This window comes from Anolis carolinensis, unplaced genomic scaffold, assembly GCF_035594765.1.
Source record: "Anolis carolinensis isolate JA03-04 unplaced genomic scaffold, rAnoCar3.1.pri scaffold_11, whole genome shotgun sequence".
NCBI classification, from domain to species: Eukaryota; Metazoa; Chordata; class Lepidosauria; order Squamata; family Dactyloidae; genus Anolis; species Anolis carolinensis.
In genome coordinates, this window is record NW_026943822.1 from 12,152,234 (window position 1) to 12,274,129 (window position 121,896).

The window sequence follows — 121,896 nt, forward strand, 5'->3', positions numbered from 1 at the left end:
TTCCCATGAGGCATGTGCGCAGTGGGTGGCCAGGCCAGGCCTCGCAGCCACAGTGCACAGGAAGGTTGTCGGACCAAATGCAGCATCCGGTCACCCCTTGTCAGACTTCTCACAAAGGATGCCTCACGAATCCCAAAGAGGACTTGGACGTGGCTTCCTTTCCAGCACTCCGGCTAATGAAAAGGCCTTTTAATAATGCTCCAATCCACTTCATTGTGGCAGCTGAAGAAGTATAATTGGAGCTTGCATTTATTGTCGGTTATGTCATGCACCATTCAGCCCACAGACCCATGTGCCAGGAACACTGTGCGAGAGTTACGGCTCTCTCCAACCATTTCAACCTTCGAACCAGACAATTAGTGACCAAGGAACATCTCCCTTCATGAACAGAGGGGTCCGGCTGAAGGCCCTTTGCTGGATGCAGAGAAAATTGATAGTGAAATAACATCATTTCTGATAAGGTTAGCATGTGATCCAAGGAGACAAGGTTGCATTAAATATATCCGGGCTCAGCAGGTTTGTCTGTCATAAATATGCAATCAGTGATGCCCTGCAGCTTGGTCTGTTGATATATAAAATAGGTTTTTTCTGAGTTGGTCAATGAGGATATTTCTAAATCGTGCTGATCATTTTCATTCTGTGGAGATGATGAGGAAATTCTCTTCCCTTTACTATCCAATAATCATGCAATTTGGATATTGTCACAAAGACTAAAGTGGTGGGGGGAAATGGTCTTTGTAGTAGCCTTGTGCATTTCGGCAGGATTTTGATCAGTTTCTGCTGACCGGATACCGGTAGAGCCCCATATCCGTTTTTGCGCACTTCCCGAAAAAGGGGAACGCAGCCAGATGGCCATTTTCGGACCGCAGCCGAAAATTAAGGCTAGATCTGGGAGGGCTTCCCAGGCTCCCCTTCCCATCATTTTTAGCGTTAGGGTTAGGGTAGATAGGTAACTGTAGGTAGTAGTTTTTTGAGAATGAAAGTTTTCTTTGTGTTTGCTGGGATGGTGATGATGATTATTATTATATTTCAGACGTATTTTCTGAAGGAGAGGAGGGGAGACAATGGATTCTGGCAAAGTTTTTCCACAGATTGATGGCGGGCTGTGGCGCTGGCTGGTGAGCAGCCTGCTGCAATAAATCACTCTGACCATGAGGTCATGAGTTCGAAGCCAGCCCGTGGCGGGGTGAGCACCCATCAATTAAAAAATAAAAAAAATAGCCCCTGCTTGTTGCTGACCTAGCAACCCGAAAGATAGTTGCATCTATCAAGTAGGAAATAAGGTACCACTTATAAAGTGGGGAGTCAAATTTAACTAATTTACGACATTGGAATGAGGAAGTGCCGTCACAGTGGATAATGAAGCAGCTGCTCCCCCCTGTGGCCAGAATCGAACATCCCCTCAGGAGAAGGTTAAATTGCCTCTGCGTCTGTCTCTGTCTCGATTCTATGTGTATATGGGCATTGAATGTTTGCCCCATATGTATATAATGTGATCCTCCCTGAGTCCCCTTCGGGGTGAGAAGGAAGGGCGGAATATAAACACTGTAAATAAATAAATAAAGTGTTGTAGTTGTCCTTTGTACTACTGGCAAGTCAGCCAATATTATTATTATATTTTTACTAGAAAACTCAGAAGGCAGAGATGAGCAGCACAGACAGATATACAAAGGCAGAACTAGTTTGCAAAGGAAGGTGATAGGTAACTAGCTACCGTATATACTCAAGTATAAGCTTTTTAGCCTTTTTTAGGGCTGAAAAAGCCCCCCTCAGCTTATACTCGAGTGAGGGTCCTAGCTGACTTATATTTGGGTCAGCTTATACTCGAGTATATATGTTATGGTTGAGCCTTCGGGCTCTGGTAATGGAAGTAATTAGTTCTGTAACCTCAATAAACTGAGTTTTGTTTTACTTGCTGGCGTTCTGTCTATGACAATATAGGTAATCAGAGTTAGACAGTCTTATCTTATTAAAGTCTTATTATTGTCTTAAATTACAGTTTTATGTAAATATTCAAAAACATTGAATCTACTGATGCCTCAGTTAATGTAATTTTATTGGTTTCTATTTTTATTTTTATTTTTGAAATGTACCAGTAACTGTTAGATTTCTCACCTTCATCTTATACTCAAGTCAATAAGTTTTCCCAGTTTTTTGTGATAAAATTAGGTGCCTCGGCTTATATCTGGGTCAGCTTATACTCGAGTATATATGGCAGTTGCTTTCTGAGAATGAGGGTTTTCTTTTTGTTTTAATTATTATTATTATTATTATTATCATCTGTTAGAAGTATTTTCTGAAGAAGAGGGGAGGGAAAAAGAAGCCAAAGGGTAACTCAAGCCTCTCAGAGCCACTTAAATATCTCTAAAGAGAAGCACACCACAATCAGGAACAGTCTCATTCAAATAAAGTCCAAGGTTTAACAATGACACAGTTTCTTCTCTTTGTTCCTGTTCTATTGTCTCTTTGGCAAGGCTTGGATTAGATCCATGGTTCTCAACCCTCCGAATGCCGCAACCCCTTAATACAGTTCCTTACGTTGTGGTGACCTCCAACTATAAAATTATTTTCGTTGCTACTTCTTAACTGTAATTTAGCTACTGTTATGAATTGTAATGTAAATATCTGATATGCAGGATGTAATTTCATTGTTACAAACTGAACATAATTAAAGCATAGTTTCCAAACTCCAAACCGAATAAATCCATGTAGACATGAATAGCCCCATTCTTTGGTATTGTATCAGGCCGTAAGACCACCTCTTCTGGTTGAGGCAACCAAAGGCAGTGATGGCCAACCTATGACACGCGTGTCAGCACTGACATGCCTAGTCATTTTTGCTGACATGCTGCTGCTTGCAGATTGATTGGATGACTATGTCTTTTGTGGCCAAATTTGGTGTGATTTGGTCCAGTGGTTTTGTTGTTTACTCCATGGGAATTATGCACATTACATATATCTATATATATAAAAGAGTGATGGCATCACGGCAATTCACAAAACAACAAAAGTACAGGCCCCCCAACCTCAAAATTTGACAACACAACCCATCATCCACGCCTCAAGGTTGATACAACAAAAAGAAAAGAAAAATAAAGTCCTAATTAGAGGGAGAGCAATAATTTTTTTTTATCCAATTGCTGCCAGTTTAGAGGGCTAATCTCTGCCCACTTGGTTGCCTAGCAACCAAGGGACAGCCAGGTTTCAGTTAGGGGACAGGCAGATTTAGGCCTCACTTAGACTTCTTCCACAGATTATCTAATTTGCACTGGATTATATGGCAGTGTAGACTCAAGGCCCTTCCACACAGCTATATAACCCATTTATAATCTTATATTATCTGCTTTGCACTGGATTATCTTGACTCCACACTACCATATAATCCACTTCAGTGTGCATTTTATACAGCTGTGAAGAAGGAGCCTCATATAATCCAGTTCTAAGCAGATAATTTAAGATTATCAATATACAGTAGAGTCTCACTTATCCAACGTAAACAGGCCGGCAGGATAAGTGAATATGTTGGATAATAAGAAGGGATTCAGGAAAAGCCAATTAAACATCAAATTAGGTAATCGTTATACAAATTAAGCACCAAAACATCATATTATACAACAAATTTGACAGAAAAAGTAGTTCCATGCGCAGTAATGCTATGTAGTATTTACAGTAGAGTCTCACTTATCCAACACTCGCTTATCCAACGCATTTTTGTAGTCAATGCTTTCAACATATCGTGATATTTTGGTGCTAAATTCATAAATACAGTAATTACTATATAGCATTACTGTGTACTGAACTACTTTTTCTGACAAATTTGTTGTCTAACATGATGTTGTGGTGCTTAATTTGTAAAATCATAACTTAATTTGATGTTTAATAGGGTTATCCTTAATTCCTCATTATCCAACATATTCGCTTATCCAACATTCTGCCGGCCCGTTTATGTTGGATAAGTGAGACTCTACTGTACTGTATTTACAAATTTACCACTAAAATATCACAATGAATTTAAAACACTGACTACAAAAACATTGATTATGAAAAGGCAGACTGCGTTGGATAATCCAGAACATTGTATAAGCGAATGTTGGATAAGTGAGAGTCTTCTTTAATATGAAATAATTACTGGGATAGAATAATGCAGAACAATATAATCTCTAAAACCAGGACAGTAAATAAACAGGGGAATTCCACACAGGAAACAATCAGGGCCAGCTAACACCTCCCAACAAAGTATTCCCATCATCAAAGTCTGGCACATCCTCTGTTTTCTCAGGGACACAGACAGTAGAAGCACATAAAATATCGCAAACACCACTCTGAAAACAAGGGAATTCCAGACAGGAAACAATCAGGGCCAGCTAACACCTCCCAACAAAAAATTCACTCAGGGAGGAAACAGCCAGGCTTTAAAGCTGCAAGGCCATTACATCCTAATCATTTTTCCTAATTGCAGCATTCATACTTGCCTCCAACAAACAAACAAAAACAATCAGAAATACTGTATATTCACAACCTTTAGGAAATAATATCCCCTGATGGCGCAGCGTGTTAAAGCGCTGAGCTGCTGAACTTCTGGACCGAAAGGCCACAGGTTTGAATTGGGGGAGCGGAGAGAGCCCCCACTGTTAGCCCCAGCTTCTGCCAACCCAGAAGTTCAAAAACATGCAAATGTGAGTGCATCAATAGGTACTGCTCCGGCGGGAAGGTAACGCCGCTCCATGTAGTCATCCCACATGACCTTGGAGGAGTCTACGGACAACGCCGGCTCTTCGGCTTAGAAATGGAGATGAGCACCAACCTCCAGAGTAAGACACGACTGGACTTAATGTCTGGGGAAAACCTTTACCCTTGACCTTAACTACCACCAATTCCTCAATATTTTATTTCCCATAACACCATACTTCGCCACAGCAACGCGTGGCCGGGCACAGCTAGTATATATATATATATATACACACACACACACACACTCCTAGTCATTTTTGCTGACATGCTGCTGCTTGCAGATTGATTGGATGACTATGTCTTTTGTGGCCAAATTTGGTGTGATTTGGTCCAGTGGTTTTGTTGTTTACTCCATGGGAATTATGCACATTACATATATATATACACACACACACACACACACATATACATACATACACACACACATACATACTAGCTTGGGGACCCAGCGATACCCGGGTCATTCTGAATGGTATTATTGGTCTTTTAATGTTATGTATTGTGTTTGGAGTGGGTGAACTACAATTCCCAGAATTGTGGCTGAATCCTCCCCAAACCCTGCCAGTATGATAAGTTGGCCATTTTGGGCATGTGTACCAGGTGTGCTGCAGTACTCTTTGGATGGGGGTGAAGTACTGCAACTTCCAGATTCCCGGGGCAATTGCCCCAAAATATCTATCAGTATCCACAGGAGGCAATATTCAGTCTGTGTGCCAAGTTTGGTCTAGATTTGTTATTGGCTGGGTTCAGTGGTCTTTGGATGGAGGTGAACTACAACTCCCAAAATCAAGGCCCCTTCCCACAAATACCTGCAGTATGTTCAGTAGGCCATGAGGCTTCTCTGTGTGAAGTGTGCTCCTAGTGCATTGTCGGTGGGGGTCAGTGTTTATCTGGCTGCAGGTGAACTATAACTCCCTTTTTCCCAAACTTGTGCAATATGTTGTATTGGTTATGCGGGCTCTGTGTGCCAAGTGTGATGCTCATTCATTGCAGGTGAACTATAAATCCTAGTACCTACTACTCCTCAACTTCCAGTCCAGTTCCCCTCCAAACCCACCAGTAGTCAAATCTGAGCATATCGGGTCTGCATGGCAAGTTTGGCTGAAAGCCATCATAGCGTTCTGGGTGTAGGTGAGCTACAACTCCTGTATATTCCCCAGTAGGAGTGACAGTGCTCTGACTTGATGCAGGGTGAACTACAACTTACACCATTGTGGAGTCAATCCGTAAACTCCTCCAGTAAGTTTAGTTGCAGCTCAGTTCTGCTGTGTTTGTTATGCAGAGAGATTGGAAAGGAAATGGCAGTGGGCGGGGCCATGCAAATTCCTCAGCAATGGAGAACCCTGGGATGCCTGGCTGTGGTGGAAGAAAAAGCAAAATCTAGGATGAAATGGTCCCAAACGAAAGCATTCCTTGGGTGGTGGGCTGTAGTGTTTGGGAAGGACATTGGCAGAGGCTGGACTGCATGTTCATGGTGCTCGCTGTAACTGCAATGTCAATGGAAAAAAGTGACTTGCTAGATTGTTAACTGGAGGAACTATAGCCTGTTTGTGGAGGCCAGAGGCTGTCTGTGTGAGCAAACATCCATGCCACATACGGGTTTTTGCTTTTATTATTGATTTAGATTTAGATTAGATTAGATTAGATTAGATTAGATTAGATTAGGTTTAGATTTAGATAGATTTAGATTTAGATTAGATAGAATTAGATTAGATTAGATTAGGTTTAGATTTAGATAAATTTAGATTAGATAGAATTAGATTAGATTAGATATTCTATTATTATTGTAGTATATTATCATATTACTATTATATTATTATTATATTATTCATTATGCATGACTACATGGAAACTAGAATAGAGAGAAATCAGTGTGGAAACTGCAAGAGATACCATAGATTGTTGTACATGGAAATAATGGTAGTAAATAGTTTTTGATTTATTGAATACAGTTATATATTACAATTATATATTTTTGTTATTTAAACTATATTGCGAAATAATGGTGTTTTTCTCGAAGTTACACACCACCCAAGTCATGCTAGGTTTTTTGGTGAATTTTGACACACCAAGCGCAAAAGGTTGCCCATCATTGGGCTAGAGCAGGGGTCCCCAAACTAAGGCCCGGGGGCCGGATGCGGCCCTCCAAGGTCATTTACCTGGCCCCCGCCCTCAGTTTTATAATATAATATTTTTATATCAGTTTTAATAATATAATATATTGTATATACATATGATATTGATAATAATCTTATGTTATACAATATAATACTAATAGTAATACCATATAATAATATTAATTATATGTTATATATTACATATTATATAATAGTATAGTGGTATAGTTCAATATAGCAATATATAATGCTAATATTGTGTTATGCTAATAATATAATATATTGTATGTACATACAGCTGCTCTGAGTCCCCTTCGGGGTGAGAAGGGTGGGATATAAATGTAGTAAATAAATGTAGTAAATAAATAATTAATTTTAGACTTAGGCTCGGCCAAAGTCTGACATGATTTGAAGGCACACAACAACAACAACAACAATCCTAATTAACTTGACTATCTCATTGGCCAGTAGCAGGCCCACACTTTCCATTGAAATCCTAATAGGTTTATGTTAGTTAAAATTGTTTTCATTTTTAAATATTGTATTGTTCTTTCGTTGTTGTTGTTGTTGTTGCACTACAAGTAAGACATGTGCAGTGTGTATAGGAATTTGTTTGTATTTTTTTTTCAAATGATAATTCGGCCCCTCAACAGTCTGAAGGATTGTGTACCGGCCCTCTGCTTAAAAAGTTTGGGGACCCCTGGGCTAGAGGTTCCTTGCAGAGTGAACTCTTCTCTCCAGGCGCTTGCTTCATTTCCCGTTTGTAATCTTTTCTCGGGGTTTCGTTTGGGTTGCGATTCTCTCTCTGCCTTCCCGGCTGAGATGGGAGCTCCCAGGCTGAAAAGTCTGCGCTGTCTAGTAACGCTCCACCTCCTTCAGCCATAACAGGCTTTGCTAAAGGCGAGTGTTATGTCTGTGCTAATATGGCTTTGATATTTGAAAGATCTGCGCAGGATATCTCGCCATGTGTTTACATGCCGTGTGAGATTTGGTCTAGAAGGCAAAACCGGCTCATACAGGGCAGAATGAAGAAACGGAAAAAAAAAATTCAGGGGAGAGAAAGGAATCTACAAGAAGTGTTTTGACGTTACGATTGGCTTGCAGAAACTTGCCCTATTTTTAATGTGGATGCAGATGCTGTTAGATGTCTGCAGACTGGTTTCTGCTTTTGTTTTTTTTTCAAGAAAGTGAAACAATAACTTATGTCTGGATTGTTGTGAGTTTTCTGGGCTCCAGAAGCATTCTCTCCTGACATTTCACCCACATCTATGGCAGGCATCCTCAGAGGTTGTGAGGTATAATGCAAACTAAACAAAGGAGGTTTATATAGTAGAGTCTCACTTATCCAACATAAACGGGCCGGCAGAATGTTGGATAAGCGAATATGTTGGATAATAAGGAGGCATTAAGGAAAAGACTATTAAACATCAAATTAGGTTATGATTTTACAAATGAAGCACCAAAGCATCATGTTAGACAATAAATTTGGCAGAAAAAATAGTTCAATACGCAGTAATGCTATGTAGTAATTACTGTATTTATGAATTTAGCACCAAAATATCACGATATATTGAAAACATTGACTACAGAAATGTGTTGGATAATCCAGAACGTTGGATAAGCGAGTGTTGGATAAGTGAGACTCTACTGTATATCTGTGGAAGGCCCAGGCTGGGAGAAAGAGCTCTTGTCTGTTGGAGGCAAGTGTGAATGTTGCAATGAATCACCTTGATTAGCATTAATGGCCTTGCCAGCTTCAAGGCCTGGATGATTTCTGCCTAAGAAAAACCTTTGTTGGGAGCTGTTAGTTAGCCTTGATTGATTCATGCCTGAAATTCATCTCTTTTCAGAGTGTTGTTCTTTATTTACTGTTCTGATTTTAGAGTTTTTAAAATACAGTACAGTCTCACTTATCCCAGCTAAACGGGCCGGCAGAAGCTTGGATAAGAGAATATCTTGGATAATAAGGAGGGATTAAGGAAAACCTATTAAACATCAAATTAGGTTATGATTTTACAAATTAAGTACTAAAACAAATTTGACAGAAAAAGTAGTTCAATATGCAGTAATGTTATGTTGTAATTACTGTATTTACGAATTTAGCACCAAAATATCACGATATATTGAAAACATTGACTACAAAAATGGCTTGGATTATCCAGAGCCATGGATAAGCAAGGCTTGGATAAGTGAGACTCTACTGTACTGGTAGCCAGATTTTGTTCATTTTCATGGATTCCTCCTAAAGAACATTACTTTAATGAACCACATCTTCAAGGATCCCATGTTTCTGCAGGATTTTGGGAGTTATTACCAAGTTATTTCCCCATTACCAACGGCTTCTTGAGGCTAGATAAACTTTAGCGACGCATGTGTAATGCCGCGGGTCCCCTTTGCATACGATTATACAACATCCGGTGAAACTTTTGGGACCAAAGTGTGATGTCTTTTAAGTGGCTCACATGACTTGACATATGACGGCCTGCTAAGTTTACAACAGTGGCTTGGCAGTTAAGGTCAGATGTTCTTAATCAGATTTGACTCTTAGTCACTTGCGAGCGACATCTGAGAGGCCCTAATATTCTGCTGCTTGTAATAACAGTGAGAGATATGTCTGTAGAGGTTCGCGTCTTGGGTATCTGAGGCCAGCCGTGTTTTTGCTCAGTGCTGCATAAGAGGGAACGAGAAGCGCCGCTCTGGTCATTCGGTGTCACCTTGGCAGGCAAAGCCTTCTCGTGCCGAGAAGCGTCCGAAGGGAGAATCTTGCAAGGTTGCTGTTTGAACTGCTCCTCTGTTTATCCAGAAATCACTGAGGCATGCATTGCCAAGAACTGATGCAAGTAGTCGACACAAGCAGAAACATTACATCAAACAACCCCAAACTCTGCATCCCAATGATGATTTTTTAAAAAATTCTACTCCGGAGATTATCACACAATGCTGTTAAAACATTGCAATTCCACTTCTGCCGTCCTGCACCCCTGATGGAGCAGCGTGTTAAACCACTGAGCTGCTGAACTTGCTGACAGAAAGGTCAGCGGTTCGAATTCGAGAAGCGGGGTGAGCTTCTGATGTTAGCCCCAGATTCTGCCAACCTAGCAGTTCGAAAACATGCAAATGTGAGTAGATCAATAGCTATTGCTCCGGCGGGAAGGTAATAGCACTCCATGCAGTCGTGCCGGCTATATGACCTTAAAAGTTTTTTTGTTTTGTTTTTTTTTCGTGTCAGGAGCAACCGAAGTTGCTTCTGGAGTGAGAGAATTGGCCGTCTGCAAGGACGTTGCCCAGGGGACGCCCGGATGTTTTGATGTTTTACCATCCTTGTGGGAGGCTTCTCTCATGTCCCCGCATGGAGCTGGAGCTGATAGAGGGAGCTCATCCGCACTCTTCCCCAGGTGGGATTCAAACCTGGCAACTTTCAGGTCAGCAACCCAACCTTCCAGTCACTTAGTCCACTACGCCATCTGGGGGCTCCTAGATGTCTACGAATAACACATGACCTTAGAGGTGTCTATGGCTTAGAAATGGAGATGAGCACCAACTCCCAGAATCAGACACGACTAGACTTAATATCAGGGGAAAACCTTTACCTTTACCTATGGCGTTCTGGAATTTGCAATTTAGAGATGGGCTTTTAAAATTCTCCTGGGCTGCATTAAATTACAAATTGCAGCATTCCATAGAAGGCAGAAATCAGATATACAGTTTGAAGAGAGATCAAAGATATAAAGTGGAATTGCAGCACTTTCACAGTGCAGTGTGATAATGTTCTAGATCGGTTCCAGCAAGCTAAACTTAGAGGGACTCTAAGAACTTTATTGCAGAGAGTTGGATATCATTACAAAAGCAGGACTGTCATATTTGGTGATTCTCCCTATTTTACAAAATTGTGCAATAGCTGTAACTGGTCTGCCTCTTTCCTGCGATAAAACCATCCGTAGCTATTGATGGGCAGATGGGAGAATGGGTTAAACTGGTTGGCCTTGGAGCTCTTTTCCAACTCCATGATGCCATGAAAACCTGATTGTGCCACGGTCCTGGGACTTTACTGATACAACGAGGCCATCCCCCCTTGCTGAACAATGATTTAAAATATATTTTAACACAACTTTTTAAAAAGTAGTGGGAGTGGCACAATGGGAAGAGAGAGTTATACCACCCACAAAGAAGTATGCTTTTCATATCACTTCTTAACTTTCTCCTCTCCAAGTTAAACATACCGGCTCTCTAAGCTTGCCTCATAAGGCACAACTTCCAAACCTTTGGCCATTTTGGACACCATTCTCTGGGAACATTCTAGCTTGTCAATATCTTTCTTGAATTATGATGACTACTTTTTCTGTCAAATTTGTTGTATAGCATGATGTTTTGATGCTTAATTTGTAAAATCATAACTTAATTTGATGTTTAATAGGCATTTCCTTAATCTCTTCTTATTATCCAACATATTCGCTTATCCAACGTTCTGCCGGCCCGTTTACGTTGGATAAGCGAGACTCTACTGTATTATCTTATCCCCTCTCAGCCACAGAACTCCACTGGCTGACCTTGGGCAAGCTGCTTTCTCGGGTTCAACAGAAGGCAATGGCAACCTCTTCAGAGCAAATCTTGCCAAGAAAACCCTATGATAGTTCACCTTGAGGTCACCTTAGGTCGGAAACGACTTGAAGGCACACAACAGCAGCAGCAACAACAACAACAGCAAACCACAGGAGAAGGATAGGGTTACACAGAGTGCTACATTCCCAGCCTGGAGAAATCTTATTCAGCCGCAGGCATCGGCATGTCTTGGGTGGAAGCCTGGGGCATTTTCACAAACAGCTGAGTTTAAGCGTTGGGTTGAGGTGACACACTATGGCCTGCCGAGCTATTTATGGTTCAGATCTTCAGCTTATATCATATTGTTACTCCTAAAGAAGGAGGACCTATTGAAGCAATGAGATGTACCTACACATTGACTCGCCAGCCCACAATTAACTGTCCAACTGTCTTGGTTTGATAGGTAGGTAAAGGTAAAGATTTTCCCCTGACACAAAGTCTAGTCATGTCTGACTCTGGGGGTTGGTGCTCATCTCCATTTCTAAGCCAAAGAGCCGGTGTTGTCCGTAGACACCTCCAAGGTCATGTGGCCACGGGCATGACTGCATGGAGCACCATTACCTTCTTGCTGGAGCTGTACCTATTGATCTACTCACATTTGCACGTTTTCGAATTGCTAGGTTAGCAGAAGCTGGGGATAACAGCCGGAGCTTACTCCACTCTCCGGATTTGAACCGCCGACCTTTCAGTCAGCAAGTTCAGTAGCTCAGCGGTTTAATCCGCTGCACCACCGAGGGCTCCTAGTTTGGTAGGGACAATCTCAATTAATCCTCTGTCATCCCATTTTTTCCAGCTCTTTTTAAAAAGTCCTGGTTTCAATAATGCAAAAGCTGAAACTGCAAATGTGGAGGATGACTCTATTGACCAATACTTGGACCTCTCACCTCTGACAGGCTGTCTATTCCATTCTGTTCCCCTTTTAACAAATGTCATAGTTTTCTGACATATGCATATTATTTGCATGTGTATACACACTAAAATGAGCATTTTGTCTCAGCTTGACTGGTTATTCTGCCAATACCATGTCACAACATTTGGAGACAAGCAAAACTCGTTGGATAACAAAGGCGGCACATTATTGCGAGCAACAGGTATGTGCATTAGAATTTATTCTGGAAGCTGTAGCCCCAAAATAGCTGGGAATTCCACACAGAGGTTCCAGAGATCAAATTTCTCAAGCATCTCCAGAGATTCTTCAGCCAAGAATCACTGTGGAAAACATTCCCAAAAGGGATGAAGTCTGGAAAATTTCAACTCAATCCTTCCACTCCGATGTCCTACAGATAGCTGTGGGAATCGTGCCATTTATATTAACTGCCATTGACTATTGAGTCCCAGTAACTTAATCTAGAATCGCCTACGCATGGGCACAAATTTAATTTCACAATGCCGTTCTTATTGATTTCACTCAGACATGTGGTTTTATGGTCACTGCTAGGGAAATGCATCCGTGCTCTTTATTTCATCACTCACGGGCGCATCGTATCTGCTCTTGGCCTCGTAATTGAAAAGCGGTCCTTCATTATGACTACAAGGCCATGTTGTTTATCAAGTCAAAATTTAATTTCCCGTTCTCCTGGTCAAGTTCTGCGTGGCTTGTTGGAAAAGGCCAAGCATCCTTTGTATTTTGTTCTGCGTAGCAATCTTCCCAGACTCCTTGAATTTCATGCTTCAAAACAAACCCAACCCAATGAGCCACTGGAACTGTCCCTGGTGCTGAACCTTGTCTGCTTACAATAGGTTGAGCACATTGAACAGCTCCTTTACAATTCAGCTAAAAGCACAGGCGTTGTAGCATTGATCTGCTGCTGCTCTAGAGATTAGAAGCAAAACAATGGATCCCAGCTGCTGGAAAAGAGAGGACGAACTTCTTGGTGATTCAAGCTGTTCAGCAGTGAAATATACTGCCTCGGAGTGTGCTAGAGTCTCCTTCTATGGACGTCCCAGAGGCTGGTTGGCCATCTATTGGGAGGGCTTTGATTGTGCTTCTCCTGCATGGCTGAATGGGGTTGGACTGGATGACCTTTGGGGGTACCTTCCAACTCTATGATTCCATAAGACAGGGGTCCCCAAACTTTTTAAACAGGGCCAGTTCACGATCCTTCGGACCATTGGAGGGCCGGACTATAGTTGGCCACCAAGCAATAATAATTAATAACAACAACAACAACAACAACAACAACAATAAAAAAGAGGGTTGGAAGAGACCCTTTGGGCCATTGAGTCCAATCCCCTTCTGCCTTTGTGCACCGAAAAACACAAGCAAAGCACCCCTGACAGATGGCCACCCAGCCTCAATGTTAATACATTAGAGTCTTGCTTATCCAACATAAACAGGCCGGCAGAACGTTGGATAAGCAAATATGTTGGATAATAAAGAGAGATTTTTAAAAAGCCTATTTAACATTAAATTAGGTTATGATTTTACAAATTAAGCCCCAAAACATCATGTTATACAACAAATTTGACAGAAAAAGTACAGTAAAGTCTCACTTATCCAAGCTAAACGGGCCGGCAGAACCTTGGATAAGTGAATATCTTGGATAATAAGGAGGAATTAAGGAAAAGCCTATTAAACATCAAATTAGGTTATGATTTTACAAATTAAGCACCAAAACATCATGTTAGACAACAAATTTGACAGAAAAAGTAGTTCAATGCGCAGTAATGTTATGTTGTAATTACTGTATTTACGAATTTAGCACTAAAATATCACGATGTATTGAAAACATTGACTACAAAAATGGCTTGGATAATCCAGAAGCTAGGATAAGCGAGGCTTGGATAAGTGAGACTCTACTGTAGTTCAATACACAGGAATGCTATGTAGTAATTACTGTATTTATGAATTTAGCACCAATAATAATAACAATAATAATAATAATAACAACAGTGCTTTATTTATACCCTGCCACCATCTCCCCGTGGGGACTCGGGGCGGCTCACATTGTTACAAAAGTAACAGCGCAAATACATTAACAATATACACAGTTTAAAACACAAGAAGATGATAAAACAGAAGTTAAAACAAAGGTTTATACAACAGTAATAATATCAAACAACCACAAATGCAATTCAGTCAACTTCAAAGGTGGGGAGGATTATAGCAGCAATATAAGATAAAATCATTCCGATGAAAGGAACCTAATAACATTCAGAATAGAACTATAATGAGGCTGGTCATCCAATAGCTGTCTCTCCAAAATATGATGTATTGAAAACATTGACTACAAAAATGCGTTGGATAATCCAAAACATTGGATAAGCGAGTGTTGGATAAGTGAGACTCTATTGTAATAACAATAATAATAATAATAATAATAATAATAATAATAATAATAATAATTAATAAAGAGGGTTGGAAGGGACCCCTTGGGCCATTTAGTCCAACCCCCTTCTGTCTCTGTGCACCAAAAGCACAAGCAAAGCACCCCTGACAGATGGCCACCCAGCCTCAATGTTTAATAATAATAATAATAACAATAACAATAACAACAACAACAAGGGTTGCAAGAGAAGAAGAGACCCCTTGGGTCATTTAGCCCAACCCCCTTCTGCCCTTGGGCCATGGGGGCCGGATAAATGGCTTTGATGGGCCGCATCCGGCTCCCGGGCCTTAGTTTGGGGACCCCTGCCATAAGACAATGAATGAAAAAGAAGAAGTGAACCTGATACCCAAGCCTTTTCACCAAAGCAACGTCCACTTTCCCTCCTTCTTGGAAGCACAAGGCCGAATGGTTGGACTAGATGGCCAATACTAGGACTCTATGAAAAGGCCAGGAAAAGCAGAATTTCAGTGGGAGAATTGGCAGAATGGGAAACTATGAACCCTAAATGCATCCTTTTTTCCAATCTCCCGGCCCACCACCACATTCGGCAGCATACAAAATTACTTGTCATTGTGGCAAAACAAATAAGGCTTCATTATAATTAACATTTGGAGGGTGGTAAACAAGCTTTTTTATGCTTGAGCGCTGCCGGAGAAAACAGGTCTCACAGAGAAAGAGGTGCTCCTAGTAGGTGGCCCAGATTTTGTTTTGTTTGGGCTTTTTAAAAAATCTACTTTTGTTGTTGTTGTCGCCGCCACCGCCACGGCCGCTTCACATCAGGGAGCAGCTTTTACAAAATTGCTCTGAACTTGGAGAGACAGTCTGCTATTCAAGCTGGCCTGGGGTTAATGAAAGTACGGGGTGTGCTTGTTAAAAGGAAGGACTCGGACACCAGCAGTCATGGGTGGCCACATTTTTATGGGATGATATGTATTCTTTCGACCCAGCATCATTTTTGCTCCTAACCCTTTCCTTCTCAGTTGTCCCTCCACAAAGATCTGACTAAGGGAGTTCAGCATTATATGGATCTCCACTGACTGTATAATACAGTTCAAACATTATATATATCTACACTGACCATATCATACAGTTCAAACATATGGATCTGCATTGACCATAAAATACAGTTCAAACATTATATGGATCTACACTGACTATATAATGCAGTTCAAACATTATATGGATCTGCATTGACCATAAAATACAGCTCAAACTTATATGGATCTGCATTGACCATATCATACAGTTCAAACATTATATGGACCTGCACTGACTATATAATGCAATGCAAACTTTATATGGATTTACACTGACCATATCATACCGTTCAAACATTATATAGATCTGCACTGACCATATCATACCGTTCAAACATTATATAGATCTGCACTGACCATATCATACTGTCCAAACATTATATGGATCTGCATTGACCATAAAATACAGCTCAAACTTATATGGATCTGCATTGACCATATCATACAGTTCAAACATTATATGGACCTGCACTACTATATAATGCAATTCAAACTTTATTTGGATTAACACTGACCATATCATACAGTTCAAACATTATATAGATCTGCACTGACCATATCATACAGTTCAAACATTATATCGATCTGCACTGACCATATCATACTGTCCAAACATTATATGGATCTGCATTGACCATAAAATACAGCTCAAACTTATATGGATCTGCATTGACCATATCGTACAGTTCAAACATTATATGGACCTGCACTACTATATAATGCAATTCAAACTTTATTTGGATTAACACTGACCATATCATACAGTTCAAACATTATATAGATCTGCACTGACCATATCATACAGTTCAAACATTATATAGATCTGCACTGACCATATCATACAGTTCAAACATTATATAGATCTGCACTGACCATATCATACTGTCCAAACATTATATGGATCTGCATTGACCATAAAATACAGCTCAAACCTATATGGATCTGCATTGACCATATCATACAGTTCAAACATTATATGGACCTGCACTGACAATATAATGCAATTCAAACTTTATATGGATTTACACTCACCATATCATACAGTTCAAACATTATATACCGGTAGATCTGCACTGACCATATCATACAGTTCAAATATTCTATGGATCTGCATTGACCATAAAATACAGTTCAAACATTATATGGATCTACACTGACTATATAATGCAGTTCAAACATTATATGGATCTGCATTGACCATAAAGTACAGCTCAAACTTATATGGATCTGCATTGACCATATCATACAGTTCAAATATTCTATGGATCTGCATTGACCATAAAATACAGTTCAAACATTATATGGACCTGCACTGACTATATAATGCAATTCAAACTTTATATGGATTTACACTGACCATATCATACAGTTCAAACATTTTATGGATCTACACTGACTATATAATGCAGTTCAAACATTATATGGATCTGCACTGACCATAAAATAGTTCAAACATTATATGGATCTACACTGACCATATAATGCAGTTCGAATATTATATGGAATTTCCTTTTCACTAATCAAAGTGCTTGAAGCAGGTTTTCTAAATTGAAAAATAATACCGTTCTTATAATAAACTACCATATCATGTTGTCCTTACCCTCTCTATCATATGGCTGGGTGTTCTGGGATGGTTAGAGCCCGAAAGCGACATTAAGATCCATTGGGTTTACAAAATACTTTCTCCTGATGAGAAAACTGCTGAAATTAGTTCGTATACTATAGTTGCCTGCATTTCTTGTTTAGTTTTCTTGTTTCTTCATCTTGAGACCATGGCCTAAAAGATATACAATTCAAAATGTAATCTTCAGATTGTATTCCTATATGCAAGGATCTCAATTTAGGCTTGAAGGATAATTTCACACAATATTTTCAATAACTGTTTAACCATCAGATAACAAGGGTGTCACTATTTCAGCCACCCATGAGGGCAATTTTGGAGTATTTCGGATCAGAGATGCTCAACCTGCACAAAAGAAGATGAAATGTTCTTTTATTTCCTGAAAAAGGGAAACATACAAAAGAAGCCAAGAATTGCAATAACTTGTCAGCAAGATAGATAAGCCGATATAAAATGTGTTCTTCTGGTGCCAGAAGGAGATCAGGTTTGGCAAGAGCAAAACTTCTCATGAGAAGGAATTTCAGATACACCGAAGGCAGGCGGATATATGTCAGAGTTGTGGCTCTTATGCAGATTTTAATAATGAGGCATAGACTAAAAGCCGGCGTTGGAGGTATGCAGCATAAATCTACATGTTGATTTACAAGGTGGTTGTGTCACTTTGCCTTTGCACCGTATGTCCCATGTTGGCCTTATCCTCTCTGTCATATGGCTGGGTGTTCTGGGATGGCTTGAGCCCGAAAGTGGCATCAAGATCCATTGGGTTTACAAAAGACTTTCTTCTGATGGGAAGGCTGCTGAAATTAGTTTGCATTAGTTGCCTGCATTTCTTGTTGTTTACTCATCTTGGGACCATAGCTGAAAAGACCTAAAATTCAAAATGTAATCTTCAGATTGTATTCTTTCTCAAAGCAATGTCAAGCTTCTCTAGTTTGCAACAACATACATCTATAAGGTTGGCATGAAATGTAGAGGGTAAACCCCTGAATATCATGTCATTCTTGCAGTACGAATGTCTGGAGGAAAGTAAGAGTGTTTGAAACACAAAACAGAATATCTTATTCCATGGTTTATCATAGACATTGTAGGATTAGATCAATGTCATGGCACCCTTAGAGTTGTAGTTTGACAAGGTCTTTAGCTTTCTCTGCCAATAAGAGTTGGCAATTTAACTCCATGGCGCCATGCTATGGGATGCTAGGATTCGTAGCTTGGGGTTTGTCATTCTTTTTGGCAGAGAAGGCTAAAGACCTTGTAAAACTAAAACTCCCAGGAATCCATAGCTTTGAGCCATGACAGGTAAAGTGGCATCAAACCACATTAAGTCCACAGTGTAGGTAAGGTAAGTTTTCCTCTGACATTGAGTCCAGTTGTGTCCAACTTTGGGGGTTGGTGCTCATCTCCATTTCTAAGCTGAAGAGCCGGCGTTGTCCATAGACACCTCCAAGGTCATGTGGCCGGCATGACTGCATGGAGCGCTGTTACCTTCCCGCCAGAGTGGTACCTATTGATATACTCACATTTGCATATTTTTTAACTGCTAGGTTGGCAGAAGCTGGGGCTAACAGAGGGAGCTCACCCCACTCCACGGATTCAAACCAGCGACCTTTCAGTCCACAAGTTCAGCAGCTCAGCACTTTAACATGCTGCATGATCGGGGGCCTATAGTGTAGACACACCCTTAAGCAAGGAAAAGGATCATTCTAACACGGTTTGACCATAACATGCTGGTAAATAACACATTTATGATGTGAATAAATAGTGATATCCTGGGAACCTAAGGAACACAAAGCAATTCCTCTTCACCATGTTTGCCTCTCTAATCCCCTTGGCTCCAGTAACAGTGATAAGTATAAGGATAGCAGACTGTTTGGACTACATCCTTGGCATATTAGGGCGAGGAAAACGGAGGCAAACGAAAGGTATAATTCCCCTAAACAGTGTTGTCACGCTGTCTGTGTGAATTGACTCCAGAAACATTCCCATACTTCTTTTCCCATCCCACTCTTCAAGCTCAGTCAGTTTGAATCCTGACTAAGCCAAGCTGAAGGCATTGCAACACTCGGTTCCAGCCGTCATAACTTGGGATAATCCTCTCTCTGTGGCCGCACCGTGGAATTAACGCAGTTTGACGCCACTTGAACTGCCATGGCTGAATGCTATGGAATCCTGGGAGTCATGGTTTAGTGAGAAGCAGCTCTTCCGTGTGTCCAAACACACAGCAAACAACATGGAGTTGTCATCTCACATCTTTTTAACCCCTTCGCCTAAAGGCATGTTTCTTCACCTCTCTTCCTAACCTGATTTCTCCTCTTTGTCACGAAGAGACGAATATAGCAATGCAAAGATTGGGTTGCAAACACTCAGATCTAAAATTAATTTTTTGGAAAGTGCCCTCCAAGTCCTGTTCTCCTGCTTTGTTTTCAAACTGGCTCATTGACCGAGCCTCTAAAGACTAGAATAGAATAACTGTATTGTCATTGTACATTGTACAGTGAAATTAAATCAGTGGTTCTCAACCTGTGGGTCCCCAGATGTTTTGGTCTACAACTCCCAGAAATCCCAGCCAGTTTACCAGTCGTTCTTGGAGTTGAAGGCCAAAACATCTGGGGACCCACAGGTTGAGAACCACTGAATTAAATGCTTTCCCCGGCACACACTACACTACAAAACAACATACCCATCCCTCCACACTCCCACCACCACCGCACAGCCCCCAATGCCACATCAATGCAAAACCACAGAGTTCGATACAATTACAACTCTAGGATAAAAGCTATCCTTCAGTCTGTTTGTCCTTGCCTTTGTCATCCTGTACGGTCTGCCAGGTGGCAATATCTTTTTTTTAAAATAATATACCGGGTAATAGTAATTATTATTATTATTATTATTATTATCATCATTATTATTATTATTATTGCCTGATCCTTGCAGCCCAGGAGCAAGCCATCAGAACAAATGCAATTAAGGTCAAGATCGAAAAAACAGCTGATGACCCAAAATGCAGACTGTGCAAGGAAACGGATGAAACCATTGATCATATCCTCAGCTGCTGTAAGAAAATCGCACAGACAGACTACAAACAGAGGCACAACCATGTGGTCCAAATGATTCATTGGAACTTATGCCTCAAGTACCACCTCCCAGCAGCAAAGAACTGGTGGGATCACAAACCTGCAAAAATATTGGAAAATGAGCACACAAAGATACGGTGGGACTTCCGAATCCAGACTGACAAAGTTTTGGAACACAACACACCAGACATCACAGTTGTGGAAAAGAAAAAGGTTTGGATCATTGATGTTGCCATCCCAGGTGACAGTCGCATTGACGAAAAACAACAGGAAAAACTCAGCCGCTATCAGGACCTCAAGATGGAACTTCAAAGACTCTGGCAGAAACCAGTGCAGGTGGTCCCGGTGGTGATGGGCACACTGGGTGCCGTGCCAAAAGATCTCAGCTGGCATTTGGAAACAATAGACATTGACAAAATTACGATCTGCCAACTGCAAAAGGCCACCCTACTGAGATCTGCACGCATCATCTGAAAATACATCACACAGTCCTAGACACTTGGGAAGTGTTTGACTTGTGATTTTGTGATACGAAATCCAGCATATCTATCTTGTTTGCTATGTTATACAATGTTGTTGTGTCAATAATAATAATAATAATAATAATAGTAATATAATTTATTTTTATACCCCGCCTCCATCTTCCCGAAGGGTCTCGGGGCGGCCTATATGGGGCCAAGCCAAGATAAAAACAGCAAACCAAATAAAAGCATCGAAAAATACAGGCACAGATATTAAAATTCAACACTCTAAACATAACAAAAGTATAAAATGATAATCATAACAAAACATGGATTTGGCACCCAAGTAGGTAAAGGCAAAGGTTTTTCCCTGATGTTAAGTCTAGCCATGTCTGACTCTGGGGGTTGGTGCTCATCTCCATTTCTAAGCCGAAGAGCCAGCATTGTCCGTAGACTCCTCCAAGGTTATGTGGCCGGCATGACTACATGGAGCGCCATTACCTTCCCGCCGGAGCGGTACCTATTGATCTACTCACATTGGCATGTTTTCGAACTGCTAGTTTAGAGGGGGTAAAAATGAACTGGGCAAAGTGCAACGAGTGAGTATTCTAACACAAGATAGTTGATTCAGTGTAAGATGGATCCCCAAGAATGCTCAGAGCTTTCTTAAGGCAGCGGGAATTATAAAGTTCTTCCAAAGAGGGGAGAAAGAGGGCAACTAATGCTTCTCTGATTGAAATAGTCTGCAGTGCCTTTCCTGTTCCTTGATTCGTGTTTGGGCAATGCTGCTGCGCGTGGTGGTCCCTATGTAGACTTGTCCACAGCTGCATGGTATGTAGTAGACTCCTACAGAGGTGAGAGGATCCATCCTGTCCTTCACTGAATGTAGCATTTGTTGGATTTTCTTCGTTGGTCTGTAGATAGTTTGTAGGTTGTGTTTCTTCATCAGCTTCCCTATGTGGTCAATGGTTCCCTTGATGTATGGTAAGAACACCTTTCCTCTGGGTGGGTTTTTGTCTTTTCTCTTGTGTCTTGTTCTTGGCCTTGCAGCTCTTCTGATGTCTGTGGTGGAGTCTCCATTGGCCTGTAGAGCCCAGTTTAGGTGGTTTAGTTCACTTCAAAAGAGGTGGGCATCACAGATTCTTTTTGCACAGTCCGCCAGGGCTTTGATTGTGCTTCTTTTTTGACATGGGTGATGGTTCGAGTTTTGATATAGATATTTATCTGTGTGTGTAGGTTTTCTGTCAACTGTGTGGCCCACTTGTTGATTGGGTTTGGGGATGACTAGGGCATCTAGAAAAGACTGTTTTCCTTCATTTTCCTTTTCCATGGTGAATTGGATGTTTGGGTGGATGCTGTTGAGGTGGTTCAGGAACTTGTTAAGTTCTTCTCCATGGCTCCAAATGGTGAAGGTGTCATCCACATATCTGAACCATATACAGTAGAGTCTTACTTATCCAAGCCTCGCTTATCCAAGCCTCTGGATAATCCAAGCCATTTTTGTAGTCAATGTTTTCAATATACAGTAGAGTCTCATTTATCCAACATAAATGGGCCAGCAGAACGTTGGGTAAGCGAATATGTTGGATAATAAGGAGAGATTAAGGAGAAGCCTATTAAGCATCAAATTAAGTTATGATTTTACAAATTAAGTACCAAAACATCATGTTATACAACAAATCTGGCAGAAAAAGTAGTTCAATATGCAGTAATGCTATGTAGTAATTACTGTATTTATGAATTTCGCACCAAAATATCACGATATATTGAAAACATTGACTACAAAAATGCATTGGATAATCCAGAATGTTGGATAAGTGAGTGTTGGATAAGTGAGACTCTCCGGTATCGTGATATTTTTGTGCTAAATTCGTAAATACAGGAATTACAGTAGAGTCTCACTTATCCAACATAAATGGGCCGGCAGAATGTTGGATAAGCGAATATGTTGGATAATAAGGAGGCATTAAGGAAAAGCCTCTTAAACATCAAATTAGGTTATGATTTTACAAATGAAGCTCCAAAACATCATGTTAGACAACAAATTTGGCAGAAAAAGTAGTTAAATATGCAGTAATGCTATGTATTAATTACTGTATTTAGGAATTTAGCACCAAAATATCATGATATATTGAAAACATTGACTCCAAAAATGCGTTGGATAATCCAGAACGTTGGATAAGTGAGTGTTGGATAAGTGAGAGTGTACTGTACAACATAACATTACTGTGTATTGAACTACTTTTTCTGTCAAATTTGTTGTATAACATGATGTTTTGGTGTTTCATTTGTAAAATCATAACCTAATTTGATGTTTAATAGGCTTTTCCTTAATCCCTCCTTATTATCCAAGATATTCGCTTATCCAAGCTTTTGCTGGCCCGTTTAGCTTGGATAAGTGAGACTCTACTGTAGTAGGCTTTCTGTTGCTGTTTCCAGGGCTTGTTTTTCGAAATGTTCCATGTCGAAATTTGCTATGACAAAGTATGCTATGGCAAAATGTCAAAGTAGTGTGCACACAATTAATTCAGAGGAAGATTGGTAGCACAGCAATGGGCCAAGCTTGGCCTTTTCCCAGTTGTCTCTGGCAAAAGCAAACTGCCTCTCTCAATGTTCCTGTGAAATGCCAGATACGATTCCGTTAAAATAACAGTCTGAGATCCATGAAATGTTTCTCAAATTGGACACAGCAAAGGGTTTCTGTTGGAAACCAGCCAGCTTCATAAACGGTGGCTTTTAATGGCCTCGCTTCCTCTCTGCACGGTGAGCTTGTGCCACAATTCGCCTGCGGGTCTTTGCATCACGTCGGAAATGGTGGCTGAGATTTCAAAGGGACAATTAAGGCCCCTTAATTGTAAAGCTCTGCGGCTTGACCATTTCATTTTCTTTCCTTCTCCTGCAAGATTTTTGTAACATCTTTGTTTCACGAAGAAGCCAAGGAAACTTCAAAATAGTTACATGATGTATTTTGCGCCTTCTAATTGGCCCATTAAATGTATCACTCTTCAGTTGAATTGGAATCTGGTTGTATTTCGTTGCACAGCCCGTATTAATAACATATGGCATTTTGTGGCAATCGGGGAAACTTTAGTAAAAGGAGTTACATCTTTTGTTTTTACCTCCAACACATGGTAAGGTAAAAGGTAAAGGTTTCCCCTGACGTTAAGTCCAGTCATGTCTGACTCTGGAGGTTGGTGCTCATCTCCATTTCTAAGCCGAAGAGCCGCCGTTGTCCGTAGACACCTCCAAGGTCATGTGGCCGGCATGACGGCATGGAGCGCCGTTACCTTCCTGCCGGAGCGGTACCTATTGATCTACTCACATTGGCATGTTTTCGAACTGCTAGGTTGGCAGGAGCTGGAGCTAACAGCGGGTGCTCACGCCGCTCCCGGGGCTTGAACTGGGACCTTTCAGTCTGCAGCTCAGTGCTTTAACACACTTTGCCACCAGCGCTCCACCCAACACATGGTAAAACTCCTTTATTTGGATGGCAGTTGGCATGTTTTGTGGCATCTAAAGGTTCCCCAACCCCAGATGTAACAGTTCAGGGACCTATTCAGAAATCTTATTTTCTTTACAAGAACATTTACTGCCTGACATCAAGAGCAAGATGCATAAAAACAAAGCTCAATGCCCTTAACTGGTGCTGCCACCTCTTGATTGAATAGGGAATAGATTGAGCATGAGATTGTTTCCTAACTAATATTGCACTGGGAAGCAATTTTAATATACAGTAGAGTCTCACTTATCCAACATAAACGGGCCGGCAGAACGTTGGATAAGGGAATATGTTGGATAATAAGGAGGGATTAAGGAAAAGCCTATTAAACTTCAAATTAGGTTATGATTTTACAAATTAAGCACCAAAACATCATGTTACACAACAAATTTGTCAGAAAAAGTAGTTCAATATGCAGTAATGCTATGTAGTAATTACTGTATTTATGAATTTAGTACCAAAATACCATGATGTATTGAAAATATTGTCTACAAAAATGTGTTGGATAATCCAGAACGTTGGATAAGCGAGTGTTGGATAAGTGAGACTCTACTGTACCTGCTTTGCCGGGGCCGGGCTGTGGCGCAGGCTGTTGAGCAACCAGCTGCAGCCAGTTGGAACAAATCACTTTGACCAAGAGGTCATGAGTTCGAGGCCAGCTCGGAGCCCAGCGTTTGTCTTGTCTTTGTTCTATGTTAAGGCATTGAATGTTTGCCTTATATGTGTAATGTGATCCGCCCTGAGTCCCCTTCGGGGTGAGAAGGGCGGAATATAAATACTATAAATAAATAAATAAATTGATAAGCAATATGTTATCTGGAATTTGCCCCATTTCTAATGGAGGCATCTAAGCTATCAAATGAATGCAGTTGAACCTCACTTTCGTCCACTGTTATGGAATCGTGGGAGTTGTATTTTGTACAAGGTCTGCCTTTGTGCTTTGTTACTCTGCTGCTGAATACGCATGCCCAGTGTGGAACACATCTCACCACATTAAAATAGTGGATGTGGCTCTTAATGAGACATGCCGCATTATCACAGAATGCCTACGCCTACACCACTGGAGAAATTACACTGTTTAGCAGGTATTGCACCACCTGACATCCGTCGAGAAGTAGCAAGCAATAATGAAAGGACCAAGGCAGTGACATTTTAGGCCCATCCTCTGTTCGGATATCAGCAGCATGCCAACACCTTAAATCAAGAAACAGCTTCCTAAGATCCACAGAGATACTTGCAGGAACACCTCAGCAAGCGAGAGCCCCAAAGTGGCAGGTTAAAACCCAGAACATCAATCAGTGGCTGAGAAACTCCCTCCTGGGTACACAGAAGGCTGGGCAATCTAGTATAATGTCAAGTTTTTAACTTTGTGTTTTTTTTTAATACATTATAACTGTACCCTCAATTCCCTTCTGACACGATAAATAAATAAAACCAAACTACAACTCCCATTCTCCCATTTCTTCCTTTCCCATTACTCTACCAAGGGCAATGTCTAAATATATGTATGATTGTAGGTTCCATAAAGGCTCCTATATGGCTGGATAGATCTAGACCAAACTTGGCACACACACCCTTCATTATCAAACTTAAAATACGGATGCATTTTCAAAGAAGGGCTAAGGACCAAAACAAACAAACAAATAAATATGTTTTTATGCAGGGCTTAGCCCCGGTGGCAAAGTGTGTTAAAGCGCTGAGCTGCTGAACTTGCAGACCAAAAGGTCCCAGGTTCAAATCCCGGGAGCGGCTTGAGCGCCCGCTGTTAGCTCCAGCTCCTGCCAACCTAGCAGTTCGAAAACATGCCAATGTGAGTAGATCAATAGGTACTGCTCTGGCGGGAAGGTAATGACGCTCCATGCAGTCATGCCGGCCACATGACCTTGGAGGTGTCTATGGACAATGCCGGCTCTTCGGCTTAGAAATGAAGATGAGCACCAACCCCCAGAGTCAGACATGACTGGACTTAACGTCAGGGGAAACCTTTACCTTTTACTAGGTGCAACCACAAGAGGGTAGTAATATTTTATATGTAACTAGCTGTGCCCAGCCATGCGTTGCTGTGGCGTTGTCTGGTGGTGTTGTTGAGAAATTGTTGAGGTAGTGGTGGTATTGAATGTCTGTTGTATGGTTGTCTTTATGTTTAGTATGCACACTGAAGTGGATTATATGGCAGTGTGGAGTCAAGATAATCCAGTTCAAAGCAGATAATATAAGATTCTAAATGGGTTATATAGCTATTTGGAAGGGCCTTGAGTCTACACTGCCATATAATCCAGTTAAAATCTGATAATCTGTGGAAGAGGCCAAATTTCGAGGTTGGGGGGCCTGTAGTTTTGTTGTTTTGTCCGCTGCCCTGATGCCATCACTCTTTTATATATATAGATATTACTAATAATATTACAATATATTGATATAGTACAATATAGTAATTTATTGCCAGTATTGTACTATGCTAATAATATAATATTGTATGTAAATTTAATTTGTAAGCCGCTCTAAGTCCCCTTTGGGGTGAGAAGGGCGGGATATAAATATAGTAAATAAATAATAAATACATTAATAGTGAACTCTCTGCCTCGGAGTCTGGTGGAAGCTCCTTCCTTGGAGGCTGTTAAACAGAGGCTGGATGGCCATCTGTCAGGGATAGTTTGATTGTGCTTTTCCTGCATGGCAGGGGGTTGGACTAGATGGCCCATGTGATCCCTTCCAACTCTATTGTTCTATCATTCTGGATCCCTAAACATTCAGGATCTATGGGGTTTTCCAAGGAGAGGACCAGGAGGCTCTGTATTCTCGTATCAAACCTTTAGGCAACACTTTGTGGAAGCCACATGAAAGGCCAACTTTTCTGTCATGAACCCAGTGCAGGAATGTGGGTTTTTTGCACACCGCGGCAAGAAGAATTCCTCATGGCACCCGCGAGATTTTTTAAAGCTGTTCTGTGCAAACAAGCGAGATATTTTCGGGCGACGTCAGGAGGCTGTTTATAGCTGGAAGCGTTCGATATGCACCTGGGACTCAGAGACAGCCCTCTTCACATCCAACTTTGCAAGAGGCTTTGAGTGGAAATGGCTCAACATTTCCCCACCACCAAAAACACTGTCTGCTATCCACTTGAGCTCAATGTTAGTTGCAAGAAGTATCAAATCTTTTTCCAATTCTGCTGGTAAATGAAAAACCCATTGATTTGGAAGCAAAGCCATTCAATTTGTTTCCAATCCTGGTTAGGGATTCCCATGTTCAAGTCTGTTTGTAAGAAGCAAATAGACATTTCACTGAAACCTTGTTGATGGTTCATTTCCAGGAACAATTTATGGAAGCTGGAAGAATTTGAGGGGATTCTGGATGCAGCTATCTATATATATAAAAGGGTAATGGAATCACGGCACCGGACAAAACAACTAAACTAAATGCCCCACAACCTCGAAAATTGACAGCACAACCTCTCATGCATTCCTCTACGTTCATACAACAAAAAGAGAAAAAAAAATTAAGTCCTAGCCACAGCAACGTGTGGCCGGGCACAGCTAGTATAACATATAATATAACATGCTGCAGGGTGTCCCTCCCGCAAGACAAAGTTTTTGCAGTTTCGTAAACTTTTCCCATGTTTTTATGATAGAACCAATTAGGAAATGACATTTATAACCCAGGAACAAAAATCATGTTACATAGTATTATTTACAGTAGATATACTATTACAAGGTAGTAATTTGCTAATTATATGTGTGTGTGTGTGTGTGTATGTACATATGTATATCTATATATATAAAAGGGTAATGAAATTTCAGCCTAGGACAAAACAACAAAACTACACATCCCAGAAACACTAAACTTAGCAGCACAACCCCTCATCCATGCCTCTACGTTCATACAACAAAAAGAAAAGAAAAATAAAGTCCTAATTAGAGGGAGAGGAATAATTGTTTTAATCCAATTGCTGCCAGTTAAAAGGCTAAGCTCCGCCCACTTGGTCTCCAAGCAACCCACTCAGCCCAGGGGACAGGCAGAGTTAGGCCTCACTTAGGCCTCTTCCCCACTGCCTATAAAATACAGATTATCAGATTTGAACTGGATTATATGGCAATGTAGACTCAAGGACCTTCCACACAGCTATATAACCCATTTATAATCTTATATTATCTGCTTTGAACTGGATTATCTTGACTCCACACTGCCAGATAATCCACTTCAGTGTGCAGTCGGACACAACTGGACTTAATGTCAGGAGAAAACCTTTACCCTTTATCTTAACTACCACCAATTCCTCAATACTTTATTTCCCATACCACCATACTTTGCCACAGCAACGCGTGGCTGGGCACAGCTAGTATGTATGTGTATGTATGTATGTGTATATATATATATATATATATATACACACACACACACACACACACACACACACACATGCATATATACAATATAATTTACAATAATATATAATATTATAATATATTGTATATGCATATAATATTAATAATATTATTTTGTAATACAATATAATACTAATAATACAATATAATAATATTAAATATATATATAATATATTACATGTAATATTATTAATAATATTACAATATATAGATATAGTGCTGCTGCTACAATATGGTAATTTATTGCCAGTATTGTGCTATGCTAATAATATAATATTGTATGTAAATTTAATTTGTAAGCCGCTCTGAGTCCCCTTTGGGGTGAGAAGGGCGGGATATAAATGTATTAAATAAACAAACAAACAAATAAATAAATAAGGTCCCTGTTCTTGCAGCCCACCTACTTTAATCTTTCCAATGCTGCTAAAAATCCTGCAGCTAGACAGAGGACAAGGAAGTAAAGGCCTTAAAATGACTTCATGAAAAGGAGCTTCATTGCCAGATGTTATGTTAACTGAACTAGGCCTGTAATTGAAATAAAACAGCATAAATACTGATACTGGTTTTTCCGATGCCAATGATGCTAAAAACATGCAGCTAGACATGAGGAAGAGAAGGCATTAAAATCCTTCATGAAAAGGAGCTTCTCTGTCAGATATTATGTTAAATGAAGCATTTCTGAACTTTGATTAAAGCAAGACAAATTGATACTAGACTACAGATTCTGATTTTTCCGGTGCTGATGCCGCTAAAAACATGCAGCTAGACAGAGGGTGAGGACGAAAAGGCATTAAACTTCTTCAAAGACAGGAGCTTGACTGCCTGGAGTTATGCGAACTAAAGCATGCCTGTAATTTATTTAAAGTAGCATAAAGTGATACAGTAGAGTCTCACTTATCCAAGGTTCTGGATTATCCAAGGTATTTTTGTAGTCAATGTTTTCAATATACAGTAGAGTCTCACTTATCCAACACTCGCTTATCCAACGTTCTGGATTATCCAACGCATTTTTGTAGTCAATGTTTTCAATACATCATGATATTTTGGTGCTAAATTCGTAAATACAGTAATTACTACATACCCTGTTTCCCCTAAAATAAGACATCCCCAGAAAATAAGACCTAGTAGGGGTTTTGCTGAATTGCTAAATATAAGGCCTCCCCCGAAAGTAAGACCTAGCAAAGTTTTTGTTTAGAAGCGTGCCCGCCGAACAGAACACCAGAGCATGCAGGATCGGTAAATGTACGTACCATAGTGTTGTACATGGAAATATTGGTAGTAATAAGAAATTCTTGATAGGATTCACAGTTTGTCTGGTTATGCTGGTTTGTGATGACAACTACTGTACAGTATATAATAAATGTTCATTTTTTGGTTCAACAATAAACGTGAATTCTTCATGGAAAAATAAGACATCCCCTGAAAGTAAGACCTAGCGCATCTTTGGGAGCAAAAATTAATATAAGACACTGTCTTATTTTCGGGGAAACACGGTAGCATTACTGCGTATTGAACTACTTTTCCTGTCAAATTTGTTGTATAACATGATGTTTTGGTGCTTAATTTGTAAAATCATAACCTAATTTGATGTTTAATAGGCTTTTCCTTAATCTCTCCATATTATCCAACATATTCGCTTATCCAACGTTCTGCCGGCCCGTTTATGTTGGATAAGTGAGACTCTACTGTATCATGATATTTTGGTGCTAAATTCGTAAATACAGTAATTACAACATAACATTACTGCATATTGAACTACTTTTTCTGTCAAATTTGTTGTATAACATGATGTTTTGGTGTTTAATTTGTAAAATCATAACCTAATTTGATGTTTAATAGGCTTTTCTTTAATCCCTCCTTATTATCCAAGATAGTTGCTTATCCAAGGTTCTGCCGGCCCATTTAGCTTGGATAAGTGAGACTCTACTGTACTAGAATAAAACAAAAATCCTTAAGATATGTTTGTTTATTTCCTATCCCAAGATGGGATCCAAGTGGCATGAAGGCAACACTATTGTAAGATTCCTTCTAAAACAAAGGAAAATCCCTCCAAAGTGTGTTTGGCTCAATTCCAAACCGCTTTCCAGTCTGCTTCTGGGGTCACTTAACATTCCAGAAAGTTATGTAATATATATATGTAATTTTGAAAAGGGGATTATGGCACCAAGATGTATAAAACATGCCCTCTGGAGGTTCGCAGCAGAATTTCCAGATCCTAAATACATAGTGGAAAACCTGGGATAAGCATCAGCAAAGCCTTGCACGGAAAAGGTAGACAGCTTAAGAGCTGGAATTAGTTTCCAATGGGGGAAATGACTGGGCAACACATTCATTATGGCATAACCTTTCGTGGTAAAACTAGTCAATAATTTCGATCACTTTTCTATCCCGCTTCCTATGCTTTGTGGGGGCAATGCTTTCCTTTTTAAAATTCTGTGATGTCAAAAAAACCTTGCACGTATTGGGTTGCTGTATGGCCATGTTCCAGAAGCATTCTCTTCTGATGTTTCACCCACATCTATGGCAAGCGTCCTCAGCGGTTGTGAGGTCTGTTGGAAACTAGGCAAGTGGGGTTTATATATCTGTGGAATAATGTTCAGGGTGGAAGAAAGAACTCTTGTCTGTTGGAGGCAAGTGTGAATGCTGCAATTAGCTTGATTAGCATTGAATGCCTGGTGGAATCCTTTGTAGGGAGGTGTTAGCTGGCCCTGATTCTTTCATGTCTGGAATTCCCCTATTTTCTGAGTGTTGCTCTTTATTTACAGTCCTAATTTTAAAGGTTTTTTTTAATACTGGTAGTCAGATTGTGTCCATTTTCATATTTTCCTCCTTTCTCTTGAAATTGTCTACATGCTTGTGGATTTCAGTGGCTTCTTTGTGTAATCTGACATGGTGGTTGTTAGAGTGGTCCAGCATTTCTGTGGTCTCAAATAATATGCTGTGGCCAGGTTGGGCCATCAAGTGTTCTGCTATGGCTGACTTCTCTGGTTGAAGTGGTCTGCAGTAGTGCCTTTCCACTTCCTTGATGCGTGTTTGAGTGCTGTGTTTGGTGGTCCCTCTGTAGACTTGTCCACAGCTGCATGGTATACGGTAGACTTCTGCAGGCATGAAACAATCAGGGCCAGCTAACACCTCCCAAAAAAGGATTCCCCCAGGCAGGAATCAGCCAGGGCTTGAAGATGCAAGATTGTTGGTTGATGATGCTGTTTTATGTTATGTTATTGTCTTTTGTAATGTTATTGATTTTATTGAGTAATGTTTTAATGTATAGTTGGTTTTAATTGTTGTTAGAATGGGAACGTTCTCCATGTAAGCCGCCCCAAGTCCCTCCCGGGAGATAGAGGCGGGATATAAAAATGAAGTTATTGTGTTGTCGAAGGCTTTCATGGCCGGGATCACAGGGTTGTTGTATGTCTTTTGGGCTGTGTGGCCATGTTCCAGAAGTATTCTCTCCTGACGTTTCGCCCACATCTACGGCAGGCATCCTCAGAGGTTCCATACCTCACAACCTCTGAGGATGCCTGCCATAGATGTGGGCGAAACGTCAGGAGAGAATACTTCTGGAACATGGCCACACAGCCCGAAAGACATACAACAAACCAATGAAGTTATTATTGTTGTTGTTGTTGTTATTATTATATGGTAAAGGTTTCCCCTAGGAGCCCTGGTGGCGAAGTGTGTTAAAGCACTGAGCTGGAGACCGAAAGGTCCCAGGTTCAATCCCTGGGAGCGGAGTGAGCGCCCGCTGTTAGCTCCAGCTCCTGCCAACCTAGCAGTTCGAAAACATGCCAATGTGAGTAGATCAATAGGTACCGCTCCGGTGGGAAGGTAACGGCGCTCCATGCTGTCATGCCGGCCACATGACCTTGGAAGCCGAAGAGCCGATGTTGTCCGTAGACACCTCCAAGGTCATTTGGCCGGCATGACTGCATGGAGCGCCGTTACCTTCCTATATAGTATTATTTATTTATTTATTTATTTCCATCATTTCTATCCCACCCTTCTCACCCGAAGGGACTCAGGGCGGCATACAAAACTGGCAGAATTCGATGCCAATATACAACAATACAAAAGAATAAAAAAATAAGCAATTAAAACAGATTTAAAATAATACAAAATACTTGAGCCATGCATCCACAAAACCTTGTACATAAACCTTAGTCCAGACCGAGTCGAAGCCAACGAAACTTATTCTTTGAATATAATAATAATAATAATAATAATAATAATAATAATAATAATAATAATTTTATTTTTATACCCCGCCCCATCTCCCCGAAGGGACTTGGGGCGGCTTACATGGGGCCAAGCCCGAACATCAACAATATAAAAACAAAGCAATAAAACAAATCATAGAATCATAGAATCATAGAATAGTAGAGTTGGAAGAGACCACATGGGCCATCTAGTCCAACCCCCTGCTAAGAAGCAGGAAATCTCATTCAAAGCACCCCCGACAGATGGCCATCCAGCCTCTGCTTAAAAGCCTCCAAGGAAGGAGCCTCCACCACAGCCCCGGGGGAGAGAGTTCCACTGCCGAACAGCTCTCACAGTGAGGAAGTTCTTCCTGATGTTCAGGTGGAATCTCCTTTCCTGTAGTTTGAAGCCATTGTTCCGTGTCCTAGTCTGCAGGGCAGCAGAAAACAAGCTTGCTCCCTCTTCCCTATGACTTCCCTTCATCTTCAACCTCAGCAACACGGAATGGACGAAGGATTGGGGGAAATCCAACCCCAAATAGGGAAACAAGTTGTCCAGGAACACTTGGCCTCTCTAAACGAATTCAAGTCCCCAGGGCCAGATCAGCTACACCCAAGAGTACTGAAGGAACTAGCGGAAGTTATTTCAGAACCACTGGCAATTATCTTCGAGAGTTCTTGGAGAACGGGAGAAGTCCCAGCAGATTGGAGGAGGGCAAATGTGGTCCCTATCTTCAAGAAGGGAAAAAAGAACGACCCAAACAATTACCGTCCGGTCAGCCTCACATCAATACCAGGCAAAATTCTGGAAAAGATCATTAAGGAAGTGGTCTGCGAACACTTAGAAACAAATGCGGTCATTGCTAATAGTCAACACGGATTTACCAATAACAAGTCATGCCAGACTAATCTGATCTCTTTTTTCGATAGAGTTACGAGTTGGGTCGATACAGGGAATGCTGTGGATGTAGCGTACCTGGATTTCAGTAAGGCCTTCGACAAAGTCCCCCACGACCTCCTGGCAAACAAACTAGTAAAATGTGGGCTAGACAAAACTACACTTAGGTGGATCTGTAATTGGCTAAGCAAACGAACCCAAAGGGTGCTCACCAATGCATTGTCTTCATCATGGAAAGAAGTGACAAGTGGGGTGCCGCAGGGCTCCGTCCTGGGCCCGGTTCTGTTCAACATCTTTATTAACGACTTAGACGAAGGGTTAGAAGGCACGATCATTAAGTTTGCAGACGACGCCAAACTGGGAGGGATAGCCAACACTCCAGAAGACAGGAGCAGAATTCAAAACGATCTTGACAGACTAGAGAGATGGGCCGAAACTCACAAAATGAAGTTCAACAGGGACAAATGCAGGATACTTCACTTCGGCAGAAAAAATGGAATGCAAAGATACAGAATGGGGGACGCCTGGCTTGACAGCAGTACATGTGAAAAAGACCTTGGAGTCCTCGTGGACAACAAGTTAAACATGAGCCAACAATGTGATGCGGCTGCTAAAAAAGCCAATGGGATTCTGGCCTGCATCAATAGGGGAATAGCGTCTAGATCCAGGGAAGTCCTGCTCCCCCTCTATTCTGCCTTGGTCCGACCACACCTGGAATATTGTGTCCAATTCTGGGCACCGCAGTTGAAGGGAGATGTTGACAAGCTGGAAAGCGTCCAGAGGAGGGCGACTAAAATGATCAAAGGTCTGGAGAACAAGCCCTATGAGGAGAGGCTTAAAGAGCTGGGCATGTTTAGCCTGCAAAAGAGAAGGCTGAGAGGAGACATGATAGCCATGTACAAATATGTGAGGGAAAGTCATAGGGAGGAGGGAGCAAACTTGTTTTCTGTTGCCCTGCAGACGAGGACGCGGAACAATGTCTTTAAACTACAGGAAAGGAGATTCCACCTGAACATCAGGAAGAACTTCCTCACTGTGAGAAGGGCTGTTCACCAGTGGAACTCTCTCCCCCGGGCCATGGTGGAGGCTCCTTCTTTGGAGGCTTTTAAGCAGAGGTTGGATGGCCATCTGTCAGGGTTGCTTTGAATGCGATTTCCTGCTTCTTGGCAGGGGGTTGGACTGGATGGCCCATGAGGTCTCTTCCAACTCTACTATTCTATGATTCTATGACAGAATGCTTCTGGAACATGGCCAGACAGCCCGGAAAACTCACCGCAACCCAAATAAAATTAAACTGGAATAAAACATTAAATCTTTGAAACCACCCCTAAAGACATGATACAGTCCAGGGACTTCCTTAGCTTTGTATGCCCTGAGTTCAGTCAAAGGCTTTGTTAGAAAGATAGGTTTTGATCAGGAAAATTCCAACAGAGAGGGCAGTGCTCTAATTTCCCCCTTTGGCCGGCAGGGGGCGCTGTTTTGCAACCAGGCGTGCGCGGCGCGCCCTCCCCGCCCCTTTTGGGCGAAGGCTCCGACCGAAGCGGCAAGAGACGGCGAGGCCAGAGGAGCGCCGCGGCCGCAGCAGAGCCCTGTCTCTTCCTCTCTTCCCCTCTTCCCCCGTTTTCCGCGATGCAGCGCCGGGACTGGGACGAGCAGCAAGAGCTGCGGGAGCTCAACACCCGCCTGAGCCTCTTCGTGGCGCGGGTGCGGGACCTGGAGCAGGAGAACCGCCTCCTGGCGCAAGAGTTGGCTTCTCTGCGCGGGTCGGGAGCGCGCCGCGACTTCAAGGAGAAGGAAAGCGAACTGTCGGCGCTGCGCCGGGCGGTGAGCGAGCTGAAGCGGGGCAAAGACGCAGCCGAGACGGAACGGGACGCTTTGCGACGGGAGCTCACGCAGCTGCAACGCTTCAGCACGGATCAGCGCCACCGCCGCCTTCCAGAGTTGGACGCCCTGCGCCGGGAATGGGACGCCTTGCAGTCGGACTGCGCCGCTCTGGAGGCCTTCCTGGAGCAGCTTCAACGAGAGAAGGTTTGGCTGCAGGAGGAAGCGGAGAAAGTGCGGCAACAGAGGGCGCGCAGAGCGGCACCTGCGCCGCTTCTTCTCCCGCCAGCGAGCGAGGAGGGCTCTTCTGCGCTGGTGCTGAGCTGGAGCTGCGGGCAAAATTGGGAGCGCCATGAGGCCGGGCTGTGGGCGCTGCAGCAGCTCCTGGAAGAAGGGCCCCTCCGCGCAAAGGACGAGGCGCAACAGGTGCGCACCCACAACCAGCAGAGCCACAAGCAGGTGGAGGAGCTGCATCGAAGGTGGCAGGAACTAGCCGCCATGGAGGAGCAGCTGTGCAAAGAGCGCCTCGCCCAAGAAGAGCACCAAGGAGCCCAGAGGGCACACTACCAGGTGGGTGCCTGGCTTAGGGTGTGGGTGCACTACGACTCCCAACATGGTGGGTCAACCCCCAAACTTTGCATGTGTTCAAAGGTGGCCATGATGGGTCCGTGTGCCAAGTTTGGTCCACGTCCATCATCGTTTGAGTTCACAGTGCGCTTTGATTGTGGGTGGACTACAACTCCCAGAATCCAGGGTCAGTTCCCTCCAAACCCTACCGGTATTCAAAGTCTGCAATTATGGGTCCGTGTGCCGAGTTTGGTCCACGTCCATCATTGTTTGAGTTCACAGTGCACTTTGATTGTGGGTGGACTACAACTCCCGGAATCCAGGGTCGATTCCCTCCAAACCCTGCCGGTATTCAAAGTTGACTATAATGGGTCCATGTGCCAAGTTTGGTCCATGTCTATCATTGTTTGGGTTCATAGAGCGCTCTGGATGTGGGCGAACTACAATTCCTGGAATCCAAGGTCAATTCCCTCTAAACCCTGCCAGTATTCAAAGTTGGCTGTAATGAGTCTGTGTGCCAAGTTTGGTCCACATCTATCATTGTTTGAGTTCACAATGCACTTTGATACCGGGCGGACTACAACTCCCGGAATCCGGGGTCAGTTCCTTCTAAACCCCACCAGTATTCAATGTTGGTCATTGATGAGTCTGTGTGCCAAGTTTGATCTAGATCCAGCATTGTTTGGGTTCATAGTGCTCTCTGGATGTCGGCGAACTACAATTCCCAAGATCGTTACTCAGTTATGATGGTTATGCATGCCAAGTTTGGACCAGATCCATCATTGTGTGGGTTCATAGTGCACTTTGATTGTGGGTGAACTATAACTCCCAGAATCCAGGGTCACACCCCTCCAAACTCTGGTGAACTATAACTCCCGGAATGCAGGGTCGATTCCCTCCAAACCCCGCCAGTAATCAAAGTTCACCATGGTGGATATGTGTGCCAAGTTTGGTCCAGATCCATCATTGGCTGAGTTCACAATTCATTTTGATTGTGGACGAATTATAACTCTCAGAATCCAGGGTCAATCCCCCCAAACTCTACTAGTATTCATGATGGATTCACAGTGTACTTTGTGGGTAAACTATAATAATAATAATAATAATAATAATAATAAAAAACTTTATTTATACCCCGCCACCATCTCCCCAATGGGGACTCGGGGCGGCTTACATGGGGCCACGCCCAAAACAATACAATGTAAACAGCATATAAAAGAACAGCACAACACAATACAATAAACAATACAGTAAATAATATCCATTACAAAATAAAACAAGGAGACAATAAAAACTATGACTCCCAAAATCTAGGGTCGGTTCCATCCAAACTCTGCCAGTATTCAAAGTTTGTCATGATGGATATACAGTAGAGTCTCACTTATCCAACACTCACTTATCTAACATTCTGGATTATCCAATGCATTTTTGTAGTCAGTGTTTTCAATACATCATGATATTTTGGTGCTAAGTTTGTAAATACTGTAATTACTACATAGCATTACTGCATACTGAACTACTTTTTCTGTCAAATTTGTTGTATAACATAATGTTTAGGTGCTTAATTTGTAAAATCATAACCTAATTTGATGTTTAATAGGCTTTTCCTTAATCTGTCCTTATTATCCAACATATTCGCTTATCCAAGCTTCTGCCGGCCCGTTTATCTTGGATAAGTGAGACTCTACTGTATGTGCTAAGTTTGATCTAGATCCACCATCCTTTGGGTTCGCAGTGCTCTTTGGGTGTGGGTGAACTATAACTCTCAAAATCCAGGTTCGATTCCCACCAAACCCCATAATAATAATAATAATAATAATAATAATAATAATAATAATAATAATAATAATAATAATATACTTTATTTTTATACCCCACCTCCATTTCCTCAAAGGGACTCGGGGCAGCTTACATGGGGCCAAGCCCGGATAAAAACAGCAAACCAAATAAAAACATCAAAAAACACAGTTATTAAAATTCAACCAAATAAAAACATCAAAAAACACAGTTATTAAAATTAAATTCAATAAGTATTCAAAATTGGCTATGATAGATACAGTAGAGTCTCACTTATCCAAGCCTCGCTTATCCAAGCCTCTGGATAATCCAAGCCATTTTTGTAGTCAATGTTTTCAATATATCGTGATATTTTGTTGCTAAATTCGTAAATACAGTAATTACAACGTAACATTACTGCGTATTGAACTACTTTTTCTGTCAAATTTGTTGTATAACATGAAGTTTTGGTGCTTAATTTGTAAAATCATAACCTAATTCAATGTTTAATAGGCTTTTCCTTAATCCCTCCTTATTATCCAAGATATTCGCTTATCCAAGGTTCTGCCGGCCCGTTTAGCTTGGATAAGTAAGACTCTACTGTACTATGTAATGTATCAGCAAATAATGCAGGCAGATCCAAGTAGGGTGGCCTTTTGCAGCTGACAGATGGTAATTTTGTCAGCACTGATGGTTTTCAAGTGCAGGACAAAGTCTTTAGGCACTACACCCAGTGTGCCGATCACCTCTGGGACCACCTTTACTGGCTTGTGCCAAAGTCTTTACAGTTTGATCTTTAAATCCCTGTATCGTGTCAGCTTTTTCAGTTGCTTCTCATTGATTCTGCTGTTGCCTGGGATTGCAACATCGATGATCCATACTTTGTTTTTTTCCACAATTGTGAGGCCAGGAGCATCATCATTATTACAGTAGAGTCTCACTTATCCAACACTCACTTATCCAACGTTCTGGATTATCCAATGCATTTTTGTAGTCAATGTTTTCAATATATTGTGATATTTTGGTGCTAAATTCATAAATACAGTAATTACGACAAAGCATTACTGCATATTGAACTACTTTTTCTGCCAAATTTGTTGGCTAACATGATGTTTTGGTACTTAATTTGTAAAATGATAACCTAATTTGATGTTTAATAGGCTTTTCCTTAATGCCTCCTTATTATCCAACATATTTGCTTATCCAACATTCTGCTGGCCCGTTTATGTTGGATAAGTGAGACTCTACTGTATTATTATTATTATTGTATTCATTTGTACCCTGCTTTATCTCACCTGAAGGGGACTCTAAGCTTCTGCCAGCCCGTTTAGCTTGGATAAGTGAGACTCTACTGTATGCGTGCCAAGTTTGGTCCAGAACATCATTGCTTGAAATCACAATGTGCTTTGATTGTGGGTAAACTATAATTCCTGAAATCCAGGATCAACCTCCCCTCCCAATTCTACTAGTATCCAAAGTTGGTCATGATGGATCTGTGCGCCAAGTTTGGTCCAGATACATCTTTAGCTGGGCTCACAGTTTGCTTTGTAATGGCACGGGCATCCATTTCAGATAGGAAATTCCCCAGCTTGTCCAGTACAACTAACACAAAAGGACTGGGACATTCAAAACAGGTCAGAGAGAGTGAGCACAGGACGGGATGTTCTCTTTGGAAAGAAGAGCGGCGGGACACCTCCTTGTTCCCTCCGTATGCAGAGCCCTTGTGTGCTTAGAATAGCATTTGCCAGGTCTAGGTTTCACTTAACAGCAGCCTGGCATGTTATTCTTAGTAGGTTTTTGGGCACAACAGTTTGGGTCAGAATGGTGTCCTGGGACTCGTTGTCCGTAGCAGTGGTTCCAAACGTATTACTTTATGAAACCCATCAAAAGGCTTCTTTCCCATAGAACCCTCACTCTGTTCCTAGCTCTGCTCTTAAGCATTGCGAACCCACAAAGTTTTTCCTCCTTCCGTCTGTTCCTATTGCCTTGTATCATGTAGTAAGTCCAGAAATAAAGGGAAAACGTTTAAAATATAACCATAGACATCGTTTTCCGGAAGAGGAGAATATTGGCTCCATCACGGACGACATGGTTCCATTGTTATGTACTAAAAATACAGGCTTCCTCTATGGAGATACTCTCACTGATTGACTTTGCAGCTTCATGGCTACTCAGTGCTATCCAAGCTTGCTAATTGCAACATGCACACTTGATTCAAACAGACAAAGGTTCTTTCTCCCACCTTGGACATTATTTCACAGGTGTGTGTGTGTGTGTAGGTAAAGGTAAAGGTTTTCCCCTGACATTAAGTCCAGTCGTGTCCAATTCTGGGGATTGGTGCTCATCTCCATTTCTAAACCAAAGAGCTGGTGTTGTCCATAGACACCTCCAAGGTCATGTGGCCAGTATGACTGCATGGAGCGCTGCTACCTTCCCGCCGGAGCAGTACCTATTGATCTATTTGCATGTTTTCAAACTGGTAGGTTGGCAGAAGCTGGGGCTAACAGCGGGTGCTCATTCCACTCCCCAGATTTGAACCTAGAATCATAGGATCGTAGAATAGTAGAGTTGGAAGAGACCTCATGGGCCATCCAGTCCAACCCCCTGCCATGAAGCAGGAAATCGCATTCAAAGCACCCCCGACAGATGACCATCCAGCCTCTGCCCACAAGTTCAGCAGCTCAGTGCTTTAAGACACTGCACCATCAGGGGATCCTGGATATGTGTATGTGTATGTGTGTGTGTGTGTATATATATATATATATATATATATATATACTAGCTTTGCCCGGCCACGCGTTGCTGTGGCAAAGTCTGGTGGTATGGGAAATAAAGTATTGAGGAATTGGTGGTAGTTAAGGTCAAGGGTAAACGTTTTCCCCTGACATTAAGTCCAGTCGTGTCTGACTCTGGGGGTTGGTGCTCATTTCCATTTCTAAGCCGAAGAGCCGGCGTTGTCCGTAGACTCCTCCAAGGTCATGTGGGATGACTATATGGAGCGGCGTTACCTTCCCGCCGGAGCAGTACCTATTGATGCACTCACATTTGCATGTTTTTGAACTTCTGGGTTGGCAGAAGCTGGAGCTAACAGTGGGGGCTCTCTCCGCTCCCCCAATTCAAACCTGTGGCCTTTCAGTCCAGAAGTTCAGCAGCTCAGCGCTTTAACATGCTGCGCCATCAGGGGATATTATTTCCTAAAGGTTGTGAATATACAGTATTTCTGAATGGTTTTTTTTGTTTGTTGGAGGCAAGTATGAATGCTGCAATTAGGAAAAATGATTAGGATGTAATGGCCATGCAGCTTTAAAGCCTGGCTGTTTCCTCCCTGAGTGAATTTTTTGTTGGGAGGTGTTAGCTGGCCCTGATTGTTTCCTGTCTGGAATTCCCTTGTTTTCAGAGTGGTGTTGTTTGTGATATTTTATGTGCTTCTACTGTCTTTGCCAGAGGATTTGCCAGACTTTGATGATGGGAATACTTTGTTGGGAGGTGTTAGCTGGCCCTGATTGTTTCCTGTGTGGAATTCCCCTGTTTATTTACTGTCCTGGTTTTAGAGATTATATTGTTCTGCATTATTCTATCCCAGTAATTATTTCATATTAAAGAAGAATCTCACTTATCCAACATTCGCTTATGTTCTGGATTATCCAACGCAGTCTGCCTTTTCATAATCAGTGTTTTTGTAGTCAGTGTTTTAAATTCATTGTGATATTTTAGTGGTAAATTTGTAAATACAGTACAGTAGAGTTTCACTTATCCAACATAAACGGGCTGGCAGAATGTTGGATAAGCGAATATGTTGGATAATAAGGAGGGATTAAGGATAAGCCTATTAAACATCAAATTAAGTTATGATTTCACAAATTAAGGACCAAAACATCATGTTAAACAACAAATTTGGAAGAAAAAGTAGTTCAATACACAGTAATTCTATGTAGAAATTACTGGATTTATGAATTTAGCACCAAAATATCACGATATATTGAAAGCATTGACTACAAAAATGCGTTGGACAATCCAGAACGTTGGATAAGCGAGTGTTGGATAAGTGAGACTCTACTGTATATTAAAATGTATCATTTTAGGCTAGGGAAATCTTGTGCAATATATTTAGGCCCAGAAATCAGCAGTAGTCCAATGTAATTACTCAAAAACCTGCCGACAGCACCAGGTCTTCAGTTCCTTATGGAAATTGGATAATGTAGGGGATTGCCTGATCTCTTTTGGCAGTTAAGGTAAAGGGTCCCCTGGGCTGAGTGGGTTGCTAGGAGACCAAGTGAGCGGAGCTTAGCCTTCTAACTGGCAGCAATTGGATAAAAACAATTATTCCTCTCCTTCTAATTAGGACTTCATTTTTCTTTTCTTTTTGTTGTATCAACCTAGAGGCATGGATGAGGGGTTGTTCTGTCAATTTTCGAGGTTGTGGGGTAGTTACTTTTGTTGCCATCACTCTTTTATATATATAGATATCCATTCCACTTGCTTCACTGGCAACAGAACCTTTGGAGATGCCATTAGCCACAGATGCAGGCGAAACGTCAGGAGAGAATGCTGCTGGAATATTTGGCCAGACAGCCCGAAAAATTCACAGGAACCTGGTTATTCCGGCTTAGTGTTGCTGTAAGTCAGAAGGGCATAAAAGTACACAACAACTTCAACCAAGACAGTATTTGCTATTGAAAATCCATCTTTGGATTGTGGTGGGATTCTGGGAGTTAATAGTCTCAAAAAGGAAGTTTTTTCCAAGCTCTGCTGAAAGCCTATCTAGCTTTTAGATTGGTGACTCTTCCCTTCCTTGCCTTGCTCTTCTGTGCGGCTTATATACTAGTCAAGGATCAGGTCAGTGGTGTGGACAGGTTATGGAGCAGCTGTTCTCAAGGAGCATTTGCCACACTGAAAGCAACATGCTAGTTTATGTCTCTGTTCTGCTTTTGGTATAGCTGGCTTGGAATTAGCAAACGGGTCTTTGAATGCTCAGGTGAGCAGCGGAATGAGTCAACTGTTTTCCGCGTCCCATTGGATTTGGGGATGTGGTCATAATCAACTGAAAGTGACCCCAGGCCATTGATGTGCTTTACTGAGCAGCCCCTGGGTTTCCTGTGGGCAGCATTTTCTTTTGTTCCTCTCTGTCCTTTTAGTCACACGCCGGTGGGTCCCTCTTGTCTGTGCTCATCTTGTTAACGGGCCACGTCCTAAGCCAAGGCCGTTGGGGATTAGGAAAAGGCCGTGTTTGGGGACGGGAAGGGATTTTGTGTTCCTGGATTTCCAAAAACGCCACTGGAGTGAGTGGGTTTGCTGAGGAGGCACATTGCTGCAGAGTCCAGCCATTACGTGTTTCAGGATGGGAAGATGGAGCAGTCGCCCGGTGGATAAACATTACACATGGCACATTATTACATAGCACAGGGGCCGGGGTGTGGCACAGCTGGCTAATAACCAGCTGCAATAAATCACTACTGACCGAGAGGTCATAAGTTCGAAGCCCAGGTCGGGTTAAGCCCCCGACCATTAAATTGCCCGGCTTGCTGTTGACCTATGCAGCCCCGAAAGACAGTTGCATCTGTCAAGTAGGGAAATTTAGGTACGCTTTATGCGGGAGGCTAATATAACTAATTTACAACATCATAAAACTGCCAGCAAAACACGAGGAAAGGAATGAGGAAGTACAGCCACTAGTGGACAGTGAAGCAACAGCTCCCCCTGTGGCCGGAATCGTGAAGCTGGAGAAAAATGTTAAATGCCTCTGTGTCTGTCTATATATGTTGTTTGTCTGTTGGCATTGAATGTTTGCCATATATGTGTTCATTGTAATCCGCCCTGAGTCCCCTTCAGGGTGAGAAGGGCGGAATATAAATACTGTAAATAAATAATTAATAAATAAACATAATGCATGGCATAGTCACTTCAGTTCTAGTCCAGGCATGGGCAAACTTGGACCCTCCAGGTGTTTTGGACTGCAACTCCCACAATTCCTAACAGCCAGTAGGCTGTTAGGAATTGTGGCAGTTGCAGTCCAAAACACCTGGAGGGCTGAAGTTTGCCCATGCTTGGTTTAGTCATGTCGTGATTTGACAAGGAGTTAATGGGACCTTCTTGTCAAAACAGGGGCTTCTTTACCCATTGCAGAAGTAAAGTTACCCATGGCGGTTTGGAAACCACTTCAAGCAACAGTTTCTTATCCTGGTTAGGAGTTAACTGGTGTTTATTTATGCAAATGTGACGCCTAAACATGGCTAAGATAAATAAAACACGTCGGTGTTTATTTATGCAAATGTGACGCCTAAACATGGCTAAGATAAACAAAACACGAATGACTATTTGTTTAGAAAGAGTTTAAGCTTATGGCTTCTATGTCAATGGGGCTTCAGCACCTTGGATAGCACCCTTAGCATTTGGGCTTAAATCCCAGTACAGATGCCCAACCCCAGTGACAAGGAAGCCACCACATCCATGCGTTAAGTCTAGTCTCTGTGATTTGGAGAAATATTATTTTTCTCCTTCACGTCACTTGAGGTACAAGCAAACTTTAGGTAAAGGTAAAAGTTTCCACTGACGTTAAGTCCAGTCATGTCTGACTCTGGGGGTTGGTGCTCATCTCCATTTCTAAGCCGAAGAGCCGGCGTTGTCCGTAGACACCTCCAAGGTCATGTGGCCGGCATGACTGCATGGAGTGCCGTTACCTTCCCGCCGGAGCGGTACCTATTGATCTACTCACATTGGCATGGTTTTGAAGTGCTAGGTTGGCAGAAGCTGGAGTTAACAGCGGCCGTTCACGCCGCTCCCGGGTTTTGAACCTGGGACCTTTCGGTCTGCAAGTTCAGCAGCTCAGCGCTTTAACACACTGTGCCACCGGGGCTCCAAAGCAAACTTTAAGACATGTCAAAGGACCTAAAGGATGGTTCTTGGGAGACTCAAGGACTTCTCCATGAGTCCGCAGATGGAATAGGGATTGTTAGGATTGTCATTTGGCAGGTACCGTGTTTCCCCGAAAATAAGACAGTGTCTTATATTAATTTTTGCTCCCAAAGATGCGCTAGGTCTTATTTTCAGGGGATATCTTATTTTTCCATGAAGAAGAATTCACATTTATTGTTAAACTAAAAAATGAACATTTATTATATACTGTACAGTAGTTGTCATCACAAACCAGCATAACCAGACAAACTGTGAATCCTATCAGGAATTTCTTGTTACTACCATTATTTCCATGTACAACTGGTATGTACATTTACCGATCTTGCATGCTCTGGTGTTCTGTTCAGTGGGCATGCTTCCAAACAAAAACTTTGCTAGGTCTTACTTTCGGGGGAGGCCTTATATTTAGCGATTCAGCAAAACTTCTACTAGGTCTTATTTTCCAGAGATGTCTTATTTTCGGGGAAACAGGGTATCACTTTACACCTCCACTTTTCCTTTCTATCTCACCTGTTCTTTCTTCCATTCTTTATAATATCTTTATAATATACATGAAACCTTCCTCTTATGACCATCTGCCGCTACTAAAGGGCAGTTGAAAGAAGCAGCCAGATAGCAGTGGTCCCAAAAATGCCTTGGGTGGGGGATGATGGTGGCTCCAGGGACCTGTCTCCATCCAGAGTTCAAAGTAAATGAGCCTATGCCTATTTCCTCCTTTCTCTTCCTCTCATCCCTCCATTCACTCTCCCCACCAACTCAACGTCCTCAAAGTCTAGACCAGAGGTTCCCAACCTTTGGGCCTCCGGGTGTTTTGGACCTCAGCTCCCACACTTCCTAACATCTGGTAAGCTGACTGGGATTTCTGGGAGTTGAAGTCCAAAACACCCGGAGGCCCAAAGGTTGGGAACCTCTGGTCTAGACTGATCAGAGGAGATGGCTTTTGAAACTAGGTTGGTCAAGACAGATTCATGAAAGTCTATGGATTAGCTGAGATGGACAAATGGACTGCAATGATTAATAAGAAACTTTTGATCAACTTTAAGAACGACTGGGACTTGTTTATTACCTTTTTTTGATGACTGTGATTGGAATTGTCAATGTATAGAGTGTGACCAAAAGCAGAAGTGTGGTTATGCAATATCGTTTAAAGGGAGTTGAAGATTAAGGCATAACATCCATCATAGAATGATTTCCTTTTTTGCTAGTTTACTTCATGTGTGCATGCATACGTTTTGTTTTGTGTTTTGTCTAAGTTGCAAGCTTGTAATTGGTAGTCGTGGGTAGAAGGTAGCTGTGTAATTTTAGTATTCCATACCACACTTTTTCATTTGTTTGTTTTACCATTGTTGTTCTTTTTTCTCATGCTCAATTAAAAATATATTAAAAAGAGAAGAGCACTAGGGCTTCAAATTCCCCATCCTGATGCAAGGGACATTTTGGGTCTCTAAGCCTTGCTGTGTTTTGAAACCCATGCAGTATCTAGGCTCAGGTTACTTATGTATAAAACTGTGCCTGGAGTTTAGTGGGTGGACTTTGGCATTTGGGACGCTGCCTTGCTCTGAGCCAAACGCTTGGTGCAACTTGCTCGGTATCGTTTACTCCGAGTGGCAGCAACTCTCAGTCTGGGGTCTTTCCCAACACCTGTCACTGAGGAAGCCCTACTTAGAGAAGCTGGGGATTGAACTTGGGACTTAATTACATCAGTATGGAAAAGTTACTTTCAACTGGAGGGATGAACGTTGGAGCTTGGTTTCAGTTGTAGAAGAACAAGAAGCCTTCCGCTTGTTCTTGGCCAAGGAGTCTGTGCTGCATCTTTCCTCTGTTAGCAATGTTTCCAAATAAAAATAAGGATGGGGAGAGCAGAGATGGTTTTGATAATATTGAGGTGACCTTGTCGGTATTGGTTTTGTGAAATTATCAAGGTCAGAATTCAAAATGACCTTAACAGATTAGAGAGCTAACAAAATGAATTTCAACAAGGACAAATGTAAGATGATAAACGTAGGCAGAAAAAAATGAAATGCAAAGATACAGAATGGCTGACGTTTGGCTCATCAAGAGTCCATGTGAGAAAGATCTTGGAGTCTTCATGGAGAACAAAGTGAACATGAGCCAAGAGTGTGATGCAGCTGCTCAAAAAGCCAATGAGATTTTATGCCGCATCCAAAGGAGTCTAGTATTCAAGGCAAGGGAAGAAGTCATGGTGACTCTCTCTTCTGCTGTGGTCAGACCTCTTCACCTAGAATCAAGTTCTGAACACCACAGTTCAAAAGAGAGATTGACTCTAAACTGCAAGGGTCCAGAGGAAGAAGGCAACTAAAAGGATCAAATGTCTGGAGACCATGAATAATCCCAGAAGGGCAGTTGGTTCTCGCAGAAGCAGAGGCAGCAGGAGGACATTTTTGCTCCCTGGCTTCAGGTAGGATTTGGCTAAGATTTGGCTAAGATTTTAAACTGAGTGTGGGCTTGGCTCCTGTGGTCAAAGTCTAACTGTTGTGTGGCTGTTGTGTTGAAAGAGAGCCAGGTACTTAAGTTGATTGACAGCAGGCATTGTCCCCTGTTAATTGAGTTTCTGGGAAAGCTTTATTTGCCAGTGTCGCGCGCGCCTCACGGCGCGCACGAAAAAGGCACCTTTACTAACTATCCTTTGCAGTTCACACAGGAAACAAAGCAACATAAACAAATACACAAAGAGGTGGTTTGTTGCAGTTTGCACATAAAGTGTGTGCATATTACTTAACTGTACAAAGATCCCACTTGGCCACCACGCTCACCAAGAGATGCAACAAAAGCAAAACATTCCCATCACATGCACCAGCTGTGGCATGTTCCGCTTTTTCACACAAAAACTAGACAACTACATCTGCTCCAAATGCAAACAGATGACTCTGATGGAGCAGAGGATCCAACAGCTCGAGCACCGTATTAAGACCCTTAAGGACATTCAGGCACTCGAGCTCTTCTTGGACACTGCACAACACGCTGCTGTAGATCAGCAGCCTGCATCACACCAACACCACCAAGACCATGATCAGGAACCTTATGGGGAGATCAACTCAAAGGTAGACAACCCTCAGGCTTGGAAGGAGGTCACCCATAGAAGGAGACGCAGGACCAGGCAGCCTCCGCAGAACTCCTCTGCTCAGCTGCATTTACACAACAGATTTGAAATTCTTACATCATTAACATACAATCAGGAAACACATCTTGTGGAGGACCACAGTTTCTTAGATACCACTCAGTGGACCACCCTGGATCAATGCGCAGGGGATAGCCCTGACGGGGACAGTGCATCACCACAGTCACACTTATGTAATCATGCAAATGCTCCATCCCCAATCATAGACCAGGAGCAACAGGAACATCCTTGGGAGAGTAATGGGCTCTCGGATGTATCTCAATGGATTGTCATTGATGAATGCACTGGGGATGTTGAGGAGGAGGACAACACTTTACACCTACATGATTCACTTCAACAGGAACACTCTTCAGGGGACATACACACTGTCTTGCACAAAAGGGACCCTGTCAATCCTCAAAGGAAACAGGTCTTGATAGTAGGTGACTCCCTCCTTAGAGGAACGGAAGCCATCATTTCCAGACCGGATGGGATGGCTCGAGAAACATGCTGCCTCCCGGGGGCAAAAATACACCATATCACTCAGAGGCTCAGCAGGCTCCTAAAGCCCCATCACCCTCCCCACCTTATGTTGATTCATGTAGGAACCAATGACACCGCTAGGCATACTTTTCAAAAGATCACAAATGATTTTCGAGCTCTGGGAACAAAGCTAAAACTGTATAATGTACATGTGATCTTTTCATCCCTCCTCCCTGTTGTAGGACATGGCTCTACAAGGGCCGGAAAAATAGTACAGGTCAATAACTGGCTCAGAAAATGGTGTCAAGAGGAGCATTTTGGCTTCCTTGACCATGGTCTACTCTTCCAAGAGGATGGACTACTGGCAAGCGATGGGGTGCATCTCACACAAGTAGGAAAACATCTTTTTGCACACAGACTCACAAACCTCATCAGGCGCACTTTAAACTAGATCCACTGGGGGAGGGGAACAACAGCCTGGCGAACACTATATTACCCACGACCACAGGGAACCGCCGAAAGGCTAAACGGAGGGCTGCACAAACACAGCAAGGACCAAGTACAGAGAGCACAATAATCCCAAATAAACAGTTCGAGGGGAGGTCACAGGGGCTTACATGTCTTTACACTAATGCTCAGAGCATGGGAAATAAGCAAGACGAACTCCAACTCCTAGCACAGCACCACACATACGATGTCATAGGCATCACTGAAACCTGGTGGGATGACTCCCATCACTGGAATTTAACCATTGAGGGCTATAACCTCTTTCACAGAAATAGAACAAAGGGGAGAGGAGGGGGAGTAGCTTTATATGTCAAAAACAGTTACGTTGCAGAAGAAATGCAAGACTGTAATCCGGGAAACCAGCTTGAAAGCATCTGGATAAGAATCAAGGGAACCGGGACTCAAAAAGATCTTGTCGTGGGTGTCTACTACAGACCTCCGAGTCAGGATGAAGGACTTGATGAAGCCTTCTGTCAACAGCTGACCAAACAGGCACAAAGAAGAGATATAGTAGTCATGGGCGATTTCAATTATCCCGATATCTGCTGGAAAACAAACTCAGCCAAGAGTACAAAGTCCAACAAATTCCTCACTTGCCTTGCAGATAATTTTATGGTCCAGAAGGTAGAAGAGGCAACAAGGGGATCAGCAACTCTTGATCTAATCTTAACAAATGTGGAAGACCTGATCAATACAGTTGAAGTGGTTGGATCCTTAGGGGCAAGTGACCATGTGCTCCTGCAGTTTGCAATACAAAGGAATGCTGAAACTAAGACAAGTCAAACACGCATTCTGGACTTTAAGAGAGCTGACTTCCAAAAAATGAAGGAATTACTGAGCGGCATTCCATGGACGCCGATATTAAAAAACAAGGGAGTTAAGGATGGATGGGAGTTTTTCAAAAGTGAAATACTCAAGGCGCAAATGCAAACAGTGCCAACAAAGAAGAAAAATAAGACAAGTGCAAAGAAGCCAGAATGGATGTCCAAAGAACTTCTAACTGAGCTAAAGCTCAAAAGTGACATGCACAAGAAGTGGAAAAGGGGAGAAATCACCAAAGAAGAATTCAAACGTATAGCCAACACCTGTAGGGAAAAGGTTCGCAAGGCTAAAGCGCAAAATGAGCTCAGGCTTGCCAGGGACATAAAAAACAACAAAAAAGGCTTTTTTGCTTACGTTGGTAGAAAAAGGAAGAAAAAGGAGGCGATAGGGCCATTGCAAGGAGAAGATGGGGTGATGGTGACAGGGGATAGGGAAAAGGCAGAACTACTTAATGCCTTCTTTGCCTCGGTCTTCTCAGAAAAAGAAAGCCATCTTCAATCTCAGCAACACGGAATGGACGAAGGATTGGGGGAAACAAGTTGTCCAGGAACACTTGGCCTCTCTAAACGAATTCAAGTCCCCAGGGCCAGATCAGCTACACCCAAGAGTACTGAAGGAACTAGCGGAAGTTATTTCAGAACCACTGGCAATTATCTTCGAGAGTTCTTGGAGAACGGGAGAAGTCCCAGCAGATTGGAGGAGGGCGAATGTGGTCCCTATCTTCAAGAAGGGAAAAAAGAACGACCCAAACAATTACCGTCCGGTCAGCCTCACATCAATACCAGGCAAAATTCTGGAAAAGATCATTAAGGAAGTGGTCTGCGAACACTTAGAAACAAATGCGGTCATTGCTAATAGTCAACACGGATTTACCAAAAACAAGTCATGCCAGACTAATCTGATCTCTTTTTTCGATAGAGTTACGAGTTGGGTCGATACAGGGAATGCTGTGGATGTAGCGTACCTGGATTTCAGTAAGGCCTTCGACAAAGTCCCCCACGACCTTCTGGCAAACAAACTAGTAAAATGTGGGCTAGATAAAACTACGGTTAGGTGGATCTGTAATTGGCTAAGCGAACGAACCCAAAGGGTGCTCACCAATGCGTCGTCTTCATCGTGGAAAGAAGTGACAAGTGGAGTGCCGCAGGGCTCCGTCCTGGGCCCGGTTCTGTTCAACATCTTTATTAACGACTTAGACGAAGGGTTAGAAGGCACGATCATCAAGTTTGCAGACGACACAAAACTGGGAGGGATAGCTAACACTCCAGAAGACAGGAGCAGAATTCAAAACGATCTTGACAGACTAGAGAGATGGGCCAAAACTAACAAAATGAAGTTCAACAGGGACAAATGCAAGATACTTCACTTCGGCAGAAAAAATGGAAATCAAAGATACAGAATGGGGGACGATGCCTGGCTAGACAGCAGTGTGTGCGAAAAAGACCTTGGAGTCCTCGTGGACAACAAGTTAAACATGAGCCAACAATGTGATGCGGCTGCTAAAAAAGCCAATGGGATTCTGGCCTGCATCAATAGGGGAATAGCGTCTAGATCCAGGGAAGTCCTGCTCCCCCTCTATTCTGCCTTGGTCAGACCACACCTGGAATCACACTGTGTCCAATTTTGGGCACCACAGTTGAAGGGAGATGTTGACAAGCTGGAAAGCGTCCAGAGGAGGGCAACTAAAATGATTAAGGGTCTGGAGAACAAGCCCTATGAGGAGCGGCTTAAAGAGCTGGGCATGTTTAGCCTGCAGAAGAGAAGGCTGAGAGGAGACATGATAGCCATGTACAAATATGTGAAGGGAAGTCATAGGGAAGAGGGAGCAAGCTTGTTTTCTGCTGCCCTGCAGACTAGGACACAATGGAACAATGGCTTCAAACTACAGGAAAGGAGATTCCACCTGAACATCAGGAAGAACTTCCTCACTGTGAGGGCTGTTCGACAGTGGAACTCTCTCCCCGGGGCCGTGGTGGAGGCTCCTTCCTTGGAGGCTTTTAAGCAGAGGCTGGATGGCCATCTGTCGGGGGTGCTTTGAATGCGATTTCCTGCTTCTTAGCAGGGGGTTGGACTAGATGGCCCATGTGGTCTCTTCCAACTCTACTATTCTATGATTCTATGATTCTATGATCCCTCTGAGGAGCGTCTTAAAAGAGCTGGGTCTGTTTAGCCTCAGAAGAAAAGGTTGAGAGGAGACATGAGAGCCATGAATCAATATGTGAAAGGGTGACATAAGGAAGAGGGAACAGGATTGTTTTCTGCTGCCCTTGAAACTAAGACTCAGTGGAGCTGTGGATTCAAATGACAGGAAAGGAAATTCCACTGAACATTAGGAAGAACTTCCTGACTGTAAGAAGAGATGTTCAACAGTAAAACTCTCTGCCACGGAGTCTGGTAGAAGCTCCTTCCTTGGAAGCTTTTAAACCGAGGCTAGATGGCCACCTGTCAGGGATACCTCAGTTGTGCTTTTTCTGCATGGCAAAGAGTTGGACTAGATGGCCCATGTGGTCTCTTCCAACTCTTTTATTTATTTATTTATTTATTTATTTATTTACAGCATTTATATTCCGCCCTTCTCACCCCGAAGGGGACTCAGGGCGGATCACATTACACATATAGGCAAACATTCAATGCCTTTTAACATAGAACAAAGACAAACAAACATAGGCTCCGAGCGGGCCTCGAACTCATGACCTCCTGGTCAGAGTGATTCATTGCAGTGATTCATTGCAGCTGCTCTCCAGCCTGCGCCACAACCCGATCATTATTCTATGATGCTATGATTCTATGAGTTGGTCATAACAGTAACATTAAGCAACATTTTAACATGGATCTGTTGTCCTTTGGTTTCCTGAATTATCAGTGTGCTTGGGTCTCTGAGTTTACTTATTCACTAGCCTTTGATGAATAATTTTTGCCTTATAAGGCATGTCCTGGTTGGTATATATCTGTTGCACTTTATTCTATTACTTCAGTAAGAATAGTTCCCATACTTATCTCATTTTTGTCCCTTACCTATTTAACATTCTTGGGCGCCTTTCTTGTCCTCATTCTTCATATATGCACTTTGTGGCCTAGTTATTTTTATGCGTTTTTCATGTTTTTATCCAATACATGTTTTATTGATTTGTTACTAATATATTTTTATTGACTTGTTTTACTTAATGTGTTTTGTTATGTCTGTTATGCTTGGGCTTGGCCCCGTGTAAGCCACCCTAAGTCCCTTCAGGGAGATGGTGGTGGGGTATAAAAATAAAATTATTATTACTATTATTATTATTATTATAGTCACTTAGACTGTGGAAGCATTTCTAGAGGGAGTTGGTAGATGCAATTTACCAAAGTAATAATGTTTATTTGTCACGAGTGCTCATGAACTGCAGTCCATTTTATCAAAAGCAGGAACAGTTATCCTTGGAACCTAACATTGGCACCTAACCTGTTCTTTCTTGAGCTCATTTCTCAAAACCTTTGACGAAGAAGGCCGTATGCCGTGCAAGCATAGATCATTGGATTGTTAATACTCTCAAAGTTGTTGTGGACTTTTTGGGGTTTTATTCCGGGGAGTAGCGCTCACTCTTCTTTGTGAGGCTCAAGGGAACGCCCAGAAGAGCAAAGGTTTCAAGGTTATGATTTCTCTTCAGTTCCCTGAGTCATTTCGGTGAGTGTTTTCTGTTGTGGTGGCCTTGTAACATGATAGCAGCCTACAAATATCTAAAGGGCTGTCGCACCACACAGATGAAGGGCAGGGTGTGAACCGGTAGGTTCAAGTTACACGGCAGGGGATTTCAAGTACCTGGTGGGATGAGCTCTTCATTACTGGAATAGATGGTGGCAGGCACTCCCTCAGTAGGTATTTTATTAAAAGCAGGATCTGGAAGTATCCCATGAGAAATACTGTTAGCATCAGGTGCCCTTCATTAATAGAGGGTTGGGTTATATGGCCTTGTAGATCCTTCCCTATTCTGTTGTCCTACAGATTTTGAGCCAAACTGTACTGTGGTGTTAGATGCCTATTTTAAAAATGTTTGAGCAGGGTTTCTAAACATCCAAGTTGGTCAGATAGGCTTTACTTGACTTTCGAAATATCATGAGCAGAAACCTCCAAGCCTCCCCATATGTTATCAGGCTGAGCCTTTGCATTGGAATGGAGACGTTTGTGTTTTTTGGTGGGGAGATACAAAAGTCTCAACTTATTTATTTACAGTATTTATATTCCGCCCTTCTCACCCTGAAGGGAACTCAGGGCGGATTACAATGAACACATATATGGCAAACATTCAATGCCAACAGACAAACAACATATATAGACAGACACAGAGGCATTTAACATTTTTTCCAGCTTCACGATTCCGGCCACAGGGGGAGCTAAATAATAATAAATAATAATAAACTTTATTTTTATATCCCGCCCCATCTCCCCGAAGGGACTCGGGACAGCTCACAACAGGGACAAGCCCGAACAACAACAACATATTTAACATAAACTTAAAACATTCCAACAATACACAAAATAAAATAATGGACAAATACATTAAAATCCAAGCAGATAAAATCAGAGTAATTAAAAAGTGAAGCTGTTGCTTCACTGTCCACTAGTGGCTGTACATCCTCTTTCCTTTCCTCGTGTTTTGCTGGCAGTTTTATGATGTTGTAAATTAGTTCAATTAGCCTCCTGCATAAAGCGTATCTAAATTTCCCTACTTGACAGATGCAACTGTCTTTCGGGGCTGCATAGGTCAACAGCAAGCCGGGCTATTTAATGGTCGGGGGCTTAACCCGACCCGGGCTTCGAACTCATGACCTCTCGGTCAGTAGTGATTTATTGCAGCTGGTTACTAGCCAGCTGCGCCACAGCCCGGCCCTTATTTTATGTCTCTTTTCTTTCTCTCACTATTGGACTCAGTATCTTCTTATTTTGAGTCTTGCAAGGGATTTTAGCCACGTTCACTCTTGAGCTCAGTTTACATTATGACGTTATCCAGCTTCCTTTGTGTTTTGTTTTAGATGATAATCGAAGCCCTTGAAGAGGAAAAGCAGTTCCTGATGATGTCCATCGCAGAGTACCTAAAGGACTATCATGAGCTCCTCCAGGTGAAAGCGAGCCTCAGCCTTGAAATTGCAACCTACAGGTACGTATCACACTGGGCAACACACCTTTTGGTGTCTCAAATATTAGCCCTGTTTTTGGGTATATTTGACCTGCAGATTCCAAAAATTGAACCAGTTTCCCTCTATTGGTTCTCGTTTTTGAGACACAGAACAACATCATCATCAGCAATCCCTCATGTACGAGTATATTTGTCTTCCAATCGCAGGGTCTGTAGGTGAATGTGGAGACCTGGTCTTGACATGCATGTTCATTCTTCCGCAGTGAGGATATCGATTTCCAGGTGGAAGGCAGTCCCGACTAACGTTAGCTTGGTGCGCCTTCTTCCTCTTGACGTGTTTCTCCCTTTTGCCCTCTATTTGTGCCTCTTCGAATTCCACAACTGAACTCCAGTTAAAACGCTTCCCAGTTCTCTCTCTGTGTCTATGCCAGTTTTTAAAATTGGCTTTAAGTCCATTTTTACATATCTTTTCCTGTTCATCGACATTCCGTTTTCCGTTCTTGAGTTAGGAGTATAGTAGCTGCTTTGAGAGACTGTGATCTTTGGGCATTTGGACAATGTGGTCTTCAGTCCAGCAGAGATGATGTCAAACAATCACTGCTTCAATGCTGCTGGTCTTTGCTTCTTCTTCCAGATGCTGACATTTATCTCCCAGAGAGATTTGCAGGATTTTTCAGAGGCAATACAGGTGGAATCGTTCCAGGAGTTGAGTGTGACGTCTGTAGACCATCCACATTTCACACGCAAATAATAGAGTTAGGCGGAGTATAGCTTTATAAACAAGCATCTTGGTCTCTCTAAGAATGTCCCGATCTTCAAACACTCTGTGTTTCATCCAGAAGAATATTGCATTAGCAGAACTCAGATAACATTGTATTTTACTGTCGATGTTGACTTTTGTGGAGAGGTGGCTGCCAAGGTAGTGAAAATAGTCAACATTTTCTAACATTACACCATTAAGTTGTATTTCTGGCATTGTAGAGGAATTGACTGGTGCCCCGGCGGCGAAGTGTTTTAAAGCACTGAGCTGCTGAACTTGCAGACCAAAAGGTCCCAGGTTCAAATCCCGGGAGCAGAATGAGCACCCACTGTTAGCTCCAGCTTCTGCCAACCTAGCAGTTCGAAAATATGCCAATGTGAGTAGATCAATAGGTACCGCTCCGGTGGGAAGGTAACAGCGCTCCATGCAGTCATGCCGGCCACATGACCTTGGAGGTGTCTACGGACAATGCTGGCTCTTCGGCTTAGAAATGGAGATGAGCACCAACCCCCAGAGTCAGACATGACTGGACTTAACGTCAGGGAAAACCTTTACCTTTTACTAGGTGCAACCACAAGAGTGTAGTAACATTTTATATGTAACTAGCTGTGCCCGGCCACGCGTTGCTGTGGCAAAGTGGTGGTGGTATTGGTTAACGTCAGGGGAAACCTTTACCTTTACCTTACCTTTTGCTGGAGCCTCTGGTGGCCTAGGGGATAAAAGCCTCGTGACTTGAAGGTTGAGTTGCTGACCTGAAAGCTGCCAGGTTCGAATCCCACCCGGGAAGAGCGTGGATGAGCTCCCTCTATCAGCTCCAGCTCCATGTGGGGACATGAGAGAAGCCTCCCACAAGGATGGTAAAAACATCAAAACATCCGGGCGTCCACTGGGCAACGTCCTTGCAGACAGCAAATTCTCTCACTCCAGAAGCAACTCCGGTTGCTCCTGACACGACAAAAACCAAACCTTTTGCTGAAAGACCAATTTGGAAAGTCAAACCAAGGTCACAACAATATCTGTTATAGAAATCCAATATGCTGATGATAATGTGGTCTGTGCTCATTCAGAAGTAGGCCTACAAGCCACTCTGAGCATCTTTGCAGAGCATACGAAAAGCTTGGACTCTCACTGAACATCAGAACATATGGCAGCAGCAACAACAACAACAAAAGTGGACAAGGAGCAACATATCTTGCCGTTTGCATATATGTGTGGCTGTCCATCCTTAATTTGGTGGGGACTTGAAATCAATTCATGAATGGAGCAGAGTGCAAATTCATTGAATCCAAATAGGACAGAAGGACGGTTGTTCAGAGAGTTGGGGGACCTGGACTGCATTCAAACATAGCTCCCTATTCCCTTGTAACAGCAGGTGGGCTCTTTGCGGATATTCTTGGACCTATTAATTTCTCTGGATGCATCAGTATATGTTAGCAAGGCATTCCCTTTGACAGCGTTGGCCTTTCCAAGAGACAGTAGGTCTGGTGTCAGCTAACCATCCCCTGCTTCCAACCCAACTGGAATAATGCCACGATCTTTGTGGGGCTGCCTTTAAACAGCCCAGAAAGTTGAGTGCTGCAGCTTCATTGTTAGCTGCAGTTTGAAAATGGAAGGATATAACTAGGATTTATTCCACCCGAAACGGCTATGTGCAGAGAGTTGAAGTTTTATTTTCCCAAAAGTTTTCTAATTCAGCACTGCCTCTTGACATTATCTTATTAGATGTTATTATATATGTCTGTCTCACATACAGTTAACAACTTTGAAGTTCAACCCTATTCCTTTTTGGGCTCAGCTCAAAGTGCTAATACAGATTGAATATTCAAGGAACTTTCCATGCAATGTTTTGTTGTGCCAGCTGTCAGCTCTAGTTTGTAGTGCGGTTTTCTTGTACTGGTTTTTTGTCTGCTGTGCTTTGAGGAGTTTCTGATTTTTGACTTCAATCAAAGCAGGTTCTTCACTTTGCTTATTATTATTATTATTATTATTATTATTATTATTATTATTATTATTATTATTATTCCTCAGCTTTTCCTGACTCCACCACTTTGTTTCCTAGAAATCTGGAGGATCAGAGTTATTCCTTCTACACCATCTTGTAATGTCAGAGCGCATTTACTTTCTGCGCATGGGTTTGTGGTCGTGAGGAAAACTGGATTTGTGTGAATCAACAACACGAAGGTGCAGTCATTTCAGCATTTTCTGAAGTTCTGTCGTTGATGATGAAATTACTTTTGACACTTGCCTGTGTCCAGTTGGTTTACTTAGCAAGAATAACTGTGACGTACACTTAATCATACACAAGTTTGGTAGAAACAATGTGCCACAATCTCATCCTTTCGCTTCTTCCTTTTAAAAAAATCAATTTAAGTAGAATTTGCCTTTATTGTAAAGCTCATTTTTTTTCCAGCCTTCTTGCTTTGGGATCCAGTTCAGGGCTGCCCTTTGCCTTATACAGTGCCTTGCTTGGACATTATTTTGAGTGACTTCATGCGTTGCTCCAGCAACTAAGCAAACTGTTGTTTTATCAGAGGCCAAGAATCCTTTAGTCAAACTTCCCGCATTCCTGTTTTTCATTTAACGCTTTCGGGGACTTTTTCCACCGACGGAGTCAGGGAAGATCATGCAATTCTCCTTTGCGGTGGAATTTTCCAGAGCGTCATATACAGCTGCTTTTCTTTGGAAGGACAGCATACTGGGAGGAGAAAGAGACTTTCTATCTTTATTCTTCCAAAAGAAAAAAAGTATAAAAGAGGGCAAGGAAGAACTTAAATGTATTTTTGTGTGTTGTGTTATATCCCAAGTTTAGTCATGGCAGAACTGCTATCTGGGCTCTTTTATGCATTGGGAGGAGGATTCTCCAAAGTCACCAAGAGACTGAAAACTCAAGTTGCAGAAAACTGGCTTATTTGGCAATGTAGAAACAGGGAAAAAAGGGAGAACACAGGTGGAAATTTAAATATCAGATATTACATTTATTTATTTCGTGTCAAGTGGAAAAGATGCTGCAGACTGATGACCATTTTTGTAGTAACTGCTGAAGTTTTCTCTGAAGGATTTTGGAAACGGGAGTCGGATGCAAACTATTGTTTGGAACATCTGTGTCTATCTTCTTATAATAGAACCAATGTCTCCAGAATCCTTTGGAGCAAAGGAATGACTGTTCCATTACCTGATGTTTGTCGTTGGACAAATGAGAGAGCTGAATGGCCAAAACTAACACAATGCATGTCAACAAGGACAAATGCAAGTTTGCATAGATACAGGATGGGTGATGCCTGGCTTGGAAACAGAGACACATCTCTAAAAGATCTTGGAGTCTCGGTGGTGAACAAGTTGAACATGAGCTAAGAGTGTGATGTAGCAGCTCAAAAAGCCAATGGGATTTTGGGCTGCATCCAAAGGAGTCCAGAGTCCAGATCGAGGGAAGTCATGGTTTCTCTCTATTCGGCTTTAGTCAGACTTCTTCACCTGGAATCACACTGAGTCTAATTCTAGATCCCAGTCTAAATGATCAAAGGTTTGGAAACCATGAATAATCCCCCTGAGGAGCGTCTTAAAGAGCTGTGTCTGTTTAGCCTCAGAAGAGAAAGTTGAAAGGAGACATGAGAGCCATGTATCAATATGCGAAGGGATGTCATAAGGAAGAGGAAGCAGGCTTGTTTTCTGCTGCCACTTTGCGTCCCCTTTGGAGAGATAAAGTGGGGTATAAATACAAAATAATAATAATAATAATAATTTCCCCCGTGTCAGGAGCGACTTGAGAAACTGAAAGTCGCTTCTGGTATGAGAGAATTGGCTGTCTGCAAGGATATTGCCCAAGGGATGCCCGGATGTTTGATGTTTTACCATCCTTGTGGGAGGTTTCTCTCATGTCCCACATGGGGAGCTGGAGCTGACAGAGGGAGCTCACATGCTCTCCCTGGATTGAAACCACCAACCTGTCAGCGGTCCTGCCAACACAAGGGTTTAACCCATTATGCCACCGGGAGTGCCATAATAATAATAATAACAAATGCAATCAAGGCCAAGATTGAAAAATCAGCTGAGAACCCAAAATGCAGACTGTGCAAGGAAACCGACGAAACCATTGATCATATCCTCAGCTGCTGTAAGAAAATCGCACAGACAGACTACAAACAGAGGCACAACTATGTGGCCCAAATGATTCATTGGAACTTATGCCTCAAGTACCACCTCCCAGCAGCAAAGAACTGGTGGGATCACAAACCTGCAAAAGTATTGGAAAATGAGCACGCAAAGATACTGTGGGACTTCCGAATCCAGACTGACAAAGTTCTGGAACACAACACACCAGACATCACAGTTGTGGAAAAGAAAAAGGTTTGGATCATTGATGTTGCCATCCCAGGTGACAGTTGCATTGACGAAAAACAACAGGAAAAACTCAGCCGCTATCAGGACCTCAAGATTGAACTTCAAAGACTCTGGCAGAAACCAGTACAGGTGGTCCCGGTGGTGATCGGGACATTGGGTGCCATGCCAAAAGATCTCAGCCGGCATTTAGAAACAATAGACATTGACAAAATCACGATCTGCCAACTGCAAAAGGCCACCCTACTAGGATCTGCACGCATCATCCAAAAATACATCACACAGTCCTAGACACTTGGGAAGTGTTCGACTTGTGATTTTGTGATACGAAATCCAGCATATCTATCTTGTTTGCTGTGTCATACAATAAAATAATAATAATAATAATCATCATCATCATCATCATCATCATCTAGCTATGGGGAGAGGAGATTGAGAGCACCACCCCATGAATTCTGCTCTCCTATGAAATCCAACCCCAAACATAAAATTTCATTTGAGTCTTTAGAAATACACTGTAGGTCTCCCAAGAAAAACGACAAAGCAAATGTGAATGCCGCAAATAGTATTCTAGGTGTGAATGTCACTCTGCAATGGGAGTAATGGCAGGAGATGCTTCCACTTTACCTGGCCGTGCATTATTATTATTTGCCTTGCTTCTGTCACTGCTATTTAACTCTCAGAAGCCTCTTTTCTAAAGAGGTCAGCTGTCCATAAAGCTCGTTGGCTGCAATCCCGCATTGTGGCAACTGGAAGAATAGTAGTCGGATTGAATGCCGTGGCAGCTGAAGCCCGTGTTGTCTCGCTGTGTTTATTTTTCGAAAGCCAACATCGGAGCATTTCCAATGGCTTTCCAGGAGCTTGAAGCCCCAATTATCAGACTCTTCCAGATGGAGCCGTTATGGATCTTAAGGCGCTGTTCGGTATTATCTGCTCAAAACATATGTCGGTGCAAAACTGAAAGTGTTTCAAGCAAGGAATGAAACAGCTTAAATTACTTGTTGCCTTTAATGAACTCTGAATGCAATATCTGCTATTGGAACATTCCTGGGTTGTGACCGTTTTCAGGTGGTTTCGAGGCATTCATCCCATCGTTTTGGAGATGCTTTATTGTTCTGTAATTCTACATTGGATTCACCGCTGGAGCCCTTTTTGAAATAGACTTTCCCACTTCTCTTTCGCAGCATGCGTCGGCCAGGTTTTCACAAGAGAAACAACAACTGTAATGCTCGGATAATAGCAAGGAACTGCAACAAGGGAGTCCTTTGCTGTATAACCAATCCTTTGGAAATATCCAATACAGTCCAATTCATAAAGATTTCCACCTTGCTGCAAACATGGATATAAATGGTTTTTAAAAGGTTTGATCCAAAGTGGACTTTGCAAATGAAATCATGGCAGTAGCAACAATGAAATGGGTCTCCGAGTTATATCTGATGATGCAGGATCTCAGCCCCAGTTATTATTACTGTTATTAGTGTTATATTTATTTATATCCTGCTTTATCTCTCCCGAAGGAGACTGAAAGTGGTGTAACATGAAAGCATTAGTATAAAATGTAATATATACCATTATTATTATTATTATTATTATTATTGTTATTGTTATTATTATTTACATCTCGCTTCATCACTCCCAAAGGAAACTCAAAGTGGCATAACATAAAAACATTAGTATACCATTTAAATTATATTATTATTATTTTGTATTATATTATTATAATATAATAATAATGCATTATTATTATTATTTATACCCCGCTGTATCTCCCCAAAGGTGACACAAAGCAGCTTGACATAAAAGCATTTGGATACAATGTAAAATATATTATTATTATTTTGTATTATTATATTATTATATATTATTAATAATTATTATTATTTATACCCTGCTTTATCTCCCCAAAGGGGACTCAAAGCGGCTTGACATAAAAGCATTAGCATACAATTTTAATTACATTATATTATTATTATCATTATTTATACTCAGCTTTATCACTCCCGAAGGAGACTCAAAGTGGTGTAATATAAAAGCATTACTATACAATTTAAAATATATTATTATAATATATTATTAGTATTAGTATTCATAGCCTGCCTTATCTCCCCAAAGGGGACTCAAAGCAGCTTGACATAAAAGCATTAGTATACAATTAAAATATATTATTTTTTATATTATTATATTATTATATTATATTATTATTATTATTAATTATCTCCCCAAAGCGGCTTAACATAAAACCATTAGCATACAATTTAAAATATACAAATATGCAAACATTAAAGCAGATTATTATTATTATTATTATTATATTTATTTATTTATATCCCGCTTTATCTGTTCCAAAGGAGATTGCCAGATATCACATAATGTATAATGTTTCACTCTGAAAAAGGGAGAGGGGTGGAAAATCTTGGGAAGTTAGAAATGAAAGAGAAGGAACATTGAGGTCACAACATTGGTCTTCTCACTTGCATTAAGTCCTTGTCCATAAGAAATGCTACAGGTTGTTTTGTCTTGTTTTCTTCCCAAAGTAAAGCCATGTGGATTTTTGTTTTTGTTTTTTTATGTTGCAGAGCTTTGCTTGAAGGAGAGAGCAGCCAGTGGATTCTTATGTGGGACGAAGCGCATGGAAGGAAGTTGCCACAAGGTTTGAATTGCTAAGTGATATTATTTGTTCATTTAATAAGACAAGACACTTGGACTGCCCTGCTGAGATGATATAGCCTTTTGCATTTGTCATGTTTCTGGGAGGACAGGCAAGATTGAATGTCTTTGGATGGCAAAATAGAGACTGTGTTTAACATTATTATTAGCTGTAGTTAGATTGCAACCCCTTGTGTTGCTTTGTTTGGACATCACTTAAGGATACTGTATTAAGTGTCATGCTTTTGATTTGCTTTGTTTACTGACAGGTGTCCGGAACATGCTTTATGAATACAGCAACTGCCGTTCAGATTATGAACAGAGGAAAGGGAAGAGGACTTTCCCAGCAATCCGGGATGTTGATGCAAGATATAAATCTCCCACAACGAATATTCACAGCTCTACTGTTTATTCATCTCAAACAAAAACCAACCGAGCTTCTGGGAAGACTTTTGCAAGAGATGCCTTCAAGTCACAGTATCATCCTTCATCCACGATCAAAAGAGACGCGACCGTAATGGAGAAGAGAGATACCATAGCCTTTGCTCCTTCCTATCTTACTAGCCATGAAACCCGACGAGTATTTCCTCCTGAAAGGAAAACAACCGAAGCTGGAAGGACGGTATCTTTTTCAAAGGAATCAACAAGCATCCAGAAAGGTACAACATCATACCCGAATAGATCGGACAATGTGAAAGCCAGAGTTAACATTTCTTCATTTCCACCTCGCAGCCTAAGCTCCAGTTCGAAAGAAACTGAATATGAGAAAACAGTAGACAGGACACATACTGTGGTGAACAATGAGATCAAAGACAGCAAGCCGGCGGAACAGGGAAAGATTGTTTTGCTCGAAGGTGGTGAGAAAAAAGAAGTATTTGCCAAAGAAAGAGCAGTTTCTGATATGGAGAGGCTGAGAGAGAAGCCAGCCAAAATCGAAGGAAAGGCTAACTTTGAACGGAACACAGAAAAGAAACAGATAGCGGAAGAATTTGCCATTAAACATAACAAAGCAAATGACACGATTGTGGCAGATAAAACACCCAAGGATGTCACATGGCAAGACCAGATGAGAAAAGATTTGTCCGGAAAAAACGTTCCAGCAGATACAGAGATGGAGGAAAGTCATTTGTTTCAAAGGGGCAGAAATGTGAGCGTGGTGACACAAAGTGAAGAAGCCGTTGAGATCCCGTCTCATTTGGATGTGCAAATGGTGAAGACCAACAAAGCGGAACATAGAGCATCTTCCGAAGACCGTCAGAAAGGAGAAGCCTCAGTGAAAGTCACCCGAGAAGGTGAAGTCAGTGGAGAAGAAGGCTCCCGAATGGATACATTGCTTACAGAAAGCATAGCCGAAAGCATTGTTTCTGACATCCTGAAAGGTTTTGTGCAAAAGCCTTCCGAAGCAGGACCTCCGCCTGCGACCAAAGCCACCTCCTTTGAGAAGAAAGAAGTCTTCGAGGCTGGAAAATTAAAGACTGAAATCAAAGTCCAGGCGGCACTTCAGCCTGACCTGGATGTTTCTGAGGATTTTGACTTGGTTAGCTTCTTAAAGCAAGATGCTAAAAAGGTCCTAGAAGGCAGTAAAGGAGCTCCATCCAAAGAGGTCGTAGAAGACATCATTAACGCCGGGGCGAAGGGAATGGAAGGCAAACCGAAAAGGTCTGTTCGTGTTGAGATTGTTGAGGAGCCGCTCGGGTCTTCAGCTGAGGAACGAATGGAGTTTTCCACACCGTTCGAAGTGGAAGAAGCTGAGGATACGTTTCCCAGTATGGTGGAACACCCACACTATGGTTACGAAGAGAGACATAGCACACAAGCTGAAAGGGGCACAAAGGAGAAGCAACCCAGTGTCCTTGTGTCCCATGTAGAAGAAGTAGCTGAAGGGGATGATATAGTCGATGAAGAAAAGTACTTTGTGTCAACCCCAGATGACCATCCCTTGGGTCACGAGGAAGATGAGAGCTCCGTCTATGGCCAGATCCATATTGAAGAAGAATCGACCGTGAAGTATTCGTGGCAAGACGAATTTCTTCAGGGGTCTCAAACAAAGATAAGCGAGAGCCCAGGCTCACCAGAAACGATCTACCAGCTGGTGGGGGAAGAGGCGGGCACCTTTATTTCAAAGGAGGAAGCGGCCAAGGAGAAGGTGGCCCATGCCGAATCCTTTGTTATTGAGAAGGAGATCAAAATCCCGCATGAGTTTCAGGAATCGATAAAAAGTCTCTTTGCTGAAGAGTCAAAGGACCCCAAGCATCAGTTGAAAGAAGCGCTAGAAAAGCTTGACGACACTCTTCCTGAAAGCATCAAACAGGAACTCTCCGTGTTGACAAAAGAGAGTCACGGGGATGCCAGCAGCCTGGAAGTGGACATTAAAAAAGTGGAAAACACCAAAAAAGGAGGATTGGTTACCATTGTTGCAGAAGTCAGTCTGTCCCAGACACTCGAGCCTAACCAGATTACTTCAGAATTGCTCAGCAAAGATATGGCTGATGAGGTCAGGTTTCCGTCCCCAACCGAAGGAGATTTTGATGCATACCGGAAACAAGGCTTCGGAAGTGGCGATGCCGATAGCAAGAACATTGGTGTACATGTTTCTTCTGCACCTTGGACTGTAGAAGAGGTTTCTAACTCAGCCAAACTCAGTAGTCATGATGGCTTGCAGTATCTTTCCAACGAACAAGTTATCCATCAAGGCCCCGTCTTCACAAGCGTGGTGACTGAGAGTAGAGAGGAACTGTATCCTTCGCAAAGGTCATTCGATATTAACAGGCGAGTGCAGCAAGTTGTAATGAGTCCGACAGAAATTCACAGAACTGAGCAGGTCCGCTATGAAAGTCCCGTTTCCGACAGCCTGGAGTTTGGCAGGAGCGACTTTGGGACGGAAGCATCAGCAAGTGTCGGTCAATCCGTTAGGGAATTCAGACATGGCCCTGAAGAAATCCAAACCACAGAAAAAGTCATTTATAGAGGACCTGTTCATAAAACAGTGGAAGTGAGTGATTCCGAAGGTCCTGCTCAGGCACAAATTTCAACTGATATCCGGTCCTCTAAACACATCACCTTGGGTTCAAAACAGATCGTTGAAGAAACCGTGTTTGAGGACAGGTCGAATCAGAGTAGTGAGACCCTTTGGCAAATGAAGGGGCCAGAAGACTCCAGCAGAACAGTGAGGCACATTCGGATAGAGCCGAAAGAAGTACATGCTGAGCAGGTTATATATGAAGGAGTCCTTCCTGGGTTCACAGAGCTCAGTTCTTCTGGAGACCATGCTCAGGTTGAAGAGTCAGTGACAAACATTAGAATAGGACAGAGAGAGACCCGCTTAGCAGACCAAAGTAGTTACGAAGACTCTCTCCACAAGACGCTTGAATCGGATCCAGACAGCAAGGAGCAGATGCGGAATACAAACACCGTTGTACATCACATCACGTTAAGCCCGAAGGAATTTGTAACGGAGCAAATTGTTTTTACGGGGCCTGTTTCCGAACAGCACTTGAAGCTCAATGAGCAGGTCCAGATCTTTCCCTCCGAAGGATTGATAAAGGACATTAAATTAGGGCCAAAGGAAATCCACAGCATTGAGCACATCGTGTGCCAAGGTTCAGAATCCTCTGGCATCAGTTCTTCGGGAGAAGATGTTTTGGAAGAAGTGGGCTCCACAGAGATGAGCCGATCGATGCGGCACATCCAACTGAGCGCCAATGAAACCCCTGGAAGGTCGATCATATTCCATGGACCTGTTTCTGAAACATTGAGTTTCAGCGCTGCTGACCTTTCTCCAACAGACGGGCCCTCAGAAAGCAGCCAATCTGCTGAGCATATAAAGATAGGACCTAAGGAAACGTCTTTTACTTTTCAGATGGATGTAACCAACGTGGCAGGTAGAAGTCCAGCAGCAACCATTGTTGTGCCAAGCAAGAAAGGAGCAGAGGCCCATTTGCTGGAAAGCGGGCCAAAGGAGGCTGAAAATGAACGCAGATCAGAGGTGTTGACATTTGATCAGACTGTCCAGCTGCAAAGGATGGTTGACCAAAGATCGGTGATTTCTGATGAGAAGAAAATTGCCCTTCTGTACCTGAACGAGAAGGAAAAGGAAGAGGACGACGAGGATGACGGACCTTGGTTTTGAAAAAGAAGATTTTCAATGTGCCCTGTTTAGCGGCTTAAATGCCACTTATATGTAGTTAACTTGTTAGAAAACAGGACACTTGGGTCATACACCCACTAACAATGAATGATGAATACAAGTTTTTTCTTCTTCTTCTAAGCAGTATTATTTTAAAGCAAGATCTTTGAATGTAGATGTGTTTACACATCAGATGATGATGCTGGACTAATATGGTGGACTACAATATTTGGTCCTTTGACTTTTAGGGCAAAATGTATTTTCCCTCTTTTTGGTGTGAGAGAATATTGAGGGAGACCCCATTTGTTAAGTTTAGAAGTGTCCATTATGGCTCAAAGTATGCAAAAGTTATGTAGCAAAACGAGTGAATGGTAAGGCTGGCAATCGACAACTAACTTCCAGGACGAAGCGACCAAAACGGAAGACGTATCATTGTTCCATCTTGCTCAGTATCATCTATGGGTCTGGTCGTTGTTTCTGGGGTTTCAGACAAAAGTATTTTGGGATTCCAGGAAATTCCAGAGATTGAGCCTGGGACTTTTGAAAGGTTGAGCCATTGAGCTGTGCCTCGTCGCCAGACAAAACGAATGCAGGTGACGACAGTGAAAACATGTTGAGTTGACTGATGGAAAGTCCAATACTAGATTTTGCCATCACCTATACACACATATATACTTCACCGTGTTAATCCTATTAGGACCACCACCGTCACCTTTCAATGCATGACTATAGAACACACAAGATCAAGCGTGGGAGGAAAGCTTCAGCAGTGAAATTCATGCCCGAATAATTTTGATACGGGTTTCTAGAAATTAGAATTGGCTTAAATAAAGTTTCCAGGTTGGCTAGAGGAAGACTACCATGTAACTTTAAACCCAAGTAGATTGGGAAGCAGGACAAAGTGCTGGGCAATGTGACGTCACGGAGATGGACAAAGGTACCTGTTTTATATTCCCGTTCATCCTTGTAGTTTCAAGATGGATCTTGACTGAAGTTTGCCCATGCCTGATCTTGACTCTCCAAGATAAAGCAGGGCATAAATAAATACGAGGGTCATCCAGAAAGTTGATTACATTTTGGAATTAAAAATGAACAAAGTATAGCAGAAAACATTTACCATATGCAGTTGAAAGCCACACCCAAATACCACATCTCAACATAGTCGCCATTGAAATCTAGGCACTTATCGTAACGATGAATGAGCTTGGCAACTCCTTCCCCACAAAACTCCGCCGCTTGCATCCTCAACGACGATGCGCAGCTGCGGAAAGGGGTGACCGGCTGGTTGAGGACACAAGCGATAGAGTTTTGTGGGGAAGGAGTTGCCAAGTTCATTCATCGCTATGATAAATGCCTAGATTTGAATGGCGACTATGTTGAGAAGTGGTATTTGGGTGTGGCTTTCAACTGCATATGGTAAATGTTTTCTTCTATACTTTGTTCATTTTTAATTCCAAAACATAATCTACTTTCTGGATAACCCTCGTATAATAATAATAACAACAACAACAACAATAATAACAATAATAATAATCTTGGATGGAACTAAAGAAGCACCACAATCTGTTCTCCTTGCTCTCATGTCTTCATCCCTCCCTTGAAAGGGTACAGATTCACCCAGATTTATGGCACCACGATCTTCTTACCTCCCTGTTCAAGCTTAAAGTTTACAAGAGCTTTGTGCTGTAATCCCACCTTACAAGCTTTAATTTCAAGATGCAGTATATGAGTATGTTCAGTGCTGGGAAATAAATACAGCACTGGATGTTTGCTCTGGATGCACCATCAGTAGGCTATAGGTAAACTACAACTCCCATTGTAGTGAGTCTGTCCCCTCAAACCCCTCCAGTAGGTTGAGTTAGTCCTGGGATTCTGTATGCCAAGTTTGGTTCAGGCCCATCATCGGTGGAGACCACAGTTTCCCTGGTTGTGGGTGAACTACAACTCCCAGAAAGGAAGGTTAGTTCCCACAAACCCCTCCAGTATTCAAATTTCAGCATATCAGGTGTGTGTGTGCCAAGCTTGGTCCAGATCCATCAGTATAACCATTTCAATTACACAAATATAGGAACATTAAAAAAGGATTAAATATAAACATTATTTTTTTTTAAAAAATCCCAGTGTAAAACCATTAAAACAACAAACCCCCAAACTGATCATTAAAACCTTCATCTTTAGAAGCCTGCCTGAATAAAAAGGTTTAAAGAGACAGATTCATCGCCTTTGCTGAAGATGCCCGAGATTGAACTCATTGAGAGGAGCAGTTAAAACCATTGGATGATTTCAGTTAAGTTGTGCACTTTAAGCATAATTTGTTACGTTTTCTGCACTATCAATAACATTTCTCCGTGAGCACAAACTAGTGCTTACCTAATTTATTTATTTTTTTGGATCAAAAGAGAATACATTTGACCAGATCTAGCCTTCGTATGGGTCAGGTATCCCTTATCTGAAATGCTTTTGGCCAGAAGCGTTTCCTATTTTGGATTTTTATTCAGAATTTGGAAGACTTGCATATGCCTCATGAGATGAGACCCAATTCTACACCAACATTTATTTATGTTTCATAGGCACCTTATGCACACAGAATGGAGATAATTTTATACACAATATTTTAAATAATTTTGTGCGCAGAACAAGGTTTGCATACACGAAAACATCCAAAAACAAAGATATCGTAACATAATAAATAAGCATCATAATATCTTGGATTTGGGAGTACTTTATGTTTCATAGGCACCTTATGCACACAGAATGGAGATAATTTTATACACAGTATTTTAAATAATTTTGTGCGCGGAACAAGGTTTGCATACACGAAACCATCCAAAAACAAAGATATCGTAACATAATAAATAAGCATCATAATATCTTGGATTTTGGAGGACTTCGGAATTTTGGATAAGGGATATTCAACCTGTATTACTGTTATTTTCTTTAATAATTTTCAATAATTACAAGCATGGGCATCAAGCCAAAGCATATATGCTAATCCTATTTAAAAGTTGTGTTTTAGTAGCATGGGTCTAGACAGATCGATAACATTGTCTCTGGCAGTGCTGCTCACAGGGTTTGTTCAAACATTATTTTTTTAACCCAAAATTAATAGTGTGGAGTTTTATTTTTATTGGGGAAAATATTGTAGTTAGTAGACTATATGCTTGAGGTTGTTCACCTCAAAAATGGGGCACTTTTTCCCTTTTCAATGCTGCAATCTTTAAGCACATGTTGGAATACCAATTCCATTTCGAGTGAAGCTTTATCTCAAGGAACTGCTTTCCTACGCATAAAAGTATGATAACACAGACCCCTGTCTAGCAGGAATGAGTCAGAACTCAGGCTGCCAGATAATGCAGTTTGAAACTGTGTTATATGGTCAGTGTAGACCCCTAGCATGCAACCTGAACTGCATTATAGGGTCTGCTGCATTATATGGCAGTATGGACCCAGCCTAAGTTGCTCCATTGGCTTCAACTACAGTTGTACCACGATCTTAAGTCTTGAAATAATGCATTATTTAGGCAAACGAAATAAAGACAAGGAGTTTGTTTAAATTCCAGGGTGAGCTGCAATTTTAGTAGGCTGGGAATGGAATTCCCCTTGTTTTGGACTACAACTCCCATTACCTAGGATAGTGGTTCTCAACCTGTGGGTCCCCAGATGTTTTGGCCTTCAACTCCCAGAAATCCTAACCACTGGTTGAGAACCACTGGCCTAGGACTTCTACCAAGCATCTACATTGCAGAATTAATACACTTTGACACCACTTTATTTGCATGGCTCAATGCGGTGGAACCATTGTTCCATGCAAACTATAAATCCCAGGATTCCATGCAAACTATAACTCCCAGGATTCCATAGCAGTTCAAGTGGTATCAAACTGCATTAATTCTGCAGTGTAGACGCACCCAGTAGAAATCAAAAGCATCTTGGAGGCCAAAAATTCCTCATCCCTGCTGTAAGATAGAGATTGTTTGAGTAGGTGTTTACAAAGGTTGTAGATATGTCAGAAGTGAGTGAACTAATGTCAAGTCGGACTTTATAGGGCCTTTTTTTTTTGTCCTGGAGCTCTTTTACGCTGCATTGGTATAGCATGGAGATTCCACTTTAACTGCTATGCAAACCAGAGGTTTGTAAACAAGAAATGCTCAAACTCACTGGCAGGTAATTCTAGGAACTTTCCTCTAAAGTGCAAATGCCAGGTGTCCATAAAACATGAGAAATAAGATGGCATCATAAAGTACATCTCCACTTTAAAGTAGTGGGAGTCATGAAACACATTGAGCCATGGATCCCATAGCAATGGGTGCAGATGCATTGAGCCATGGATTCCATAACTTTGAGCCACAACGCAGTGCTGTGGAATCCTGGGCTTTGACGTTTGGTAAGTCACCAGCATCCTTTGGCAAAGAAGTCTAAAACTACAACTCTCAGGATCCCATAGCCATGGCAGATTAAAGTGGCATGAAACGGCATAAATTCTCCGCCTTGAGTGTTATCATTGTGTAGCGTGAAAGGGACATTGCTAATAATGCGGTGTGCATTTCTGTGATGGGTTTCATGTGGTTGTGGTTTTGCACTTTTCCTTCCGTTCACGATTAAACGTTTTCAATTAACGTGACTGTTTTCTTTCTCTGTGTGTTTCTTATTTTGGGTGCTTCTTTGTGAAAGGATGTTCCAAATAGACAAACAAGCAGGTTTGATAGCCACACATTTTAAATTGCCTAACAATCCAGCAAGCCTTCCACATTCACTGGGGTTAGAAAAACTAAATCTGTGGAAGTGAGAAACTGCAAAACAGAGGAATTCCTAGGTCTTCCAGCAGAAACATTTCGGCTTCTGAAAATGTTTAGACAAAACTCTATGATGGGCTTCTGTTTAATAATAATAATAATAATAAAGTATTGGAAAACGAACATGCAAAGATACTGTGGGACTTCCGAATCCAGACTGACAAAGTTCTGGAACACAACACACCAGACATCACAGTTGTGGAAAAAAATGGTTTGGATCATTGATGTTGCCATCCCAGGTGACAGTCGCATTGACGAAAAGCAACAGGAAAAACTCAGCCGCTATCAGGACCTCAAGATTGAACTTCAAAGACTCTGGCAGAAGCCAGTGCAGGTGGTCCTGGTGGTAATCGGCACACTGGGTGCCGTGCCAAAAGATCTCAGCTGGCATTTGGAAACAATAGATATTGACAAAATTACGATCTGCCAGCTGCAAAAGGCCACCCTGCTGGGATCTGCTCGCATCATCCGAAAATACATCACACAGTCCTAGACACTTGGGAAGTGTTCGACTTGTGATTTTGTGACACGAAGTCCAGCATATCTATCTTGTTTGCTGTGTAATAATAATAATAATAATAATAATAATAATAATAATAATAATAATAATAATATACTTTATTTTTATATCCCGCCCCAGGGACAAGTCGGAACAACAACACAACATATTTGACAAAAACTTAAAACATTCCAACGATACACAAAATAAAATAATGGACAATACATTAAAATCCAAGCAGATAAAATCAGAGAAATTAAAAGCAAACCCAGTGGGGACAGGTTTCATAAAGTGCTGTATCATGGAAATAAGTAACAGTGATAAAGTGCCATATGCTTTTAAAACAGAAAGAAGTATCCTAATGACAGCTCTATTGGGCCTGTTCATTTAAACGCGCTCTGGAACGACCATGTTTTCAATTCCCGGTGGAAAATGGGCAGGGAAGGAGTTAACCTGATCTCCTTAGGGAGAGACTTCCAGAGCCGGGGGGCCACTGCCGAGAAGGCCCTCTCCTTCTCCTGTTTAGGAATAGTTTTCCAATATTCCTCACAACTTCTGAGGATGCCTGTCATAGATGTGGGCAAAACGTCAGGAGAGAATGCTTCTGGAACATGGCCATACAGCCCGGAAAATGCACAACAACCCAATACTCAGTTTGCTGCAAAGCAGGCTGTAGAAAACACTGACACCAAACAACCAAAACCAGGTGTATTGATGCTGAAGTGCTATTTTGAATCCTTTCCAAGGCAAACCTATCCTATATTGGATGCTCACTTAGAAAAAACATTTTCACAGACCCTCCAGAGTTGCCTAATCTTGTCATAGTAAGTCAGGTGTCCATTCCACCTTTCCAAATACCACCTTCGGTGGCTCTCTTTTGGGAAAGGTCTTTCCCCAACTCTGCTACTGGAGAGCTTTCAACAGCAGCCTTTTTCCATGGAAGGCATGCACTATTCTAGATTGTGGTTTACAACTGCCGATGCAAAGTTTGATGCAGCCGAACAGATAAAAGAAGGTCACCGTTCTGCAAACGCTGCCGTCTTGGCTTCCTTTCCCTTTTAAGGAGTCGTAGGCTTTGTTGATTCTCCCTGACAGTTTATTAATCCGAGTCCCTTTTCATTATGTTGCAAATGTCTGCAAGATGGCTGGGGACCGAGGGAGAGGAGCGTCTTTGCACGCACCGACGTCAGAAACACCTTTTTTGGGAACAGCGATGCTCTGCCAACTCTGGAACTGATGCATACTTTTCAAGCACTGTCCTGCAGTGGATACAGCCATGATCTGCAATGGCCACTTTCTGGAGAAGGACAAAAGTCCCAGATGTTATCATTATACCATCCTCTTACTGTGGAGAGAGCTGGGCACCTTTTCCACATAATGACCTATTATTACTTCCAAGAAGCCAGTTTTGTGACATGTCCTGCTTACTGAACTGCAGATAATAGCAAATCTTATTGGGTTGAATTACTTCTGGCTGGAGAATATCATAGACTTGTGCTGGAAGACCAAGAAAATGTCTAAAGGTGGGCCAGGTTTGTCAAATGTGGATACACGAAAGCATAGATAGATACCGGTTCTGTGGATACAATTTAGCCTTGCTTCAAGGTGTTTGCACGGGTGTTGTTGTTAACACCACTTTAACTTCCATAGATCAATCTATATATATAAAAGGGTAATGAAATTTCGGCCTAGGACAAAACAACAAAACTACACATCCCAGAAACACTACACTTGGCAGCACAACCCCTCATCCATGCCTCTACATTCATACAACAAAAAGAAAATAAAAATAAAGTCCTAATTAGAGGGAGAGGAATAATTGTTTTTATTCCAATTGCTGCCAGTTAGAAGGCTAAGCTCCACCCATTTGGTCTCCTAGCAACCCACTCACCCAGGGGACAGGCAGAGTTAGGCCTCACTTAGGCCTCTTCCACACTGCCTATAAAATACAGATTATCTGATTTTAACTGGATTATATGGCAGTGTAGACACATGGCTCTTCCACGCAGCTATATAACCCATTTATATTGGACTTAATGTCAGGGGAAAAGCTTTACCCTTTACCTTAACTACCACCAATTCCTCAATACTTTATTTCCCATACCACCATACTTCACCACATCAACGCGTGGCTGGGCACAGCTAGTGCTATATAATCATAGGAGTTGTAGTTTTCTTTAGCCTTCTCTGCCAAAGAGCACTGATGCCTCACCAAACTTCAGCTCCTAGGATGCCATAGCATTGAGCCATGGTAGTTAAAATAGAGTCAAACTGCATTCATTCTACAGTGTAGATGCACCCAGGGACTTCAGGGCAAAAATCCAAAGAGAAGACTATAAAAATAGGCACGTTCGCGGCAGAACAACAAACCCTAGACAGTGAGTTCCAGGGACAGCTGTAAATGCTGGAAAGGGTTTCATGAGCAAGAGAGTTTGCTCTGCTTTGGGCAGTGTTGTGTGAGCTTCACACTCTCTCATTGTTAGAAGTCTTTATGTGCTGCACATAATTTCTGATCTGCTAAAGCCACCCTTCAGGAAACTACCATTGGTATGGCAACCCCCTTGCATTCCTGTAACTTAAAGTTATTTTGTGGGCTTGGGAATTGCTGATAGCTTGTCAAACCAGACTCCCAGTTGGATAAAGAGAACAAGACTCCAACTCAAGCTTTTACTTCAAGTGGAGTTTTGAGTTAATGCCACTTTGAGAATTAGCTTTAAGAGATTTCATCATATATCATCCTATACTTGAATAATTGTTTAATAGAATTAATTTAATAGAATCACACTGGAGGATCTAGAGATTCCTGGAGAGATTTTTTAATTTTACCGCAATCCGATGCTCAACTACTTGGAAGGATGTCTTTTTGAACACATATCTGAGTATAAATGTGCAAAATTGGCTATGATAAGTGACATACTGATTTTTATATTCAAAAAGTGGGACTAGATGTTTGGACACAAATGAATTGCAGCAAACTGACCTTGTGCTATAGTCAGAACCATATTTTAAGGATCTTTGCAGCTGCAAATAGGCCAAACGGTCCACAGAAGTGGGGAGGAAGAGTATGCCTTGCCCTGGGAATACAGTCGCTTGCTGCAAATTGGTGCTGGTTTCTTCTTCTGTATCATTTTATAAAACAGCTTCAGCCCAGTAATGTCCATCATGTTGTCACTTACCATAGATGAACAACGCCTTTCGTACCAGCTCTGTAAGACCAATGGAACATTTTTGCTTCTCAAATGCCTTGGATGCCAAAAAGGTGCCTCTCGGGTGGCTCCTTCTCCCTGCCACTTGGAGACAGCGTGTCTCAGCCAATTCAGGGCTGAAGTCTCTAAACGCCAAGACTTTTGTGACCAATGACACCTCTGGCATGTATAAAAATCATTTTGAAGACGGCAAGGTCCAAAGTTGTAAGAACGGGCCTGGACCTTCCAGCTGTTTAATGCATTTGCTGTCGTTTCATTTGTTTTTGAGCAGCAGACTGGAAGAGATTCCTCCTCAGGGAACAGCCAAGATTCACCCCAAAGTAAGCCAAGACTCTGGCTTGCAAAACAACTATGTGGCACAATGGCTCTCTAGTACTATTAAATGCTGTCCTAGCTTTTCTTCAGATAGCTGGCACCAGCTTTGTCTTCACAGCTAACCCAGATGGAGAGTTAGTGGCAGAAAAGCAATCAGATTTGCTGCCAAGTAAAATGGTTTGAGCGTTGGGCCATGAAACCAGGGATTGAACCTTCTATTTGGCCATGGAAACCTTGGGCAATTCGCACACTTTCATCACCAGAGGAAGGCAATGGCAAGCCCCCTCTGAACAAATCTAGCCAAGAAAAACCCATGACAGGCTTGCCGTAGAACCACCGTAAGTCCATAATAATAATGATAATAATAATATTAACAACAACAACAACAACAACAACCTGGCTATGGCTCACGAACGGGACCCTGAAGAAGGAGACAGAAGGCCTGATCCTTGCAGCCCAGGAGCAAGCCATCAGAAAAAAGGCAATTCAGGCCAAGATCGAAAAATCAGCTGATGACCCAAAATGCAGACTGTGCAAGGAAACCGATGAAACCATGGATCATCTCCTCAGCTGCTGTAAGAAAATTGCACAGACAGACTACAAACAGAGGCACATTTATGTGGCCCAAATGACTAATTGGAACTTATGCCTCAAGTACCACCTCCCAGCAGTAAAGAACTGGTGGGATCACAAACCTGCAAATGTTGTGGAAAATGAACACGCAAAGATACTGTGGGACTTCCGAATCCAGACTGACAAAAGTTTTGGAACACAACACACCAGACATCACAATTGTGGAAAAGAAAAATGTTTGGATCATTGATGTTGCCATCCCAGGTGACAGTCGCATTGACGAAAAACAACAGGAAAAACTCAGCCGCTATCAGGACCTCAAGATTGAACTTCAAAGACTCTGGCAGAAACCAGTGCAGGTGGTCCCGGTGGTGATCGGCACACTGGGTCCCGTGCCAAAAGATCTCAGCCGGCATTTGGAAACAATAGACATTGACAAAATTACGATCTGCCAGCTGCAAAAGGCCACCCTGCTGGGATCTGCGTGCATTATCCGAAAATACATCACACAGTCCTAGATACTTGGGAAGTGTTCGACTTGTGATTTTGTGATATGAAATCCAGCATATCTATATTGTTTGCTGTATCATAATAAAATAACAACAACAACAACAATAACAACAACAACAACGGGTGCCATGCCAAAAGATCGCAGCCGGCATTTGGTAACAATAGACATTGACAAAATAACGATCTGCCAACTGCAAAAGGCCACCCTACTGGGATCTGCGCGCATCATCCGAAAATACATCACACAGTCCTAGACACTTGGGAAGTGTTCGACTTGTGATTTTGTGAAAGGAAATCCAGCATATCTATCTTGTTTGCTGTGTCATACACTAATAATAATAATAATAATAATAATAATAATAATAATAATAATCTTGGCTTGAAGGCACACAATGAAGAAATTGGTTCACCATAGGGAAGTTTGCCTCCAAACAGAATTGCCCATTAACCCCTGGTGGCGTAGCAGGTTAAACAGCTGAGCTGCTGAACTTACTGACCAAAAGATCAGCAGTTCGAATCCAGGAAGCTGAGTGAGCTTCCGCTGTTAGCCCCAGCTTCTGCCAAACTAACAGTTCGAAAACATGCAAATGTGAGTAGATCAATAGGTACTGCTCTGGTGGGAAGGTAACAGCGCTCCATGCAGTCATGCCACCCACATGACCTTGTCTACAGACAACGCTGGCTCTTTGGCTTAGAAATTGAAATGAGCACCAACCCCCAGAGTCAGACACAACCAGACTTGATGTCAGTGGAAAACCTTTACCTTTACTTCCAACCATTATTACAGCATGCTGATTCTGGTTATTTCTGTACTAAAACAGATATGTTGAAATCTGAATGGCAGCATATTAGGAACCATCCATGATGGCGTCTTCCATTCTGCCAACCATTCTTAACAACTCGGTTTAGTTATCTTCAGCTCATACAAAGTGAGCCTGAGCCTCTTCCTTGGGGCAGTTTCATTTAAGGAACTCGCATCTGTTGTCCTGGAGCTTCTTGAAAGGTCGCAGGTTAATTTCGTATCCGAAGGACCCAGGCAAGGACAATTAACACATCTTGTAGAGTACGTGCAGTGTCCCTGTTCAAAACAACTGACCGGTCAGTCCAGCACTTAAAATAGGACTACGTTGGAATAGCCATACTTTTTTGTGTATGTTTTTTTTAATTTGGGACAAACAAGTAGAGTATAACTTAACCACTTTTCTTCATGAGGAAGTTTAGAAGATAACCTAGGTGACTTTTACGATACATATATTTGAACAATTTAACAAAAAAGAGATTTAAAAATTTGCTATGTATCTGCCCTCGTCCCTATTGTTTCCATGCCTTTTCCACTAATTCCCCCTTGCTTCAGGAACGGTCATACATTTCCTTTATCTTTCATTTTGTCTGTTGGGTTGTAAGGATAGTCTGGTTTAATTCCTTATATTTTATGTTGGCCTTTGTCTTGGCTATCCATTTTCCCCATTGCCATTCCCATTTCCCCCTGGAGTATCCACTGAAATATTATTTTTTCCTATCCATGATGTAATCTTGGATAAATAATGGCTAAATATTAATAACATTAACTCTAGAGCAGTGGTTCTCAACCTGTGGGTCCCCAGGTGTTTTGGTCTACAACTCCCAGAAATCCCAGCCAGTTTATCAGCTGTTAAGATTTCTGGGAGTTGAAGACCAAAACATCTGGAGACCCACAGGTTGAGAACCACTGCTCTAGATGCACCCTTAGTCCCCTATGGAAGTTTAGGGTTAAAGATAAAACCTTGTGAAACTACAACTCTCATGATTTCATAGTTCTGAGCCATGACAGTTAAAGTAGTGTCAGAGTTCATTAACTCTATAATGTAGATGCACCCCTAGTCCCCCTATTGAAGTTTAGAGTTAAAGATAAAACTTTGTGAAACTATAATTCCCAGGATTCCATAATACCAAGCAGTTAAAGTGGTGTCAATGTGCATTAACCTTACAATGTAGATGCACCCCAGCTCGATATTGAAGTTTAGGGTTAAAGATAAAACTTTGTGAAACTATAACTCCCAGGATTCCATAATACCGAGCAGTTAAAGTGGTGTCAATGTGCATTAACCCTACAATGTAGATGCACCCCAGCTCGATATTGAAATTTAGGGTTAAAGATAAAACTTTGTGAAACTATAACTCCCAGGATTCCATAATACCGAGCAGTTAAAGTGGTGTCAATGTGCATTAACCCTATAATGTAGATGCACCCCAGCTCGATATTGAAGTTTAGGGTTAAAGATAAAACTTTGTGAAACTATAACTCCCAGGATTCCATAATACCGAGCAGTTAAAGTGGTGTCAATGTGCATTAACCCTACAATGTAGATGCACCCCAGCTCGATATTGAAATTTAGGGTTAAAGATAAAACTTTGTGAAACTATAACTCCCAGGATTCCATAATACCGAGCAGTTAAAGTGGTGTCAATGTGCATTAACCCTATAATGTAGATGCACCCCAGCTCGATATTGAAGTTTAGGGTTAAAGATAAAACTTTGTGAAACTATAACTCCCAGGATTCCATAATACCGAGCAGTTAAAGTGGTGTCAATGTGCATTAACCCTACAATGTAGATGCACCCCAGCTCGATATTGAAGTTTAGGGTTAAAGATAAAACTTTGTGAAACTATAACTCCCAGGATTCCATAATACTGAGCAGTTAAAGTTGTATCAAACTGCTTTAACTCCACAGTATAGATGCACCTCTAGCTCCCCTATAGTGCCAGGTAAATTTTCTTTGGGTGGAAAGAACTATACAATAGAAGTTTGGAATTAAAGATAAAGGTGATGATCACTCTTCTGGGTCCCAGCTGGAGAGACTCATCCCAGGAAGGAAATGTGGACTGATGTACACTTTCCGAAGAAGATGTTGAATTGTGGAATACTCTCCGCCTTGCTCTTAGACTCTGTTATATCTTGTACAAACTCTGTTCGGAAAGAGTGGCTAAATAAAGGTCTTTCCAGTGTTGCTGGGTGGCATGCGGAGTTCACTTTGGAATATTTTGAAAAGCGCACAACCTTGAAAAGGCATGGCCTGCGAAAAGGCACTGCGGAGAGCCAAACAATTCCTAACAAGGCTGCCCAGACCCATCTCCGCTTTGCAACTGCCCTTTAAAGGTTTACACTGCAGAACCCTCGAGCCCGGTCTCCATCCCGCGTGGGATCCTGGTTGACGATCATTTATGTAAAATCTGTAAACAAAGATGTGGGTTTTTCCTCCTCTCCTCTGCTACGGAAAAAAAAATGTTCGCACAGAGTTTGACAGCAGCTGTGCTTTCCACTCCGGGATTATTTCCTTACTGTAACAAACTTTAGTTGGAAACTAGCTTTGCCCGGCCACGCGTTGCTGTGGCTTATGCTTTCAGAGTGTTGCTCTTTATTTACTGTCCTGATTTTAGAGATTATATTGTTCTGTATTATTATATCACAGTATTTATTACATATTATATTTATAATCTTATATTTTCTGCTTAGAACTGGATTATATGAGGCCCCTTCTACACAGCTGTATAAAATGCACACTGAAGTGGATTATATGGCAGTGTGGAGTCCAGATAATCCAGTTCAAAACAGATAATCTTAGATTATAAATGGGTTATATAGCTGTGTGGAAGGGCCTTGAGTCTACACTGCCATATAATCCAGTTCAAATCAGATAATCTGTATTTTATAGGCAGTGTGAAAGAGGCCTAAGTGAGGTCCAATTCTGCCTCTCCCCTGGGCTCAGTGGGTTGCTAGGAGACCAAGTGGATGGAGCTTAGCCTTCTAACTGGCAGCAACTGGATAAAAACAATTATTCCTCTCCCTCTAATTAGGACTTTATTTTTCTTTTCTTTTTGTTGTATGAACGTAGAGGCATGGATGAGGGGTTGTGCTGCCACATTTAGTGTTTCTGGGATGTGTAGTTTTGTTGTTTTGTCCTAGGCCGAAATTTCATTACCCTTTTATATATATAGATAACTGGACGTCGACCAGGGCCTTGGAATGCAATTTTGTTCCAGAAGTAAGTTGTATTGCAGCCATAGCTTCCTTTAGGAATGTAACTCTATCCATCCAACAATATACAGTAGAGTCTCACTTATCCAACACTCGCTTATCCAACGTTCTGGATTATCCAACGCATTTTTGTAGTCAATGTTTTCAATATATATTTTGGTGCTAAATTCGTAAATACAGTAATTACTACATAGCATTACTGCGTATTGAACTACTTTTTCTGTCAAATTTGTTGTATAACATGATGTTTTGGTGCTTAATTTGTAAAATCATAACCTAATTTGATGTTTAATAGGCTTTTCCTTAACCCCTCCTTATTATCCAACATATCCACTTATCCAACGTTCTGCCGGCCCTTTTATGTTGGATAAGTGTGACTCTACTGTATTGAAATAAAAAAACCCTCTGTTTTTATTATGTACTCATTCCTCTCAAATTTGCAAGGAATGAGTACAGTTTTTAAAACAATGGCTTCAGTGCCAATGAGACTGACAAAAAGTTCATATGTAATGTTTGGTTCGCCCTCAGTGGTGCAGCGTATTAAACTGCTGAGCTGCTGAACGTGCTGGCCGAAAGATCGGTGGTTCGAATCCAGGAAGTGGAGTGAGCTCCCGCTGTTAGCCCCAGCTTCTGCCAACGCATCAGTTTAAAAACATGCAAATGTGAGTAGAGCAATATGTACCACTCTGGCGGGAAGGTAACAGCGTTCCATGCAGTCATGCCGGCCACATGACCTTGGAGGTGTCTACAGACAACGCTGGCTCTTTGGCTTAGAAATGGAAATGAGCACCAATTTCCAGAGTCGGGCATGGCTAGAATTAATTAATTTATGTGTTTTTATTTATTCACAGTATTTATATTCCAAGGGTATGCTTGATTCCGGCCACAGGGGGAGCAGCTGCTTCATCATCCACAGCGAGGGCACTTCCTTATTCCAACGGCAGCTGGATGATTTTTATGGTGTCGTAAATTAGCCTCCCCACGTATACGTGGTACCTAAATTTCCTACTTGATAGATGCAACTATCTTTCAGGTTGCTTACGTCAGCAACAAGCAGGGGCTATTGTCGGGTGCTCACCCCGACAAGGGCTGGCCTCGAATTCATGACCTCTTGGTCAGAGTGATTTATTGCAGCTGGCTGCTAACCAGCCTTCACCATGGCCCGGAAACCTTTACCCTAATGTTTGGTTCAGTTTTCAACTACCGTTCTACTTTAAAAACTTCTACACTGTCATATAATCCAAATTATCAAAGCAGATAAACCTCATTATCTGCTTTGAACTGGATTATATGAGTCTACAGTGCCATATAATCCAGTTCAAAGCAGACAATCTGGATTTTATATGGCAGTGTAGAAGGGGCCTCCTCAACTCTTGAAAGAAAGTCGCTTTGGGGAGATGGGGCAGGATATAAGAATAAAGTTACTATTATAATATTACTATTAAACAAAGCATCAGAAACAATGCAAAAGGGTTTCCAGGAAAGTGCATAACTTTGCAAGTATATCAACTACTGCATATTATAGTTTGGTCAGGCATATTTTTATTTGGAAGTATGAGCAGACCCATATTTCTTACTATGGTTAACGAATCTACTTCTAAGTAACAGAGTGGATCTGAATCTAATGAGGCATCTACACTGCAGAATTAATGCAGTTTGACCCCGCTTAATACTATGCAATTGTAGGGAATTTGCAAACTAAAAATCCCATCTTCTGTGGCAGGTCTACACGCCCATCATATGCTATTCCTTTAGTTTTCAAAGAACTCCACCTTGAAGCCTTATTCTGCACATCCATTTCATGTGCCACAGCACCACCTGCTGGTCAGGGCAGAGTTTTGCAAACTTCTCATTTTGGGAAAGAATAAAGTGCAATCTAAACAATTTAGTAAAGTTAAAGGTTTCCCCTGATGTTAAGTCAAGTCGTGATCGACTCTGGGGGCTGGTGCTCATCTCCATTTCTAAGCCGAAGAGCCGGCATTGTCCATAGACACCTCCAAAGTCATGTGGCCGGCATGACTGCATGGAGCACCCTTACCTTCCCGCCAGAGCAGTACCTATTGATCTACTCACATTTGCATGTTTTTGAACTGCTAGGTTGGCAGAAGCTGGAGCAACAGCGGGTGCTCACTCCGCTCCCGGGATTTGAACCTGGGACCTTTTGGTCTGCAAGTTCAGCAGCTCAGAGCTTTAACACACTGTGCCACCATGGGCCCTGGTAAACAATTTACCATAGGGGAAAAAAGAAAACGAAGGAAAACTATTATTTATTTATTTATTTATTTATTGCATTTATATGCCACCCTTCTCACCCCGAAGGGGACTTATATTACATGTAATATATAGTATATAATTAACATTATTAGAATGTATTGTTAGTATTATATTGTATTACAAAATAATATTATAAATATTATATGCATATACAATATATTATAATATTATAAATTATATTTTATATATACAGTAGAGTCTCACTTATCCAACATAAACGGGCCGGCAGAATGTTGGATAAGCAAATATGTTGGATAATAAGGAGGGATTAAGGAGAAGCCTATTAAACATCAAATTAGATTATTTTACAAATTAAACACAAAAACATCATGTTATACAACAAATTTGACAGAAAAAATAGTTCAATATGCAGTAATGCTATGTAGTAATTACTGTATTTACGAATTTAGCAATTACAAAATGCGTTGGATAATCCAGAATGTTGGATAAGCGAGTGTTGGATAAGTGAGACTCTACTGTATATATGTATGTGTGTATATATATATATATATATATATATATATATATATATATATATATATACTAGCTGTGCCCGGCCACGCGTTGCTGTGGCAAAGTGGTGGTGGTATTGGTTAAAAATTGTTGTGTGATTTTTATTTGACGTTATTTGTATTTTTAATTAATTTTATTGTAAGTTATCTTTTTATTTATTATATTTTATTATTTTCTTGTATTATTTTTAGTTATTTTCTGTTATTATAGTATTTTATTGTATTAATTTTTTTAGTGTTTTTAATTATTTTTTAGTGTTTTAATTATTTTTTATTGGGTTGCTAGGAGACCAAGTTGGAGGAGCTTAGCCTTCTAACTGGCAGCAATTGGATAAAAGCAATTATTCCTCTCCCTCTAATTAAGACTTTATTTTTCTTTTCTTTTTATTGCATCAACCTAGAGCCGTGGATGATGGGTTGTGTTGTCAAATTTCGAGGTTGGGGGGCCTGTAGTTTTGTTGTTTTGTCCGGTGCCCTGATTTCATCACTCTTTTATATATATAGATATGTATATAGGTACATTTATTGTTCCTGCAAAGGATCGAACAGCCTCCTTAGTAGCAGGTGAAAAGGAGTGATAGAGTTGAATGTCATCTGCGTACAGATGACATCAAACTCCAGATGATATCTCCCTTAGCCACAGATGCAGGCAAAAAGTCAGGAGAGAATGCTGCTAGAACATTTTGGCCAGACAGCCCGAAAAATTCACAGCAACCCAGTGATTCCTTAATCGAAGCAATGTCCCATCACTATCTTTTCCAGTAAGTCATACCATACTCAAAATGAAAGTTTGAGCCTGAGATGTTGTAGGACTTTGCCTCTTTAATTCCATAGTAACTGTACTATTAGCCATATTGTGGCATCCATGGCTCTGGTTTTGGGACCTGATGATATATGTTTTTATGCTATAGCTAAGGCATGGGCAAACTTGGGCCCTCCAGGTGTTTTGGACTGCAACTCCCACAATTCCTAACAGCCGGTAGGCTGTTAGGAATTGTGGGAGTTGAAGTCCAAAACACCTGGAGGGCCCAAGTTTGCCCATGGCTGATGTACAGGCACTCAGTCTCTTCAAGCAACTTCCACGCTCACACTGAAGACACTAGACAGAAATGAAGGAAAGTAGTTTCTGCCTTGTTTATTTATACAGCAGGGGAGCCAATAGGAGAGCAAGCTGAAAAACAAAACCAACCTATGAGCGAAGAGGAGCAGGATAAGCCCCACCTCCTTTCCTTCCAGTCCTTCTGTGTTTATGCAGAACAGGACCCGAATAGTGCGGCAAACAGCCAATGAAAGGGCAGGGACAGGATAAGCCACGCCCTCTTTCCCCCACCTCATTACGCCACGCCCCCTTCCAAAGGGAGAGCAATTTTTATGCAGATAAGAAGGCGGAGCGCTGTAACCAGAAACCACGCCCCCCGCATTCTCTCAGCTCCGCCCACTCGCGTGAGAGTCTCTCCAGCCTGTTTTAAAAAAGAGCCTGAAGTCTCGCGATAACTTGCGTGGGGGCCGCCTCGTCTAATCAGAGCGCGCCGTTCACCGGATGTTGATGTTGGCGGCGGTTTCCGGGTCCGGCCCCTTTTACTCCCTCAGCTGGTTGAGACGAAAGTCGGCTTCCGCGGAGGAAAGCAGGTAATAATAACAATAATAATAATAATAACAATAACAACAATATATTTTATGATATAAAATACCACCTTGATTAGTATTGAATGGCCTTGAAGCTTCAAAGCCTGGCTGCTTCCTCTCTGGGGGAACCCTCTGTTGGTAGGTGTTAGCTGGCCCTGATTGTTTCATGCCTGGAATCCCCCTGTTTTCTGAATGTTGCTCTTTATTTACTGTCCTGATTTTAGAGTTTTTAATACTGGTAGCCAGATTTTGTTCATGTTCATGGTTTCCTCCTTTCTGTTGAAATTGTCCACATGCTTGTGGATTTCAGTGGCTTCTCTGTAGTCTGACATGATAGTTGATAGAGTGGCCCAGCATTTCTGTGTTCTCAAATAATATTCTGTGTCCATCAAGTGCTCTGCTATGGCTGACTTCTCTGGTTGAGCTAGTCTGCAGTGTCTTTCATGTTCCTTGATTCGTGTTTAATTATAATAGTAATAATAATAATGTCTATATTCTTCTACCCTGCCACCATCTCCCAAGCGGGACTGGGGCGGCTTGCATATGGGACAAAATGCTCATAGACCAAATACAAACAATCCATCAAAGCTAAAAACATAGGTTAAAATAAAAGCATAGTTAATAAATGATAAAACAGTTAAAAACACACATTCAATAAAATGTAAGAATATAAAACAGCTGTGTAAACAATACTTGGCGGAATCAGTTGCTGTAGTATAATCGGCATGATTATACAAGGACCAGGGGTAGTCAATATTAACATTATTATTATTATTATTATTATCCAATAGCATATATTAATGTTCCTTTTCCCATTTCCAGCCATAAGAAGAAGCAGGTAATAAATAATAATAATAATAATAATAATAATATAGTAATTTTAACAATAATATGATATAACAATGCAATGCATATAATGAGATGATTATATTATTATTATTATTATTTTAATATTATCTGATAGCATATTTAATGTTGCTATTTTCCATCTCCTGCCATAAGGAGAAGCAGGTAATAAATAATGATATAATCATCTCATTATATGTATTGCATTTTTATATCATGGGATATTATTATCCTTATTATTTCCCATCTCCAGCCATAAGGAGAAGCAGGTAATAAATAATAATATAATAATCTCATTATATGCATTGTATTTTTATATCATAAGATATTATTATTTTCTTACCAACTTCTCCTTATGGCTGGAGATGGAAAATAACATTAAATATGCTATCAAATAATTATAATAATAATAATTATATATTGAAATATAAAAATGCAATGCATATAATGAGATGATTATATTATTGTTTCTTATCAACTTCTTATGGTTGGAGACTGAAAATAACATTAAATATGCTATCTAATAATAATAATAATAATATCTTACAGTGTAAAAATGCAATGCATATTATGAGATGATTATATTATTTCTTACCTGCTTCTCCTTATGGCTGGAGATGGGAAATAATAAGGATAATATCTTACCATATAAAAATGAAGTGCATATAATGAGAGGATTATATTATTATTATACAGTGATACTGTATTTCCTTGATTCTGAATGCATCCTTTCACCATATAAACATCTGTAAAAATTGGGTGTGACAGAATCTTGATGATATATATATATTTATTGGGTTGGTGGGGATGAAATTAGAGTGTGTGTTATAATTATTATTTCTTGGTGTCTTGGTTTTTTGGGCCTGTTCCTGGGGTTATTTGGAGCACTGATTGAGAAAATTGCACTGGACAGACCACATCTGCTCTATTTTCTTAGATATGGTTATCGTGATTCTTTATGGGAGAGCAGATAGCAACTGGTATATGGTATATGGCCTGTATATCTCAAAAACTAGAGCTAATAGGGGAAAACTGATGCCATTTTTGAAATCAGCGTGTCAACTATATTCCGAAACAATTGAGGCACAAAAATGTGTGTTGGCCAGCATAATCGATGGCATCTTGGGGAAAAAATCCAGTAATAATAATTGCTTATCTGGTTCTCCCTATGGATTATGTAGGGACCAACAATATATTAACTTTCCCCTTTCTGTGACAGTCCTTGAGGTATTTCAAGAGTAGTCATTTAATTTGAATTTCCACTTGGAATGTTTTAGCAAACAGAGTTTTGAAATAATGTACAATACCCATAATAAGTGTGGCTTAAAAGAACGATGCTTTTTGAAAATAGCATGTTATGAGCATTACTGTTTAATCATCGCTCCTCCATTTCTCTTTTTAGAAATGAAGATCTTCTGTAACATCTAGAGCCCTAATATGGTGGCTCTGCCGATACCTGCCATGGCATCAGAGCTTTGTAAAACAATAACAGAGGCAAAGCTCGAAAGGCACAAGAACTTATTCTTGAACTACCGGAACCTGCATCATTTTCCTTTAGAGCTGCTAAAAGATGAAGGCCTTCAGTACCTGGAACGGCTCTATATGAAAAGAAATTCACTGACCACCTTGGTATGACTCTTTTTGTGTAACTAGTAAGATACTTGTGATTTGTCAGATTGGTATGGAGGATGCAGTCTTTGAGTTTGATGCTTTTTACCTCTGTAGGAAACAGTAACAGGTGTGTATGTGTGTGTGGGGATATTATTATGGTAATAGCTAATTATTTTCCTTTTTCTTAACACCTGCCAATACGGGATTTGGCCTGTGTTTTGAATGTGTTATCTTTCACAGTGTTCTTTTTCTTTGCCTGGGATACATTACCTGAAGATCTGCTTGGACTTGATAGCTTTTTATGAGGTCCTTTCGACTGGTTCTGTGACTCTTTTAGTGACATCTTCCTAGTTTTAAACAGGATTTGTCTGAAATAAAATTGCACTTTTGCTCAGTTTCTCCATAGCCCTTCAGGACTTCCCAGCCCATTCCTACTGTTAACCTTGGTCAGAATGGCATAAAAATCGCCTGCATAGCATGTTATCTGCCCTCCTACTTACGTACAACTCCTGCTGAAGGTCCTGTTCAAAGGGGGCAAAGGATCAAGTGCACACAAACATATATATTCACTTTTACACTATTGTCTTTTGTAGCAATGTGTATACAGCGGGAAAAGTAACATTTCAATGCTGGACTACCATATAGAACGTGGCCTCTGTTTGTTGCTTCTCTGAGATGTGCAAATCCTGGGACCAAAGAAATACATGAAAGGATTGCTCATCAAGACCATCTGTCATGTTGGCATTACTGAATATTGTAAAAAAATGAAAGAAAAGATATGCTTTAAAACAATATCCAGAGTGTATTTGCTATTGGTGTAGAGTTGAGGAACTCGTAGGTGTCCTTCGTTACCATCAAGATGACAGTTGCTGCAAAAGTAACTCAGGCGATCCTTGTTTTCTCTTTGGGACGTGTACATTTGTATCTATTTGCAAATGTTATTTATTTTAAATATCTTTGAATCCAATAACAAGCAGGTCAGGTGTCCTTTATTACTATTGAGACAACAGTTGTTGCAAAAAGTTAACTAAATTGGGGCTTGTTTTCTGTTTGGCACTTGTACATTTGTATCCATTTGCAAATGTTTTTTTAAATTTTTGACTCCAATAACAAGGAGGTCAGATGACACAAATAGTACACAAATACTTTGAGGTGGGAAATTGAAGTGCTTGGCATAAAGTCCCCAGTAGGTGGAAACCAAAGCTCAGGATTTCTGCAGCATATCTGCCTCATACAAAGCAAGCAGAAGAGTCATGATCTCACTTCTGGCTATGCCTGTGCTCTAAGAAGTATATGCTGGAAAACAGCAGAGAATGTTGGCCAGAAAGCCTAGTCTAAAAGACTGTAGACACCTTATTTGCCAAATACCAATCCTTAAACCATCTGTAGTTGATTGTTAAAATTGAATTTGGTGTTTCTTCTTCCTTGACCTTTTTTCAATGTGAAGAACTAGGCAGAAAGAAGCCGTGTACTGTCATGTATTTTCTGTGCTTGAGGAGCGCAGAAATTAAACTTGGCCGTCTTCCAGTTCTGAGCATCTAGAATTCAGAGTTTGAAATTCTCAGATGTTTCCAAACAGTAGCCATATTAGTTTGATGGTGTAAATCCAACCAAATTGTATACTAGCAAATCAATTATAGATTAAGTCCACACTCATGAAACCTTAATATATGACCTTATAATAGTGATTAAAACGGAGTGTAGTTGTTCAAGTAGCTGATATGATTGAATTATGTAAATCAAAGACCTTTATTTAATTGTTTTGAACCATTGGAAGGTGACTTGGGCTTTCAAAAGACATTTCTAATATATTACATACTAAAGAATATAGTGGGGCTTCTGTGCAAGTATGTTAGCTATTTTGTGTACTGTCCTATCAATGTCATATGAGTTAGTGGGATAGATTTTAAATACGTTTTACATCCTGATTTTAATTTTGACACAGAGTTAAGTTGATATAGATCCCATTACATTCTGTTGATGCAGCCTAGAATTGCATTGGCTTTTTAAGTTTCCAGAGCATACTATTGATTCACATTCAGTTTAGAGTCTACTAAGACTCCTAAAATCCTTGCAGATTTACTGATTTTGATATTGACCTCAGAGTTAAATCTTGGCCCATTCTTAAATATGCAAAGCGGGTTTACTAATTACCTGTGGAGTGTTTATTTATGAAACTAAACCAAATCTTTCTCTTTTAGCCAGAAGACCTTGCTCAGAAGCTTCCAAACCTTGTGGAATTGTAAGTGTTTTTAATGTTTGGTGTTTGCAATGAGACATTAAATTAAGAGTATATTGTAGGGGCAGGGAAAGGTGCTGAGTGTTTGTAGACAGGTGTCTTTAGAGCAGTTTTGTGAGCTCTAATACTTGTTCCTCCTTGCTGAAGAGCTGGCCTGTTTAGCCATAGCCATTTTGGTGTGCTTTTCCATGACCTAATTTTGCTCGCGCTGCCTTCTCCTGCACTTCAGCACAGCGGTTATGAACCTAAGTGACAGCTTGGAGGCACCACCATGTCAAGCACTTGCTCTGTGACTAACTTCATTCTGCAGCAGCTAGGTCATTTGTTAAAAAAAAATAGAGAGAAAGAAGTCATATAATCACAGGTAGTGGAAATGTTTGGCATCGCATCATTTATATTCCATACATTTGCTAAAAGATGATACAGTAGTGTTCCCTGTTATTTAAAAGAAGCTTCCTCTTGTAAAACCTGCTGAAATACTATGATGCAAGTAAATATGTCATTTGTGCTGTGAGAAAAATACCTTTCCAAAAATAAACAAGGAACCTCTTCCACTCCTGTTTTCCCCCTCTTCAGCCTTAACATTTCTAGTTGTAGCTATATCCAGGATTGCATTTGGTCACATACATCCTCTGTACAATTCCAAACATGTGCCTGAATAAAGATAACTTGAATTTTACAGAATGAGACATGTTGGGCTATGTTAGCAGACCAAAGATCATCAAGAAGTGTGGTCTCAGCTTCTTCTTTTCCCGATGCTGGCCCCTAGAGACCAACCTTATTCGTTTGTGAATCTACTGTGCCGTTAATAATACTTATGGGCCACTGCAATCTAACTTGCTCAGAAAACAGTCTTGCCTCATCTTGCCTGGTGGGAGTTCTCCTTTATAATGAGGCTCAAATACAGCTTTTGTGTTGCGCTTCACGTTTTGCCATTAGGCACTTTAAAAAAAAAAGATAATGTGATGAGGCCATAAGGAACTTCTTCCTGAAATTAATGTGTTTTTCTTGGTGTGGATAATTTTTAGATGCTCTGAAAACCAGAGGGAGCTTGTTTAATAGATAGTAAATCCTCTCATCTTAATTATGTCATGCCCCCAACCCTCTTTCTTGTGTCTTTTACTGAACTGTAGATGCTTAGGTCTTAATCCAGGAAGAATTGTAATACTCTTTGCATCATACTATAAACTTTTTAATGCTTATCAGATAATTAAACCCAATTGAGGCACAAGCCACGTGGAAGGGAATAAACTAGTTAGCAAGTCTAATGTTAAGGTTAAGATTAATGCTATTGTAATCATCCAGGCTGTAGAGTTCAAGCTGTTAGTCCTTTGGGAAAATATTAGTACAGAACTACACATTTCAACTGTTTTTCATTATCACTACATTGTAGTTCACTAGTTATATTGACATCTTATATGGCTAAATATTATATTAGGTATAGACAGCTCTGTAGTAATGGTGGTAATTATCACATGACACTCTGAATACTTCAGTCATTGCAATAAGCTGACTGGAAGACTCACGTTGCTGGACCATTTACAGTACAAAAATGGCTTTTCCAAAAAAAAATTCCTAAAAGGAATTATAAAATTAGAAACAATGTCATGATTGTGGTTTAGATTTTACATCCATCTTTTAAACCTGAGCCTTTGGGTGTAGAATCAAGTATCTCTTCACATTCTGTTTTGACTTGTCTGGATTTTCCATGAAATAAACGTTTGATTAATGGTGAATGCTTATAAATCTTGGCAATAGAATTTTATGAAGTCTATTTTCTGACTTTTGTAAAAGTATTTGTATACTTATTGCAGAATATAGATTCTGTAGTGTTGGAAGGGGACGCATAGGCCATTGAGCCCTGCTCAGTGCAGGAACTCCAACTAGAGCTTCCCTTCTAGATTGCTGCCCAGTCTCTCTTTGAAAACATCTGAATAAAGAAGTGCTGTGATCTCTCTAAGTACAGTAGAGTCTCACTTATCCAAGCTAAACGGGCCAGCAGAAGCTTGGATAAGCGAATATCTTGGATAATAAGGAGGGATTAAGGAAAAGCCTCTTAAACACCAAATTAGGTTATGATTTTACAAATTAAGCACCAAAACATCATGTTATACAACAAATTTGACAGAAAAAGTAGTTCAATACGCAGTAATGCTACGTAGTAATTACTGTATTTACGAATTTAGCACCAAACTATCACGATGTATTGAAAACATTGACTACAAAAATGCATTGGATAATCCAGAATGTTGGATAAGCGAATGTTGGATAAATGAGACTCTACTGTAATGGTTTATCTTACAGAAAGGCCCTGTTGGCCTTCTCTGAATCTATGATAACAGTAACAACAATGATAAAAATAACAACAAAACTGTTAGCCACAGTTTACCATATGAGCTCTAAAGTGAAAAAACATCACTTTGTTTTTTACTCTCATGTTTTTTCCTCCACAATTCTGACAACTGGCTTTATTTGTGATCTCTTGAAGGTAACAACTCATTATCTTCTTCTCTTTTCCCAGGTATCTCCATTCAAATAATATTGTTGTTATACCTGAAGGTAAGTGCTTTACTAGGTTCCAAGTAGCCAGTTTCTGTAATTAACATGAGAGGAAGGAATTATGGCTGGGTTTGCAAAATATGCAGTGTAGTTCCACAAATGAAAATGTCCGAACCCTGTGTGCTTTGCCTCTAATAAAAGCATTTTTAAAAAGCTGAAATAGCATTTATCATTGAACTAGTTGTTCTTTCCAAGGCACTGGCCAGTTTTAGCTGCTATTTGATGCATGGTTTTTAAAACTAATATTGATTTATTTTCCCAGCAACCTTGGTTTTGTTGAAGTGCTTCTTCCTTATTTTAAGCCTAACATATAAGTAAACAACATGAACCTTGCATGACGTGTTTTAATCTGACTTTTTAAAAGGATTGATTGCCTAGTGGTACCCAACAACTATTCTGGATGAATTGCAATTTGATCTAGATCTCTAAAATTGAATCTGATTGGCTTTCTGTTGATGCCCATCTTTCCTGTTCTTCAGAGTAAAGTAGCGTGATATGCCCAAATTCAAGATAGAATTGAAATCAGAATGATGGTTGAAAAAAATTATGACATTTGTTTCTCCCAATGTCTATTGCTTTTAATAATCTTCCAGTGTACTAATTTCCTATATGACAGTGGTTCTCAACATGTGGGTCCCTAGATGTTTTTGCCTTCAACTCCCAGAAATCCTAACAGCTGCTAAACTGGCTGGGATTTCTGGGAGTTGTAGGCCAGAACACCTAGGAACCTACAGATTGAGAACCACTGCTGTAAGATCATGTGTAAGTCTAAACATTTTAGTCAAAAAAATCAACCTCCCAAAACTAAATAGACTTATCCACAGGTACTGTACTTCATCTATTATGGAAAAGGGGCTATTCCCTTCTCTGGGTAGGGTGGCAAAGGCAAGAGCTTAGTCCATCCCATGAGAACCTAAAAGAAGCATTGTCCCTCTCTACTTTCCCAAAAGGCACTGCTTCTGACCTTTTTGAAAGCTTGGGCAGATAAATAGCAGCGGTGATAGCTAGAGATGGCTGGTTCCAAGGCAGCATTGGTGCTTTCCTTTTGCCACAGAATAATCCTCGACTTTTCCAGGGCTCACACCAGAATGGATAATATTCACTCGCAAACCTGCCCTTGACTTATGCATAAGATCAACTTATACATGAGAACATGCGGTTAATAATCAGCTGTGACCTCACAACCTCTGAGGATGCCTGCCATAGATGTGGGCGAAATGTCAGGAGAGAATGCTTCTGGAACATGGCCACATAGCCCGAAAGACATACAACAACCCTGTGATCCTGGCCATGAAAGCCTTCGACAACACAGCTGTGACATAGTTTTGCTCTATAAAAGCTTCTTCACTATCAAAGAATGAGAAATTGGACAAGAACCCTTTCATTCCCTAAGATCTTCTTTCTTTCTTTTTCTTGTTGAAGCCATTGGCTCATTGGTTAAACTGCAGTTTCTGGACTTGAGTGACAATGCTCTTGAAATCGTGTGCCCAGAGATTGGCCGCCTGAGATCTTTACGCCACCTTCGATTGGCCAATAATCAGCTGAAGTATTTGCCAGCAGGTAAGGTGTGAAAAGCTTTAGAGCTTCCAAAACTATTAATATATATGTGTGCGCGTGTATCTTGTTACAGTGTGTTAGAACATTCTTTGTAAGCTGCATTATACTCGTATCCATTCAGAAATAATAGGGTTGAATAACTTCATTTATTGCTTTCCAATCCACAGCACAACTAGGGCATTAAAGTTAAATGCCTCACTTATTGTAAATATAGTACAGATGACTGTGGAGTAAACCTGTGCATTCTGTATTAAACTTAAGTGGCTGCTACCACATTATCTGTTGTTTTGGATAACAAATTAGCACCATTCAAGACAGTCATTTTAAGGAGACTAATGTGTTCCCCACACCAAGGTTTCATCTTTGGGTTGGAACTAAATGAAGGAAAGATTTATATTCACCATTGTGATCTTAAGTATGCTTGTTAAATTGCAATCTTAAATAAACCACATTAAACTAAACTTTATCTTGTAATAAAGGTGCTTAAGATGGTGTGATATCAGTTCATTTTCATACAAGACAAGCTATCTTGGTTGATTACTAATGCTGCTTGTGTGGTTGAAGTCATTAAAAACTAGTAAAATTGCCATTATATAAAGCTGGCAACATTTTCTGATAGAAGGCTGCCATCAAGAGTAATTGACGTTCCAGAAATAGCTCATTCAGACAAATATCTGGATATTCTTCTACTTCTTAAAAGTTATGCTGCGCTCTGACTTTTTAAAAGCAAAGTTTGTTCAAAGACAAGGAGGAACATGGTAGAGAACTCAACACATGCCATAATGGAAACTGGGAGCTGCAAAAAGGATAAATTACATTGTGGGGTCATGAGCCGCTTTAGTTACAATTTTTGTATTACTTTCTCAGCCATAGTCATTAGGAATTGTACAAAGCTTTTAGCAGTTCAGTACTGGATCATGTATAAACATGCGTATTTGGTGTGTATTAGAATGTTTCCTCTAAATACTTCATTGTGGTTTTTTCCCCTTCCTCAGTATGTGGTTACTGCCTTTAGGTTAAAATGGCTTTATGAGGAGATTAGACAAATGCCATCCAATGGCTAGTAGTCAGCAGTGGCTATATTCAGCCTCTGGGCACAGGCAGGATACCAGCTGCCGAGAGTAACAGCAGGAGAAAGCAGTTGCCATTATTATGTTCTTCTTGTGGGCTTCCCGGAGTGATCCAGCTCCCCATTGAGAGAAATTGGATGCTGGGTTAGCAAGGCCTGTGGTCTGTTCCAGCAGGGCTGCTCTCGCATTCTGTTCTGAATTTTAATTTCTCTTAAGGTGCCAGAGGCAATTAACAACAAATTACAAAAGGCATCAAAGTTAAAAAAAACTAATCAGGAAAAAGAGAAAAATCGAGCAGCCATCAGGAACTGCTGAATGCATACAAGAAAGCAAGAGAAGTAATTTCTAACAGCGGTTCAATTACCACCAGATTTTGCAAAAACAGGGAGAATGGGGTTCTCGCAAAGATAACTTACTATCCAACCAAATTAATAATAATAATAATTATAATTATAATTATAATTATAATTATTATTGATTGGCACACTGGATGCAGTGCCTAGAGACCTTGGCCAGCAACTAAACAATTTGGCGCTGACAAAATTACTATCTGTCAGCTGCAAAAGGCCACCCTACTCGGATCGGCACACATTATTTGCTGATACATCACATAGTCCTAGACACTTGGGAAGTGTCTGACATGTGATCCAATACAACAGCCAGCATAATGATCTTGTTTGCTGTGTACTAATCTTGTTGTGTATCAAATAATAAGTTTTATTTATATCCCATCCATCCTCTTGGAAGGGACTCAGGGTGGCTTACAGCAAGTAGCAAAACAATAGTACATAGGTCAAATTAACTTAATTTAAAATAGAACTATTGCAATTACTGAAAACATAAGAACATAACATAACATCAACATCAAAAATAGCTGCTGTTCCTGGAATAAAATTAAACGAGTAGACTCTTGGAAGGAGGTTTCCTCATCTTAGATCTTCACATTTGCAAGACTAAATGAATGGTCGGGTTGGAAAACATCATCATCATCATTGTTACCCATCTCTCTTCATGACTTGAGATGGGGTACAGCACAGCAACATAAAATACATACAATTAAATCATATATCAAAGCACAGCAATATGAATTGCTCTGATGCCCCTGAATCAGTCTATTCACAAAGGTTCAAGATGTAGTAGTAGTAGTAGTAGTAGTAGTAGTAGTAGTAGTAGTTACTTACTTAGGCGATCCCTTGTAGTTCGAGGATGAAGGTCCTCCGTTCCTGCTGTCTTGAGGATGGGTTCTTAGGTGGCTGAAGAGACCTATTCTTGATCTGCATGTTCTACCCCAGTGAGGATATTGGTTTCCAGGTGGAAGGCGGTCCCAGTCAGGGTTGGCTTGACTCTCCTTCCTCTTGGCACGTTTCTCCCTTAAGCCCTCCATTCGTGCCTCTTCAAATTCCGCAGCACTGCTGGTCACAGCTGACCTCCAATTAGAGCACTCAATTAGAGCCAGGGCTTCCCAGTTCTCAGTGTCTATGTCACAGTTTTTAAGGTTGGCTTCAAGCCTATCTTTAAATCTCTTTTCCTGCCCACCAACATTACATTTCCCGTTCTTGAGTTTGGAGTAGAGTAACTGCTTTGGGAGACGGTGATCAGGCATTTGGACAATGTGGCCAGTCCAGCGGAGTTGATGGCGTAGGAGCATCACTTCAATGCTGGTGGTCTTTGCTTCCTCAAGCACGCTGACATTTGTCCGCCTGTCTTCCCAAGAGATTTGCAGAATTTTTCTGAGGCAACCCTGATGGAAACACTCTAGGAGTTGAGTGTGACGTCTGTAGACTGTCCACATTTTGCAGGTGTATAGCAGGGTTGGGAGGACAATGGCTTTATAAACAAGCACCTTGGTATCTCAATGGATGTTCTGATCATCAAACACTCTTTGCTTCATTCGGAAGAATGCTGCACTCGCAGAGCTCAGGCGGTGTTTTATTTCAGTGTCGATGTTGACTTTTGTGGAGAGGTGGCTGCCAAGGTAGCGGAAATGGTCAACATTTTCTAATGTTACACCATTAAGTTGTATTCCTGGCATTGCAGAGGGGTTAGCTGGTGCCTGTTGGAAGAGCACTTTGGTTTTCTCGATGTTCAATGAGAGGCCGAGCTCCTTGTACGCTTCTGCGAAGGTGTTTAGAGTGGCTTTAAGGTCTTCTTCTGAGTGTACACGGACTATGTTGTCATCGGCATATTGGAGTTCTATAATAGATGTTGTGGTGACCTTGGTTTTGGCTTTCAATCTGCTGAGGTTAAATAGCTTGCCATCTATCTGATAGATGATTTCCACTCCGGTGGGAAGCTTCCCATCAACAAGGTGAAGATGAAGATGGAAAATAAGGTAGTAATAGTAGATCCTAATTGTAAATCTATGTATTAAAGTCAAGCATATATGCATGTTTGTTTGTCCATTTGCACCACAAAGTCTGTTGCTAGGTGAAGTGGCCCGCTGTAATGTTACTGGATTGACTGTTGTTGGATGTGTCTGTGTCTAACCCAATGTGTACCATTTCTCACTGTGTACGGATACTCACTCCCCTTGTATTTGGATCATTCCATAAGAACCTATTTTGATCTGTATAAATCTTAAAACGTATGAAAGAGATAGCAGCATCAGATGTAATTTTATGTTGGAGTTTTATGCACCACTGTTGCAAACAGTGCTCCTGTCAATATTACCTCTTACTATAAATGAAAAAGTTTTAGTCCCTCCTTTTATAAAATCTAGGTTCATGTCTAGAACCATGTTATGACAACTAGATATATTAATATGGTGTCTGCCATGTTTATCAGCTCAATAAAAGGAGTTAATTTTTTTAGATGTTTAACAAGATTTGGAGGTTCTTACTTTTTTTTAGGTGATGCTTGCTGCTTGTAAAATTTTCAGGTTGTGGCATCATGCTGTAAGATTTAATTAAAAGAGGGCTATGTTTACTCAGCAAACACCAGCGGTTAATTATAGATTTACTAAGTGAAAGGCTTCATGTTTTGCCAGCTTTCATTGTAAGTGAATTAATTAAATGAAATTGGCAGTCATCGGAGCTCCCAACCCATTCGGTGGTAAAATTCAAAATGCTATTTGTTTTTTGTTTTTTTTTGTTTTTTGCGTTACGAAAATGGGGCTTGGAAAAACTTGAAGTGGCATGCACCCAGATTGCAGCTATGTGATTCAGAGTGAAGCCCTTTGCTTAAGCTGAGCTGTCCATGGTTGCAACCGAATGTCTTCATGAGAATAGTGTTTGTTGCTTTGTGTTATTCTCGAAATGGGACATTATACCTGCCTTTAAGGCAAAAGTTTGAGCAGACTGAGTGGTGAAACCTGCTCATGGGTAGAAGTCTTGATCTGTACCCTGATTTAGTTGCACTCTTTTCAGCTTTACATTTCTTAGAACTTTTCTTAGAAGTACTTAGCATGCACCATGCACCGTTATATCTCCCTGCAACCATTTCTATTATTAGAAAAACACATAGAGATGTTAACATTTATCCATACAGCCAGTACCATATTATTAACAAAGTGTCCATCTTAACAAAGTCTTAGTCTTGACTTGCTTTTTTTAGGTTCAGTTATAACAACAGTAATAATAACAGTAGTAGTAGTAATAGTAGTAACAATCTAGATTGAGTACCTTTTATCCAGGAATGCCAAATATCCATGATATTGATAATATTTATTTATATCCTACTATTCTCTCTTGGTTGAGACCCAAAGCGGTTCAATGTTTTTTATTTGGGTAGGTGAGCATTCTGATGGTTCAAGTGTCCACAAACTTGGTTTCACATACACACATAAAAGTATTATCCTTAAGCTATGTCTGTAAGGTGCATGTGTAACATAAGTGTATTTCATGTTTAGACTTGTACATGGAACTAGTCCAAAATACAAAAAAAAAAAATCCAAAGTACTTCCCAAGCATATCATATGAGGAATATTGAACCTCTCATGATAAACTCATCAAGCCCTCATGAGAAGCCCATTGTTTCCTACAATTTGTGCAAGGTGAAAAATAGACTGATTACCACAGATACAGATACCCACCTATTATGTGGCCTTAAATGAGCATGGTTCCTTTTACACATGAAGAGCTTAGAATACCATAGAATCTCTGGAGGCCCTAGCAATGCATAAAGCAGTGTCTCTCTGGGATTTCGGCTATTTCACTGTCAATTTCCACTACAAGTTGACCATGTATTGTGCTAGAGACCTAAAGAAGGCACTTTCCTAGGCATCGCGATGTCCTCCAGAGTGATTTGATGTCATGCTTTGGCCAGAAGCGCAAGACACCTTTCATTTTAGATTTAAAAAAAATAGGGTTTCAGATTGATTATACACTGAAACTTATGTTACAGGATGGGTCCCGGAACGCACCGGTTGCATAATATGGGGGACTAATGTATCTTCAACAGCCTTTCGCTTTTTAAAAAAACATGAGAGAAATTCTGGGTAGGATCTTTTATTGACGAACTTAAAGACTCAGTTTAATATTGGCCAGAATCCAAAGAAAAGGTTTGGTTGTAGCCAAGTGCTTGGACATAGCCAGTGTGAATTTTGAGCTTGTTCCTTAGAGTAGTTTTCATCAAAAGCATTTTTTGCCATATCACAAAAAAGCATGTTCGCCTTGTCTGAAGGTATCCTTGGCCCATGGAAGTAGTTTTTTATCATTATTCTTGATCCATACCATTGCATTTAATAGTAAACAGCTATAGTGAGACTTCTGTGAACATCTTGAGAGTTACCATTAAAATCACAGCTTCTGCAGATCAGTGGTTCCCAACCTGTGGGTCCTCAGGTGTTTTGGACTACAACTCCCAGAAATTCCAGCCAGTTTATCAGCTGTTAGGCTTTCTGGGAATTGAAGGCTAAAACATCTAGGGACCCACAGGTTGAGAACCACTGATCTAAGGTGTTTCACTGATAGCTTGAGACAGTCTTTTTTGCACTGAAATAAAGAGCAAATTTCTTTAAAAGCCATCCTTATGGAGTCTATGCATTTGCAGATGAGAAGTTGAATAAGATTCTTTGCTCTAATTGTAGAGTTTTGTGCTTGTTTAGCTGGCTAAACGAGTGGATGAAGCTTAATTTCAACACAGAATATATTTCATAGACCTAAGAATCTGAGGACTTTGCTTCTAAATATAGACTCCTGTGGTTAAGTAGGTCCATCCCTCCTTCCTGCCACCGACATATAAATCATATTGTAGCATCCCCATCACAGCAAGCATTTATAGAATCACCTAGGAATGATAATTGAGCACCACCGAGTCTGTTTTGCTTAGCAATTTGCATTGCTACTTTGGGTCCATTTAATGCATTAAGACTGAAAAGTTGTGTTCTTCCCTCCCGCCCTCATACCTTTCTCTGTCGGTTGCCAAGAAATACAGCAGATGTGTGTCGTATTCATACGGATGAAGATCCATCTGAAATGCTTTCCAGTATTTTCTGTTCTGTTCTAAAATTCCTCAGTGCCCTACTTCTTATTTCTGGAGAGAGTGAAGCCTTAAGGATTGCTGCAGTGTTATGGAGGTGCAGTGTATGAAATCCTCCTCCCTTCCCTTGGCTTAAACTTGCAAATGTTCCATGTTTTTTAAAACAGCGTGTCATTATCAGTTTTTAATTGCCAGACTTGGAATCCAGTTGAATGATAATATAAATAATTCAAATATGCGGTTTCAGTAGTCTGCTATAGATTGACCCAGAGAGTAAAATATTGAGGTCAAAGCTTTTGACATTGTATGTGTGTGTCTTTCTTTATCAGAACAGTTGCATGCATCAGCCAGGTTTATGTTTTTAGAAGTACCTTAATTTGAAAAGTCTACATTTAAATTGGTAACAAGAAAAGTGTGCATGTTTATAGGCAAATAAGTGTTTACACACGTATTTCAATGAAGTTGGGGGGCAGGATCATTGGAGGGACAGCAAAGGCAAACTTTGCTGACCATTTCTGTTTCGCATCTGGCACAAGTTCAATCTATTTGGCATTTCTGCTTTATTACCAGGCATAAAAATAAGTGAAACTGACAGATTTGGTATGTCAGGCCCCTTTCCAGGAGCATGTTGTTTTTAAGTGAATCGACTTGTGGGGATTTGAGGAAAACATTAAATTGCACAAGTGTTTTCCTCTTGCCAGTTCCTTGCAGCTTGTTTAAAGGAACACTGTGTCTGAAGCTGATTGTTTTTAAACACAAAGAGCAGCTTAGTAGTACCTTAATATTTTTACTTATTATTCATTTATATTTAGCAGCATTTTATTAGTTCTGTTCATTTTTTAAAAAGCTAGGCTCACAGGATTGAAAAGGACTTAGATAAACTAGAAAATTGATCAGGAATGGATACAATGGAATTCAGTAGAGACAAATGCAGAATTCCACAAATCAAGCCACAAAATCCCAGTGTACAGGTATAGAGGATGGAGATACATCTGAGAGGCTGTTCCTTGTTTTCTGGGATTTCAGTGGAGAGGCTTTCAGTTGCAATCAAATTTGAGTATCATTGACTATTGCTTCCTCTCCCTATGATGAACTTAGTAGTAGTTGTTGTTGTAAACATTGGAACAGAGTGATTTTGATCCATGACCTCTATTTGCTTATAGTTGCGTAATTTATCTGTGAGCAGACGCACACACATCTTCAAATCATCTGTTAGCTTACATTGATCCCATGAATTTGAAAGTGTTTTCTTAGGCAAGGAATTCACAGAATTAGTTTTGCCAGATGCTTCCTCTGAAATACAGCTTAAGAGTACTTTGCTGCTATTTTGCTTTAGAGTTTGCTGCAATCTCAGCCCCACAGTAGTGTATTTTGGAAGTGTCCATTCATTTCAGTAGCTGTGTTTTTAATTTCAATATGCATTTTGTGCATGTGACTTGTTGAGCCCAGGGCCCAACTCTGAGCATAAAACTCTGTAGCTCCCCATATGTTAGCATGGTTCCACTTCTGCATTGCTACTCTGTTGTAAATCCAGTTGTTGTTTTCAGAATGTTTTTTCCCCTAAGGTTAGTCATGATCCCTTCCTCATCCAGCTGACATAGTCTGAGCTCAGATTGCATTGTTTTCTTTCTTGGCATATGCATCCCTGACGTTTGAAGGATAAAAAGAAGAGGAGATATTTGGACGAATGCTTTGCTGGATAAACAACAAAGATAAGAAATAGATCTGTCGCTCCCGAAGACGTGGAAAAAAAATACCTTGGCGGGCAGAGACTCTGGATTCTTTCCAGTTTGCCAACTGCCGCTTTGAAGGATTTGGACATGGCCGGTCTTTGCAAAGCTATTTTTAGTGACAGAAGAGAGGCTGTGTATGAAAATAGCTGGACCTTTTCCTCGTCACTTGGGCGGGGGGAGCTTTCTTGCCACTGTTGGCTGTACTTTTTGCATGGACAACAAGGCCATTCTGCTATACTTGTGCTTCAGCTATATTGTACAGCCCAGAGGGGAGGGTAATCACTAGTCTTTTTGCTTTTTTATTACATCCACTAACACATCAGTCCTGCATTTGTCATAATTTTATCTCTCTTTTGTCATCCCTTTTAATTCTTTTCCTACAAAACACTCTTCTTCTTAAATTTCTGGCTCTGTTACCCCCATCTTATCTCCATACTAGTGTACATTGAAAAGAGTAATTGCCTGCCATTGCTGCTGTCTTCTTCCTGTTGTCTTGGTTACTCTTTCCAAGGCTCAGATATTCTCCCAGCCTTGTTATCAAGTTATGACAACTTCTAATCTAACCTTTCTTTCCTGTGACATTCCCCCTACACTGAATGAAGTGATGCGTAAAGTGACATTCTTGAATTAACATTTAGATCTGTTGCTTGTACTGTTAATTAATTATGTCTGAGTTTTATTGATATTGATTTTTTAAATTATTTATCAATCACTGTCCAGCCCACCAAGGCTTCTAAAGCAACCTGCAATAAAATGTCATTTAAAACTTTGATGAAAATAATTTTAAATACATTTTTGGAGAAAAAAAAAACCCAAACAAAACAAAAAAAGATCCTGCATAGTAACAGAGCTTTCATTGGCTGCCTGCCTAGAAACTTAAGAAAGATGTTGTTTTCCCTGGAGATATATACAGTGGCACTTCAGATTCCAAACATACTCATGCAAGAGGAGTTTTTCTCCCCCAAAAATGTCCTGACTCCAGTTCTTTAAGGGTTTCTGAGTCAAAACTACTACCCTAAATTGGAAATGCATTGAAAATGGTTATGAAAATACATGCCAGACAAGAGACTTGCAGCTGTATTTTGTGTCAGGTGTAACTTTGCAAAATCTGCCTTCAGTGGAACACTTGGCAACTGCATAATGAAGAAGTAATTAAATAATGGATGACTACATCGTCCGTGGGCTGATGGTGATATACTATCAATGGGAGACCTGTCTTTCAGTGTTTGATCCAAGAATACTCTTAGATTGCAGACTTGATCCTTCAAAGAAAATGCAATCTTACTGCAACACGTTGTGTCCCCAAGCCCACGTTGACTTTTTTCTGAAGAGGAGAACTTCTAACTGTCCTGTATTGGGCTTCAGGTTATTCATCGACATACAGTCCTGAAATTGAGGCAGTGATTCAGAACTTCAACAGCCTCCTTGACCTCAGTTGAGAAAGAAGCATTCAGCATGCCACATTTCAGTCCTCCAACACAAGACAGTGTTCTTCAGTCCCATATCATCTAAATGGCCTAAAGGAATATAGTGATCATGGTTTATTGGCATTGAATTTTGCCAGATTTGTAAGCCGCCTTGAGTCCCCTCGGGCGAGAAAGGTGGGATAGAAATGATGGAAATAAATAAATAAATGGTATCAAATGCCAGTGAGAGAGGCCACATTCACATTGTCTAAGTCCCAGGATAGGTAATCTTCCAAGGCTGTTTTAGTCCTGAAACCAAGCTTTAGACACAATTTAGAACTAAGCAAACAATGGATTTCCATATCAGAAAAGCATGGAGCTGTAATGCCATCACCTAAATATCAGATGAGTTCTCTGTCTCTCAATGTGTTTCAAAGGTTCAAAAGCCTGTTTAGCCTTTATATTGTTTTTAAATTAGAAAAAAATGTCCTTGTAGGTTTCTTCTCTTCCTTCTAAGATTCTTCTCTTCAGGTTTCCATATATGCCTCCATAGAGTAACTAGATCTGTTTTGAAATTGAGGAAAGAGTCAGATGTTGAGTTTGTAATTGTTTTATCTTTTTGACATCTCCTATATTAAAATCTGGAAGCAAACCCTGTATAACTGGTGAAGGTCATCTCTTTGGTCTATTTGCTCTTACTTACTTTTTTTTTTTACTTCATATCATTGAGAAGGTACATACATGCATCTTGTAAAAATGTGGCCTGCTTTCTTTTGGACTTTTTGTCTTTAGCTTTTTGTGTGTGTTAGAGATTCTCTCCTTCCTATCAAATTCAGCAACTGAAGAAGAAGAAAACAATCTTCTTTTTAATTAAGACGTGATGGCTGTGATTTTTATTGCAAGGCTTGCAGAAAACTCATGAGAGTTTGCAAGAACGTTTTCATATTGTTTCTTGAGTTTCCCCCCCATTTAGGGAAATGGAGCTTTCTCTCTGTACCTATCTTCATTGTGTCTAATGGAGCTTCAAATTAACAGCACTGCTTGATTATTTGTTTGGGGACAATTGTCATAAAAGGAGTTTGGTGCAGGCTTTGGCGGGAGTGTTCCGGATGCTACTGCACATAAAATATTTTAACTTAAAATGGATTTTTTCAGTGTTTGTACTCTAACAATAGCCTAAAGTTGAAGTTCATAAACAGGAATATTCCAGAGCCTATGAAATAATTCAGAATTATATTCAAGATGGCATATGTTGGACTCACACAGAAGACTAGTAGTATCGAAATAATATTTAGCTAACAATCCAGTTCACTTCTGTGTGACCTCTTGTCATTTGTCTTAGGGAACAAATCACCTTGGGCCTGCCCTGATGTGCACATGTGTTGAATTGATCTTTATTTAAATGGTGCACGCAGCCCAGTAACATTTTACTATTTTCTTTGTAGAGGTTGGAGACCTTCGAGAACTGCAGACACTGGATATCTCAACGAATCATTTAAGAACTTTGCCCGAAAGACTCCATATGTGCCTCTCTCTTCAGTACCTAACTGCTGATCGGAACCATCTATGGTACGTCCCTCGCCATCTCTGCCAGCTTCCCAGTCTCAACGAATTGTCCATGGCTGGGAACTGCCTTGCATTCTTGCCACTTGGTGAGTGATCGTTTCCGCCTCGCATCATTGTTTGACTATTTTCCCATTGCATTTGTTATTTAATTTTGGCCCTCTGATATTCTGCTTACCTTGTTCTTGTGTCACTACAATATTATTCCCACAGGAGATATGTTACTGGATTTTGCGTAGTTGTGCAAAACTGTTGATAATATTGAAATGAAGGACTTCTGATCTAAGAATATCATAGAATCATGCAGGGGGTCCTAGGAGGACAAATGAAACTGCAGATCCTGGATGCAGGAGTTGTACTGTTATCATGTAGAAAGGAGAAGAGTAATAACTTGCTTTATTAAATTAGCCAAGGATTAACAAATGCCACACAGCCTCTGAGGATGCCTGCCATAGATGTGGGCGAAACGTCAGGAGAGAATACTTCTGGAACATGGCCACACAGCCCAAAAGACATACAACAACCCAACAAATGCTTTATTTAGAGAAGTTTATTTGTTCCAGTCCAGATCCAAATTCACTTTCTTTTGGACTCCTATTAGCAAGAATATTCTTACTCAAGGCTCCTTCTTAAACAGCACTCTTACTTAATATATATTGTTTAGTTGGGGTGAATGAAACCAAATTGTTGGAGGTACTTGAGATATTGTCATTACATTCCGAGAAAGTTTAGAAGGGCGGTTTTGTATCTGTTGTGGGGCCTCTTCAGTTGATTGCAGGTTGTGCTGACAGAGGCATAAATAAATCTGACATCTCTAAATTGCTGCCCTAGAAACAATCTCGCACGCACACATGCGCCCATTTTTGAATTTTGGAATCGCTACTGAAACCTCAAAGCAAGCTTTCTTTGAAGGGGACTAGTTATGTCTCAAAAAATAACTTCAGATTGTGGGTTTGGGTTTAAGGGGATATACATAACATGAAAAGCTTTCCTCGTCTGGCAACCGGTGTCCATGAAAGCCCTCCTTTCTTGGTCTTGTGTAGGAGGGACTTTTTCACAGAGGGCTTTAGCCATAGTTGGGTCGAAATGGTCACAGATGTCTCTCCATATGTTTGCTGTTCTGTTCCACAGGCTTGTTGCAGTTATGTACACTGAATACATTAAAATTAACCCTAATACTGGAAGGAAAACATTCTTTAAAATGAAGTTGCTTACTGTCTGGATATTTAACAATGTGCTATTTGACAACGAATAAACAAATTCATATATTTAGACTGGCAAAATTATATGTTCTATAGCCGTGCCATTGCTTAATTGTGTTGACAGAATCTCCTGATATAGAAACAATTTGAGAAATGCTTTATTTATTTATTTATTTAGACTTGTATACCGCTACTCCCAGTTTGGCTCGGAGCGGTTTACAGAAATAAATTAAAACAATACACTTAGCTTTAAAATAACAATAATAACAATAAAAACAACAATAAAAGCAACAATAAAAACAGACATAGCCCTGAGTTTTTCACCCATTGAAAGCTTTTATATGAAGTCTCTCACATTTGACAAATTGTTGTGTTTCATTGTTATGAAAATAGGTTTTTTTGAATTTTTTTTTTGACACCCTGGCTAGTGAGAAACTGGAGGCAGATTAAAAGTGCAACTGGTGCTTTTGGGGTGTGTTCCTTTCCTGCTGCCTCCTCAACCATAGTTTTTGTATCTTCTATGTTTGCAGAGAGAAGGCAACAGAAAGAGTGGTAAGAGGGAACTGGGTGTACACCCCATGGGAAAGCCAACCCCATTTCAAACCATTTTCGATTCCTTTAAACTGTTTCCATTTCCAGCCACAGTTGATATCCCTCAATGTCTCATTGCCCAGTAAAACATTACAGACTTGTCCATCTTTAGATACCATCAGAAGCATACAGGAAGATATTACGAGAGCGGTGGTTGAGATTTCTTTGTGTTTTCAATCCATCTATTTGAAGTTAAACCTAGAATACTCTTCGTCCTGTGTATTGATTGAATGCTAAAGCGCTGCCTGAAAGTAGAAGCTTTTAAAGGGGGTACTGATCAGGAAGGAAGGTGCAATGTTAGATAAATGAGCATCCATTACAAAGGCCAGATCAAAGAGGAGAGACCAAGCCTTTTGCTCTTTCAACTGCAGATTACACATAACTTGCCTTTCAGTTCAAATGTACTATCCTAGGGAAATATTCAACCAACTATGTGAAGAAACGGCAAAACAAAACAAAACAAAAATCCCTCTACAACTTTTATTCTATAATAATAGTAATAATATTTTTATTTCTTACCCACCTCCTCACAACTTGAGGTGGGTTACATCCTTGCTAAAACACACAATCATTTAAAAACACTTCGTAGAATACACATATTAAAACATATTTTCATTAAATACATATTAATGTCTTTTCCTATGGTGATGATGATGGTGATGAAGCTTTAAGTCGAGTGGAAAAGTGTTGTGGTCAATCAGGCCACATTAGCTCAAAAGGGAAGGAAAGCCATATTGTTTGATAGATATAATGCTTTGAATCGTTGAAGTGAGATTAGTAGAAAAAGAAGTAAAAAGTGGCCCCCCAAAAAGTGTCAGACTGTTGAATCAGTATTGACACAAAGAGCTGGTATAATAACACAGCCCAACAATGATATTTCTTGGTGTCTTTGATTTTTAGGACTGTTTGTGAGGTTATTTGGGCGCAGATTTGGCAAATGGAATTGGATAGACTGTATCAGCTCTAGTTTCTTAGACAGGGTTCTCATGATTTCTTGCAGGCGAGCAGATGGCGACTGGTACATGGGATACGTTCTGTATTTTGAAAAGTAGAGCTCAAAACTGGTGCCGTTTTTGGAATCTGCAGGTCAAATATACCCAGAAACAGGTCTAACCTTTGAGGCATCAAAATGTGTGTCATCAGTGCAACAAAAAAGAACACAGTGGCAGAAAATATAGAATAAGAGCTCTCTTCCACAAGATTAGAGGATTCGAAAGGAAATATGGGTGATAACGGAACCAGCAGTTGTACAGTTAATGCTACCAGATCCAAAGTCAGGAGGGAGGCTGGAAAGTGTTTGGCTGCTCCGTGGCCAAGATTGTTTTGAGGCTACTTTTGGGCAAAAGTGAGATATACAGACTACATCGTAGCCAGTGTGGTTTAATGGTTTGTGTGTTGGACCAGGATTCAAATCCCTGCTTGGTTGTGAAAATCCACCAATGCCCTTGGACACGTTCCACTCCCTTGGCCTCACAGGAAGGAAATGGCAAACATCCCTTGACTAAGCCTTGCCTAGCAAATCCTGTCACAGGGTTGCCCCATGTTAGGCTTAACTTGGAGGCACATAAAGGCAACATTAATGCTTTCAATAACCACATGAAATGGCTACTGCGGTGTCAAACCTCTGTGTCAGAGGATAGAACTAGATACATTTTATAGCCAAGACCCTTTTTGTATGGCCACAACATGCCTTTATTGTCAATAAAGTGGTCCTAGAACCCCAAAGTGTGATAAACACAGGGCTTCGTTGTCCCAGCGTGTGCAGCTCGCCTCTTTCTGTTTTCACAATAGGGTTAAAGAACATCGCTACAGAGACATAAGACCTTTTGTTCCATCTTCAGCCATGTGGAATGCATATGCCAGTGCCTTGAGGTCAAAGCGAGAGGGGAAAAAACCTTGAATTGGGGTCTGTTCAGGACTCATGCCATTTGGTCAGTCCTAGCAGAAAGGCTTTGATCTTCTTCTCTGGTAGGAGGGAAGTGGAAATGCTTTTAAGCAAGCCACGGCGCTTTGAAAAGCCCTCTGAAAACGTCCTTTGTAGCATCAGATGGAGAGCTTCCTTACTCCATGAGGCCCAGAAGGAATGTGCTCAGTGAAATGGCATTTTGCAAGATTTATGACATGATCAGATGCTTATAAGTTAGAAGCATCAGAGAGTGAGAAGAACCACTTATAGGTGCAACTACTGAACATTTAGAAAACGTGGTTTGGCATGGCATGGGTTTTATTATTTTTGAAATTGGTACATATATGTGTAGACATGTGTCTTCCCTGGTTGAGGGCCCCATCTAGACTGCCATATAATCCAGTTTGAACTGCACTATAATAGACAGTGTAGACTCATATAATGCAGATTGAACTGCATTGAACTGGAATGTATGAGTCTACGCTGCCATGTAATCCAGTTCAATGCAGTTAATCTGCCTTCTGAAACTGGATTATATAGCATTGTAGATGGGGGCCTTAAGACTTTGCAAAGGAATGAAAATGGAAGATTGTTTTATCATGCTCAGAAATTTGTCCTCAGCTGAAAATTCCAAGGCAGTCTACAGAATTTTTATATTACAGCATGGAACACACACAATTTCCTATCAGTTATTAATACCTTTAGGATCATATCATGTTACTTATTGGGGGTGGGGGATTTGGCAAAACTCTTAAAATAATTGCTTAGGAACATTGGAACTTCTTTGCATCATTCCATTTTCCCCTATTTCATATAACTAATTTTGTATCAGAAGAACATGTATGCATCATGGCTACATCGATGGAAATGTGCAAAGAAGGGCTGATTTGAGGGATAATTTTAATTGGAGATTTCTTGTTTTGTGTGGCTTTTATCTGTTTTCACTATTCTGGTTTTTAGTCAAGCACTGTTCATAATATGAGTGTTCATTGACACAGAGCCAAGTAAATCAATAGATCTTTCTTTCATGTATGAAGAATATGATTATTGTCTTCCTATTTTGTTGCTCCATCCAGATTTAGGTCGTTCCCGAGAACTTCAGTATGTTTATGTGGATAACAACATTCATCTGAAAGGGCTTCCCTCCTACCTTTATAATAAAGTCATTGGTTGTAGTGGGTAAGTACAGTATACGAGTTATATTGCCTTGTCCCTTCTTATCTTCTGAGGCTTTCCAAAAATACAGGCTGTCTCCTTCAAGGGAAACTTTCCTTTGGATGTTTTTTTTTATTCATCACATTACATTACTTTGAAGAGATTACTTTGACTGCCAGCTCTCTGCAATTGTGCTAAATCTCCTGCATTAAATTTCTCAATATTGAATCCTTCTCGTATTAAGCCCTTTGCTAGCTGCCTGTTTCTTGATGTTTCAGGGACATTTCTGGTGCCAAACAGGCACTGTGAAGCTTGACATCAGTAGAGTAAAAATTCACTCAAAATGCAGATGTTATCATTGTTTTTATCATGTTTTATCACTGCTTTAGGCATATAATTCTGTCCATTGTTTTTGCAACCTAGGAGTCTCATTTCTTCCTACCTATATTTTTCTAAACTATTCATGCCTTGTGAAACAGTGTGGTGGATCTTATTTACTTACTTTTCCTATTAAAGACAGTAATTTTGTGGCTGAATTTATTCCCTTAGCAAACAAAATACCACGTCCCCGTTTAATTTGGATTTATTTGTACTTTAAAAAGCATCCCTTTATGTGCTTTAGGCAGCATTGGCAAAACTTGAAAGCACATAGATTAAAGAAAGTGGCAAATGCAGGTAGAACCCCCTGTGGGTCTGGGCTGCCTTCTGTCAGGTGGTTATGTAAATAGATCTTTGGGTACTACACACGCCTCTTATATTGGACAAAAAGAGATTATATATCTGGCAAAGGAGGTGGAGGTTTATGAGTAGCAGGAGACACAGAACTGAGCTCCCTTTCCTTGTTAGGAAAATGGTTGTGGGAAATGTTCAAAAAGATGAATGTGTCGTCATTTCTCCTGGCTGTAGCATTGGAGGTGTACTGAATTTGATGGTTACCAAAAAAACTTTACTCTTTACGGATTGTAAGTTGTCAAGCCAAAACGAGAGGTTGCTTCATGTTTTTCCTTCCCAGTTCAGAGCATATTCTATGGTGTTGATTAGGGAATATGTTTGGCACATATTTCTTTGTTTTCTACTTGATGTAAGCTTGAGGGCAGAGACAGATACAAAAAGATGGCGCAGCTAATCGTCGAAAAATGCAATAGCGCAGACAGATCATAAGACACTGAAAGGAACAGTGTTATTTTTGTCCCCCTGAGTAGCATCCAGGGATGGAAATTGGCAGCTGGTTTCACCACTCTGGATGCCCTTGGCCCTACCATTCATTGTGGGCGACCTTGGATCAGACAATTGTAGTGAGGATCACCTCCATCGCCATACCTCTCTTTGGAGGAATGTTTCTTTTTTACCCATCTCTTTCACACTCCTTGAATCCCGAAAGTAATTTATCCTGTATTGTGATTATCTCTTGCCAGAAAGAGAGAGAGAGAGGCTTATCTAAGGCTGTCTGATGAACTTTGTAGCAAGTCATGATCTGAACCTTAGATTCTGATGTCATACTGAAAGTCTTCCCTCCAGGAAGCCAGAGCTGGAGTTCAGCTGCCATTCTCCTCTCCCATTTAATTATCTCAATGTGGGATTCTTTCCCTATCACCCCTCATGCACTGTACCAGACACCAGAAAACAAACATTTGGGCATGTCATTCTTCATTTCCTGCTCAGATGATGTCTTCTGCCTGTTGACTGTGATCACTTTGAATCAGTTTGTTCCTGTATGTTGCCACTTTTACTTAATTCATTTTGTGGCCATAGAGTTGGAGAGCCTTCAGAACGCTCATCTCTCTTCAAGGTTTTTGTGTCACTGACATCTGCTGATTCTAATGAAAGCTGATAAATTCAAGTTGGGATTCTCACATTGGGAAGCTTTGGTGTGTTTTTATGTCACCGCCGGAAATGCAACTTGTCTTTGGAGCTTTAATAACGAAAGGTCATGGCCCTCCAGAAGCTGGCTTACGACTTCCATCTGTCATAGCCAATGTGGAAGGAGCATGGGGACTATGGTCCAAAGTCATCCGAAGGGCTGCACTTGGAAATAATACTATTCCTGACGCACCATGTTGGGTGCTTTTGACGAGAAGGCCATACATTGAGTGTTCCTCTCAACCTTCCCTTTAATGAATTAATTCTTTCTTGAGCTGTATTGGCACATGTTTCTGATTTCATGGGCTTTTCTCCTTTAGGAGTCTAGAAAATACTTGCTTAGAGATCTCTGTAGGAAGAAGAAAGTTCAAATGACTGGATAGTACTGTTAATTTAATAAAGTTTAATAGCTATAAGGTACCTCTTTTTAATTTTGCTTGGCCAGAAAATCTGGGACCATTTTAAGTTCTTGATAATAGAGTGAGGAACATGCCTGTCTTGGAATCACAATGGTGAATCTTGAATTGCATTGCTGTTTTAGAACTGGGCAAAGTAGAGCTAGTTGAGGGATACACATAAGCTCTTTCTAAAACATCTTCAAGCATGGATGCCATAAAGAATTCTTGAAGCAGGTTACCAAAGTCAATCTTCATAAATGTTGTGTTTTCTTTTATGACTATTTTTATCGATGTTGATGTTTTATTGTTGAATAATTTGCTTTATTGTTTTGCTTCTGCTTTTATATTGTTGTGTCTGGGCAAGGCCCCATGTAAGCCGCCCCGAGTCTCTTTGGGGAGATGGGGCGGGGTATAAGAATAAAGTTGTTATTATTATTATTATTATTATTATTATTATTATTATTATTATTATTTTATTATATTATATTCCTTGCTTGGCGATATGTGCAGTGAATGCTGACGTACAATGTATGAAACAGCCACTTCCTAACTAGATGAATTTTCATAGTTTTGTGTCCCTTTCATTTTATTCCTTCACGTAATCATTGTGCAGTAGTGTTTGGACCATACGATCCTATACAGATCCTGGTTAAATTGTTTAATTAGAGGCAGTGCAGTCTCCTGAGGCCAGATCCCATTTAAAGTCTCATTAAAACAGCCCTTTGTGCGAGGAAAGAGATTATGCTCTTGCATAACATCTATTCATTGGCTCGTGCAGGTGCACCTACTGTGCACACACAGAAATGTCGAGCAGGGATTTAATGAATATCTGCCCATTTCTTTTCTTTTTAAAGTAAAGTTTTCACCAAAGGGATAAATCTGCACTTGGGTTCTACCAGTACAATTTGCAGGTGAGGGCTCACACAACAGAGTGACCTCCCATACACAAATTTCACCACACACACACAACACCCAAGGATATAGAGAGAAAAACAGACTGGAGCTTTTTTCTGCATTTGCATTTTTTGTATAGGGGGGAGCCTATTTGTGGTACACCCTGAACACACCAAAAAATATGGCTGTGTGGTTTTAATTCATACTCAATCCATATAATGATGGTTTTAATTGTGTATGTTTTGTATTCAGTTTTAAACATAAAACATTGCTACAATGTCTCTCCATGCTTTTAATGATATCCTTTGTTCCATCCCATCAAGGCATATGTTTTCTAATATAGTGTGTGCTCACCTCTTTAACATGTGTTCAAGAAGTATATGACTATTGCATTGCCTTATGGTTTGTTGACTGTAATAAAGGCATATACAAGAACACCATTTCTTTGAGAAGACGTCTAACATAGATTCACTGTCTGGGGGAAAAGATAATACAGTAGGGCTGTCACAGACAGAACGCCACCAGATAAAGTTCACATTCTCTGGGGTTACGGGCAAAGAACCCACATGAAAAATACTCAAAAAAAATCTACATGTTTGCATCCATTTTTTTATCTGCAAAAACATCCCCCTGGGCATTTGTAAGTCCTCCAGCACAACCGTTTGCAAATATTGACAATAAAATCATACTGGAGGACCTAAAAATGTCTAGAGGAATGTTCTCTGTAGGAATTTCTAAGATCCTTCAGAACAGAGTTGAGTATAATGTATAGAGTATAGTATTAATCAAAACCACATGTGTGGAGGGCTGGTTGTACAACAGAGGAAGGTAACATGGCAGCATGCCTTTATGTGATATTGTGTGCCTTCAAGCTCATTTTCCCCTTTCCCAAATATCTCTCCAGCTGTGGGTCTCCCTTTCTCAAGTCAGAGATGAAGCTTCTCTCCTTCACCTCGGGGCAACTGACGATTTTCCTCCCAGCAGAGGTGAAGGCAATAGGGACAGATCTGGACCGTGTGCTGCCTTTGCAAGAAATGGCCATGAGGACATTGTACAACACATACAGCAGGTTTTTCAAAGGTATTGGGATGAGGGTTGTCTTTTTGGAGCACTTAAGTTTTATCAGGCATTTTAATACCAGGTTGCTCCTGCTTCCAAATTCAGCAAATACGGTGGTTGGAAATGTATCTATGGATTTCTTTTGTAACTGATATCAAAAATAGCTTGGCTGGCTTGCTTTGCCTCTTTATTTTGGGGGGGGAGGGGATAGATCCTCTTTGCGCTCTGCCTTAAGGACCTTTAGGCCAGGCCTCTCTCATGGTTATATATCCCTTTATGATGCAAAGACACAATTACAAAAGGATGTACTCTCTGTCTGCAGCTTCACAATCCAAAGAGATGGGACTGATCAAGAAAACAGTTAGAACAGACATTAAAACCAGGAATAAAGACACCAACCCTTAAGATGATAGAAAAGAGTTGAACTGGGGAAAGCATGAGCAAAACATAGCAATTTGAGCAACTTGATTTTTCAAAGCAGGTTGATGGGAGAGGCAAACTGGAAGATAGAGTTGGCAAACGATTGTAACTCCCAGGACAACAACCCAACATAAAGGAGATATAGATAAGAAGATCTAGGATGTTGGTAAGTTAAGTAAAGAAGCTTATGTTGAAGGGAAGAAGCTTATTGGAAGTGCACAGTGGTTGGCCTGTCACTTGAAGCTGCGTTTCTGACCATCTCTTAAAACATCGTAGTTAACGTTAATTGTAGGAATGCTGCCCCAACAGACAGCTTATTGTCGTGCTTCAGAGGTGAAAGTCATTTAGGAGCCTTTTCATGCGCAGGCCGTGGACAGGCTGAAGTCTTTTCACAGTCTGCTGTAGAGAAGCAGCGGCCTTCGAACGGAGTGGAGAAGCAGAAGTAATCCTGTTCCTGAGGCAAGAGGCAGTGCTTCATCCAACAATGCAGCTCCTTTCCAGGGAGCCGGCTCCAACGCTGGCAGGCTTCTTCGGCAGGAGGCACAACAAGCGCTCGCAGCCTCTTGGCCATTGCGGTGCAACGTGACAGCTGAGCTGCTTTAGTTCTGCCCCAGTTCAGGCTTTGTGTTCAAAACTGGCCTATGGCTTGTCTGCCGTTTGCAGCCTTCTGCCACATGGGACCTTGGCTTCTGATAACATCTTGAATATTGAGCTCATTCAAAGTCCTTGGGAGTTCATGGGCAGATGTGGATAAGAATAACTGGGATAAACATGAGTTAGCAAATCAGTCAATTGTTGGAAGTCAACCACATCCTGCATGAGTTTGTAGTCCTCATCAAGGCAATAGATAGGTAGGTGAGTTAGCTGGTAGGAAAGCTCTTCTCTCACTGCCCTGTTTGCCTTGCCTCTCTATTCTCTCTTCCTAATTCTTTTCTTTAGACTCAGGGATTTTTTATTAAAGGTTTCTAGCTACATGGTAAGCCCCGGCGTCTTCCTTTTGTTCTTCTCCCATGAACATGGAGAGAGACAACATCTCGCCAGATAGATAGATAGATAGATAGATAGATAGATAGATAGATAGATAGATAGATAGATAGGCTTTAACTTTTCTATATAGAAATGTAGTTCTTTCAGTAAAGTCTTTTTGTAACTTTTAATGCTTGACTCTGCTCCTGTAATTGCTGAAGCTCATTCATTCCACTACTAGCTCAAGACTGCTGTTGTTGCTAATTTACTTTTTAAATGCGTTTCTTGCCTTTTTGAAATTACTCAACATCAATTTGCCCAGAAAGTTATACAATATAGAAGCCAGCATTCTGTTCTTTGGTAGCTATTAGCTATGTTTATTGGTATTTGGGCCAGCATGAGAACCTTGGCCCAGAATTATGTGCCATATTGCATGGAATTTGGCAGTGGGGAGAGACCTTATGATCAGTAAAGCTCATGCTCTTCTGATGTTGGTTACAGTCATAAAGTTGTAGAGTTGGAAGGGGCTTTAGGGGCCATCAAGTCTAACCCTGCTCTCAGTGCAAGATCTCCAGCTAAAGCATCTCCAGTATGTAACTGTCCAGCTTTTTAAAGGCATCCAGAAAGGAGACTCCACCACCTCTCTAGGCAATTGGTTCCATTGTCAAAAAGCATTTACCATCAAGGAGTTCCTTCCAACATTCAGTCAAAATTCTCCCTTCCTGTTGCTTCAAACCACGAGACCCTGTCCTGCCCTCTGGCTCAGCGGAGGAAGCTTTGACCCCTCCTCTCGGTGGGATATTTAAAGAGTGCCATCATTTATCCCTGACAGATGTTTTCACCCAGCTGTGCAAGACCAGCTTCTTCATCTTTTCCTCATGATTTCTTCTCCATAATACCATATCATTGTTGTCCTTTTCTGAACCTGCTTAAAAATATCATCTGTATCCTTCTCAAAATGAGGCACCCAGAACTGAATGTCGTTCTTCAGACAAGGCCTGGCTAGAGCAGAATACAGTAGAACTATGACTCCTCTCAACTTGGAAACTATGATAAAGTAGCGTTTGTGTTCTTTGCAGCATCCTACTGCTGGCTCATATTCAATTTGTTAACAACCATCAATCCAAAATCCTTTAGGCATGTGCTACTTGCCGAGCCTCAGAACTGTCATTCAATGAAACAATCTCAACGAATGCAATGGTTTTGATTCCAGCCAGGATACAAATGCAACCAAGGAAGCAAAGCAAAAATGTTTCACAGTGTTGTATTTAAGACTGAAGCATAGCAACGAAGCTTTCTATGAACAAAGCTATTCTCTGTGCTTATTATCTTGCTGAATTTCATTCAAGGTTACTATCAGAACCATTGTGGTTTAGCAGAAGAATACAGGCTTTGCATGTGAGACATCCTAGGTTCAGTCTTTCCCATCTTCCAGTTTGGACTGCAAAGGATTCTCATCCTGGAGAGCCATAACCAGTCATTATAGACTTTGTTCAGCTAACTAATATTTGGATCTACACATGATTTCCCTTTTGCCTGTTTTGTGCCAACTGAACTCTACCATGCACCTATGATTATGGAAAGTGTGAATGTGTGTCGTTGAAGTCACACTTTCTTTGTGTTTTCTGTCTGTAGATTTGCAGTTCTTGACGCCAATCTCATTACCCAGAAGTCTCTTGGAACTGCTGCATTGCCCCCTGGGACATTGCCACCGTTGCAGCCAGCCCATGTTTACAATTGTCTACCCAAAGCTCTTTCCCTTGAGAGAGACACCGATGGCAGGATTGCATCAGGGGTAATTACGAGGAAATTTGCATTGGGGCTTCAGTCCTTTCACCAAGGATAAGTTAGCTAGAGGAATAGCGTGTATCTCTGCGTTCCTGTTTATCTTTATTAATTTTTATTCAGAGATAAATAAAACATAGTGCAAGAGCAGAAATAGTTCAAAAAGGCAGATTTTATCATATATCTCACTAAGAGTAAACAGTTATCTAACTCACCACTACAGCATACTAAAAAACTAAATTAAACACAAACACACTAACCTAACACATACCTACATTGACATGCACCTGTAAACACACAAGTATAGAAACAGTTTATGAACCTTACACTCTTCTGTTGTTGTTTTTACCTTTGATTATTCTACTCCCTTTAGATAGTCCTGTACAACCACACTTCCACTTTGCAATTCTATTCTTGTGAAATATTTTTAATATCAAGAATCTCTTCTTAAGAGAAGAGGGGGAGACGTAATATATTCTTTATTCTTAACGCTTAGATATCTGTGGAGCTTGAAAGCAGCAGCAGCTGTAGAGCTAGTTGCATAATCCCCTCACCCACACATTCAGAACGACTAGCTTTCACATTGGTTCATAGCAAATGAATTTGCAATGTCTTCCTTTCCCTGTGTCTTCCATTTTTATAGATTTGCTTGGTCACTGACTGGGAGAAAAAGTAGCTGAGTAACCCAAATTGTATTCGTTCTTGACCCTCTGCTTTTGATGGATAGACGGGGGGAACCAGCATTATTTTTTTTGTGGTTTCTGTGACTCAGTGGAGCTTGGGTTTGGTTTCAACCCACTTTTCCAGGAATCCCTTGGAACCTATGATCTCTGAGGCTGCATACCTGGAAAACTGCCTCTTTGGTTGCAGTGACCTCAGCCAAGTGGGCGATTGAACTCTGTGCTCTTGGAGTGATATAGAACAAAGACCTTTTCATTTAAAAAAGACAGCAGAAAGGTGCCTAAGCGAATGATCCTGTGGATGCATTCCTGACATCTATTCTCCATAAAAATTGGACAGTGGCCATTGTCACCTGATACTAGCAGGAATAGTACCTTGGCTGGAAAGGGGAACTAGGACCCCGTCTACACTGCCCATATAATGCAGCTTCAGAATACAGATTAGCTACATTGAACTGGATTATATGAGTCTACGTTGCCATATAATCCACTTCAATGCAGTTCTGAAACTGCATTGTATGGCAGCTTAGAAGTGGCCTAGATAACATGCCAATGTTCATACTAGTTGTGTCATGAACTTGCAAGCGGGAATGCTAAACAGGAATAAGTGACCTATATCAGAATGCAGCATAGCCTTGGACTTTTGTTTAATCCATTCACAGATCCCAGTTCTGTGAACAGGAAGAACAGGAAGGGGGTGGGCAAAGAATACATTTATAGTTTTGATTTTTAAAAAGCCATCCTTCTCTGCAAAGGATTCAAATAACCTGTCCGAACGTTTATAACTGTAAAACCAGTAGTATTTAGGGGTTAGTGAGGGAGTTTGTTGACAGACAGAAAAAACCTTCTTGCTATTTTTATGAGCTCAAATATTTTGTGTACTTAGTTTACCAGGGCTTAATCCCCCTGCTCCTGATTTTTTTTGCTTTCTAACTTTTCAGAAAAGTTGTGTATTGTGGAGCAGAGCCAGTGTTTTAATCTTGAGCTGACAACCGCTGTCTTCTCTCTCCTCCGCCCCACCCCCTCTCTTTTTTTCCTATTCCAGGAGGACAACTGTTAGCTTTGTGGCATACTGCTGCTCCACCCAGTGTCTGCAGACTTTTGACCTATTGAGTTGATAAATACTCCAAGCTCTTCAGGAGCAGTGCCAGCTTAAAGCTGCATTAAAATGTGTCTCCTGATGGTTCTGGGATACTGTGCGTGTGAGTGAGTGTGTAGATGTGCCAAAGCACAAGTGGGAGTGCCCAGATGGGAACACTGCAGACCTCTTGAATCCTGTGCCCCGCATCAGATTTGGACAAAAGGCAGAAACTTCCTTGGGAACACTGGAAAACCTTTAGAACGGGCAGCTTTTGAAAACAGTTAACACCTTCCTGTTCCTTCGCATGGGAGAATGTAAACCAAACAAAGGTGCGAGGAAGCAGCTCTCTCAGCTATGCATTTGTAAATGACGCCATTCAAAGTGGGGTCAGTCGCTCAGACAACATAAACGGGTGTCGTGAACAATACATCTGCAAACCCAGAAACTTCCTTTGCGGCTTCCCTATTTGGCTGCATATGACCACCCTTTACAGAGCAGCCATTTAAGGTAGTAGTTTGTTTGTGCCTGAGAGTTTCCTCCCTCCCGTTTTCCATTCAGAAAGGAAATGGGTTCTGCTTCGTGCCCAGCTGACTTCTTGGCAGTTGGTGAGACTTGTAAAATCCACTGATTTTTTTGAGTTTCATTTGCCTGGAATTGGGTTGGTTCAGGGAAAAATTAAGATATTGCCCTGTATATAAAGCAGGCAACTTTATGACTGCCAGAAAAGACAGAAAATGGGTAATTTCTTGGCAGACCTTTTCGGGTTATCATCTTGTGTTGTCTCAAAGCCAAATAAGAGTTTCAAATTAATACGGCTTTTCAGATGTTGGGCTGCAGTCTCCATGAGCCCCTGGTAGCATAGTTTCGGTTCAGCAACATCTGGATGCTCTTACTTTGGTCTTAAAAATATTGTTAGATCGGAAGGGTTCAAAGGTTGGCTTCCTTACTTCTTTTTTCTGCCTTTAAAATGTAATGTGACTGTTAGTAGAGCTACATTTGTAAGGTGTAAAATAGTACAGTTGCATAGCAGTAGGTTTATCCATTTCACTTCAGACAAGATGTCCAATATCAGGGAAGGGAGAGTGCAGTAACTCATTCGTCCTAATATTTGTTTTGAAAAGGCTATGATAGCATTTTAATTTGTTTGTGCTCCAGAAGAGCCTTGCAGAAATCCAGTATTATTACTACCCTGAGGATTGTTTCTGCGAAGCTTTGATTGTTCTTAATGGTGCAAAAGTCAGCTGGAAGCCCAAATTCCTGGCCATGCCTTCAGAATTAATTTTTTAACAGAAACCCACATTTTAAAAAAGCAATCTAAGGTCCTGACCTGAAGGCTTTACAAAGCTTATTTCCATTAATAAGGTGGTGTAAAGACATAAAATGCAACAAACTGGTTGCAGGTTTTGACAAACATACATGCCCATGTATTTGAATTGTCAAGTGTCAGTCAACTTTCAAGTAGCGTACTTGGAGGAGATTTGGAGCACTCTTGATGCATTCTCAAGCACAACAGTAGTAAGAGGCAGACACAAGTCCAAATGCAGGTCCGTTTGTGTTCTCCGGAAAGGAGCACATTTTCTGATTGTGTCATTGTGCCAAAGAAAGCCTCTCTCCATGGATGCTTTTCTGAAACAAAGAAGACAGCTCCAGGAAGTTCAGATTGCGAGTTGCTATACACGGCCGGAAGTACAATGCATTTGGCTTCATATTTTTATACGCTTCTGTCTGGAAAAATGCCATGAGTGTAAGGCAGTGGCGTGACTGAGAGGCTCAGTATCTACTCCTCTAAAGTCTCCTTTTTGTATGCAGGCTTAAGGAATACGAACTTAAACCTGGATCGTGCCTTAATTTAAGAGCTTCATTTCATTTCTTATGTAAAAGTTGACCTTCCTGATCCTTTGATAAGCTGGCCAAGAATCCATAACTATTCCAACAGGCTGGGAAGGCTATTGTAGCTTGAATCTTTTTCCTGTTCCAGGAAGAACGGGTGCTCAGAGCCATTCAAAGGGGTATAGAATAACCTCTTGCACAAATGAGTGACTCCTTTTCATGTATCTTTGTTTAAATGCTGGTGTAAAACTAACACTCTTTTGGTCAAAAGAAATAGTTCATTCTTACACATTCTTTCTATGCCAGCCAGGAGATAGTCCCTCCTCTTCCTTTCTATTTCCCCGGAGTTTGTTTTCTTATTGCGGATGAGGGAAAAGCAAGAGATGGGAAGCCCCTTCATTCCCCAAAGATGTTCCATCTGATTTGGGGTAGCAATAGGTAGGAGCTGCATGTGGAGCCCACCTCCAACTGCTTGGAGGCATCTGATTTGCTAGTTTGAAGGAGGTAATAATTGAATGCTTGATTTTAACTATGGCTCTTTCTAAATGTCCTCACGCAAGAATAAAAGCAAAACCTAAGTGTCTAGTATGCTGTGTGCCCGTGGGTTTCTGTTCCTTGCAGCATCAAGATTGGTCAATTATATGATGTCTAGTCAACTTCTACTTATGATGGCCCCATGAATTGGAGACGGCCAAGTCACCCTGTCACCAGCAGTTCTGCAAACACAGACTTCCCTGAATGAAGCTATCCTTCTGTAATGCAGTCGTCTTCTTTTCCAGCTGCCCTTCACTTTACCAAGCATTATCATCTTGTGATC

General features: G+C 41.0%; 2 protein-coding genes across 3 annotated transcripts; both read left to right on the forward strand.

Moving 5' to 3' along the window:
- Window positions 1-35,443: 35,443 nt before the first annotated feature.
- On the forward strand, window positions 35,444-71,546 carry synm (synemin). Its single transcript, XM_008119346.3, has 4 exons — window positions 35,444-36,332; window positions 54,955-55,079; window positions 62,730-62,803; window positions 63,069-71,546. The coding sequence occupies exons 1-4, from the start codon at window positions 35,571-35,573 to the stop codon at window positions 66,926-66,928; spliced, it is 4,821 nt and encodes a 1,606-aa protein (XP_008117553.2). The 5' UTR covers window positions 35,444-35,570; the 3' UTR covers window positions 66,929-71,546.
- Window positions 71,547-85,114: 13,568 nt separating this feature from the next.
- lrrc28 (leucine rich repeat containing 28) lies at window positions 85,115-121,667 on the forward strand. 2 transcript variants are annotated; one of them, XR_010000874.1, is made up of 10 exons: window positions 85,115-85,253; window positions 87,499-87,725; window positions 89,909-89,949; window positions 92,468-92,505; window positions 93,928-94,065; window positions 105,135-105,341; window positions 110,028-110,130; window positions 114,163-114,338; window positions 114,796-114,903; window positions 117,339-117,477. XR_010000874.1 is itself a non-coding variant. In XM_062962978.1 (10 exons), the coding sequence occupies exons 2-10, from the start codon at window positions 87,534-87,536 to the stop codon at window positions 119,284-119,286; spliced, it is 1,128 nt and encodes a 375-aa protein (XP_062819048.1). In that variant the 5' UTR covers window positions 85,115-85,253; window positions 87,499-87,533; the 3' UTR covers window positions 119,287-121,667. The 2 variants fall into 2 exon arrangements, 1 of the variants encoding a protein (XP_062819048.1); XM_062962978.1 differs by lacking the exon at window positions 114,796-114,903 and adding an exon at window positions 119,214-121,667 and having other exon boundaries at window positions 117,339-117,498.
- Window positions 121,668-121,896: the final 229 nt, after the last annotated feature.

Bases quoted from the DNA above. Each gene is read 5' to 3' on its own strand.
- synm (XM_008119346.3), top strand. From the start codon at position 35,571: ATGCAGCGCCGGGACTGGGACGAGCAGCAAGAGCTGCGGGAGCTCAAC. The intron at 36,333-54,954 runs GTGGGTGCCTGG...GTTTTGTTTTAG, and splicing joins CCCAGAGGGCACACTACCAG to ATGATAATCGAAGCCCTTGA. The intron at 55,080-62,729 runs GTACGTATCACA...TTTATGTTGCAG, and splicing joins CTTGAAATTGCAACCTACAG to AGCTTTGCTTGAAGGAGAGA.
- lrrc28 (XM_062962978.1), top strand. From the start codon at position 87,534: ATGGTGGCTCTGCCGATACCTGCCATGGCATCAGAGCTTTGTAAAACA. The intron at 94,066-105,134 runs GTAAGGTGTGAA...TTTTCTTTGTAG, and splicing joins GCTGAAGTATTTGCCAGCAG to AGGTTGGAGACCTTCGAGAA. The intron at 110,131-114,162 runs GTAAGTACAGTA...ATATCTCTCCAG, and splicing joins AAAGTCATTGGTTGTAGTGG to CTGTGGGTCTCCCTTTCTCA.